The sequence below is a fragment of the Lissotriton vulgaris genome, unplaced genomic scaffold (assembly GCF_964263255.1).
Source record: "Lissotriton vulgaris unplaced genomic scaffold, aLisVul1.2 SCAFFOLD_1104, whole genome shotgun sequence".
NCBI classification, from domain to species: Eukaryota; Metazoa; Chordata; class Amphibia; order Caudata; family Salamandridae; genus Lissotriton; species Lissotriton vulgaris.
In genome coordinates this window covers 18,652-162,830 of record NW_028240817.1, presented here as the reverse complement: position 1 = coordinate 162,830, position 144,179 = coordinate 18,652, and the positions used below count along the sequence as shown (strand labels likewise).

Sequence of the window (144,179 nt, the reverse complement as noted above, 5' to 3'; positions counted from 1 at the left end):
CTATTCCCAGTCTTTCTAGAATGCATTTTTTAATTTCTGCATAGGGAACTGTTCCTTGGAGGGTAGCAGCTTGGTAGGCTGCTTGCAGGTCTCCTGATAACAGGAAATTCGCGCCAGGATACTCCGGCAGTAATGGAGCGCGCTATAAAACAGCATAATAATAATAATAATAATAACAGAGGTCCTAAATACTGTCCCCATTTGTCTGCGGGCCATGAGGCTGCACTTGCCATGCGTTCGAAATTACTGAAAAAAAAATCAGGATCTTCTCCAGCTACGTATCGTTGTAGGACGACCGATGGTAGATTTGTGGGACCCCGTTGTTGTCACTGGAGTAAGTTTATCCATAGCAGCCCCTTGGGTTTGTCCTTGTCCAGCGAGTACTTGTTGCATCTTTTCTCTATCTTCCTCGACCACGTTCAAAAAACGTTCCATTACCTTCCCTAAATGTTCTTGGTTTTCGGCCATTTTCGCTAGGGCAGCCTCCATTTCGCCTTTAGATCCCACTTATGACACCACTTGTGGGAGAGCGGGCTTGGGCATGGAGGCTGAAGTATAGGTTTGAAAGATGGTTTATTGACAACAGAGGGAACTGTAGATTGTTGAGATAGAGTCTCTAGACGGTCTTCTTCTCCTTCAGATTATTCCTTTGAGCTGGAAGGGTTTGATGATAAAGGTGTTGCTCTGCTTCCTGGTTCCCCTCGTCCGTGGTGGTCACCCTGGAGGCTCATAGGAAGATAAAGAGAGGAAAAGGAGCAGTCAGAATGTTGTACTGTTTAAGAGGTAGGGTATAGTCCCATCACCACACCTTTGTGCTCTATGGTCTTTGGGTGTGCTTAGTCTAAGGTCTTGAGTACAAGAAGTCAAGGAGAAGAATGATAGATGAGGAATAAAATGGGGAAAAGAAAACGGTAAACTCCCTATCACGAGTTATAATGATGTGCCTAGGATGATGTAAGAAGAATAGTGCACAATGTGCTACTACGGACAGTTCTCGGGCTGATTAGTCGTATATGTCAAAAAAGGATTATAACTGTTAGGATGCAAATTCTCACTGACTACCCTCCTATTTATGCTCTTTCCCTGTATTCCCCACCCATTTCTCCTCCCCTCTCCCTGTTACCCTGAACCACCAAAACTCACCAGGCTCCGCTGTAACTCTCCTGAGTCACGGCCGTTCCCCAGACACCTTCGGACACCACCAGTCCTCGCACCAGCTTTCTTCCCCGTCCTCGAGGTTTCCAGGCGTCCAGGTATTCAGCGTGTCGGGTCCCGCGTCTTCTCTCAAGTCGGGTCCCGCGTCTTCTTCCCGCAAACCAGGTCCTGCGTCTTCTTCCCGTAAACCGGGTCCCGCGTCTTCTCCCCGCAAACCGGGTCCCGCGTCTTCTTCCCGCAAACCGGGTCCCGCGTCTTTTCCTTCAAAGAGTCTTCTCCAACGTCCTTCCTCCCTTTCTTCAGGCCATTTCTGCTCTCCTGTTATTGGTCCAAGGCTTTGTTTTCCGGGTAGCGAGGGCGGTACTTCCGGGGCATGTCTCTGACCACGTCCCTGTGGAGACAGAGCAGAGGCACCTGTATGTCGTGGTTCTTCCAGGTCGGTAGAGGTTTCCCTCCACAAGGCACCTTCCTCACAGTAACAGAATGTGTCTCAATTCTTTAATTAATTGATGTCTTGTGTTTGTTTAATAATAGTTTCCAAAGTGAGGCCTAAAAGATGGTTCAGAAAATATGGCTGACAGAGCTGCAGACGCAAAAGCTTGTCCAGAGTGAATTCTTTACGCATGCGCAGCTGTGAAGATTTTTGCTGCATTGTCATCGTGAATTAAAAAGCAGTTCTTTGGTCCCGTTGAACGTGCTCATGGAGAGATGGCCCAAGGACAGGAACTTGATATGTCTGCCAAGGTTAGGAAGTTAACGTTCGGAACTTGAGGAAAAAAAGTATCATACTTGAGGAAACTGAATTACATGGAAATGAAAGACAATAGGGCTTATGTGAAGCCTGGACTTGGTCAAGAGTCAGAGATGACCTAATAATTTTATCATGGACTGACACAGGACAGCCAATGAAAAGCTCGGACTCATTTGAAAGAATGTAAAATGTAGAAAGTTTAGCTAGAGAGAAAGGTATAAAGTCGGACACAATGAGCAAGGAAAAAACTCTTATTTTCCGATTCCTAAGTGACGTGACATGCTGATGGACCTTTGGCGCATGTAAGGACAGCAGACTTTAAATGATTTTTCCTTTTCAGGTGAATAGAGAAATAGTCAGGGAAATAGATTTAAGGAATGGGAAACTGTTATTTGCTAATAATTCATGTTTCTGAGCTTGCTTTGATATGTCAGTTTTAATTTCATTACCTTATTAAATGCTGCTTTTTTATTTGCTAATAAAATAAAGATTCTAAAACGTAAATGCTTTTCCCTTATGAAAAATAAAGATAATAAAATTAGATTTGAAAAGACAAGCTGGTCTTGTTTATTCATGGTCTAGTTTCCATCAGTTGATCCAATCGCCTAAGTGATTTGAATATTAGGTGATAATATGTTTAAAACCATGGTAAAGAAAGATAAACTGCAGTTGTATATAATAATGTAAATATTATGTGAATAGATTTATTAATCAAATCACCTGAGGAGGAATAGCAAGCCCAGACCTACTAGAATATTGCAGAGCCTTCCAATTTAAAAGTAGTAGGGTATTGTTGGGTCCATATGAAAATTACCCACTATTCTTATGTGTATTAACAAACAACACCAGCCACTTCCTATACAAATTCGGCCATCCTAAGTTCTTTAAAAAAATTAAACTAAAGGTCCTGAAATCTGCCGCAAGAGTATGGTACTGTATCAGATCTACGTTGGATATCCCCTTTTACAGTGAAAAGGCCCCGATCTGGGATTCTCATACTACACCAGACTGCCTCAAAGATAGTTTAGCAACATCGCTAAGATCAGCAGGAATAAAGGAATGGGGTCAACTCCTGTTTCAGAATAACTTGCTTGACTGGGATATATTATCTCAGAGCACAAACTTCACTCTTTCTAAATTTAAATACTACCAACTACAGAGTTGGTGTAAGTCTCTCAAAGAAACTAGAAAAGGTAATACCACCCTGGAGATGAAGATGCGGACGGCTAAATCATTTTTGAAAGAAACTTCCTACTGGTACTGGGCCTTCATCTCGGCCGGGGGGGAAGATTTCCGAATCCCAGAAGACATCTGGGGAAAAGATCTGCCGACGCTGGATACAAGTAACATATGGCAAGTATCTATGAACATGTGCTGGTCAATTGTAACATCTGCTGCTCTTAAAAGAAACCATTTGCTCACTGTACGCAGAGCCTACTGGACTCCGAAAAGATTATCCAAATTTAACGGGGCCACAGTGAAGAATTGCCCAAAGTGCGGTCTGCAGAGGGCTGACGATTTACATATGTTTTGGCGTTGTCCCAGCCTGGATGCCTTTTGGAACGAAGTGGGTACTATCTTAGAAGGGGTATTTGGAAGACAACTCTCTGTAAGTATGGGCTTAGTTATTTTTGGGATCTCAAGAACAATTGTGGGAAGGCCTCTTACTAAAGCCCAAGAGAATTTACTTTTCATCCTGATTCTCTTGGCAAGGAGGGAGATCTGTGTAAAATGGATAACTCCGGTTGCCCCTACTCATAATGAATGGTTGGCCTCAATTTTGAAAGTGTTTAATTTAGATAAAAATAAGAGGTATGCCTCAAAAAAATATAGATTCTGGGACCTGTGGGAAGAATACCATAAGCATTGAACTAAAGGGTGTGTTAAATATAATGTCTATTTGAAACTTGAAGGCATTACTCCTGGCTCTCCAAATCACCTCCTCTGTTTACGGTCCAATGATTACGCTATCGCAACAATGATGAGAAAGGCTTGTAAGAGTAGCAAAAATGGCTAGCTCAACCCACTATGAACAACCATGCCTCCTCCCTATAAGTATGTGGACGTAAGGGGTTTCCTTTCTCAAGGGTGTCACGAATATCGAGAAGGATCCCTGAAAACTCCTGACTTTTAAATGTTGCGTAATGAGGACTAAAAAAAAAATAAAAAATAAAAAAATAAAGTACAAGGCGAGCGGTGTTTCCTGCGGTCCCTCTTTCAGTTGCCTTAATTTTATTCTATATGTTTCGTCATCTATTCCCAGTCTTTCTAGAATGCATTTTTTAATTTCTGCATAGGGAACTGTTCCTTGGAGGGTAGCAGCTTGGTAGGCTGCTTGCAGGTCTCCTGATAACAGGAAATTCGCGCCAGGATACTCCGGCAGTAATGGAGCGCGCTATAAAACAGCATAATAATAATAATAATAATAATAATAATAACAGAGGTCCTAAATACTGTCCCCATTTGTCTGCGGGCCATGAGGCTGCACTTGCCATGCGTTCGAAATTACTGAAAAAAAAATCAGGATCTTCTCCAGCTACGTATCGTTGTAGGACGACCGATGGTAGATTTGTGGGACCCCGTTGTTGTCACTGGAGTAAGTTTATCCATAGCAGCCCCTTGGGTTTGTCCTTGTCCAGCGAGTACTTGTTGCATCTTTTCTCTATCTTCCTCGACCACGTTCAAAAAACGTTCCATTACCTTCCCTAAATGTTCTTGGTTTTCGGCCATTTTCGCTAGGGCAGCCTCCATTTCGCCTTTAGATCCCACTTATGACACCACTTGTGGGAGAGCGGGCTTGGGCATGGAGGCTGAAGTATAGGTTTGAAAGATGGTTTATTGACAACAGAGGGAACTGTAGATTGTTGAGATAGAGTCTCTAGACGGTCTTCTTCTCCTTCAGATTATTCCTTTGAGCTGGAAGGGTTTGATGATAAAGGTGTTGCTCTGCTTCCTGGTTCCCCTTGTCCGTGGTGGTCACCCTGGAGGCTCATAGGAAGATAAAGAGAGGAAAAGGAGCAGTCAGAATGTTGTACTGTTTAAGAGGTAGGGTATAGTCCCATCACCACACCTTTGTGCTCTATGGTCTTTGGGTGTGCTTAGTCTAAGGTCTTGAGTACAAGAAGTCAAGGAGAAGAATGATAGATGAGGAATAAAATGGGGAAAAGAAAACGGTAAACTCCCTATCACGAGTTATAATGATGTGCCTAGGATGATGTAGGAAGAATAGTGCACAATGTGCTACTACGGACAGTTCTCGGGCTGATTAGTCGTATATGTCAAAAAAGGATTATAACTGTTAGGATGCAAATTCTCACCGACTACCCTCCTATTTATGCTCTTTCCCTGTATTCCCCACCCATTTCTCCTCCCCTCTCCCTGTTACCCTGAACCACCAAAACTCACCAGGCTCCGCTGTAACTCTCCTGAGTCACGGCCGTTCCCCAGACACCTTCGGACACCACCAGTCCTCGCACCAGCTTTCTTCCCCGTCCTCGAGGTTTCCAGGCGTCCAGGTATTCAGCGTGTCGGGTCCCGCGTCTTCTCTCAAGTCGGGTCCCGCGTCTTCTTCCCGCAAACCGGGTCCTGCGTCTTCTTCCCGTAAACCGGGTCCCGCGTCTTCTCCCCGCAAACCGGGTCCCGCGTCTTCTTCCCGCAAACCGGGTCCCGCGTCTTTTCCTTCAAAGAGTCTTCTCCAACGTCCTTCCTCCCTTTCTTCAGGCCATTTCTGCTCTCCTGTTATTGATCCAAGGCTTCGTTTTCCGGGTAGCGAGGGCGGTACTTCCGGGGCATGTCTCTGACCACGTCCCTGTGGAGACAGAGCAGAGGCACCTGTATGTCGTGGTTCTTCCAGGTCGGTAGAGGTTTCCCTCCACAAGGCACCTTCCTCACAGTAACAGAATGTGTCTCAATTCTTTAATTAATTGATGTCTTGTGTTTGTTTAATAATAGTTTCCAAAGTGAGGCCTAAAAGATGGTTCAGAAAATATGGCTGACAGAGCTGCAGACGCAAAAGCTTGTCCAGAGTGAATTCTTTACGCATGCGCAGCTGTGAAGATTTTTGCTGCATTGTCATCGTGAATTAAAAAGCAGTTCTTTGGTCCCGTTGAACGTGCTCATGGAGAGATGGCCCAAGGACAGGAACTTGATATGTCTGCCAAGGTTAGGAAGTTAACGTTCGGAACTTGAGGAAAAAAAGTATCATACTTGAGGAAACTGAATTACATGGAAATGAAAGACAATAGGGCTTATGTGAAGCCTGGACTTGGTCAAGAGTCAGAGATGACCTAATAATTTTATCATGGACTGACACAGGACAGCCAATGAAAAGCTCGGACTCATTTGAAAGAATGTAAAATGTAGAAAGTTTAGCTAGAGAGAAAGGTATAAAGTCTGACACAATGAGCAAGGAAAAAACTCTTATTTTCCGATTCCTAAGTGACGTGACATGCTGATGGACCTTTGGCGCATGTAAGGACAGCAGACTTTAAATGATTTTTCCTTTTCAGGTGAATAGAGAAATAGTCAGGGAAATAGATTTAAGGAATGGGAAACTGTTATTTGCTAATAATTCATGTTTCTGAGCTTGCTTTGATATGTCAGTTTTAATTTCATTACCTTATTAAATGCTGCTTTTTTATTTGCTAATAAAATAAAGATTCTAAAACGTAAATGCTTTTCCCTTATGAAAAATAAAGTTAATAAAATTAGATTTGAAAAGACAAGCTGGTCTTGTTTATTCATGGTCTAGTTTCCATCAGTTGATCCAATCGCCTAAGTGATTTGATTATTAGGTGATAATATGTTTAAAACCATGGTAAAGAAAGATAAACTGCAGTTGTATATAATAATGTAAATATTATGTGAATAGATTTATTAATCAAATCACCTGATTCAGTTGCTCAAAAATTGTCTCAATGGTGTTATGTGCCTGAATATGTGTCTGATGTTTAATGGTGAGTAGTGAGGTGATAGGTAGCATTTGTGAGACAGTTTTTCAATCAGAGCGCTGGATCAGCTGCATATAATTGATATGGCTGTGCTACCTGGGCAGGACAGTGACCACAATGCCCAATAAAAGAAGTGACAAGGGTTTGGTAAATGAAGGGGGAAGGACTGCTGGATGCGGTCAGAAAAGGACATCAGTTTGCCTTTTGGAACTTGGTAGCTACGAGGAGCCAAGTAGGGTATCGCCCCACTGAGACCAATGTTCCTGCTATAGAATGGGTTGCTCATTATTCCAGCCTATATTCTGTGATGGGAGAAGAGTTCGGGCAGAGAAGGGGCGTTCTTCGGCCAGGGAGTAGGTTTGCAAGCTTGCAAGTTTGTGCTGCTTGTAAACAGTTTTCATGGCGATTCCTACCCTGAACGCACACAAAACCACTGCAACAGCCTAAGACCGTTTTGAAGTAGGTTTGAGGCGTCAAGCAGCCCATATTTGTTCTATTGCTATTTTGCAGAAAGTGCATATAAACTGATTGCTGGCGATTTTCCACTGTGTTAAAGCGACCACGAGCAGGCAAATGCCAACAGCTCTTTTCACGCACTCGTGCTTGTGCTGGCATCCACCTTGCGGGAGCGAGTAGCAGCGCGCAGGCCATCTGTTTTCAATTAGCGGGCGCACCGCTGCTTGCTCCCACAAGGTGGATGCCAGCACAAGCACGAGGACTTGAAAATTGCTGACCGATTCCTAAAGGTCACTCCTAGAGCAGCGCTACTCTCTAGGAGAGACCTAGAAAGGGTTCCCCATCGTAGCTGTCAAATTATAGGCAATTTGGGCCTATTGACTGCTCTCAAAAACTGCTTTTCAGAATACTTTTAGAAAGGTTACACGAATGGTGGCTGATAGAGCAAAATTAACACCACTACAGGACGGTTTCCAGGAATGCACCAGCACAGTGGACCAGGTTTTCCGACTTCAATTAATATTCTGGAAAACTGTGGTTTTGGGGTGTAGTCAGCTCTATGCTGTGTTTGTAGACCGTAGGTCTAAATTTGACTTGGTCCTCAGATCCATGCTCTGGCAGGTGCTGGCTGATATGGGAGTTTCCAACTATCATCTGTTCACTTTAATGAGGCTTCATGAACACAATTATGCCCAGGTTAGATCTGTACAGCTGAATGAGATGACCAAGCCACTCCCTGTAAGTAGGGGGGTCAGACAAGGTTGCGTCCTTGCCCCCTCCCTTTTCACTCTTTGTGTCAATGCTCTGATATCTTACTTGAATCAATGTGATGATGATTCCCCTTGGTTGGCAAGTGTCAAGGTACCAGCCCAGATGTATTCCAACAATACCCTCCTACTATCCAAAGCACCCATGGGGCTACAAGAAAATCTTAGATTCTTTTGACAATTGTGCGGGCACAGGGTTCTAGAAATGAATGTGGCGAAAATCAAATGCATGGTCATCAACCCTTGCTGATCCACAAGACCTAACCCCAAGCTTAATGGGACCTCCCTGGAACGTGTGCACACTTTCTAATACATCTTGCTGACTCTTACAGAGCAGCTACATTGTTGACACCACAATCAAACTAAAGCAACATACGGGGGGTTTAAAGTGCAACAAGGTTCCCAATTTATTCCAGGCAACAAAGAAGATTCACAAAGTTCCCCGGAAGGACTGGGTGGAAAAGGAAGTGTGTGTAGTGTAGAAGAAAACAATTAACCAAGAGGGAAGGAGGAAGGGGGAATTCCCTCTTGGGAACTAGAACCTTCACACACCCAGCAAGCTAGGTGTCATGCTTCATCATATGGGTCCTGGTCCTCGTCAGACTGGCGCTGCAATGTCTGACGGGCACCCGCGAAGGGGCTCTTTAGTGGAGATCTTTTGTTCCAGCCATATGGGGCATGCGTGTGAGAGGGCAGGTGAATGTGTAGTCGTGGATAGGTGGTGGTTAATTAAAAAAGGTGGGTTAGTCCACAAGGAACTTGAATGATGTGGCTAACTCCCTTGGTTAAAATGGTGGGAGGGGAGATAGACGCCACAAGTATATGTGGTGAAGATATCTGCAACCCTCTGTTTAGGTCGACATGTTTCTTGCTAATCTAGCAATTCCTCAGGACCTCAGTGCTCAGTACTACACAGTGAATTAAAAACTTGATTATACAACCTTGAGTCTTAAGGTCTGTAGTGGGACAGACCAACTGGTCCTGCCTTGAGTAATGCAACCCTAAGCGAATCCCTAAGGTGCCTCGCAGTCTGCTCTGTGGGACCTGCACAGAAGAGTCAGGGACCCAGCCGGTGTGCGGTCTCTGCCTGCAAACCTACCCCCACGCGTAATCCGGAAGGGATCTGGAGCGACTGGATTTATTCCAATCATATGGGTGTTCCAAGTATACAAACAGCAGGCCCTGGGAGCGGCCCTCTGTGGTGTGGAGCCTTGGGGCATGAGGATATAGCTATGATGGTAGCAGTGAAAAATTGATTTCTACATCAGTTGACAGGTTTAACCATTAGTACCACACTAGTACGCTTTGGGCTCAGGTATATCTCTGATGGAAACTAATCCTTTATTGGAGAAGGACCTGAGCCACCCCTGATCTCCACTCATCAAAAGGGGCGGGAGGACGTTTTAGGTATCCAAGGTTCGGGTAGCATACCTTAGATCAAGTATGTTAGCCAGACCTTAAAAAAGATGGGGAGCTAGAATTTGTGGGATGGTCTGCTGGAAGCCCCTCTTTTAATAAATCATTTATGAGGGAAAATAATGGGCAGTATAAAATGAGCCTGTTGCAGGCTCAATCTTCTTTTGGCCCCTGACTGATTCCTTCTTCTTGATGAAGGATACATTTAGTAGAACAGTTTCTTGATTACATTAACCCCATAACAGCCAGGAAGTTCTATCTCCAATTTCGATATGTCACTCTACTGCTTTCCTCTTTCACCGCCAAATGGGCCCGCACCCTGAGCCAGCTAGGTGGGCATGCCCTTCTGGTGGGGTCACCAAGAAAACAAACTGAGGAGCATGCTCTGTTTTTCTGCCCAACCTACCTGAATGTAAGGAGAAAATGGTTAGTACCAGTCTGAGAGGCTATAGCTGTCAGGAATTATTTAGAGGCCCATCGATTTTTTAAATCTGATGTGAGGCGAAGGATTGTTTTTACTGTCTCTCGCTGTCTTTTACTCATGTGGAGGAGCAGGGAAAAGACGAGTCGGCAATCAGCTGGCCCAGACACCATGGATGCACCTTGCCCCCTTTGACCCTGACCCTTTAGAAGCACTCAGCACTTTTTGTAGTTGAGATGGACAGCATACACTCGTTTTTATGGAGTTGTATTACATTGTGATTATTATGAATGGAATAGGTTTTAAAAACCGTTTTATGATTATGTAAGTTTTTGCTATAATTTATTTTATTTGCACTTGTTTTATTAGGAATGTACATTTTAAACTGTGCTTTTATGGCAGTTTGCCGAAATAAAGATTGAATTGAAATTGAAACAACAAGGGTCTCTGGGGTAAAACCAATATTGTGGTTGCATGGAGGGGTGAGGATCGAAGGACAATGTGGACAGACTAACTCGTTCTTGCTCGGTCAAGCCAGGAAACTTCCGAGCACGTTGTCCTTCACCCTCGCAAGTGCAGGGTGCTAATTTGGCTAGAGTCAGAGCTATGACACAAACAGGGCTTAACTAACTGGTGCTCCTCCTCTTCTAAATTTGGCTTCCTTTGGCCTCACAGGAGTAGGTGGAATCTGGGTCTTTTAAAGATTGTGTAGTTTCTTCTGAGCCTGCCAACCTTGAAGGCTCTTGCACGTGTTTTTGGTCATTAGGTGCACTTGTCTACCAGGAGGTTGTGTCCACTGTCTTTAAAACAGTGCATGACAACTGCTCAGGTCTCCAGCTTTTTATCAATTTAACATCATTTTATTCATTTGAGAGCATCTTTGCCTTCTGCCTATCGCTATATGGAGTACGATGGCTTCTTATTTTTGGTGTAGAGGCAAACAGGGCCCACATCATCTCTACCTATCTGTGTGCTCTCTCTACCTAGCTGTGTACTATGTGGTACCCTTCATATTTTAGCCCCCCTGGACCCAAATTCCCTGCCTATAACACAGCCCATCCAGGTAAAGCCCTGCCTCTTTTCCCTAAATGGGGAAACAGCGTTAATAACGGATCTTGAAAAACGACTGACCTGAACAATGATTACTAAACAACGACCAATCTGTTTAAATTTATATCCCCCTAAATGTATGAAGAAACCATCAAATACAACATGGGACCTGTTGAGCAAGTTATATATGCCAGCTAATGGTATATCTGTGTTGTACGCTACACCACTCTAATGTACACCACTGCACTCTATGCCAATCCACTTTACGTCACTCCACTCTACGCTGCTTCACTCATTGCCTCCCTACTCTATGCTACTCCACTCTATACCACTTCAATTTAAACCACTTCACTCTAAACCGCTTCACTCTAAGCCACTCCATCCTACACTATTCCACTCTACGCCACTTCACTCTTTGCCTCTCTACTGTACACTAATCCACTTTATGCCACTTCACTTTACAAAACTCAACTCTATGCTATTCGACTTTATGCCACTCAAGTCCACGCTACTGTACGACACTCTACTCTAAGACACTCCACTACACGTTATTGTACTCTATGCCACTACTGTTTGCCACTCTATTCTAACCCACTCCATTCTACACTATTCCTCTATACATGACTGAGCAATACACAACTCTATGACATTCCACTCCACACAATTCTAATCTATGTCACTCCTATGTATGCTATTCCACTATATGACACTCAACTCTATGCAAATTCTCTCTATTCCAATCCCTTCTATGCCCTTACACTGCACAACTCCACGGTATGCAACTCCATTCTTTGCAAGTACACTTCAGTGTACTCCACTCTACGCAACTCCAGAGTACGGCACTCCACTCTACGCTATGCCACTCTGTGCCACTCAACTGTATTCCAGTCCACTCTGCGCCACTCCACTCTACACCACTGTACCGTTAGCCACTACATCGTATGCAACTGCACTCGATGCTACTTCAGGCTATAATATTCTACTCTATGCCACTCCACTTCACTTTACGGTGTTCCATTTCATGCCACTACACTATATGCCACTTTACACTGCGCTATTCCACTCTACACCAATCCACTTCTGCGCTTCTCCACCCTACTCCAACCCACTTTACATTACTCAACTCTACTCTGTTCCACTCTATGCCACTCCCTATATGTCACTCTGTGCCTCTGCACTATTCAGTATTCCACTCTCCGAGACTCCACTATATGCTATTCTACTGTTTGCCACTACACTTGATGCCAATCCACTCCCTGCCATTTCATTCTATGCTATTCTACTCTACGCCACTCCACTCAATGCAAATCCAATTTATGTCATTCCAATCTTAACTATTCCACTTTATGCCCCTCCACATTACTCCCCTCTATGCCACTCCATTCTACGCTATTCCACCTCTACACCACTCCACTGTATGCCACTCTTTTGTACACTAATACACTCTACGCTATTCCACTCCACGTTATTCCACTTGACTCAATTTTATTTATTTATAAAGTTTTCTACAGCTTGAATTTGATCCTGAGGGATATGAGAGTGCTTTACAATTTGAGAGAAAGGAAGGTAACTGTTTTGTAAATTAGTAAAATGGGAATATAAAACAGACAGTGAATCAAATAGGGCTCACATAACAAGGTCAGTTACACATCCTGGGAGTCAGCAAATAATATGCTAGTCACTGATACATAGCGACATAGGAGAGGAGCAAATAATTTAACAAGAGAGGAAGAAGAGAAAAGACAATAAAAAAATATATATACAAGATTAGCATCCAGCTCTGGGCTTCAGGGAATATGTCCAATGCATTAGAGCAGACAATCGCGCATCCTATTATGGTAAGAACTTATTCATGAGGAATCTTTTTACTTCCAATTTGAAAGCAACCTTGGAGGAGATTCTACGAATTTCCGGTGGCAGAGAGTTCCAGATTTTCGGTGCAGAGCCGGAGAAAGCTTGTTGGCATGTTTTCTTTTTGCGAAAGATCTGAGGTTTCAGAAGGAGAGATTTAGCACTCCTAGACTATCTACCCCCTCCGGATAGTTCTAGCTTTTGCGCTCGATTGTTGGGGGTTTTGAAGTGGAGGGCTTTGTGAGATAGGCAGGCAATCTTTAGCTGTATTCTTGCTTCATAGGGCAGCCAGTTTAGGGATTTTAAGACCGGGGAGATGTGTGCATTTCGCTTGGTGCCCATAACCAATCTGGCCTCTGCATTCAATGATGCACTTAGTGGGGCCAAGGAATATTTGGGGAGGCCACAGAGCGTAGCACTGCCATAGTCGAGCCTCGGAAAAACAAGCGCTTGGACCACTTGCTTGAAGTCAGCTTATGGTAGGAAAGGGTTGAGATTCCTGAGTATCCTCAGAAGGTGTTTAGCTCCCTTGCACACATTGCTGATATGAGTCTTCATGTTCAAGTGCTTGTCCAGGGTGATTCCTAGAGATATAGCTGAGTCAATAATGCGGGGGTGCAGTTGAAGGCGGTGAGTTGGTTCATCCAGAGGGCAATTGTAGAAGTGTGTTTCGGCGGAGAAATGAGGAGGAATTCTGTTTTGGAGGTGTTTAGCAGGAGATGGTTCTGAGTTAACCAATTTGAGTAGTCAATTATGGTGGAGTTGAGTGAAGTGATGTTATCCAGGGAGGATATTTTCAGATAGCATACATATGGAAGAGAATGTCCATGGATTTTAGTTCATTAGCTAATGGTTCCAGGAACAAGTTGAAGAGTATGGGAGATAGTGTGGACCCTTGGGGAACCCCCATGGAAACTGGTGAGAGACTGGTTCACCTTCACTCTTTGGGATCTGTGCTGGAGGAAGGACGAGAACCATTGCAGCACTTGACCAGAGAGGCCCATCCTGTGCTCCAGAATGGCTAGGAGGTTGTCGTGATTGAGTGTTAAAAGCAGAGGAAAGGTCAATGAGGATAAAGAGGCAAGATTGATTTCGGTCAAGCATTATTAAAAATGTCATCCATCATGTGAGTGAGAGCCGATTCCGTGCTGTGCCCACTTCGAAAGCCAGATTGATGTTGGTCCAGGAGATGGAAATTTTCAATGTGTGCACAGAGTAGCGACTATAGGGCGGAAGTTGTTAAGATCAGCACCGTCTGCTGTAGGTTTTTATAGTATAGGTGTTACCTGTGCAGCTTTTAGGCATTCTGGGACTGTGCCTTGTGACAAAGATGCATTGACAATCTTTGTCCAGATGGGAGAGATGGCATCCTTAATTTCTTTCAAGATGGAAGGTGGTAATGGGTCGCCGAAGTGATTAGATGGGTTGATACTCCGAAGAACCTTTTTGATGTCACTTTCATTGAGGGGAATAAAGGTGTCCCAGGATGCATTGTTCTTGATACCCTGGCTATTCGGTTCGAACTTGTATAGTAAGACCGGGTGTGCAGCCCTATTGGATAGCAGTAGAGCACACCTGGTTTCCAGATCCATGTTGATGAGTCTTGATTTCTCTGTAAAGAAAGCAGTCAGATCATCACATGAGGAAGGTCTGACTTCAGAGTCAGATCGGTTAGGGGCTACCACTGTTCAAAAAATTATTGAGGCGGTTTGCAGCTTGGGTAAGTTGGGATCTGAAATAGCCCGCCTTAGCTATCTTGATTTGTTTGTTATAAGAGCTTCTTGCTGATCTAAGGATTTTCTAGCTTGTCCGCAGATGGAGTGGATCTCCAGGAACGTTTGATTGCCCTTAGATTGCGACGTTCCGAGTTTAGGTTGCTGTTGAACCATGGTTTGGATATTTTTGTTGGTGCATTTTTCAGTTGGAGTGGAGCCATGGAATCCATGATGCTAGAGATAGAAGAGTTGTAAAAGTCTGTGAGTGCATGGACCTCGTACATGTCCACTTGGGAAGGGATGGGAAATTTTACAGTGGGTTGCTAGATCAGCTGTGTTGGTATCTCTGAGGTCCCTTTTCCAAATCTTCGGTTTCGTTGGTTGAACCTTCCTCACAGACACCTCCATGTTGATGTGGAAGAAAATGCTGTGATGGTCAGACCAATTGCTGAGGATAATGGAATCCATTGTGATGGTGTGTCCTTTGGAGATGATGAGGTCCAGAGTTTCCCCTTTAATATGGGTTGGCTGGTCACAATGTTGAATCATCTTGTGATCACTCAAGAAAGAACTGAGGCATGCTACTGCTTGGTCATTAGGGTTCGACCAGTGAAGGTTAAATCACCAAGGTAGATGTGGGACAGCGTAGAATCCACATTGCCAGAGATTATTTCCATTAATTGATCAATGAAGGGGAGGTTGTCCCCAGGGGGGTGATAGAATGTGTGTAGTTTGCACACCAGGTGATTGTTACTAGAGATGTTGAGACAAAGGTATTTGCATGTTGATGGTGTAGAGGACTCTTAGAGGGAGACCGCAAGCGTGCTCCGATGTATACAAGCTAGGCCACCTCCCAGCTTCTTAGCTCTCTCTAGACGAATTACGTCATGGGTAGGGGGCACTAGGAGGTCTAGGATAGGAGTGGATGAGGGATTGAGCCAAGTTTCCGTGAGGATGATGATATCTGTCTCATTGTGTTTGATGCGGTCGAAGATATCAGAGGCGTGTTGGCTGACCTGCAGTTGAGTAGTACACATATGAGTTGTGCCGGTGTATGGGGGAGGAGTCTGGGTGATATTCACTCTTATGAGGTTGTCATTGTTTATGACTCTGAGAATGTGGGGGGTTCTCTGTTCGGGTTATGGTGATTGGCTTGAATTTTTCCCTTCAGAATCTTGTTGGTGTCTGTACTAGACAACTAAGACTTGAGAAGGTCATCGATTTTGTTGGGCGCAAGATAGGTCATTGAACTTCTGGGGTGAGAGGGTGCGTTAGGTAGAGGTATGGTTTTAGAGATAGTGGGGGAGAGAGTTGGTCAAGGCGAGCTCTAACACTGGCGCTAGCAGGGGCTCTGGGCAGATTCGGATGAGAGAGGAGGGAACTTATCAAGGGGAGATATTCAAGTGAGAGGGCTTTCAAACTGTGGAGTCCGAGGGTGAGAAGGTACAGCTATAGGGAAATATCGCCCAGGCATGACACCAGGTCTGGGTGTTGGGAAAGGGGTGGACGTTGAGTGGGGAGATCTGGAGAGGAGGGAGTGTATTGTTGTTTGCCAGAGGGGTCAGAGGCGGTAATGGGAGGTTCCAGAGGGAGGGTTTGTCTCTGAGTACTTGTGGTGTTCCAGGATGCGTTGACAAAGAGGTTGGTAAAGGTGAGAGAGTTACTGGCTGCGAAATTTGTGAATCGGTCATTTCAACACCCGGCAGGGATGAAGGACGGGTGGTGGATGAGGAGGGAAGTGAATGTGAGGAGGAACTGGGAGCATCGCTTTGGGGTACCCTTGAGGTGACTAGTGCTAGCTCTTGTCGCAAAGAGGTTGCATTGTTACTACAGAGTTTTTGATATTCACAAAGAGTTTGTCGAACTGCTCTAGGTTTTGATTGGATGCTTGAATGAGAACGAGTCTGTTGTTGTAAATGGTAATGGTGAGATCGACTTTGAAGATAGGAGAGGAACTAACCAAAAGACTAAATCCATGAGGTATTTTCCTTATCTGTTTGACCACTCTATGCCCCTTCACTCTATGCTATTGGACTGTATGCCACACCACTTTATGCCACTCGAGTCTTAGCCACTCCACTCGACTCCATTCTATGACACTCCACTGTACGACTCCCCACTCTACAACGCTCTACTCCATTGTTCTCTATGACAGTCCACTTAACAACACTCCACCCTACGCTATTCCACTCTACATACCACCACTCCACTCAACTCCACTCTAGGATATTCGACTGAACGCCACTTCGCTCAAAGCTATTCCACTCTATGCTACTCCACTCTACGCCACTGCACTATATGCCATTACACAGTACACCACTCCATTCTGTCTTCTGTCGGTCCACTCTACACCATTCCAGTCTCACCACTCCACTCTGTGCTACTGCACTCTGCGCTTTTCCACTCTACGCTATTGCACTGTATGCCACTCCACTTTACGCCACTCGAGTCTATGCCACTCCAATTTTCTCCAGTCTATGAAACTCCACTGTATGACACTCCACTCTCTATGACGGTCCACTTACCAACACTCTGCACTACAATTTGAAATACTTTGTTTTCAAAAAATAAAAACAATTGAACTTCTTTGAAAAAACAAAGGTTAAATATTAATGTCATACCGTGTACGTGACGGATTTCGAGACTCCGTTTGGAGCCTCGGATGCCTTTCTTCTTCGGCCGCCATCCTCAGAGGGGATCCTGAATCCTGAAGACCCCCTGGATACTTGGACAAGCTGAGCCATCTCTGATCGGCCAGGTGCCACTCTTGAAGCGCGACACTGTGCTTCTGAGATTCTGTGAACCAGTATTCATCAACAGGAGGCTCCACTTCCTGATTTAAGCCTGATTCTTCCGTTCTCCTTCAACTTGGGTTTCTGAGTTTATATGCTGGTATTTATCGCCATCCAGCACCTGAATAGGGTCCATTGCGGCTCTACCTGAGCGAAGCTTTTGATTGCTAACTTGGGACATTGCCCCCTTTGTATGCGTGCCTCATCAGTTATATCTGTATCTTGTCCTACCCAGAGCCCCATTTAAGCTTCAGTCTTCTTTGACTTCCATGTGGACAGAGCTGCCATACACAAACTGTATTTGACTCTGGATCTGTGACATCGACAGGCTACCTTGTATATAAATTGATGCTGCCTTGTATGTATATTATTACTGCCCAGTCTTCCCCCACCTTCGCAGTTTAGTTGCAGAGATTTTTAGTTTTTTAGTGCCCTGAGGAAGGTGATGGCTAAATGCTAGCCCAACACCGAAACGCGCGTCGGCACTGTGCACGACAGAGACCATTGGGTGATAATTCTTTGTGAATCCTGATGTACCATTGCCCAATCCACTACTTATTTTCGAGGTCTCTGCTTTTCACCTTTTGCATTTGGCTGTTTATATTTATTGTGTCATTGCCGTATGTGAGTTTGTTGAGTGTGTGTGTAGCAAGACGGATGAGAGTATTTATGCATGTGTCTGAGGTCCGTTTTTTACTGTTGAGATCTTTGTATGTGGGGATGAAATCATTTTCACTTATTCAATTTGAGAATTTATGTTTCGACTTTAAAATGACCGAAATTTTTTTTAATTCTTTTGTATTTTTGGATGTTAGCAGCACATAATAAATTGTTATGTTTGTCTTATCTGCCCAGTGATACATCCCTTGATAATTTAAATGATTTGTATGTACAGTATTGCTTTTTTTTATTTTTTATTTCAGTTCATAGCAGACATAAATAAAAAAATAAAACATAATATTACATGACATAAAAAACAATACTGTAGCACTATAACAAATAACAATCCAAAAAGTTATCCAAATGACAATTCAAAATGTTGGAGCATTGGCTGCCATATCTTCAATCCCAGTTTTTTTTTTCCTAGATTTGATACGATATAAATTATATTCTAAATGAAACACATTATAAATCTTGGCTCTCCACATTTCAAGAGCATGTGGTTCGGGTTTCAGCCACATTGTAGCAATACATAATCTAGCTACCGCCATAGCCATGAAAATGAAATATCTATGGGGATAATAAATCTGTACAACTTCATCATCCGTGCCAACCCCAAAAAGCAACAATTCCCGGCTTGCATGAAATTGCACCTTCATAATAATAGATAGAAATTGCTCAATACTTAAAAAAAAATGAAGAAAGTGCATTACAATTATAAAATATAACCCATTTTGTGATTCGGTAACAGGTTAACAAATCGCAAAATTAGCTTTGCTGCATCGGAAAAGCAATTTTTGCGTTTGCAAACGGGCAGATTCTGCTAATCTGCCCTTTTCCAAACTCAAAAATGCTTGATACATCTGCCCCTTAGTTCTATTATACTAATAGAGAGGTTGGAATGAAATTAAGTGATGAAGCATTTTTTTGGGGGGACTAAATATTAAAATCATGTTTTTTCTCCTAGAGAAACTGCACGTTTTACAAGAAGACCTCAGCATCTGCGTTAGGGTTCATTTTGCTTTAGAATGTAAAAATACAGAGATTGAGTTTATTTCTTCAAAAAAAAAGAAAATTATAAAATATGTGAACAATATCGGCTGTGTCCATTTGGCATCGGAAGCATTTACCATCATAGATACTTCCCCATTTCATCATTTTCACAGGTGTATGGTACAGGTTAAATACAGTCTTATAATGTTGCGTACGCAAACTAGCAGATAGAACTATTGCCCCTGCCATATCAATAGAATATTGCAAAAATACGCCCGAACATCCCAATCGGTTTTGCCATTTGGCATCCTGTGATTCAATATCATCCAATTGTTTTGATAACACAATTTCGTATAAGACACCAATCTTAGCACCTTTTGAGAGCGCTTCAATGAATTCATTACATACAATAGGTTGTAGTTGTCGTTTATGCATAAAATCTCGTATTTGCAAGTATTTAAAGAAATCAATTTTCTGCACCGAATACAGCTCCATTAAATCCTTAAATTGAACCAATGTACCATCCATAAAGATGTCTCCCAAATGGTATATCCCTTTACTTTTCCATATTCGCATTTTAGCATCCCAAAATATAGATGGTAATATGTTCCTAGAGTCTAAAGGTGTATAAAAGTTAGCCCGCTGAATATCCAAAAATTTTCCGAAGTATCTTAATATTTTAAAAACCCAAAGTGTTTGTTCAACGGGGTTGTGCATTAGAGAACCACGCGTGACGCAAGAGGCTACGTATTTGGGGATCAAAATTAGGATGTGTATACAGGAGATAATTGATGTTAACTGGAATGAAATAATAAGAGCGGTTAAGAGTCAGCTAGAAAAGCTAGAATGTTTGCATTTGTCAATGGTCGGGCGACGTAATGTACATAAGATTTGCATTCTCCCCAAAGTACTTTATTATTTTCGGACAGTTCCTTTGGAGTTATCTAGACCACAATTGACTAAATTGCAAAGTATTTCGGATAGGTTTATTTGGGGTTGGAAGAAATCCTGCCGTGCATCTAAATACATGACATTACACTTAAATCGAGGAGGCTGGGGTGTCCCGAATTTTCTTTATTATTATCTAATTTGCCTTATACAAAATTCAAGGTTTATGTTAACTGGGGGGGCTACACGGTTGCACGAGACACCTAATGTTTATCAAATGTTAATTGGAGACTCGGCTCGCGAAGTTCTGTTGAAATTTTTTAAGCCTAGCTATTTCAAACGTACCGGTATGTACAGTATTCCTAATAAATCTTGTTTTTTGTATGACCATGTGGTTTCTACGTTTTGTCGCATTCTCCCTGGATTTTCCTTAGTATTGGTTCTTGTTACCATCTTATAGACGCGGTCACGCTCCATCATTATCATTTGGCAGGTGACACCTGTGTCCCTCGCTCGCGAGGGGGCTTCTTCTTTACTAAATATTAGTTATAGTTAGGGAAACTTTATTTATTCTTTCTATACAAACCAAACTTAAACACCACAAACATTAGAAATTCAAAAGTCATAGTTCTACCTTAAATTTACAATGTATGCACCACCTTCAAATTACTATAACTGGCCCACCTCTGTAGACACTGGTGGCAACTCACAAGCCACACTACATTAACTATAACTCACCACTCTACCAAGCACAGTGTTTCATAAATTATTTCATTAGACATGTCATGAGTCTTGTTAGGAATGCTAGGATTTAACATGTAATAGGTGATGTAATATGAAAGGATATGGCAGTGCATGGCAAAGCTGCAAGTTATAGTTAATGTATTGTAGCTAGTGAGTTGCCAAGAGTGTGGTTACAGAGGTGTGTGAGCTCTAGTAATTTGAATGCGGTGTGTAAACGATAAATCTAAGGGGACATATAGTGTAGTACAGTTTTTTATTTTTTACAAATTTAATTATTTTTTAAGTACACTCTACCACACTATATTTACCCCTAAAGCCCAAAGCGCAGACTAAATGCGGGCTAAACAACAAGTTGCCCTTCTAAAATTGAAAATGTGAAATACAGTTTAGACCACACTTGGGGGCCCATTAGGATCTCGGGCGGATCGCCACTGCCCGCATGGCGGTGGTGATCCACCCGAGATCCATCCCCGCCTGCCACCCATTTCCCCCAGCCATATAACTATGGTGGAAGGAACGCGGCGGACTGAAAGACCGTCCACCGCTTTTCCGCCCGGTTAACAAGTTGACCGGGTGGAAAATAGTTTAATATGGTGGCGGTGTCTGTCAGACACCGCCAGTCATATTATCATGGGTGCAGAAACATGCCTTTCCGTGGAGGCATTGCCGCCACGGAAAGGCATGCGGTAAGTGCTTGCGGGGGCCCGCAACAGGGACTCTGGGGAATGGGGGGTGCACATGGGGTGTACCTATGGTACCCCCTGCAGTTCCATGCACAACATGGCAGGCACTGCGCGGTGCCTGCCATGTTGTGCATGGAAGTGCACAACATGCCTTCCTGGCATTGTGGCAGGCGTTGCTGAGTGCACCGCCCGACACAATGACAGGAATGGAGGATGCGCCCGCCACTGTGGGGATGCACATCCTATTGGCCCCCAAGGGACCCCCGCCCTTACGGCAGGCAGTCCCATTTCCCAATAGGATGGCGGGCGGACAAAGTCGGCCCGCCATCCTAATGACCCCCTTAGTCTCCATTCTGGGTTGTAATTAAAACTATACTGTAGTACTTTTTTTTTGTTTTGTACATATTTGATTTTTTGTTTTGTTTTTTAAGTATAACGTACTTCACTATGTTTCCGCTTAAAACTCAGAATGCAGACTAATGGTAAAATAAAAAAAAAATACAACTGTAAAAAAACATTGTTCTGCACTATATTTCTCCTTAAATATAATTTTGTTGTTTTGTTTTAATTTTTACATTACATTTATTTCAGTATTGTGGTACATCCTAGGTAGAACCGCAGTACTCAGTTATCTTTTTAAAAAATATATAGAAAATATAAATAATTTCCCCTACCTATTACCACATAAAGTAGGTAGAGAACAATAATAAAACCTACTACTTACCTATATAAGACCCTAACCCAGAACACAGCCCAGATGTAGTCTAAACAAGATGGCTACCTTTAACTTTTGTAATGGCAGTCATTAGCAAATCATATACTTCCTTGTCATCTGCAAGTACCGTGATATACTGCAACATTACCATGGTATACAGTGGCCATAATATATCACTAGGTTTTTGTGCCCTATTCACAATCTGAAACTTACACTTTTGTGTAAGCTTACAATTGTTTGCTATTCACAAAAACATTTTACTAAACTATCTTTAGAATTGCGAAGTCTCCGTACATTAAAAGAAATGCCTGAGATATCACCAAGTTTCTGTGCCTTATAACTACAAAAATCCTGAAAGGATTCTCATAAAATAGCAACAATTATTTATTTATTTATTTAATGATTTATAAAGCGCCTGGTGACCCGGAGGCATCCCCGCGCTAATGATACAAGTGAAAACCAGAGGGGGGAGGGAGCTTATTTGGGAAAAAGCAAAGTTTTTAATTTCTTACGGAAGATGAGGTGGCTGGGTTCCAGTCGCAGGTAGCGGGGGAGTGAGTTCCATCCTGCAGACGCTTTTACTGCGAACCGTCTACCGCTGGTGCGCGTCTTCCTGAATCTCGGAACGATGGCCAAGCGTTAGTTGTCCGAGCGTAGGAGTCTAGGGGCTTTGTAAGGGGTGACCATATCTCTCAGAATAGAGGGGCCAAGCCCATTGATGAGTTTGTGGGCAGTACACATAGCTTTAAATTCTACCCTCTGGCGCACTGGAAGCCAGTGTAAGGCCTTGAGCGCTGGTCTGGCCGAAGTTCTTGAGGGGAGGCCCATAAGGAGCCGGGCAGCAGCGTTTTGAGTTCGCTGGAGTTTGGCCAGGGTGGATTCAGGGGCTCCCAGGTAGACAGCGTTGTTATAATCTAGCCGAGCAAGGATCAGACCTTGAATCAAGAGTTTCCTAGATAAAGGCGGGAGTATTGGGAGGATTTTGCGGATGGAGCGCATAAGTCCGAAGCAGGTGCCTGCTGTTTTGGCTGCCTGGGTCTTCATGGACAGCTCTGGTTCTAGCCAGACTCCCAAGGTTTTGATTTCTGGTTTCGGGGAGGGGACCTCACCGAAAACGTCTGGGCAGACCGATGGGGGAATGGTGGTCCATTTCTTGCCCATGAGCATGACTTCGGTTTTCGACCCGTTGAGCTTCAAGGATGACTCGCACATCCAGTGGTGGATTTCCTGGAGGCAGTTCAATAGAATGTCCGGGTGTTTGTCAAGATGAGAGAGTGAGACGACCAATTGCGTGTCGTCCGCATAACTCACTATCTTGATTCCGAAGGGGGAGACGACATCCTCGAGTGGGGCCATGTAAGCATTAAACAGGGTAGGGCTTAATGACGACCCCTGAGGGACTCCACTCGTAAGGGGGAGAGGGGCTGATCGAGAATTTCCGTCTCACACCTGGAATTATGCTTTCTGGATCATAATCTATAGTCCTGCAAAATGTCATAAAAATCGGTTCAGTCCTTTTGCCTCCCTGGCTGAGTTTAAAAATGTATGGAAAATGCATTGGTGGAAAAATGTGTTTTGGGACCTCCCTTTTTTCTTTGCACCCCTTAACTGATCACCACTAAACTTTGCTTCATCCAACAATGTAAATGTAAATGTTTTTGTACTTGTATAGCGCACACCTACCCACAGTGGGTTTCCCTGCGCTTGTACGAATACCGCAAGGGAACCCTTCCTGGCTTGCCCTGTGAAGTGTCCACTCCTGGGCACCCCCATGGTGCAGGCCTGGCATCCCTCGCGTTGTGGGGGCCGTTGTGGAGACTAAGCAAGCTATTGCCCAGAGTTGCAGCGTGGGACCCATGATCAGAATAGGCACTGAGGCGAGAATATCCGGTCAGGGTAATTAATGAGCCTGAGACCCGCCGGGGCAGGAATCGAACCCTGGTCCCTGGCCAGAGCTCTGCATCGAGGTCTGCCTGCTCTAACCATTGAGCCACACTTCGCCACTGTAGAAAAAGCAATAGGTCTGCAAAGCTTTTGGAGATTTGCCTTAGGGGCGCAAGGTTATTACTGATTAGAAATCCGATGAATTCCTATCTCTGGGAATCCTAACCTAACTAAAACCTTCAGAGTGTCTATCGTAACTCTGTAATGTGTTGGTGTGTGTGAGCAAAAAGGGTATCTGTTTCACATTCAAATGTAAGTATGCAGGTAATACTATATATTTGTATATATATTTATTTAGCAAGTTTTATATAGTTCAAACTTGACCCGAAGGTATCAGATCGCTTCACAGAGTTTGCATAGTGGTCATTACGTGAAATACATTTGGAGTAAATAAAAATACATAGGGACAGTTTGTAAACAAAGTATTCAAAAGACATACAGTTGGCAATACAGTTTTGATATGACTCAATACAATAAATTAGTTACCTAGGGAAGCAAATGTATTCATATCTAAATATTTACAGCAGACATAATCATATAGATATCAGCAGTATCTAGGGGCCTGCAACTGAGATGGTTAAGTCATATGTGCACAAATTTAATAATCAAGAAATCAATTATCAAGATGACATCAAACCATAAATCAGCAGTATCTAGGGGCCTGCAACTGAGATGGTTAAGTCATATGTGCACACATTTAAAAATCAAGAAATCAATTATCAAGATGACATCAAACCATAAATCAGTAGCAGGTCACGAGCAATACAAAATAACCAAGGGGCATATTATCAAGCCTGTGCGCTAAAATTATCGCCGCTTTATCGGCCGAAAACGGCCGATAAAGCGGCGATAATGGGCTTGATAATATGCTCTATCGAATTCCAATCGAAGCACATGTTAGATGTGAAGACATCTAACATGTGCTTCGATTGGAATTCCACAGAGCATATTATCAAGCCCATTATCGCCGCTTTATCGGCCGTTTTCGGCCGATAAAGCGGCGATAATTTTAGCGCACAGGCTTAATAATATGCCCCCAAGTTCATAAATGCTGTAGTTGATGATGTGTCTTAAGTTGATCTCCTCAGAAATATAGTTTCTGCATCTGCTTTTGACAGCTTCCAAAAAGTCTCCTTTTGGCTAGGAAAATCTCTCCATGTAATCGTTGATATGTCAACAGATCAAACTTTTGGAAGTAAAACTGAGTGTTTTAGGGAGTTGGGGTAGGTTGTAAATTCCACTCATTAAGCTACTTTTACTAACATTCGTGCAACACTTCCAGGTGGAATTATTGCATCACATTCAACTTGGATTCAAAATATTCAAACACACAAAATACTGTTTTGATTTTAGTTCATTAAAATAAATATTGTCATGAAATTTAACATTCCTGCCAATTCATGCCTGAAAATAAAATGTTCATCAGTGTAACTGCATTCAAAATCCACAACCCATTTACTACAATAGCCATCCTCGGCATATAAATACACTATGTAAACATGTCATGCGTGCTTCACATTTGTTGAGAAATGTATCTCAATCTGGTCGCTGTAAATGCACAATGCCCGTCATATTTTGTCTAACATCTAGTTAAACATGGTGCACTATTTCTTTAACACATTCAACATTATTCAAATAGTTAAGTGAAAACATTTCTTATTAACTTTACAATATGCCACTGACTTTAAGACCAGATAGTATTACCAGATAATGAGTCGAAGTGTTCAAGATTAATTGTACAGTAGTTACATCTTGGAATTCACTGTGAAAGCCAAGCCATGGAAACAAATACAACACATTTGGCGGGCAATTCGCTTTAACTTTGAAGGTAACATCCAGCCATCCTATTCAAGGCAGCATCCATGCTTTGATATGACAGGCTCTCTATGACTTTCTTGGTGCAGGCTCCACTGAGTGAGCCCACTTCAAAGGCATGCTGGTGGCAGTCTATGACACTCTGACAGCGGAAGAGTGTTAACTCAGTATAGTTTGCACTGGTCCATCCTTCCTGAAAGTCATGTGACTCTGGCATGAGGAAATTCCATCCTAAAAATGTACGGTCTAAGGCATTTTCAAAAATACAAGTATCTCATTTTTGAGGGACAACCCAAAAAAGTTCTGGAGTGTTCAGTGAAGTTTGGGAGCCCATTTTAAAATCATTCTGAATGGTTGTCTGTAACAGGGTTATGCCAAACGGGTTTTTAGTCACCTCCTTTTGGTAAAACAGAATCCTATGCCCTTTTGGATCAACGCATGCCATGTGGACACAGAATGGGCAAAACCATTTAATACATCAGAACCTAATTTTCTGGACTATGACTCTCTCAACTGAAGTAGTATAGGGGAACCTGAGTAGCGCAATTTATAATTAAAAGCAACGAATTTCAGTATGGTGAAGGATTTATTACGGGAATTCCTGAAACAAATTAAATTAATGTAATAAATTCCCTTAAAAGTACCCTTAGACAGAATCTGATGGTATGCTGAATTCTTTTATTAAAAAGACTTTAGTGAGCATTTGTATACTTCTCATAGTTGCAGCATATCGCCTAAACAGGCGGTATTGCAACTTCTTGTTGAGGACTGATCAACAACCCTTTCTTTGTAAGAGGTAACAAGGATGATTCAGGGTCTTTTAGATTAATAGCTATGCGTGACATGGCTTTGAACATCTTTTGTAGACTTATTTTATGAAGCTTACAGGGGATAGGTGAGGACCGATCCTGATGCTGGCTTTTACCCTGAAGGAAGCACACCCCAGCAAAGTATGTCCTGTGTACTGTGGTATGCCACACAGACATGACACTGCAGAGCGACTTCTATGCCTTCGTTGGTGACATCTGACCGGTGTTCAACAGGGCATATTGGGGGTGATTGTGGCTTTAAACGCAGAGCATAGACGTACAGGAGTCTCGATTGAAACAGCTTGAATGATTGCACTGTTCAGCGCCCACCTTGGTAAGGAGGGCTCAATAATGGACACGATTGAATGGCTCAGTAATGGATAAGATTGAAATATCAAATGACCTTTCGCAAAGCTATGTCTTGGACTCTTTATTATTTGCACTATTTCTTTCTGATTTACCTAAGGCACGTTCTGCGATTCATACGCTGCCTCCTGATAGCCACAGCTCACGGTGGCTCAGATAAGCGCGGTGGTGCAGGGCGGGGTGGGAGGGGTTTGACGTTTACAGACAGCGGAGTAGGTATGATTAAAGAAATAAATAATACCTGTTCCGTCGTCTGTCAGCTTCCCCCTGCCGCGCCCCGCCCCACTGCGCTAACCTGGGCCGCCCTCTGCTGGATAGCCATTTGAATGTGGTGTTGTATGACAACAACTTGGTTTCCTTAGAGCACACTGCTGTCAGCCTTCCATAGCAATTGCATGTCCTCTCCGACTGCTGCAAAGCTAATTCAAGCCTTGACCACCAAGATGTGATTTTTGGAAGGCAGACGTCTTCCTTTATATATATACAGGTTGGACAGATGTAATCTTGATATATTCCCCAATATACCTATCTAGAGTGCTCTTTAGGAGTAAACTAATTTGGAATGCTCTTTTGGAATGGGAAACAGGGAGCGCATTGGTAGCTATGAAGGGCCTGTTGTATGTTCATTGGATTGTAGCCTTTCATTGCAAACAGTGATTTGAGCATTCAAATAGAAAGCTGTCCCTTCTGGTGTGTATGGTATGCCCCTCTCATCCTATGTTTTTCACATGATTATATGTATTACTTGAGGGATGTTGGAAACTGGTCCTTTGCTTACTTTTAAGCACTGATGAAAGAGGGAAAGAAAGTGCCTGGCCCTGCATGAGGTGAGACTGTGCATGATGAGAAGCCCTTCAAGTTCCTTGGAGTGAGGAACACTCAGAGAGTCTTGACGGTCTGGAGAGTGAAGCCAGGAGCTACCTGTGCTGTCTGGCAGCCTGCCGCTGCTCACGCTAGAGCAGGGAAGCCACATTGTCACTTAGGCGGGAGCTTCACTGGCACAGAAGTCTGCAACTTCCAAAGGCAAATCACACCCCAGAGGGCCACAACAGCTACAAATGTGAATCTACTGCACATGACCTACCACCCTTTCAGTGATTCTTGTTCCAAAGAGAAGTTGCTACTGAGGCCTCAGCAGTGAGAAACTCCCACTGCGGAGAGCAGAGTCATGAGTTGCACCCGCGGCCATCGGGCAGGTAAAGCAGGCTTAACCTGCAAACGAAACAAGAGACTAAAAGTGTGCACAGGAATCTAGTACAAGGATGTAAGACTTTATGCCTGAGTGAAGGACTTGGTGACAGCTGTTGAACTGAGTTGCATATCTTACCTGTGGGGTAAGTAGAAGTGATCTACTTCTATGCCTAATTAATGTTCATTCCTGCATCACTGTGTCTGTTGACTGATTGTTGATTTCAGAGCTCTTGCCCCCACATTTCCTCTCTGAGAAGTCTTTGACTGCTCGCTTTCACTACCCTGACAGTCAAGTGCGAAAGGGTTGCACCTGTCCCAGTTTTCAGAGCCCCTCAAAAACTGACCCCAGGACATCAGTGACAAATGACCACAGTTGGAACCCAATATCCTTTCATTGCCAGGTGATCTCCTAAACAGTGTCTGACAGACCCATCCCAAAAAAGTCCCATCAGCAACATTTTCATTTTTTATTGGGCAACTGAGTTTTCTTAATTTGTATCTATTTAGAAAGAACCTTACTCTAATTAAAGTATAGTTACCTTTTATGGACATACGGTTGTGTGGAGACTTGTTCTCCCCTTGAACCTTCCAAAGCTTACAGTACTGTCAACTCATTTAGAAAAATAGACTAGAAGGCAGGTCAATTTAGTTTTTTGGGAGCCTGTGAAACACAGCCTGCAATGGCCTCTAGACCATGGTGGTAATCGCCAAGCAAGCCGGTGACATGACCTCAGGGCTAGCTGGGTACACGAAGAAGTGGGACCTCAAATTTTCTTAACTGACAGAAAGGTGTTGAGAATGAGTATGTCTTATTGCTGATGGTTCCATGGTTTGAGGTTTAGCCATCAAAGGGTCAGGTCCCAGAACTAAGAAATTTATTATGGAATGGTGAGCCAGAGGTCATCATAAGATCAACATTCTCTCAGTAATGTTTAGGGAATATTTTTTTGGGACACTCAGGATGTAGTGGTAACTGAAGTGGCATTTGGAGCCCTGGAAGAGAATCGTGAAGTTGATTCTGGATTTTGCAGAGTTCCAGTAAAGCCACTGTAGAGTTCACAGGATAGGCATGGCAATTTTCATTAGAATTTTCCAATGGCGTTTTGAGCTTCCTGAATCACATGAACCTAGAATTAGAGTAGCCCAACTCAAAATGTTTATTTTCAGTCTGCACTGGCATGCATGTTGATACTGAGGTCATGATTCAGGAGGACACCGCGGTTACTGGCTGTGCATTGGTGTCCACACATAGTGAATTCTACTCCCTCTACTCCTGCCCATTACTCTATCAAATGTAGCCACAGCGTGAGAATTTCAGTTCTGCGCCATTTATTTCTCTCTCCTTTCCCACCATTCCTGAAGTTGGATGGGTATTTTAAGTTATCATGGTAGTGAAAATGGGTTTCCCCGAGGCTTGCCGGGGGTTAAATAGGTGGGCTTGCAGCTCAAGGTTCATTCACATTTTTTTTTAAAGAAAAGATAGATCTAACACATTTTATGATGTGTATTATGCAGCAGAAGTGTTAATTGAGTGCGCCATTTGGTTGTTTGCCAGCCATGTCAAACGCAGCAAGCAAACTCACTTACAGTAGCTTACAGGTAGTGCAATCTTGGTACAAAAGGATGGCCCATGTGCATGAAGGAGATCATAGTGGAGGATATGTGACGTAAATAAGCAATAAGTGGATGGAAGAACTATCATAATTAATAAAACTGACAGTCCTCATTCGTTCCTTATCTGCTCAACGCTTTCTTCTCTCTTTTTTTCTGCCTTGTCCCGCCAGTCCTTCTCAAGGTTGTTGACTCCCCGTATCAAGCCCATCTTATACTTTATGGACTTATCAAGGCTTACCGTGCACTTGAGAAAGCATTTAGCATCCTGTACTGTAAAGGGAAAGTCTATTGACAAAAACCTCTGAAAGACTTCAGGATCAGCATCTAAATCCAATATATTTTTTAGGCTTTCCTTCATTGAAAACAACTCTTTCCTACCATCCTTGAATATGTCCCACAGTAAGCGTCCTTCAAAGTCTTCACTGGTTCCAATCTGTTGCTCATCCTCAATACACTGGAGAATCCAGCTCAGGCGACATGGCCACTGATTGGACAAAACAACCCATGCAGCAACGGATTTAGGAGTTAGTGTTTTTGACAAGACACGGTTCAAGACTAGAAGGTGGATGGTGACTGGGATTGTGTTGACTATTCTTCTCATATGAGCAATGCTGTCTGGGATGTATTCATGGAGATGCTCTTGATCGCTGTACAACGCATGGAAGGCATCCTGGATGTACCTTCCAGGGCTGGGTGATATTTCACTTTCCTCTTCTTTTTCCGTTTCATCTTCTGCTGCCAATTCATCTCTCAGCAGCCTGGCAGACTCTGCTATGCCTGTCTTGGTTCCCCTGTTAACATCATTTCTACAGGGCCAATCAATTAGGTCTTCAGTTCCTTGCACTGCCTTCCGTAGGAGCTGCAGTTTGTTTTTGGTGCCCAAGGGGGGCACAGAAAAGGGCAGGGTTACAGTTCTATTCAAAAACATGTAGCCATTGTCAGCCATTCCTTTCATGGAGCAGGCTTTTTCCAAGCAATTTACAATGATACTGGGGTCCACGACTAGAATGGAGATAAAAGGGGCGCTTCTGTCTGAAAGAAGGGTGTTCATGGCATCGAGAACCCCAACTACCTTGTCCGGAGCACACAACTCTAAGCTGGTGATCTGTAAGACTATCCGTATCTTCTGCTTCTGAAATATTTCCAAGCACTTTACTAAGTTTGTGATCACTTCAATCTCCTTCTTCACCTCGCTCATGAAACCCATCTGCGTGCTAAATTTTTGGCTGTTTATCATCCTCTCGATCTTCTTTTTCTGGCTAATGACCACATTTTTCCCTACTTTAAAAACAGTCATGAGCATCCCTGAGCCTGATATAATGGCAGCCGTGCTCCCGAGAACCATGTAAAGATTTCTGGGCTCCTCCTCATTTTCCTGATGGGTCCAAACCGGCACAAAAAGGAGAACTATTCCCACCACGAAGACCACAACGGCGAGACATAGTTTAACACAAAATAACTTTTTGCACACCCACTCTTTTCCATCCAAATCTGGGGCACGCTTAGGCGGGGTTCCCAGTGCATTGTAAAGCCCTATTGGCAGTGCCCCAAAGTGACTGCGAACACGGTCACAAAGTGTGGTGACCAACCCTGCCCAAAGTCGGTCGCTTCCAGCATACTGCCAGGCACTGAATGGTACAAACACAAACTGGATGTTCTTCCGTTCTATATTCCTGTCTGTGATCAGAGGTTTGTAGAACAGTAGATGCCACAGAAGCCAGAGGAACCCCAGGCCTTCCGGCCTCCTTGGCTTCTCGCGAGATACGTTGAATACTTTCTCTTCGATTCGAGATGCTTCTTCTCTCATACATTCTAAAAATACAAAAGAAAAGAATTAGATGCTTATAAAATCTTACCCACTTGTTTGACTATTATGGTAGATTCCCTGTGTTGTAGTTCTAAACATTTATTGTACACAATGAGAAAAAAGTTCACCTTTTTGTTTTTTAGTTTGCACACTAAGGGCCTCATTATGAGTGGCTGTGTTTTGATGGTGATATAATTTAAATTATAAACCCGGCCATTATGACCTCCCCCCTTCCTCCCCGAAACTCTGGGTTCTTTTTCAGGAAGATTTTCACCTTTCTGCCGATAAAACAAATACATTATCTGCCTGCTTCCACTACCAGCTGTTCGATGAAAATAATATGGAGGCGGAGGAGGGGGTGGAACAGGGGTGTTAGGGATGAAGGGCATACTTGCGCGTATCCAGGGGTGTATTATCTGCTCCTTCTGTAAACCTGAGGGGGGCAGGTGCAGTGCTTAATTTCTAAAATATTAAGTCCAGGTGCTCAGATTTTTGTAGGAGGCCACGCCCACTATACCAGCTCCACCCACTGGCTCCACCCACCAGGTTTCCTGAACCCAAACCCCGAGCATTGGCATTTATGTAAAACACCTATATTAGTCAACATGGATTGCACATGCTTCATTACTTTCTTTTTAGTTTTTTGTCCATGATGCGCTTTCAAGAAAGTACAGCAAGTCTGCCAAAAACAACAGACAGCCTTGTCAAATACCAAGCATCAGGGGGCGTGTGTGTATGTGAATGTGCATGTGTGTGTGTAATTACAGAGAAACATAATTTAATTATGGGACGGTGGGAAATGTGACCTATGCGTAGCGCTACGAGAACCCAGACCGCAACTAAAAGCATATCGAATATGCACGCCATTTTTAAAATAAGGGCATTTGGTTAGTATTAAGCTCAAGACTCATTTTCTCGCCCTTTCCAGCTCTGCCCGTCACAAACGCCGTCTATTTCATTCTTCTCTTACCACAGAGAGAAATGCCGATGCAGAGCATATTATATGAGCAGATGCCCCTGTCATTTATACAAAGAGACTAGGGCTCTGCTACTTGTCTTCTACAGTGTACATCCCATAGACACCAGAACACTAATGGATAAGCTTCTAATGTACATTAAGACATACATTCTCAACAAATTTTAGCCAGGTATTTTTCAGGGTGGAATAATGGCAATATTTTTAAGACACACATTGAATTTTTAAACACCTCAAAATAATTCATCAAGACATCAATAAGATTCTAGGTAGGAATCCATTGCACTTTCCTCCCCGTCCCACAATGAAGTAAGTTATTGTCGTTCCTGGAGGCCACAGCTACACCTGTAAACCTAGGAACGAGCCTGGCAAAGATGAATGTGCAAGTGAAACAGTAAGGTTTGGGTAGGAAATACCATCCATGCTGAAAGCAGTCACTTTCATCTAAATTGCTAACTCCTGTCCATATTGACAAAGGATAAGGACAGCCAGGAAAGTGGTATTAGTAAAATGATGCCTCCCCCAAGCCCCCACACCTTTCCCGCAGAATGTGAAGCGAGCCACCTGAGTCTCCCATATTTCACAGATATTCATTGGCCTTCGGTGGAATGTGGTCATTCTGAAAGGTTTGGGGGCACTTAAGGGTTGGGCCTACCACAGGAGCCTGTGTTGCCTTTGAGCCACAAACAAATTCTTTTTTTTTTCATATTGCAACATGGTCTGATTGTATTCGGATTCTATTTCCGCTTTTGTTTTCGCAATACTGCTTGAGTTGGTAGTGCTGCAGGATGCTGCATGGTGTACTCTGTTACCATAATGCGATCTGCATTGCTTCAGTAGTCGCCAGTGCGCAGGTGCCTATTTGAGCGCCATTCACATGTTTTATGTAAAATATTTAAAATAAAGTCACTAATCCTTGTGTTGCCTTCCAGATAAAGGTAAGGCCGTCTAGAGCAGCCATTTTCCTTGCCACCAAGAAGATGCCAGGAAGGCGGCGGTTAGTTGTCAGGACCTGGAAACTGTCTGAAATCATGGCTGTGACGAGAGACGCCCGGGCGCCGAGGACAGTGACAGGGACCAGTTGAGTGGGACGTGGGTGGGTGACAGTGGGACTCGGGACTGGTACTCTCTCAGTGCACTGCGTCTGCGCAGCTGCCCAGCTGCCCAGCTGCCCAGCTTTATTAACTGTCTGGTGATTGATTAGGGCTTGCTTGCTTAGGCCTGCCAGAAGGCCCTGTCTCACCTGGTGGTGCAGCTGTTGCCAGACTAACTCAAGGCTCACAACGTCGTCCGGCCGGGTCACTCAGTACTACTAGTGAGTGAACTGCATTTGAACGACGATCACTAGGTGTGGCCTACCGGCCGTGGTGCGGAGGGTATGCTGGGGCGTGGCACTGACTGAGCCGAATGCGTGCGCAATCAAAACTGTCACAATCTGAAAAAATCTACGCAGTGTGGAGTGCGCAGGCTGTAGCGCACCGCCCCAACCCCCGGGAACCAAAATCCAGACCAGCCCTGCCCCAGTGCTTAAGTTGTGCCGGTCCTTGCCGGTGCTAAGCACCGGCACCTAATTATCAGGGCCGGGTCTACACACTATGGTGCACCGTGCACGTAATTGATTTATACTAGTAATTATTTACTTGCTTTGCTTAGTTGCTTCACTATCGCTACAGGACTAAAACTCAAGTGTTCTACTTCTTGTCCGACTCCGGACTCCGGAGACTTAGGGCCAGATGTAGGTCGGTCGGTAACGGCCGAAAATCGGTATTTTCGGCCGTTACCGACCGGTATACAAGATTTGAAATGTAGGGGCACAATTTTACAGAATCGGTAACTTTACTGATTCGGTAAAGTTACTGATTCTGTAAAATACCGAATTGGTATTTTACCGATTTGGTAAATCTCAGATGTAGGTGGGACTCTTCTGAGTCACAAAGGCCCTACAAAATCGGTATTTTACCACACAATCCTATTGGGCCCGATGTAGGTAGAATTGATTTACCGATTTTAAATTACCGAATTTTACCGATTCAGTAATTTAAAATCGGTAAATCAATGGGTCCGACATGTAGGTATTCCAGATGTGCTGGAATACCGAATCGGATGAATTCGGTATTTACCGATTCGGTAAATACCGATTCGGTAATGCCCATTCATTCCTATGGGCTTTGAAGCCCATAGGAATTAATGGGCATTACCGATTCGGTATTTACCGAATCGGTAAATACCGAATTACACAAGGGTGCAGGGGGTGTCACTTTGACACCCTCTGGCACCCCCAGAACAGGCACGGGTGCCATGTGGCAGGCATACCTGCCCTAAGGGCAGGTCTGCCTGTCACATGGCATAGGTGTGCATGCACACATGTGCATGCACACCGGAATCAGTATTTTACCATCAAATAGGATTTGATGGTAAAATACCGATTCGTTAAGGCTCCTGGGACTCTGAAGAGTCCCACCTACATATGGGTGGCTCCGAATCGGTAAAATTACCAATTCGGTATCTTACAGAATCGGTAACTTTACCGAATCGGTAAAGTTACCGATTCTGTAAAATACTGCACCTACATGCCATTCACCTATTTACCGATCGGTAACGGTCGAAAATACCGATTTTCGGCCGTTACCGACCGACCTACATCTGGCCCATTGTGTGGTAAAATACCGATTTCAGGTGTGCATGCACATGTGTGCATGCACACCTAGCCATGTGACAGACAGACATGCCCTTAGGGCATGTCTGTGTGCCACATGGCGCACATGCCTATTTGTGGGGTGCCAGAGGGTGTCAAAGTGACACCCCCTGCACCCTTGCAAAATTCGGTATTTATCGATTCTGTAAATACAGAATCGGTATTTCCCATTGATTCCTATGGGCTTTGAAGCCCATAGGAATCAATGGGAAATACCGATTCTGTATTTACAGAATCAGTAAATACCGAATGTTACAGAATCGGTATTTCCACATCTGGAAATACCTACATGTCAACCACATTGATTTACCGATTTTCAATTACCGAATCGGTAAAATTCGGTAATTAAAAATCGGTAAATCAATATTACCTACATCGTGCCCACTGTCTGTCTGCAGCTCTGCACTCTGCTTGTCACTCATTTTAACCAACATCACTTCATGTTCTTAATGACTGGACCAGATTCTTTATGATCTCATCTCACTTACTGCTCGCTCGCGGCTCGAATGTTGATGCAGTGTCACCGCTGGCCCAGTGGGCGGGACACTGATGGTGTTGGGCCGTCCAGGGCTGGTCTGGATTTTGGTTTTCGGGGGTTGGGGCGTTGCACTGCAGCGTGCGCACACCACACTGCGTAGATTTTTTCAGATTGTGACAGTTTTGATTGTGCACGCATTCGCCTCAGTCAGGCCATGCCCCAGCATACCCGCCGCACCACGGCTGGTAGGCCACACCTAGTGATCGTCGTTCAAATGCAGTTCACTCACTAGTAGTACTGAGTGACCCGGCCGGACGACATTGTGAGCCTTGAGTTAGTCTGGCAACAGCTGCACCACTAGGTGAGACAGGGCCTTCTGGCAGGCCTAGGCAAGCAAGCCCTAATCAATTACCAGACAGTTAAGAAAGCTGGGCAGCTGCGCAGCCAGCGGCGCACAGAGAGAGTCCCAGTCCCGAGTCCCACTGCCACCCACCCACGTCCCACTCAACTGGTCCCTGTCACTGTCCTCGGCGCCCGGCCGTCTCTCGTCACAGCCATGATTTCAGACAGTATCCAGGTCCTGACAACTAACCGCTGCCTTCCTGGCATCTTCTTGGTAGCAAGGAAAATGGCTGCTGTAGATGGCCTTACCTTTATCTGGAAGGCAACACAAGGATTAGTGACTTTATTTTAAATATTTTACATAAAACATGTGAATGGCGCTTAAATAGGCACCTGCGCACTAGCGACTACAGAAGCAATGCAGAGCGCATTATGGTAACAGAGTACACCATGCAGCATCCTGCAGCACTACCAAGCTGAAGCAGTATTGCGAAAACAAAAGCGGAAATAGAAGCCGAATACAATCAGACCATGTTGCAATATGAAAAGAAACATAATTCGTTTGTGGCTCAAAGGCAACAAAGGCTCCTGTGGTAGGCCCAACCCTTAAGTGCCCCCAAACCTTTCAGAATGACCACATTCCGCCGAAGGCCAATGAATATCTGTGAAATATGGGAGACTCAGGGGGCTCGCTTCACATTCTGCAGGAAAGGTGTGGGGGCTTGGGGGAGGCATAATTTTACTAATACCACTTTCCTGGCTGTCGTTATCCTTTGTCAATATGCACAGGAGTTAGCAATTTAGATGAAAGTGACTGCTTTCAGCATGGATGGTATTTCCTACCCAAACCTTACTGTTTCACTTGCACATTCCTCTCTGCCAGGCTCGTTCCTAGGTTTACAGGTGTAGCTGTGGCCTCCAGGAACGACAATAACTTACTTCATTCTGGGACGGAGGAGGAAAGTGCAATGAATTCCTACCTAGAATCTTATTGATGTCTTGATGAATTATTTTGAGGTGTTTAAAAACTCAATGTGTGTCTTAAAAATATTGCCATTATTCCACCCTGAAAAATACCTGGCTAAAATTTGTTGAGAATGTATGTCTTAATGTACATTAGAAGCTCATCCATTAGTTCTGGTGTGTATGGGATGTACACTGTGTAAGACGAGTAGCAGAGCCCTAGTCTCATTGTGTAAATGACAGGGGCATCTGCTCATATAATATGTTCTGCATCGGCATTTCTCTCTGTGGTAAGAGAACAATGAAATAGACGGCGTTTGCAACGGGCAGAGCTGGAAAGGGCGAGAAAATGAATCTTGAGCTTAATACTAACCAAATGCCCTTATTTTAAAACGGCTTGCATATTCGCTATGCTTTTAGTTGCAGTCTGGGTTCTCGTAGCGCTACGCATAGGTCACATTCCCCACCGTCCCATGATTAAAGTATGTTTCTCTGTCATTACACACACACATGCACATTCACATACACATACGCCCCCTTATGCTTGGTAATTGGCAAGGCTGTCTGTTGTTTTTGGCAGACTTGCTGTACTTTCTAGAAAGCGCATCATGGACAAAAAACGAAAAAGAAAGTAATGAAGCATGTGCAATCCATGCTGACTAATATAGGTGTTTTACATAAATGCCAATGCTCGGGGTTTGGGTTCAGGCAACTTGGTGGGTGGAGCCAGTGGGTGGAGTTGGTAAAGGGGGCGTGGCCTCCTACGAAAATCTGAGCACCTGGACTTCATATTTTAGAAATTAAGCACTGCCCTGCCCTGCCCAACACCGTCAGTATCCCGCCCACTGGGCCAGCGGTGACACTGCATCAACATTCGAGCCGTGAGCGAGCAGTAAGTGAGATGAGATCATAATGAATCTGGTCCAGTCATTAAGAACTTGAAGTGACGTTGGTTAAAATGAGTGACAAGCAGAGTGCAGAGCTGCAGACAGACAGTGTCTCCGGAGTTCGGAGTCGGACGAGAAGTAGAACACTTGAGTTTTAGTCCTATAGCAATAGTGAAGCAACTAAGCAAAGCAAGTAAATAATTACTAGTATAAATCAATTACGTGCACAGTGCACCAGAGTGTGTAGACCGAGCCCTGATAATTAGGTGCCGGTGCTTTGCACCGGCAAGCACCGGCACAAATTAAGCACTGTAACAGCTGCTGCCCACAGGCCCTATTTTGCAGCAAGCCTTACAGACCCAGTGTCTCCAAGCCTGGAATGTTCAGGAGTTTCAAACTGATAATTCTGAACCTTGTAATTGTGACTGGGCTTGTTTCACCCAGAGGTATCGCTCCTGGTGTAATAACCCAACTCATAACAAAGCTCGAAATCCTCATGGAACAGGCCCATACTGAGCTCACAACCTTAAATAACATGTACCTAGTATGTACATGCTTAGGACACACTTGTAATTGTGACTTGGCTTGTTTCACCTAGAGGTCTCCTTCTTGGTGTAATATTCCAACTCACAACGAGGCTCGAAGTCCTCGTGAAACATGCTCATACTAACCTCATGACCTTAAATAACATGTATACAATATTTACATGCTTACAAATGAATAGCCTATACTTGATTTGTTGCAAACAGTAAATAGATAGCATTGCTATGTTGTAGACTGTGAATTGTTCATTGCTGTTTTGTAGTTGACCACTAATAAATAGCCAGCCAGTGGTATCTTGAAGACCATACATGACATGGCATCCCATTGGAATATTTTAGAATATGCTTTGCCTGGCAACATTCAATTGTAAACTATTAATGGTGCAACATTTTATATTTTATAGACCATAATCAGAATCATTTGACCTACCCTGGTTTCCATTTTCTGCAGCTTGTGGCCCAGCCCTGATAATGATTTCATGACGTCTTCAGAAACGCCATTTTCTTATGGAACTCCTGGATTTAGAGAGGAATTTCACCCTGCATCCTCCAGAGTCTAAGGATGCCTCGTTGGTTGTCAGCTGGGCAGGAACCACCCTGCCATGCAAGGTGACTTTGGGGCTGTCAGCATCTCCTTGATATTTGGGCATTTGAGTGGCTTACTATATCTGATCACACACTTAAAGCGAGTAGTTGTTCAGTCTCATTAAGTCGACAGAGATCCCTACATTGTCGTTTGCCTTCCACCAGACCAGCATCGACAGCGCAGGCCCATTAGGCTCCGCCTTGCTCCCAGCTCGGGTGACGGGTGCACTAATTTGGGTCCACCATCCATACCCTCATATCTGTCTTGTGAAGTTGTCTTATGCGCCTCCTGCCCAGTGATCCGTAAACGCCCAGCATGGTCTATGTCGTAGTTTTCGCACTGATGTCCCCTGTCGTCTGTCTGCTCACCTGAAAGTAACTTAGGTGGGGGGATGGGAGCCAGATATCAGTTGCTGGTGGTTCACAGCCTTTCCGTCAGGTCATTCTCTCTTCATAAGCTTCTCAGTGGGCTTCAGCTATCCCAGATATCGCAAATGAGTTGTGTCAGGTTGTCAATTGGTGCTGCATTTCTTGTCTGGCATCGAGGATGAGTTTGGAGGCCCTCTCAGCCTCCAAGACTTTTAAGTGTGTAAGGGATGGAACACTCTGGTTCAGCTGCTCTTTCAATCCTTCAGCTTCATGGTTCTTCACCGTAGCCTTGCCCCACTATTATAATTTTTTAGGCCATAAAATAGCTGTTCTTGGTAACTTTTCGATCATGTGAAGGGAACCAGTGCCGCCGCCTTTACTTTCCTCTGCCCACACTATCCTCCTGGGGTCGTTTCAATGCTGAAATCAGCCAACCTCTCTTGTACCCATTCTCACAGCTCCTGACTCCAAATTGTAAACGTTTCACTCTCTCTTCTGTCACAGCCACACAACTCACCTATTCATCCTCTTCTCAGTGGAATGTCCACCCTTTGCATTATGTCAGCCATGGTACTGACAATTCGTGGAAAAGCTGCAGTCTTGCTCCTCCTCTCCCCCTAACTACAGCCTGCCACTGTTTGTCGCTCAAATCCTTGGACATCTTGTTTTCAATACGACCTCTCACTACTTGTGACAGCAAAATGCCTGAGGTAGAGAAAGGGACCTTTTTATCTCAAAAATACCACAGGAAGGCATGAAACATGACCATTGTCGCTGGTTACATCACTGGAAGTGGTAAAACTGATGTTATAATGCCCCACATAAGTGTAGATACATTGGAAAAGAAAGAAATGTTTCAGGTGACTTATTTAGGAACAATATGACGTGGCGTAATTCAGGACGTTGCAGTTTCTGCAGTGTCGGCCCTTAAGGTGGTCCCCAATCCTTCAAGGGGCCCAATTCAGTTTAAGGCCAATGAATATCTGTGAGGTATGGGGAGTGCAGACGTTATGGAGGGAACAGTGAGGCTGAGGGAAGCAAGATGGCGAGTCGGCAGGCATGATCTGACCTGCCAGCTTTCTTCCGGAGCTTGTGTTGTGTGGTCGGTCAGGTAGGGACTCGGGGTGGCAGGTTCTTGGTTACATAGGCCCACCTTTTAAAGAGGAAGGTGAGGCAGGGAAGGGTCTCTTTGTTCCTGCTCTCCTCACCATGCCGATGACTCCAGCCCTCGTAATTATGCAGCCCCTCTCCAAAGGTTTCGCAGAGGGGGCGGCTCGAAATGGCAAGGGCACCATTCCTCCATGCTGACGGAGTTCTGCTTTCTAGGTTGCAGTTCACAAAGTTATTGAAGTTGCTCTTGGGGGCACTGGGGATTGACTTGGCTAATTTTAGCTCAGATTCATTTCACATCAGCGCAGCCACGTCAGCTGCTGGTTCAGGTTTTGATGCACAGTCTGTGAAAGTCAAATTTGAACTGTTTCAAATTATATGTTCGCCTCAACAAATTTAACCCTTGGTTGTTGGGCAAACTTGTGCTCTTTCTATCCCAAACCTCCCGTTGTTTGTGCGACTAGTGATATATCGTCACCGGATGTCTCGGTGCTGGACCATACTAGGGGAAGAGGGCCTGGGTGATTTTTTTTTTTAATATATTTTTATTGCAGAGTTATAAACCACAGGATACAATGAATCAGCCAGTTCACTCGTGACATCCCCCCCGTTCAATAAGAAGTCCAGATCGTACACAGCCATTCAGCCCGCATCCCGGAGGCCGGGGGGCATATTACTTCATTCAATAGGAAAACATCACGGTGCACGTCCCATAGGGACCATGGTTGAAATGTCGTTTTGCGTATCTGCTTTTACCCCCCCACCCACAACATCACTCCCGTCAGCCATCCCAGTTATAATCAGTGGTACCGCCCTTGTCGGGACCTGCCCTAGGCGCTATGGGACTGTCACGCCCGGCCGCTCCCCCCAGCCATTCCACACTCCACACAGTACCCACCATCCTAGTAGATCCAAGGTGCCCTAGCGGGCCACCATCTAATGGCTTCCGGCCCACCCCAAACTCCCATTAACCAGACCCCCCAAAACCCCCCCTCCCCTGGCAACTGCTAAGGTGTATGCCTCGTCCTGTTGAGCTAAATGGATCCACTACAGTGCGGGGTATAATACTCTTGTGTTCGCCCCGCGGTGTCCACCGGCTTAGTTCTCACCATCCTCATCCTCTACCAATGAGTCACGTAAAGCCTGTACCACTAACTCCCATGCACGCGCCGCATCCAATGCCTTCTCATTCCCCATCTTGACAGCCTGCTTCATCCGGAGCACACTCTCGCAGTCAGACCACCACAGCAATTCATTCTTCCATCTACGCAGTGAGGGTCCCCCCCTGGACTTCCAATGCCACGTTATTTCCCTCTGCGCCAATATCAGACCCAGGTCGATGAATTTTCTCGTCACCTTGGTGTGTTTGGTATGCGGGAACCAGAGCAGCAGGCACGCCGCCACATCGAATTCCACCTCTCTGTCAGTCACTTCGTTCAGGAGGTCCCCTACCTCCGCCCGATAGGTCCCCAAGTGTGAGCACCCCCAAAACAAATGGTCCATGTCCGCTCCCAGAGACGAACACCGTGGGCATCGGGCATCCGGTACCTGGAAGTACCGCTGTAATTTCTCAGGAGTTAAATAAGCCCTATGAAGCACATAGAAATGTACTTGCTGAAAGCGCGCGTTTCTCGTGCCCTTCCACGTGCGCCGCAGGATGTGGCCCCATGCCGTATCCGGTATAGGCCGGCCCACGCTCTCCTCCCATTTAGCCTTGAGCCCTCGGAGCGGTTCCAGTCCCTCGTTCAGCATCCTATTATGGAGGCACGTCACAGCTTTGAACGTACCTGCTGCCATCACCACATATTGGCACGCCGTAGTCGTTGTTGGTTCCATGAGCCCCCCTTTCCAGTGCTTCTGCATGGCAGCCACCACTGCCGCGTGTAGGAGGAACCCCCCATCGGGCAGCCCGAACTGGTCCCGGAGCGTTTCGAACGGCGCCAAAGCCCCGTCTATGTATAAGTCGCCTACTACCTGCAGTCCCGCCTCTTCCCAATCCAGCAACGGGGACCAGTCACCCCCATGCGGCAAGGCCGTCAGCATTCCAATCGGGATCTCCGGTGCATAAGGCCGCGACGCCTTCGCTCTCGGAAGGCTCCTCTGCCAGCACAGCCGGAGCGTCCGCTCCTCCATGGTGAGGGCCCGCAACTCGAGCCTCTGTTGCATGATGATATAGGACAGCACGTGGCGTTGAATCCCCCGGTCCCGATCCTCCTCTGGACCCCGAAACACCCTAGCTACGTTCTGTGTAAGGACCTGCAACTGCGCCGCTAGATAATACAGCTCGAAGTCGGGCACAGCCATGCCCCCTTCTAGCTTGGGGCGAAGTAGCGTGCTCAGGGCCACTCTACGGCGGCCATGCCCCCATAGGAAGCCAATAATCATGGACCTCAGGTCTCTAAAGATCCCCTGGGGAATCCAGACAGGCAGCGTTCGGAAATAATAGAGGAAGGGGGGGAGCGCCACCATTTTCAAAAGTGCAATCCTACCCAGAACCGTCAGCGGGAGGGTCGACCAGAAAGACAAGCTGCCCCTCAGTGCCCGGACACAGCGACCAATGTTGCCCTCCAATAAGTCCGCAGTCGCGTGGTAGATGCGAACACCCAGATAGGTGAAGCAAGAGGGCTCCCACACCACGCCCAAGTCGCCGCCAGGGTCTAGCGATCCCGCTCGCAGCGGGAACACACAAGTCTTCGCCCAATTGACCTTAAGGCCCGACAGCCGGCCGAACTCAGACAGTAGATCCATCGCTCCGACCAATGCCCGCGAGGTGTCAGCGAGGTACAGGAGCAAGTCGTCCGCATATAGCGATATGTAATGCCACTGCCCGCCGCTGGCTATCCCCGCGTACCTGTCACCTGACCTCGCATGGACCGCCAAGGGTTCCATCGCCAGAGCAAACAATAAGGGGGACAGAGAACAACCCTGTCGTGTGCCCCTGCCCACCGGGTACGCCGCAGACACCAGGCCGCCCAAACGCACTGTCGCCGTCGCCGAGGTATATAAGACCCTCGTCCACCTACGGAACCCCTCGCCCATGCCAAACCTCTCTAACACTCCATCCAGGAAGGACCATTCCAAACTATCAAAGGCCTTCTCGATGTCTACGGACAGGACCGCCGGAGCTCCCTCCCCGTCCAAGATGGCGTCCATTATCCCCACTAGGCGGCGGATATTCAGCGCCGTGCTCCTCGTGGGTATAAACCCGGCCTGGTCCCTGTGTACCAGGCCCGTCATATGTGGGGCCAGCCTGGTGGCTAGGATTCGGCTCAGAATCTTATAATCTACCGTCAGCATGGATAGCGGGCGATAAGACCTCACATCCGCGGCATCCCTGCCAGGTTTTAGGAGCGGTACAATCAAGGCCTCCCGCATGGACCCAGGCAGTACCCCAGCCTCGAAAGCTTCCGTATACACCACCAGCAGCCTGGGAGCCAAGTTATCCACATACTGTTGATAAAATTCAATCGGCAGTCCGTCCACCCCGGGCGTTTTGTTGCGGGCCATATGTTTGATGGCCACTCGTATTTCTGTGAGCGTGATCGGGCTACCCAGCTCCTTCGCGTCCTCCTCGTCCAGAACCGGAAGCTGCCTCTCCCCCAAGTATTCCGCAATGTCCTGAACCTCCACTCCCAACTGACTCTGGTACAATTCCTCATAATACCCCCTAAAACGTTCCAATACCGCTGCCTGGGAGTACACCATGTCTTCCTGTGCACTACCAATGCTGAGGATTGGGCAGCCCCTAAGTTCCGGGTTAGCTAGTCTGGCCAAAAGGGTACCCACCTTGTCCCTTTCTGCATGTGCCCTGATGATATACTGCCTGTAGTCATAGCACCTCAAACGTTCCGTCTCAGTGGCAACCACTTCCTTCGCTTCCAATAACTGGGTCTGTAAATCTGGCCTAGCCGGCCTGCGGCGCTCCAAGTCCCTCAAAGTTTCTTCCGCTTTCGTGAGGTCGTTCAACACAGTCGTGCGAACATTCGAGAACCTACCCAAACACACCCCTCTCACCACCACTTTCATCGCATCCCATTCAGTGGACCTACTCGTGGCCGTGCCCTCATTCACTCCGAAATATGCCTTGCCGAACCGCGTCACTGAACACAGAATCCTCAAGCGTCTCCGGCCGAAGCCGCCATGTTGGTATCACTGAGCGCTCTCTCTGCCACTGAATGTGTACCAATAGGGGGTTATGATCAGAAATAGTCCTAGCCAGGTACTCCGCATGGGAAATCAATGGGGCTAGGGATCCACCGCAGAGCACCGAATCAATCCTGACATGCAGATCATGGAGAGCAGAATAAAAGGAATAATCCCTGGCTCCCCTGTGCCGCTCCCTCCAGACATCTAGCAACCCCCATCTATCCTGCCAGTCCTTCCTGTGCGCAGCCAACCTGCGCACCGGGGAGTCCACCAGGGGGGGATGGGACCTATCCAGAGCCACATCCGTGATCGAATTGAAGTCCCCCCCTAACACTATCGGGCCCGCCAGGAAGGAGGCCAAGGACCCCGAGAGGCTATCAAAGTATCGAGATTGATCAGTATTCGGTGCATATACACAGCAGAAAACCACATCCCGTCCATACAACCTCCCCTCCACCGCCACAAACCGGCCATCCGGATCCACTACTTGATTCAGCACTTGAAAGGGTATCCCCGCCCTCACCCAGATCAACACCCCCCTGGCATACGCTGAGTAAGTGGTGCCGAACACCTGGACCCGCCATCTTTTCTGCAGGGCAGCGCACTCTTTTTAAGTGAGATGAGTCTCCTGGAGCATAGCAATCTGAACCCCCCTGCGTACTAGATAGGCATGGACTTTGTGACGTTTCACCATAGTTCGCAGCCCCCGGACATTCCACGTCAGGCATTTCAAATTAGGTAATGTCCCCATTCCAGCTTCGTACAGTCCGATTCAAATAACGATGGTTCATAGCCCCCCCAATGCAGTTGCCCCCCCCAAACATACCCAAAACAGAAAAACTTCCCAAACCCCTCTCCCCAGGACAGAGCACACGAACCCAATGTCCGCCCCCATCCAAACCTTGAACCAACGCCTCGCACACTTACCCTGTGGTCTCCACCACAGTCGGCCTTAAGGGCCCAAGGGGGGTGAGTCACCGCCGACCCCAGCAAGCGGAGCCCGCGCCCCGCGCCTTCATCCCCTCCGAAGCACACAGCTCCCCCACCCGGCATCCCGCCCTCCATCAACAGGATACCACCCTACCATGAAGTCTCGATCTAGTCCCAATTCAATCTCAGCCGCAGAAGATACTATCCGATGTCTGTGGGGTCACTATCGGCCCCTTCGAACTTTCCGCCTCTGAGAGTTCCTCTCCCGTCCTGCTTCCTTCCCCTCCCGAGTCCGTTTCTGCCCGTTCACTGTTCTGTTGCGACCCTGTAATGGCCGCTGTCGCTGCGAGCGCATCCCTCTTCTCCGCCGCCATTTGAGCCTCCCGTTTCTCCCGCTGGCGCCTGTTGCGGGATCTGATGCGTTGTGATTGCCTCACCCGGGGCTGCTTGGGTTGGTCTCGCATACTTTTATGCGACCTGTCCGTCCCCGCTCTATACGACTCCAGCCATTGCCAAACTTCATCCGGAGTCTGAAAAAAGTGCGTAGAGCCATCCATAATGATCCGCAGCTTAGCCGGGTAGAGCAAGGAGTACTGGATGCCTTCCTCCCTGAGCTCCTTCTTCACCGCTAGGAACGATGCCCTGTTCTTCTGGACCGCTTGAGTATAGTCCGGGAAGATTGTAACCTTACTGTTCTCCACCTCATACGGGCCCGACATCCTGGCCTGCTGGATGAGGAGATCCCGGTCCTTGTAATGGAGGAGCCGCACCACCATCGGTCGGGGGGGGGGCGGCCAAGCCCCGGCGGGCGGGCAGGTACCCGGTGAGCTCGCTCCAGAGTGAAAAAAGGAGTAAGCCCCTCCGGCGCTACCACAGTGCGGAACCAGTTCTCCATATAGGCCACCGCATCCTCCCCCTCAATCCGTTCCGGCAGGCCTACGACCCGCACGTTGTTCCGTCTATTGCGGCCTTCGGCATCCTCCGCCCTCCGCTCCAGCGAGTCCAGCCGGGCCAATATGTCCGTGATCCTATGCTCTGCGGTCACCACCGAGGGCTTCAGGTCCAGCAACAGTTGGTCATGGTCCTTGACCCTGTCCGCTAGCTGCGCATGATCCGCACGTAGCAGCCCCAGGCCCGTGGCCACTTGGGCAATGTCTTGATGCAACGCTTCCTTAGTTGAGGTGATCACATCAAGTATGGCATCCAAACGCCGGTTCAGCCGCTGTTCTTGGTCGAGCTCCGGGGAGGGACTCTCGCCCAGCCGAGTTGATGTCGCCGAGTCCCCCTCAGCTCGTCTCTCAGCCACCGGCTCTCCGATCGCCGCCATCCTAGGGTGCTGCGTCACAGGTCCAGGAGCCCGTTTTGCGCTGGCGCCCGTAGTTCCGTGCCAGTCTCCGGGCACCGGGCCGTGCAATGTCCCCACCGACGCTCTCAGGAGCAATGACCAGTTAGACGAGCTCCGTTCCGCCGCCCCCCTCGGAAGCCTGAGGGGGGAAGGATGAGTCTTAGGGCGGTGGCCAACGAGGGTCCCCAAGCTCTGGGCGAATCAAGTCAGCGTCCCCTGGTCCCAGGACACAGCACCACCGATCCTAGTGCCTCAATCAGCCGATTGCAGGATCTCTTGCCAGTCGGCGACAACTTGGCTCAGGGCTGAAGTTTGGGGCCGTCCGACCTCCTCGCCGCCATTTTCTTCGCACCCTCGGCAACACCTCGGCCGCCTCCTCAACACGATCTTCTCGGGGCCAGCAGTCCCCCAGCGACTCTTCGATTGTGCCCAGCTGTCCCCTTACACTTCAGAGGACAGGAGCGTCGTCTCCGGGTCGCCTAGGGTTCCGAAAACAGGAGAATTAGCGGGATTCCGCGCGGAGCTGCGAGCTCACGCCGCCATCCCGATCGGCGTCCAAGCCACGCCCGAGGGCCTGGGTGATGTTTCAACTTTGTTACTTTGCTGAGCGAGCCAGTGAATCTGGCTTCGGGATGAGGTGATATGGCCAAGGAAGCTTGCACCTCAAGAATCAGAGAACGGTTGTGAAGGTTGTTGAGGGGGGGTATGCCTCCGGTTCTGGTTATTCCCCTCTTGGAAGGTAATGATCTAGTTGAACATGGTTGCCGGTATCTGTTGGAATTATTAATTGCAGAAATGTCATAGTTATATGCAGGTGTTCCTGATGCAGGTATAGCATGGTCTCACATAGTCCCAAGGCAGGTGTGGCTTGGCGTTCTCTCAGTTCAGCTCTTAACGAATCTGTAAAGCGCCTGGACAGAAGAGATGGGAAGGCTTCTGAAGACACCTCAACTTATATGCATACCTCATGGGGGTAAGGGGGTAAGATTTTAATACACGTTGGGGTGCATTTTTCCCTTGCAGGTAATACCATGTTTGTGAATGAGCTGTTTTAATTTTCCTCTCAATTTATGTTGCAGCTTGTTGGGGGGCAGATGGTACGTGAACCACGCTGGCCTTTACCGAGGTGAATTTATAGTTGGCACTGACACTTCTGGTCACCTTGACATCTCATAGGAAATAAGGCACATGTGATACCAGTTTCACATGGCCCTCAGAGTGGGTGTTTGCAGCATATTAAAAACCTTTTTACTTTTATTGGAGGGTGGGTCAGTCATTTACGCGGGCTTTACTAGTCTTACATTCCTGATGGTTGATCAAAATGTTCATGGCCCTTTGGGGTGGCAGAGGATGCAATCAGCACAAAGGGACCATGTTATGGCCCAGTTGACTAGCACATCTCTCCTTCACGTGCTGGGGGTACCATCGGTTCGCATAAGAACCGTCCTATTTTCCTCTGAGGTGGGGCCTTTGCCGTGTCTAGAAGAGTTAGTGGTGCAAGAGGGAACATATGCGTCAAACCATGAGTTCACAAAAATTATTTGATGCACAGGGAGGGGCTGGGTTATTTATTTATTTATTTTATTTAAGAAGTTTTCTATAGCGCTGGCCAGACCCGAGGTTATCGGAGCGCTTTACAGCAGGATGGAGAGAAGTCAGATACACGATAATAGAACACATTATACATAATCATGTGTTCAGAGAATACAATTGTGATGAGCGCCTGATGTGCGACGTTGAGGGAGCGAGGCCAAGGCTCCGAGGTGCGCCATTGAGGTAGAGAGGTCAAGAGGTATTCTCGATGCATAGACAAAGTTTTATGCTGAAGTTTTCTCCTAGCGGTGATGAGCCCCGGCCATGGGTTGGGGAGAGGGTATGAGGTAGGCAGTAGGAGCGCGATGTCAGGTGACTGCCAGGTGGAAGCGTGTGAGTCACGTAATTGAGTTAGGAAAGGCACGGTTGAGGTAAAGGACTTTTAGGCGGCTTTTGAATTTTGGAAAGGAGGGGGTAGCTCTAGGTAACTTGATGTCTAGCTCATTATGCATTGGGAAAAGAAGCTTGTACAATTTTGTAAATAAGCGTGCCTATGTGATTTGTGTGTATTTGAGTTATGTAATGTCAGAAAATATTAGTCTCATGCTGTTTATTCAATGATGTGTGGTCATGATGATAGAGTGGGGGGGTCCCCATGTCAGATGCAATCAGTAGTTCCCTCCAAATTGGCACCGCTGGAAGAGTAAATAGGAAAGCCTCGCTGCCTGCATGTTGCTGCTCCAAAGGCAAAGCAGACAGTATGTGGGCACTTCTCAATGTGTTCATTTGTCAGAAAATTACACCAGAAGGAATTCAGCATATTTCCCTGGGCCCAGCCCCGATTCCAGGCCAAGCTCATTAATAGTGGCAGATCCAGGAGCTGGTTAGATCCCCCTCATTTCCTGCACTTACGAAGAGATAGAGGATTTTTATGTCTGCCAAGTTGGCCTGAATTCGGGGAATGAGGTATGTGGAGGTAATGCATGCATGAATGAACAGCAGTCAAACGTGTTAGAAATGTTTACGACGCCTGTCACAAATGATTGTAAATATGTAATAAAAAGCAGGGGAATATCTTCTGCCACCATATCCACCCGGACACTGGATAATTTGAGTTCCTGAACCGCCCCCCCCGCGCCTGGAGGAGGGCCGCCCTTAGTTGTGCCACGAGACTGAGCCTCCTCCAGAGGGTGAAATTAACGAGGAGCGCTGCTGATGTCATTAGGGTGCGCATGACTTCCTGGACAAGTTATTTAAGGCTGGACCCCTGAGTATTCTGCCGCTTTGTAAAGGCGCGTCGTTGAAGGGGATCGAGGTTTCCGGTCGACAGTGTGCAGTGTGGCACAGGAGGTTTGAGGGGGCCTAGGCGAAGCGTTTAGTATTAGTGTATAGTTTAGTAATCAGGATGTACTGTTATGCGTTAAATGTGCCTTCGCGCCACATAGAAGTGGTATTAAATGTTGTTATTTCAGGCGGTTCAGTATTGAAATATTGAGGGACAAAATATCGAATTATCAAAATATTGACGCCAAAATATCAAGGGACAGAATATAGATGCCTATCTACATACAGGAAAGTACTAAAATATTGATCCCAAAATATAGAATGTTAAAATATAGTTAACTAAAATATCGAATTTTTTTAATGTATTAAAAATACTAGGAATGTAAAGAAATAATAAACATAATTAAATAAAACATAATTAAAATAATGTAAAAAAGCTTAAAATGTAAAAAATAAAATGTAAAAAAAAATGTTTTATTATAAATTTACTTAATAATATTATAAAATAATTATTCATCTTAATTATAAAATATTTAGAACATTAATACAAATATATTGACATAAATAAATAAATAAAAATATATAAATATAAAAATAAATACAATATAATCATTAAAATAATATATTTTATTGTAATTAATAACGAGTGTAACAGTAGTAAAAACGTTGGATAGCGTAGGGGTAAAAATGACTATTCCCACTCCAGTGAGTGCAACAGTAGGGAAAGCGTTGGATAGCGGGGGGTGGGGGTAAAACAGTAGGGAAAGAGTTGGATAGCGGGGGTATTACTATTTCCACTCCAGAGAGTGAAAAATATTTAGAACATTAATACAAATATTTTGACATAAATATATAAATAAACATATATAAATATAAAAATAAATAAAATATAATAATTAAAATAACATATTTTATGGTAATTAATAACGAGTGCAACAGTAGGGAAAACGTCGGATAGCGTTGGGGTAAAAATTACTATTCCCACTCCAGTGAGTGCAAAAGTAGGGAAAGCGTTGGATAGGGGGGGGGTAAAAATTACTATTCCCACTCCAGAGAGTGCAACAGTAGGAAAAGCGTTGGATAGCGTAGGGGTAAAAATTACTATTCCCACTCCAGAGAGTGCAACAGTAGGGAAATCATTGAATAGCGTAGAGGTAAAAATTACTATTCCCACTCCAGAGAGTGCAACAGTAGGGAAAACGTTGGATAGCGTAGGAGTAAAAATTACTATTCCCACTCCAGAGAGCGCAACAGTAGGGAAAGCGTTGGATAGTGTAGGGGTAAAAATTACTATTCCCACTCCAGAGAGTGCAACAGTAGGGAAAACGTTGGATAGCGTAGGGGTAAAAATTACTATTCCCACTCTAGAGAGTGCAACAGTAGGGAAAGACATTATTTAATATTAAAATAAGATTACATTAGTTATCAATACCAAGAAAAAATTTATTAAAAATAATGACCAATCAATAACAATTAATTACCAATAAAAAAATGATTACCAATTAATAAATTAAATACCAATAAATAATTAATTATCAATTAATTATCAATACATGTAAATAAAAACAAATATTAACTTCATTACAATTAAATTACTTCCCACCCAATTCCATTTTTGGGAGGCTGCCTGTGTTCAGGCACCCCTGGTGGATTGGTGCGGTATGCGATGCCCTGGAGTTCAAGTAAAGCAACTGTTCGCTGTCGCGCCGTGGGGCCTGCCGGCGCAACGTGCATAGCTGAGTGGAGAGCATGGTGGGCTGAGTCGGTCAAGTTCAATAGTAAGATCCAGCTCAAAGGCAAGTGCAAGGTGGGGCCTAATTTTCTTGTAAAGCAACTGTTCGCTGTAGTGCTTTGGGGCGTACCGGTGCAACTTACGTAGCTGAGTGGAGAGCCTGGTGGGCTTAGCCGGTCAAGTTCAATAGTAAGGCCCAGCTCAAAGGCAAGTGCAAGGTGGGGCCTAATTTTCTTACAGCCTTCGACATGTTGTTGATGCTAAAGGGTACGGCCAAAACTGAAGTTCAAGGGTAATGTGCCTGATTTACTTAACGCCTTCACAGATTGATGCGGCTAAAGCATGATGCTGTGAATAATTGTATATATCCAAACAGTTTAGTTTTCTCATATTGGGGTAGTGATTCTCACAAAATTTAGGGCCAGGGTCCCACATTTGGGGGGCCAGAGACTGGTCAAGGGGGAAGATGAGGTTTACTGTTCAGGCTTCCTTTCTTACATAAAGCCAACACTAGTGGAAAATAGATATAAATTAGGGTTTCTGTCTTGCGCATTTGCACTTCAGAGGTGGAACCAGCACCCTATTAATGGGCCCAGCCCTGTACACATACGTCAATGTAGGCATTCTTTTGTGCCGTGGCAAAGCAGCACGTCCATTAATTTGGCCGGAGTACAAATGCCGGGATTTTCCCTATGTGCAGGTACCCCAGGGGCCTAATTACTATGCGGGCCCAGGTTTGTCAAGCAATTCAACTATTTCTGGTAGTACATGTGGTCGGCTGGCACAATGTGCGCAGCTAAACGGGTCTGTAGGAGGCAAAATGAAAAAATCCAAGTTCTAGGGTACGGCAAGGCAAAGTTCAAGTGGATTGCCTTGCCTAATTTTTCCTAATGGCCATTAGGATTATGCATGGGCGAATTTTGCGAATCTCGCGTTCGCGAATTTTGCGGATTTGCGAATTCGCAATTCGCAAAATCCGCGAATTCTCGCGAATTTGCGGATTTTTTTTTTGTGTGTGTTCGCGCGGGTTTCTGCCAGTTCGCGAGGGTTTTGTACAATTTCGCAAACGCGAACTTACCTGTCGGGTCGCAAGTTTCGCGAACTTGTTGTTTCTACGTGTCCAGCCTGTTTGGGACACTCTTCTTCATCACTGCCACTCTCTGTCACCACTGCCACTCTCTGACTACTCATGCCACCCTCTGGCCCACCCATGCCACCCTCTGTTTCATCACAGCACCCTCTGGTTGTCCAGTCAGTGTACATTATTGTGGCAAAGCAAGCACACCTTCCCTGCCTCAAGTGACCTGAATTAATTTGGGGCTGATTAATGTGTCACAGAATATTTTTTTAGCTGGCACCTGCTTCCTTAGTGCTTCCTGATTAGTGATCTTTTGCACTTGCTAAGTGCTTTCATTGTTGCAAAATTAGTTACAACACCTGCCCTGCCCCAACTGACAATAATGAATTAGGGGCTGATTAATGGATTTGAACTTCCAGCCTGGCTCCTGCTTGTCTCCCTTAGCTGTAATTCAGGACCTTTGTGGCATATGTGTAACTATTCTGAGGTTCAGAGCAGGGTCACATAATAGTTGCAACTGGCAACTGAACTCTGGAGGGGCCCCTCAGGAAGCACTACAGGAAATGGCTACTAATGATGAGCCTGAACTTTTGAACCTGGTAAGTAGTTTCAGTTTTGCTAAGATCGTATTTCTGCAATTTTGTGCTTATTCGCGGGGCGCGAAGTTGTACTGGGAAGCCGCGAACTCACGCGAACAGTGCGAGCAAGCCATAAAATCCGCTGCTCGCGGATTTGCGGATTTTGCGGGAGATTCGCGAATCTCGCGGATTGCGAATTTACCGAAAATCCGCAAAATCCGCGAGCGAAACGGATTTTCCGCCCATGCTTAATTAGGATAACATTTGTAACTTTCCAGGTTCTGTCTGGTTGGCTTAAACAAGCTATACAATCAAACTCCATTTCTCCATTCAGTCCCTTTAGTCTTTGACGCTGGTGGGAAGGATCTAATGTCATTGGGAAGGCATCCGTTGAGGGAGGCCTTGTTCACACATGTGGTCAGAAGTAATACCGCAAGCAGTATGGGCTGAGTGTGTCCCTGTTCAGGCAATAACAACATCTGTAGAGCTGAACCATTTCATTATAGAAATCCTGGCGGGTGTCAGCACAGGTGCAAGTTGGTACAACTTGCGCTACTAGGTGAAAGGGACCAGTTCAGCAAAGAGGGGGTGCATCTCATAGGAAATGCACATAAGCTCAAGCAGTATGGGCTGAGGGTGTGTTTGTTCAGGCAATAATGACATCTGTAGAGCTGACCCATTTCATTATAGAAATCCTGGCGGTGCCGCAACAGGTACAAGTTTGCACAACTTGCTCTAGTAGGTGAAAGGGACCAGTTCCGCAGAGAGGGGTGCATCTTTCAGGAAATGCGCATAAGCTCTTTAACCATATTATACTGGTGGCTATTAGGGAGCACTGTCAGTGCCAAGGGGGGGAGGGCGAGGACGCTGGGCAGCTTTTCACCCTGTGGCGGAGCACTGAAAGTTAACAACAAAGGGGAAGGCATGATGTTGTGAATAATTTTATATGTCCAAACAGATGGTTTCTCCTATTGGTCTGAGATGAATTACCTGGTTTGATGTGAATAAAAAGGCTACGCCCTGGAAAATATACTCTGTGTCTGAGACTTCTTGGGCATAGCAGGGTGGGAATTAAAGGAAATTGTGAGGAGTGAATGTCACGTTGTGCGCATACTATGAACTAGCGCCCCCCGTGCCTAGAGGAGGGAGGTCCTTAGTTGTGCCACAAGACTGAGCCTCCTCCAGTCTAACAAGGGGGTGAATTTAATGAGGAGGGCTGGTGATGTCATTAGGGTGCGCAGGAATTCCTGGACGAGTTATTTAAGGCTGCGCTCTGTAGTATTCTGCTTCTTTGTCCCCTCAGACCTCCGACAAGCTGCAGAGGCGCTTCGTTGACCATCCACCCACCCACCCGGCAGACGAACGAGGCATCGGCAGAGAGCGGAGCACTGACAGTTAACAACAAAGGGGAAGGCACAACAATGGAAGTTCAGCGATTGGATTGACCCCGGGAGGGGGTAGGATCAACGTGTGCAGTGGGTTGGCGGGGAGGGGGGACCGGCCTGCCAGTGGTCCTTGACTCTACTGCCCTAACCCGCCACTTATGGATTGAGATGAATCTTGGGGAGGCTGCCTGTGTTCAGGGACCCCCTGCGCTGCCCTGGATTGCAAGTAATGCAACTGTTTGCTGTAGGGGAGCTTGGCGGCCCAAGTGGGCCAAGTTCAACTGTGCGGCCAAGCTCAACTCAAGGTGTAATGTTCTGCATCATTTTCTTACTGCTTTTGACATGTTACTGCTGTTAAAGTGTACAGCCAAACTGAAATGCAAGTGTAATGTCGTGCCTAATTCACTTAATGCCTGTGACAGGTTGATGCAGCTAAAGCATGATGTTGTGAATAATTTCATATATCCAAAATGGTTGGTTTCTTCTATCGGTCTGAGATGAATTACCTGGTTTGATGTGGTAAAAAGACTACGCCCTGGACAATATGCTCTGTTTCTGAGAGTTCTTGGGCATGGCGGGTTGAAAATTAAAGGAAATGGCGAGGAGTGAATGTCACGTTGTGCGCATACTATGACACCTGTTCCAAGTTAGACCTCTCCACAACTGATAAGTAGGTGGCCTCTGTACCTTACCTACTCTCTGTACCGATCAGTGACCCCTTTCATCTCTAAGCAGGTGATGCAAAGGATGCACCATGGGCACTAAAGCAAAGGTCTGATGATGTATGAGAGAAAGTAACCTCTGCCTTCCATTATAGGGATATTGCAAGTCACCAAGGAGTACCATGACCATACAGAGGAACAAGGCTGAATGATGAATTCCATAACAGGCTTATTGACATCTGAGATGATTTGCAAAACCTTTTTAATGTATGACAGAGGGTATTTTATTCCTTATATTACATGGTTACACCATGATCTTTCACACAAACTCCTTACATATATAGTGTATTTCTCTTCTATTTTGATGGCACATGAAAACAGAATCTGATATGTGAAATCAAGCACACCAAAAAAGCAGTTAGTAATTTTAACAAAAATATATCAGAATTAATTTAATGTAAATCTGATTGAAATCATGCTATTTCTCAGATTCTGTAAAAATATGAAGGTATTGTCTTACTCCTGTAATGACCAATAGCTAGGAAAAAATAAACATACTGCCATAAATATCTTTGAAAACCATTTGAGACCGCTAAAAATGGCCATAGCATGTACAAACCCTATTTTGCAAGTCGGTAACCGATTACCGACTCGCAAAATGGGGTCTGCGAATAGATATTAGGAAGGGGAGTCCCTTCCTAATAGCGAGTCACAGAGGAATGTATGATTATTTTGTGACAGCAAATGCGATGGCAAAACAATCGTAGTTACCTCCAACTTCAAGTCGGTGGCAAGCCATTCACAAACAGTGAATGTATGCGAAAATATGTTTAAGTGCAGGAAGTGGTCCCACGGACCACTACTTGCCCTTCAAAAAATGAAAAGAAAGCTTTTATTTTTTTAATTTTAATTGCATCCTGTTTTCCTTTAAGGAAAATGGGTTGCATTTGAGAAAAAAAACCATTGCTATATTTAAAAAGCAAACACAGACATGGTGGTCTGCTTTCCCCAGCAGGCCACCATCCCTGCGATATGCGAGTTTCCGAATGGGTCTCAAATTGCAACCTGCCTCATTATTATTAATTTTGTATGTCTTTAGCCACCCCATTAGGATTAGTGAACAGTATTTGAGAAACTTTTGTAATTTCGATTTTTCTAGTTGCAAATTGAGAGTCACAAAACCTCACAATTTGCGACTCGCAAAATGGAATGATATATCTGGCCCCTAATGCTCATTCTACAAGTACCAGTTTACCTAATAGGATCCTGATGTACTATCTCTGTTCACAATCCAGGCATGAGCAAATTGCACTTTGACTGGTTTTGAAAACAGAGATTTAATTTGCAATGTGACGTATGTGCTAATGGATTGCATCACAAACTTTCCATTCGCAAGGAGTCGCAAAATGATTTGCCTGATGAATATTAACTAAGCAGGTCAGTAACTCGGACCCTATGCGCTTGGTTACAAAGGAGCGGATGGTGGCCTGTAAGTGAGAGCCGGTCACCGTCCCTGCATTCACATTCAAAGTAGGTTGTGTCCCTTAAAGGAAAAGGTGTTGTTTAAAAAAATGTTTCCCGTTTGGAAAAGGCATTCCGAGGAACATAAAATGGTACCCTAGGCCATCCTCCCGATGCTGTTTGACACAATACATAAAGGAGAAGCTGTTCCCCTGAGGACAGTCTTCCCGGTGCAAATCCGTCGCCTCCTCCTTTCAGATGTTGGTAACTTTGTAACAGATGTGCATCCTCAACTGGGGGCACAAACCACTGATCTCACTTGAACGTGCAAGAAACTACCCTATCATGCCTTACCTAACTGTGATTCTCCAAAACATTTTTTAGTCTTTTTTGCAGATTTGTATAGTGCAAACTGGACCCAAAGGTATTGGAGAGCTTTACATGAGCACCAATTAAGTTACACAAGGACACATTCACTTTTATTTTTTTGGGGGTATGCATCGGGAGATTAAGCGATTTGCCCAGAAGTAGACGCGACCCCGAGGCTCAAACCTTGAATTCCCAGTCGGCAGTCTAGCCATGAGACCACATCATCTCCCATAAGAGAGCCCTCAATGGGCTGCAACACTAAATTTGTGATCAAGAAAGGCTTTTCTGACCCTCCAAGTGGGTTGGTACATCGCACACCAAATGTTTGTTTTTGCAGACCATGGGAGTTTGAGTGTCACAGGAATTGCGAACACAGAAGTGTTTAGTACATTTTGTCCTAGATTGTTTGGACTCAGTAGGAGCAGAGCACCGGCTCACATCATGTTTACATTTTTTTCTCCTTAGTTTAGTAATCTGGATTCTAACAGGGAAGATAAGAGAATAAGCAAAGAAAAATAATTCAAATAAAAACACAAAGGAGAAAGAAAAAATGGAAAGGGCTTGTGCCCTCATCAATCAGCAGTGAATCTGCATCTCTGTCTCTCCGTAGAACAGCCTTCAGACAATCTTCTGTCATTTTAAGCTGCCCTCAAAAGACCACGGCGGGTAACTGAGACTGGAAGGACATGTATCTATGGCTTGCACCTTCTAAAAGAATATGGCGGATAGGATATGGAAGCATGACTTACAGGAATCGTTTTCAAGCCTGTCTCAGCAGCAGCTGCTGCAATAGTGGTCTGGTCCTGAGAGCCATCCTTTTGCATCTCATTAATCAGGCAGTGTTCCACCCTACCTCCTTAAAATGCACTGCAGACAGACCAGGCCACCGCGAGGGCTGAAATTTCCTCTGCCAGCACAGGTATGGCACTTCCACACCCATTCTCAAGAGCATGCCGCACCTTAGCTCACCAGAGTACACACGTGCCTGGCAAGGGCGTTCACAGAAGGGAAAGCTGCTTCTGCTCCTCCACCCTCTGAGCTGTGACAGTTTCATAGTTACTTAGTGCCTGATTTAGACTGTGGCAGATGTCACAGTAGCGTCAATTAAGGCACCTAAAGTATGATGGGTGGCTGCTAAGATTTACTCATCAGACTTTTTTGTTTTACAAAAACAAACACCCAAAGTGGGAGTTTCTTTTTGAAGGACAAAAAAATGATCCTGAGATCAGTGGCAGCTCCTCGGCAATGGCCGAGGAGCGTCACCCCACTGCATGGCGTAGAGCCAGCAAACGAAAAAGAAACCGATGCTCTGGCATGCAGCCGGCGGCGTCAGGGAAGTTTTTTAAATTAATATTTACCTGTTCCATGTCCCCCGCTTTTGGTCTCCCACTCTCCCATCCGTCCACCACCCTTTGTTAGTCGCGGCTGCCACTGCCTGGGACCCTGAGAGTTTTCTCCGAGGATGTTGGGGGAAATGTTTATTTTTTTTAGTTCGGAACCACCAGAGAAACTGAAAGAAAGTGCATTAGACTATCCACTCTAAACAGGTCATACAGTTTGATGCACCTACATGGTCGGCCCCTTCTCCACCAGGACTCAGTGTAGGAGTTTGAATGGCAGACCAAAAGCAGGAGCACCTCTGTCTGAAACATGATCGTCTCCCTAACTCAAATTAGAGCAGGTAGACCGTCAGTTAGTCAGGCAAGGTTCTCCATCACATTTGTTGCAAGGTACCCTGTGCACCTCTAAATCAGGTGCTTACTTTTCCACTCTTAAGCAGAATTATATGATTTAATTGACCACTCTACAATTAATGATATGTTTTTCGCAGCTGGTCACTGTGAAGTGTTGTCTCCTGAATCCCTGTTTGACATTGATTAAGAGTTTTTATTGTTTTAGAAACTCTGACTATATCTCAATTAAGGGCCCAGAAAAAACTGCCCATTGCCTTGCTTTCCCATGGATCTTTCCCATCTCTTCACAACCTCCACGTAAGATTCTTCAAGGACCGGACCTCGGAACCCCTGTCTTCTTACTTCACACAACCTACCTTGGCCACATCATGTCCTTGCTTGTGCTGCTGTAACTTCTGTTTTCAGCTGATATTGAAACATTCTTGTCTTTCCATCTTTCACTTCCTACTCTCACCTATCACAACCGTCCACAAATTGATTGGTCCTTCTTCTTATGCTCAACTGAGATAATGTACATCCCCTGCACGACTGCAACAATGCTATCTCATTTTGAAATACCTCATCAACATCCTCATATGGCTCATCACAAGCCAGGAATGTCACAGAACACTGTTGACGGATGCAGGAGACTAATATATTTTATCTCCAGTGCAATGACTGCTACCCTTCATCTTTTAGCATTTGGACGATCACGCTGCTAAGACTCTAATCTCTACTCCCCTAGCTAACATCATGAGATCGTATGGATTTATTCCTGTGTCATATGCAGATGACACCCAACTCCTCTTTCCGTTTGAGACCCTTACGGTGGAGGTCAGGAACTCCTTTGCTCAGGGGATGAAGGCGGTGGCACACTGGATGGCATCTAACCTCCTGCAGTGTAATGTTGCAAAAACGGAGGTGATGCTGTTCGGTGAGGCCAAACTTCTGTGGACCCCAGACTGGTGGCCTCAAGATCTTGGCCCGGCTCCAGAGCCCAAGCAGGTAGTGAAAAACCTTGGCGTCCGACTTGATCAGGAGCTTTCATTAAAACATCATAGCAATCAAGTGGTGGGCTCCTGCTTCCATATCATCGGGATGCTACGAAAGGTATTTCCTCTACTACCAGACTCTACTAGGCGAACTTTGGTGCAGGCCCTAGTATTGAGTCGCTTGGACTACTGCAATGGGTTGCTGCTGTCAACAAATGAAGCGGTAGTCTCTAGACTCCAGGTGGTCCAGAATACAGCTGCCCGTCTGGTCCTGAACCAGCCCTCTCGCACCCCCTCTAAACCCCTTCTGGAGAAGTTACATTGGTTATCCATCAAACAGAGGGTAAAGTTTAAGATCTGCTGTACAATGCATAAGTGTCTACAGGGAAATGGCCCAGCATATTTGATTAAGAAATTCTCCTGGTACACACCGACACGCTCTTTGAGATCTAGTGAGCAGGCATTGTTACAGATTCCAAAATTTAGAAAAGTAAGACAAGGGGGAAGATCTCTTACGGTTGCTGGTCCAACCTTGTGGAACAGCCTCCCACTGTTTCTGAGACAGTGCAAGGACCACCTTCCTTTTAGGAAGCAATTAAAGACATTCCTTTTTCAAAATTGATCTATGTTTATGGTTAGGGTCCGCTATTTGCTTTTCTTTTTTGGTCGCCAAAGGCGCGGAGATACTCCTTCGGGAGGTGATCCTAGCGCGGTATAAACACGCAAATAAATAAATAAATAAATAAATACTCTGGTCCAGAATAAACAGGATTACTGCAGTATTCTCTACGTTGGTGACCCTCAACACTCCTCTACCAATGTTAAAAAACTTCTAAACCATATTTGCTCTTTGCAATCTAGGACCATATTATACAAGTGTCCTAGGGGCGCAACAGGCGTTAGCGCCTGCTTTGTGCACCCTAGGGGCACTTTGGTATTACAGAAGGGACCACAGCCCCTGATGGCATCCCTCTGGATGGGGCAAAGGGGTTCCCAGGGCCCCCCCAGAAATCCCTTGCAGGTGCGTGCATACACTCACTGCACCCACCTGCAATGGGATCTCTATTCCCCATCAAGGTGCAGTAGGTTGCAGCCTGCAATGTGAAAACACAGAGCAGCTTCAAAGCAGCCGCTCTGTTTTTTACATGAATGCGCTGCACTTAGGGCAACGTGAGCTCACGGCTGCCTGGCGGCAGCGCATTCCTCATTATACGATGCATTTTACATCATTGTGCCGGTGCACCATTTAAAAGGTACGCCCAGCGCAATGAAAGAAAATGCACCGTATGTATAATACGGCCCCTGATGTTAACCACCCACAACTTCTATAACACCACCAAGAAGCCTGACATTTGGCAAAGTACATGGTCTGCTTTAAATGTATCTCCAGGTACTCAAATCAGCCTGGCTTATCATCTCCAACTTTACCTGCAACAGCTCTAGCTACACACCTGCCTGCTACACCTAACAACTTTAGGTACTCTGGACACCTATTCATCCTATACAAGTCTGCACTGTCTCTTTCAGAGAACTCCCATATTGAAACACCTTAACCATGGACCTGAGAGCCATGACATCTCTACATTCTTGCACAAAAGGTCTACTTCACACCACAAGAAGATCCTAAACTATCAAATGCTGTGCACCTTGTTGATACCCAATCAGCAGCAACAGTATGAGTTACCCCCTGGGCAGCATACCTGTATATAACTGTGAATAATGCATTCATCAGTTTGTGCCCACCAGATCTTCTCATACCCACTGTTACCTCTGATGATGTGGACTAATGTGCAGTTCTTTTTATCTAGATTTCACCTATACCGCCACATGCAAAATCCCAATCGAGGCATCAAGATTAAAAAGAGCTCTGATGCGCGGACGCAACACCATTGCTAATGGTACTGTAACAATTCCTACACTTTATAGAGGTCTCCCCCTATATTTTAGAAAACCTTTCCTTTTATTGCTTCTGTATATTTTAAAACAGCTTCATCTTTTAAAATTGTGCTGTGCTTATTGCAACTGACCACGTTTTCACACTTCAATCTGCACTAGGAATTGGGGAAAGCGGGCTGTGTTTTTAAATACGATTGAATTTGATTTTTAATATACTAAATATACTACAAAACCCGTTTTGAGGAGAGCGGGCTGTTTTTGCAAATATCCAATGTATTTGCACTTTGGGGCCATCAATTGAATTCTCGATACCAATCTAGTTTGCCACCACATGGCAAATCTCAATCAAGGCATTGAGCTTAAAAAGAGATCCGATGCGCAGACACGCCGCTGGCTCTCCAAAAGCAAGCCCATCCGCGCCTGGATGGGGCCAGATACCCTGGCCCTTCTCCTAAAAATAGGATAGTCTACTCAACTTCCAAGCTTTTTTCTCTAAGGCAAGTTCCACACAATAACTGTTTGCTCTCTTGGGTTATAAAGGAAGAGGTATTTTGGCCAACATTTGCGGTTTTGACCCAAACACATGCTGTGCCACTGCATCTACAGACTCATGAATTCCAGCTCCACATCCTTCAAACTATTTAGCATCAACTGCCGCTCTTTAGTTCGACATCAATTTAATATTTTTTATATCATCAAAGTCCACCTACCTGATATATTGTTCCTTACTGAAACCTGGCTAGGGCAGTTCACAGTAGCAGAGCCGGCATTAGCACTTACCCCTGGTCGACAGAGCCAATGGCAGAGGAGGCGGCATAGCCACTGTATATCAGTTGGCTATTAGATGCTGGCTGGCACCATGCACAATTCAAGATAGTGAAAGTGCTTGGTTCAGAATTTCCCTCAACAACAACTTCATTTTCACAGGGCTGCAAATTGATCGACCGCCGAGCCTGCCTAAGGCTTCCAGAGAAGCACTCACAGACTACTTTGCCCCTCTAGTGATAAAGCACTCTAATTTCAGTATTATTGGTGATCAGAAGCTGCACTTTGACTCAGTTCATGACAGCGAAGTTCGCAATTTTCTGGAGAACCTAGCAGCCTTGCAACTGTCGCAATTAGTTTTAGAAGCTACACACTCCGCCAGCCACCTTCTAGACACCATTTTCTCTAATTTACGCAAATCATATGTTTCTGCTCTGTGGCCCACGTCCACGACTATGACACTCAATAGCGCCCTCCAAGAAAGCACCACGGCAACCAACACTATCATGAAAAGACAATGGCAGAAATTGAATTTGGGAATTATATCCAGACTAATCACCGTCAGTTAGACTCTAATGTGGAGGTTGCCGAAAACAAGCAAAAGACTAGGCTGATCTCTACCCTTGAAGTTTTTATCCCTGCTCATCAAGGCCCTGTCAAAAAGAAACCCTTGTCCCTATGGTTCAATGAAACTCATTTTGCTGTAAAAAAAAAACTGCTGCAAAGTGCTTGAATGTTCCTCGAGGAAGAGCTATGAAATTTCTGTCAAAGTGCAATATAAGAAATTCTTAAACTCTTACCATAAAATGACCAAGAAAGCCTGTGCTTGGTTCTTCTCTAACAACATTTGCAATAGTATGGATCCGTCAAAAGAAATGTTTACCCTAGTCAACAACCTAATGAAACCGTCTCTATCAACTGAGCCCATTGAGGCTTCTAACAGTCACTGCAACAAACTTGCAGACTGCTTTGCTGGAAAAGTCAATGACATCTGCTCACACTTTTCTTCAAGCGATATGCTCGCTTCGTTGGAAAGAGTTTGTCTGTCGGAGGTCTCAGCCCAGAGGGCCGAATTAAATGCATTCCCCCCCACTCAATTCTGCCTCCCTACATGCCCTCAGCAATCAAGTAAAATCATGCTCCCCGATGATCCTATTCGACGCCAACCTTATCCTAAAACTCCTAGACTTCTTACTTTCATCCTTAAAAAAAATCAATCTCTCTTTTATCTCTGCCACAGTGCTGAGTGCCTGGAAGCACATCAAAGTAATACCCCTGCTAAATAAATTTTCCCTCAACCCAGTCAAACCAGAAAACTATCTTTCGATCTCTTCCCTACCTATTTTAGCCAAGGTGTCTGAGAAATATGTCCATAGCTTACTGACAAAATTTCTGAAGAAGAACAACATTTTTGACATTTCTCAAAATGGTTTCAGACCTTCTCATAGCACAGAATTTGCACTCTTAGCAATGACAGAGACACTTTCCAATGCATTAGATGAAGGCAGATCATCGGCCCTTAATCTGCTGGATTTGAGCGCTGCTTTTCACACGGTGTCCCAAATGATGCTCCTGCAAAGATTACATGATACATGGATACGAGTGACAGTCCTAACCTGGCTTACATCCTTTTAAGTCAGCTTTCCTTTCAAGTAGTATCTCCTCCATGTACATCTCACATTTTTCCAACATGGGGTCCCTCAGGGTTCCTCACTGAGCTAGATCTTACTTAAGATGTATGTTCAATGTTTAGCACATGTCGTGAAATCATTTGGGATCTCACTGGTATCTTGCGCGGACCATACCCAACGTATTCTTTTACTTTGAGCTAACGCAACTCAGGACATGGCCAAGCCTCAGAAAGGAATGCTTGCTATTGCAAAGTGGATGAATAGTACCTGCCTAAAGCTAAACACTAGCAAAACTGAAATCCTCCTTCTGAGAAAACACACCCACATCAAGGGAGAGCACTGGTGGCCGGTAAGCTTTGGACCAAGACCAAACTGGTCATAAAGAGCCTAGTCCTATGGATGGATTATACTGTCTTTTGAGTTCCAAGGACACTCACTTGTAGGTACCTGCTTCGGTCTCTTGAGAGGCCTCAAACCAATCTCTTGATTATGCAGACTATCATTCAATCACTAATTCTGTCACGTCTGGACTATTGCAATGTCATCTACCTAGGGGCCAACAAATCAGCCACAAAAAGGCTCCAGATCACTAAAAATTCCACAGCTATGATGCTCTTTTCCCTTCCAAAATTATGTGTGTGCATTTCAAAACCCCGTGCAATGCCAACAAAATCCAACATTCTCAAGGATCTCACATCCTTGCGGGACTACTTACACCTTTCCTGCCATCCAGGCCCCTCTACTTAGCTGACCTCAATCTAGCTGTCTTCCCCAGAACAAGAGGGAAAAAAGGCAGGAGGGCACTCCTTCCATGCCATGGCTCCGGCCTTATGGAACAAACTGCCCTTTTACCTCTGGAAACACAAAACCATCTCAGCTTCAGGAAATTGATTAAGGCATGGGTTTTTACAGCTTAGTTTCTTCCATTACTAGATTCCTCCCTTTCTGTGATAGTATTGTATGAGTACCATGTGTTCATGTTTTAGGGCGAGGAAGCCCAGTTGCTGGGGCAACTATGTGCTTTACAAGTCTTTTTAACATAACATAACATAAACATAGTCAACATGGAGGATATCAAGAGAGCAATTGTATTTCACCTAACTACACTATTTTAAGGAGGACACATGATGCAAATCATAGAGGATCATTCAACATTATGTGTCAGCTCTCAAAACCCCTACCCAATCAATCTCACACAGAGATGTCAGAATCTCCTTTCATTACCTGACAATTTATCAGTACTCAAGAAGGCCACTTGACAGACTGGTGCAAAGGATAAAGATGGTTCCCATTACCTGGCAATTCTCAAGAAGCCCCAATATGAGCCTTGTTTAGGGGATCTGGCATCACATTCCCCCATTACCTAACCCCTTCCAAGAAGCCCAAGAATCCCACCTATTCAGAATCATACAGGTTATCGCATAACACCCTACCGTCAGCTTGCCCCGATTACCAGCTCTCATGATGGCCAATTGATTAAATTAGCACAGGACTGTATGATTAACCAACAGCTATTGATAATGTCATTTGTATGAACAAAATCATGTGATCCAATCTTGTACTCTAGTATTCATCAATGAGACCCATAGGAGCGAAGCTCATGATTCATGCTTTGTTACTTTATATAGCCACACTTACTTGTTATCCTGTCCAACAGCATGTAGACCCTGCTTCCAAATGGTGCATAGAAACCCACAGTAACTGGTGTAGAGACGTGGCACAGGGCCTTGGAGAGGCAGGCACAGTAAATGTCATCCTCTGTCTGCTTTCCTGCTAAATGAAATCCAGGAACAACATATGATATTTGTACATATGAATGTACACATGGGTATTTTACGTAAAGAAGTGTTCTTGGCAAGTAATGTTTGATTATTGTGGCACATAGTGTATAGAGTATATATATATAAGAGCTAAGAACTCCTGATGTTCAACACAAATCATTTAGAGCTACTGATATTAGTGATCAAACAGTGAGCACCCCATCCACGACTGTCAGCAGTGATCACAGCAGTGCGTTCAGCAGGGTTGCCTGCCATAAAGTAAAACAGCACTATACATTTTGAATACATCTGCATAGGTAATACAAAACATACATAGCTAAAACTACCTCAGCACCAAAATCATGATAGGAATAACAAATCTCTCCAACTCAAATAATATCTTTGAATTCATTTTCCAAATGAACAATTTTTCTCCAATCATCATCTTCTGAGGTCTGAAAATATAGACATTTTCATCTCAAATCCATGTTTTTTAATTTTGGTATACAAATAATATTTCAACTAAGCAAATGCTTCTAATTTGGTAGTCTGGGCTACACACAGGAGAGCTACTCACAGGTAGCTAGAGAGCTACTGGTAGCTCATAAGTTACTCGTTGGAGACGCAAGATTAACTGGGTAGTTGCAGTCAGGCTTGGCTGCATGGTCGGATTCAGAGGTGAGAGACAGAGGGTAATTATGTGCTAACATGTGCCTGAAGAGAGAGATGTGCTTTAAGATTCTTTTATCTCTGTGAACGAGGAGGTGGTTCTGAATTGGTAACAGAGGGAGTCCCGGAGTGTAATTCACATGAACAGAACCTTGAAGGGGCTCATTTTGGCATATGTACAGCTAAGACATTGTAGATGGTAGAGCACAGTTATCTGGGAAGGGTGTGGCAAGGGGATAGTTGAGAGAGGTTAAACATGAGCAATGGGACCCCCTCAAATATATAAATTATAGCCCTGGAACCGAGGGGAACAGGAATACACAAAGCAAGAAGGGTGTTCCTACAGTGGCTGTATCATTCAATAATGTGCGTACATCTCTGAGTAATCAAAAAGACAGTGACAGAAGGAGGTAAAGTGCAAACAAAGTTCATTCAAAAAAATATTTATTTGTTCTTTTTTTATAGATATAAATTCATATAAATACTATTGTTGATCAAAAAATCTTTTTTTATATAATGGGTAATACATATATTAATTGAAAAAGTTCATAAAGAGCACAAAACAGTCATAAAAACAGCAGCAAATTAGCAGGTCCCCTGAAAAACAATCATACACAGCAGCTCGCTCACGTGCTAACAATCATTCTACATTCACACCACATACAAAGATGGAGAAGGAACTGGATTCCAAATAGCAAGATGACTACGCTAATGTGATCCAAGGGCACCAAGGTGTAATTGTTGGCCCTTGTGGCGGGTCTACGCGCGTTTCGGTGGATCAAGCCACCTTCATCAGGACCTTGTTCATCAAATTGTGCAGATAACAGGGGATCAAACAAAAGGAAAAATGGCCTAAAAAGAAAAGACAAATCTGTCACTATCACATACACAAAAAATTATTAACAAGAGAGCATTAATACATTCACTGTTGGGTTGGAACCCGGGGTTCATCACTGTGGCTAGAGAGAGTAAATCTACATTCTGGAGTGGCAGACAGGAGAGTCTAGTCATGAGAGAGCATAGTGCTGACGCTAGGTGACTAGTCACTCTGAGAGTTAATGATGGAGGGACCAAATGTACAAAGAGATTCCTATTTTGCATTAGATGTTATCTAAGAAGGTACTACATACAAAGGTATATCCAGTCATGTAACAATACTTACAAGGTAATAGGTCAGCTATCACTAGAACGAGTTCTATTTCAGAATTAGGAGGTAAAGTCACATGAAGTGCACCGCATCTGTGAGGGGACCAAGGGAAACTGTTTAGGTAGGTTATGGTAGAAAGGACTAAGTGGTATGCATGCGTTGTCCCTAATTAATAGGCTTACCCATAATGCCAAGTCAGATGTAGTGGGTGACCCTCAGAGCTTCATCTTAATATCTTGGATACCAAATTCTGTGTGGAAAGCTACAAGAGAAATGTATGATAACCCCATGTCATAGTCATTCTGGAAAAGATGAGCCTTAATACTATGAGACAGCTGGACCCCCTACAGTTAGCGTTTAAGATAACATACCGGGACGAGCGAGTTGGAGTTCTGAAGAGATGCTTTTATTTCATAAAATCAAGAGGAAGGTCTCAGGGTATGTCAGTCCACGTAGAGGGTTAACTCCTGTAACATTTCAGTCTCTAATGACATAAAGAGATACCAACACGTCTATTCAGGGACACCATAGGCATTGTCGAGATATCGAAAACGTGGAAAACCAGTAAAACTACATGGAGACTTACATTTACCAATGGTGATAATATATCAAATGAGTAGATATTCTGTAGAATAATTGACACTGTTCAGCCACCGCGACCCTGCAGGACGAAAGTAATATGCATATAATCTAGTCCTAGGGCGTAGAAGCGTTTCAAAGTTGCACGCACTGAGTCGGGCATGCCGGCAAAGGTGAAAGAAAAACGCATACACCAGAAGATCTAGAGCTTTATGCTTAGAGTGGGTGATCAATATCCTAAACTTGTGAGGTCCCATAGTCTGTTAACACCCGAGTGAAAATACCGCAAAGGAACCCATGGGTTAAGCCCGCTGTGCAGATTGAAGGTCGGTGCTACCACGTAGAGAGAATTATATCTTTAAGTCTAAGAGGGCAACTACTCTATACTCCTCTGACTCAGATAAATTTCCGTTGAGTTTACCTTCGTATCCGGTGTGCAACGACCAAATCCCTCCGCGTTCCAGAGACCCTCCGTGGGACATTGTTGACGTCCACCAATTCTTATACTCTCCTGACTGAGTTGAAATATCGCGGGAGTAGAGCGAAGACCGCGAGAGTATCGCGGCATAGTCATAGACAATGGACTACATGGTGGCGGCCATCTTATAGGTACCGAGCAAAACGGGCTCGTAGAATCATGCTAGCTAAACAGTGATATATTATCTCCAAGTGTGAGATAAAAAAGAATGCCACGTCTAAAAGGTCGTGACTAAGGTGGGATTTCTTTTACGGGTTGTGTCTTAAGTTACTAGCCCGGCAGAGATCTTATAAAAATAAGGCAAGGCAGGCTGGTGAAATCCTGCTGGCTAGACGACAATGTGTTAAAAGTGTGAAATAAACGAGCCACGTATAAAGAGTCGTGAATGAGGTGGAAATTCTTATATAGACTGCATCACGAGATACTAGCCCGGAATAGATTGTGTAATGGCACAGATTATGGGGGGGGGGGAAATTTTTTTAAGAGGAAAGATTCTTTACTTGGTAACATACCAAGATAGCTCTTCGTTTAGTCCTCGCTTGACACTGTCCAAAAGGAAGATCCAGAAAGTTTCACGTTTTTTCCGCGTGATTTTAATGGACTTACCCATTTTAGGAGTGACCTTTTCCAGGATGGACCATCTGATCTCATCCTCCTTATGTGACTTCTCAATGCAGTGTTCTACTAATGGGGCTGAGAGTTTCTTAGTCCTAATAGCGGACTTGTGTTCGCTAAAACGGACGCGAAACTCACGTCCTGTTTCGCCAACATAGGCTAAGCCACAATCACAGAACAAAATATATACAATGTTGCTACTACGACAGTTGGTAAGGCAACGTAATTTGATCTTTTTTTCATTGTAGGTTACCGTGTCAGAAATAAGGGCTGAGTCGCAAGCGTGGCAGCCGCCACACCTGTGGTTACCCACGACCGCAGGAAGGCCAGTGATGGAAAGCTGGTTATTGAAATAAGCATTTCTGGTCGGGGGTCTCGCATGGACAAGCATGTCCCTTAGGTTTTTATTTCTTCTGTAAGCTAACATGGGTAGGGGAAGTGGAGAGCCACTTTCATCCATGTTCAAGATTTTCCAATTTTTATTTATGATATTCCTCAGTTTGTGATTTAGGGTAGAGTGATTAATCACGCAAGTGATCCGGTCTTGTTTGTTCCGGGGTTTGCCCTGTAGAAGTGCGGATCTATTAAAGTATTTCGCCCTTTTAGTTGAGAGAGGGACAGATGGTGGGGCTAGGCCTTGGATGGCTGTAAGAAATCTGATGTTTAACTCGTCTTGGCACTCATTTGGCCAATAGCCATCATGCTTGGTGCTGGTGTCTTTTGGTAGATGATGATCTGGAGAAGTAATAAAGAGTACGCCTAGCAAATCAATGTTTTCAAAGAGCTGTAATGGATTACGCCAATCCCACCAGTACCCAGTTAAAATAGTCGGGCTTGATAATTAAAAGTAAGTAAAGTCGGTCCAGATCTTTCAGATACTGAGCAGTTGGAACCTGGCCTCTGCGGAAGTAAATGTTACATAAGAGCTCAGTTACATATTCACATTTAATTGAATCGCTAGGTTCTTGCATGTGTAATTGTCAAGGAGATGTGAGTGGGAGAAGAAACATTCGATTGCCTTGATGGGGCAGAGAAACAATTGATTTCCTAGTAAGTAAAGTTTGACATTGTAGATTGGGGAAGATAACTGTTGTGTATTTGATGTTAGTGGCAGGACTTGTGTGCTGGACATCCGGACCTCCAAACACACCTGTCGGAAGCTGGAGAAGAGATGGCTTTGCGACCGAACTCCAGACAACCACACAGCCCACAAAAACGCCACCTGAAGGCACCACCAACTCATCAGGACCGCCAAGAGGACCGCCTTCAAGAACCGCTTTCAAGAACCACCTAGACAACAGTGCACACAACTCCAAAGAGCTCTTCAGCATCGTGAAAGAACTCTCCAACCCCAGCTCCAACACCAACGACATCCCACCTTCGCTACCTGTGCGATTCACTGGCCACCTTCTTTCACCGTAAGATCACCTACATCCACGACAGCTTCAACTCCAACACCCCCACATCCATCGCCGACACCACCCCCGCGACCTCCACCCGCACCAGTCGCTTGACCGCCTGGTCCAATGTCAGTGATGAAGACACCATCAAGACCATGAACTCCATCCACTCCGGAACCCCATCGGAACCATGCCCCCATCACGTCTTCAACAAAGCTGGGACAGCCATCGCACCCCATCTCCGGAAAACCATCAACACCTCCTCCGAGACATCTACTTTCCCGGAAAGCTGGAAACACGCCAAGATCAACGCCCTAGGCAAGGCAGAAACCCAAGGCAGATCTCAAGGACCTCAAGAACTTCTGGCCCATCTCCCCGCTCCCCTTCCCGGCGAAAGTCACAGAGAACATTGTCAACAGACAGCTGACCCGCTACCTCGAAGACAACAGCATCCTGGAGCCATCCCAGTCCAGCTTCCACAGCAACCACAGCACAGAGACCGCCCTCATCGTCGCCACCGACGACATCAGGATCCTGATGGATAAAGGAGAAACAGCCACCCTCATCCTTCTGGACCTATCAGCAGCCTTCGAAACGGTCTGCCACTGCATCCTAATAGCATGCCTCGACGACGCTGGAATCCAAGAGAAGGCCCTGGCATGGACCACATCCTTCCTCTCCGGCAGAACCCAGAGTGTCCGCCTCCCACCCTTCCGCTCAAAGACCACCGAGATCATCTGCGGCGTCCCACAAGGATCCTCCCTCAGCCCAACGCTGTTCAATATCTACATGACACTGCTCGCCCACGTCGCACGACAACATAACCTCAACATCATCTCTTACGCCAACAACACCCAGCTGATCATATCCCTCACCAAAGACCCCCACACCGCCAAAGACAATCTCCACAGAGGAATGAAGGCCGTCGCCGAATGGATGAAGGAGAGCAAACTGAAGCTGAACTCAGACAAGACGGAGGTTCTCATCCTCGGCTCCACCCCCTCAGCCTGGAACGACTCCTGGTGGCCCACCTCGCTAGGAACTCCCCCAGAACCCACCGAACACGTACGCAACCTGGGGATCCTCCTCCACTCCGCCCTCTCCATGACCAAGCAAGTCAATGCCGTCTCCGCGTCCTGCTTCAACACCCTCCAAATGCTTCGCAGAATCTTCAAATGGATCCACTCCGACACGAGAAAGACCGTCACCCATGCACTCGTCACCAGCAAACTGGACTACAGGAACGCCCTCTATGCAGGAACAACAACAAAGCTCCGGAGACGGCTACAATGCATCCAGAACGCTGCGGCACTACTGATCCTCAATGTCCTACAACACAGCCACATCACACCTCTCCTGAGAGACCTGCACTGGCTCCCCATCGACAAGAGGATCACCTTCAAGCTCCTCATCCACGCACACAGGGCCCTCCCCAACGCCGGACCGGTATACCTCAACGACCGATTCAGCTTCTACACCCCCACCCGCAGCCTCCGCTCTGACAACCTCGCCCTCGCCACAGTTCCTCGCATCCGGAAAACCACCGCCGACAGCCGATCCTTCTCCCACCTCGCCGCCATGACCTGGAACACTCTCCCCACCAACCTACGACAGACCCAGGACCTGCCAACCTTTAGAAGACTTCTCAAGACCTGGCTCTTCAATGAGTAGCAGCCCCCCGCACCCCCCCCCCCCCAGCACCTTGAGACCCTCAAGGGTATGTAGCGCGCTTTACAAATGTCTTGTTATGTTATGTTATGTTATGTTATGTTATGTTATGTCCACAACAATAATGCCTGCCAGAAGTGGCATGCTCCTGAAGGTAGAGAAGCACTGACAGAGGAAGGACCGTGGGATTGTGATCATGTCCTTGATTCTTAAAATTGCCCAGCCTCGGGTAAGTCATATTTACAATGCAGTAAACGAAAAAAATCTGGTTCTCTCCAGGTCATCTCTTTGTATATGTTTTCATGGTACCTGAACCTACAGGCAGACAACACGATGGAATGTTGCTTCAAAGACTTGTATATCACATCAGAGAGGACCCACATTGGTGGGAAATATCCAATGTGGACTCCAGCGAAGTGCCTCAGGTATCCGTGGATCCACCACCGGATGGACATCCTTGACAGAAATACAGCCCTTGTGCCACATACAAGCGATACATCTAACATTTGCGGCATTCTTAGACATGGATAAATGATGAAGGCTCAATTTGACCACTCAAGCCACTTGTCAAGCTGAGATTAATATCCTTGTTTTTGTCAGAGCACGGCTAATCCCTACTTTGTGTATTTTTTGGCATCTTAGAATCTTAGAACATTATGGTGTCTCACTGTGTGCTGATATTATATTCTGTGTGGTGCACTAGGCATAGAAAATTAGCTGTAAGGGCACCTGGCTCTTTCTCAGGCAGCTCAAGGTGCATGCTTATTTTGATACCATGATGTATTTATGCAACACCTCATGGCTTTTGATATGACAGTAAAAGTGGAAGCAAGTTAAGGCATTTGGAAGATGCTTGCATGTAAAGCATGATCACTCAGCAATGTTGATATGCAGCAGACCAACATGAGATTAAAATAACTATCATAGAACAATGTGCTTTAAAGCTTGACAGGTCCTGTTTCTTCTTCTACATATTAGATATATTAAGTGAAGAAGCTGCCCACTGCGTCCTCATGCTTTACAGCTTTTTCCATCCCTAAAAGGGTTTGCAGAGACAGTCAGCTGTAATTTGCTATATTGTTTGATGGAGCACACACAGCAATACGCAGCCCAAATTCAATTGGCAAGCCAAGGGCAACGTCCTAGAATTGGCAAATACCAATAAACATCTCAGTGTTTATTTAGATCCTCACCTAACTTTCAGCACCTATCTATCAACCAGACAACCCACCGCAAAAAGCTCCTGTTTGCATTCATAACCTCACAGCAAAAGACACGAAACACCTCAACACTCCACCTTCTTTAGGTCGTGAGTGTTACATTTGTGCCTTCACTAACCTATGGCTCAGAACTGCTAAAAGGGAAGGATATGGTTACTCTAAGTACAATACAAATGAACCTCTTCAAAAAACGCTTTGAAATTCCGCAGCACATTTCGCAAGCCCAAATCAGGCTTGAGTTCGGCCTGCTCCATTAGGACCCAGCAAGAAATGGGGCCTTATTGAAAGTCTGCTGCAGGCTGAGAATGGCTCACTCACATACCAGTGCTGGCTGGAAATTTAAAAATGGGACACACGAAAATAACTAATGATTCTCTAATATCCAGCATTCAATCAAAGCGGCGCAATAAGAGGATGCTTGGAGAAGTGTGGCTCAATGGTTAGAGCAGCAGACCCTGATGCAGACGTCTGTCCCGGACCAAGGTTCAATTCGCCTCGGCGGGTCTTGGGCTCAATTTCCCTGGACCTGATAATTCACGCCTCTGTGCATATTCTAATCATGGGTCCCACTCTGCAACTCTGGGCAATAGCTTGCTTAATCTCCACAATGGCCCCAACAACTCTAGGATGCTTGGCTTTACCTTGGGGGTGCCCAGGAGTGGGCACTTCACAGGGAAAGGCCAGGAAGGGTTCCACAGCGGTATGTGCACAGCGCCTTGAGACCCCTTCGGGGGTGATTCGTGCGCTATATAAAAGCACTACATTTACATTTGGTACACCCCTATGGATCACACTGCCTTCAAACGACCCTTCAACAGAGTAGCCAAGCTTTCATCACCTCAGATAAGGCCTCATTCATGTGCAAACGGCATGCATGGGCAATCAATCAATCAGGCGTTTATACAGCACGCTGCTCACCCGTGAGGGTCTCAAGGTGCTAGGCTGGGGAGGGGAGTGGCTCTGGATCATTCGAAGAGCCAGGTCTTGAGGTCTTTCCTGAACGTGTGCAGGGTTGGGGAGCGTCTGATGTTCACAGGGAGCTCGTTCCATGTCTTTGCTGCGATGAAGGAGAAGGCTCTCCCGTCTGTTCTGTTTCTGCGGATGCAGGGGACCTCTGCAGGGGCGAGGTCACCGGAGCGGAGGTTCTTCTTGGGTATGTGGAAGGATCCTCTCTTGTTAAGGTATTTGGGTCCGATGTGGTTGAGGGATTTGTAGGAGTGGGTGAGGAGTTTGAAGGTGACCCTCTTCTCTACGGGGAGCCAGTGGAGGTCTCGTAGGTGTTGGGTCATGTGTTCGTGACACGGTGTACCGAGGACGAGTCTGGCTGCGGTGTTCTGGATGGTTTGGAATTTATGTAGAAGGGTTCTGTTGATTCCGGCACCTTGTGCGTTGCAGTAGTCCAGTCTGCTGGTTATGAGTGCATGGGTGACGGTCCTTCTGCAGTAGGGGGGATCCTTTTGAAGGTCTTATGCAGGATGCGCAGGCAATTGAAACTAGTGGACGCGACGGCGTTGATCTGGCTGTTCATGGAGAGGGAGGAGTTGAAGATGATCCAGAGGTTTTGTGCGTGGTCTGTAAGGGTGGGTGGATTCCCGAGGGCAGAGGGCCACCAGGTGTTATCCCAGGCGGAGGTGCAAGGTCTGAGGATGACGACCTCGGTCTTCTCTGAGTTGAGCTTGAGGCAGCTGTTTTTCATCCAGGCTGCCACGTTCTTCATTCCTTCCTGAAAGCAGAGTCTGGTATCTTCGGATTCTTTGTGAGTGAGAGGAAGAGCTGGGTGTCGTTAGCGAAGGAAACAATGCTGAGCCCGTGCTGTCTGACGATGGCGGCAAGGTGGGCCATGTAGATGTTGAAGAGTGTGGGGCTGAGCGATGATCCCTGGGGTACTCCGCAGTTGATATCGGTGGGTTTGGAAAGAAAGGGAGGGAGTCTGATCCTCTGGGTTCTGCTGTAGAGAAAGGATTGGATCCAGTCGAGGGCGGTTCCTTGTATCCCCTCGCCGTGAAGTCTGGCTGCGGGCGTGCAGTGAGAAACGGTGTTGAAGGCTGCAGAGAGGTCTAGAAGGATGAGGGCCGCAATGTGTCCCTGGTCGAGTAGCATGTGGATGTTGTCAGTGGCGGTGAGGTGGGCGGTCTCGGTGCTGTTGTTTCTGCGGACTCCAGGCTGGGTGGAGCCATGCCATTGTATGTGGTCTGGGGCTCACAGTACTACTTGTCCACTCACTTCTCGGAAACATGACTTGATGCTTATCCACCTTGGTATCTTTCCATCCAAGGACCTAATCCGTTCCTGGAAGCAGTCCTGACGCAAAGATTCTTTCACATCCAACCTTAAGATTGTCACATCTTAGTTCACCCGCCCAGCAGTAATAGCCCAACTGAAAGGGAATCCGGTACAATCATCATGCAAGGCTGTACGGTTTCCCACCCACGTCTTTAAGATGCTGGAAAGGCACAACTAAACTGCAGTGGGACACTAGGCTGATCTGCCAAACGTCATTCTGAGGGTCTCTCCGTCAAGCAAACTCTGACATCATATTGGCAGAAATATTAGCTCGGTGTGAGAAAGTGCTATCTTTATTGCAAAGGTATTCCCCCACTTTTTGCTGAATTGCTGATGTACTTTGACTAGGTGTGCCCTGGGCTCCTGCCAACCAGGTACCCAGAGCCTGTGTTCCTTCCCTAAAACTGTGTTGAAACTAAAACCCAATTGGCATCTCTGGCCACCTGTCAGCCCCTAGTAAATGGTACCCTAGGTACCTAGGGCATGGTGACCAGAGAAGACCTCTAAGGGCTGCAGCACTTATTGTGCCGCCCTTAGGGGCCCTGTGCCCTGACACCCACACACTGCCTTCGCAGGCTGAGTGTCGAAGTACAGAACTAAACAGAGTCGACATTTCACACATCCCTGTGTGCCATGCCCACAAGCCCACTGCACTGGCATCCATCAGTCACCCCTCTAACTGGGTGCCCTATGCCAGTGGTGTGGGCACAGGTGCATGAGCCCTGTGTCCCTACAGTGCCCTGGGTCATTCCTGGGCACTGTAAGTGCAGTGCTGCCATTAAGAGTATATGGTGCTGGGAGGTTGTCATTATGAACTTCACAGCACCATGATGGCTTCACTGAATTCTGAGAAGTTTGATATCAAACTTCCCAGCACCTTAAACCCGCACTGATGCCAGTGTGGGATTTAATGTAAAATGCCTGACAGGGGGCATCTTAGAGATGCCCCTTAAAACCTAACCAACTCCCAGGGTCCTGACTGTGTGGCTACCGAGGCTGCCACCACTAAACATGTTTCTGGACCCCTGGGTCGAGAGCCTGCCACTCTCGGGGGCCTGAAACAATGCACATCCTGGGACAAGGTGCCAAGCCTCCTCCCCCAGGATGGACAGGGGAAGCTTCAAAGGCATACCGCCTTTGTGAGCTTCTCCAGGCCACTTGCTGTACTCAGCAACTCGCCCCCACTGTTTCTGACACCCACTCTGGTGGGAAGAACAGCGGGAAAACCTAAGTGAGGAAAGGGTGTGTGCCAGCCTACGCCAACCCCATCCCTCAGGTGGGAGAGGCGAGGTGAAGCACGACTCCTGGCTCTGGCCATCCTGAAGCTGGGGAGCCCTGCCCAATCACAGCTATGCTCCTGCCCCCCTCCCACAGGAGAGGAGCAGGCTAGGGGGTGTACCCACCCAAGGACCAGGACTCATTGGTCCCTGCCTTTGCCCTACCTGTAACACCCCTAAATTTAGAATTTAGGGGCACCCTGGACCTTCCTTCCTCAGATCCTGATTGCAAATAGAAGAAGAACAAGAAACAAGAAGACCTGCTGTGTAGCTGCTAATCAAAGGACGACGCCCACTGATTTGGCCCCAAAACCCTACAAGCCTGTTGATCCTTGAACCTGCTCCTGTGAAACTCCGGCGTCTCCTGCGGACAGCACCCTCGAAAACCCAGGAGGACCTGCCTGCCTTGAACCTTCCAAAAGACTGGGACTCCCACGAGCAGTGGTTCTGCTCAAACAGCAATACCCCTTGTGCCAGCCAGGAACCGCGAATCCAGCCCACTCTGCACCCGCCAAGCCCGGCCTGTGCCTAAGTGATCCAAGACCACAAGGACGTCCCCCCGGCAACTGGGACCCGAAGTCCAGTGCCCAAAGACCCTCTTCGACTAACCCGACGACGCCTGCAGCCTCAGAACCAGGGACCCCTCCAACCGCGACCAGCTGTGGGTAAGATTTCCCGACACCAAAAGACACCCCTGCACCCGGCGCCCTGCGGCTCCCTGTGTCTTCCTTAGGGGTACCTACCTCTTCTCCAAGATCCCAACTTACCCCTCGAAGCGGTGATTGCACCTGAAGAATCTCCGTCCCGAGTCTGCAGCCTTTGTTCACTTTTTAACTTTCCCATTGGATAACATTGAGCGCCCGACGGCTCAACAGCACCCTGCACCCAGCCGTCTGAGTGCTGCTGGAAGTGCAACTACTACCCTACTCTACTTTCCCACTTTCCCTGAAAAAGGGACCAGGAGCTCAGCTACCACAGCCAAGTGGCCTGCTTGCTTGCAGCCACCAACCAAAGGCCCCTACCCTCCATTGGATTGCATTGGGCCTACTCTCTCTTCACCCGACTGCTCCTGTGCTGCTCAGGGTGTAACAGCTGTACCTTTCCGACCCTGGGAGACCCCTGAGTCTATGCCCAGAACCTTATCTCTACCAGTCGAGTACTTACCTAAAAGCCGATAACTCACTTTCTTTCCATAGGTTAACATTAACTGGTTTTCACTTGAAATGTCTTCCAAGTGTGGAGTTTTGAAACTTTAAAATATTCATCTAAAATCAGCCGAATAACGAATTCCGAATTACTCACCTGTGATCAGGGGAGAAGCCAGTACTGTACTTTTTAGCCTAGTACTGAACCGCAAAAGTAATCATAACTGTACTTACCAGTAACCTGAATTTCCTTCCATAGGAAACCATTGACTGTTTTTCTGTGAAATTTCTTCTAAGTGTCAATTTCTGCAAACAAGAATTATTCCTTAAAAATCGTACCAACTTCTAAAACGTAATTACTTACCTGTCTTAGGTAGAGGTCCCAGTGCTGGACTTAGGAGTCCAGTCCTGAATTACTAAAGTAACGAGAACCTACTTTACTTGAATTTCCTTCCATAGGATAACATTGCTTGGTTTTCACAGAAAAGTTTCTAAGTGACAACTTTGAAAATACATTTATATTCTTTAAAATTCACTACTGCAACTAAAACGCTTTTACTTAACTGTTTACAGTACATGTCCCGGGACTGAATCTAGGATCCTGTCCTGGGGTTAGAAAACTGATCCATAAAGTAATCAACTGCATTTATCTAGCAAAACCCATTGAGCTCAATGTTAAATTATGTTTGAAATCGTGTTGCCTATTGCAACCACTGTAGCTATTGTACTTACAAAGTCAATTGCCTTTTTGCAAAGTAACTACCTAAAGTCACTCATATTGAGAAAAAGTATATTTTGATACCTGTTGGTTCTAAAATAAAACAACAATATCTTTTTTTTTTTTTTTTAATTTTTGAAAACCTTTATTTTGCTCAAAGACAGTGCAAATACGGGCCTACAACCATCCGGCTGGCCACGGTCGCACATTTAGCACTGGTGCATGCAATACGGCGCCAGGGTAATGCGGCATGGCAATGGTTACAATGCAAGAACAGACTGGAAAGCGCCGTCATACCTAGGCACAGGAGCAATGTAGGTTAATTTCAAAGTCTTTTTTTGGTGCAAATATTAAGGTCAGGTCATACTACTCCGTACTTAAACAACGAAAAGAGAAAAACAAGGTCCATGTAGGCGGGACTCGACAAGAGACATCAGTTTCTGGCAGAGCAATTCACAACATGCAAGTCCCGACCAGAGGATGGCCACAGGATAGTCAGACCACAGGAAGCTGCCTCAACAACCCATCTTCAATGGCGCCACCACCCATCCCCCAGCATACCTAACACGGGCCTAAGAAAGAAGGGAAAATCATAAAAGAGCAAAGAAAGGCACCATAGAAAAAAAAAACTCAACTAATAGTTAACCCCCCACCCTACACACATGCAGAGGCTATGGCCTACCCCCCCCCTAGCAGAGTGTCTGTCGCCCCATAAACCCGAAATATAGTGAGAGAAGAGAAGAGAGGAAGAAGAGAAAGCGAAAGTGAAAGGAAAGATAAAGAATAAAATCCAATGACATAGGGAGTAGGAACAGGAACCCCGTCCCTAAAACGTCCCTAAGAGAAGATCCGGGAGGAGGGCCAATTAAACATGCGCGCAAGCTCCGCCGGTCCAATAAGCAATCCCCACCCCAATAGCAACATCAATAGAGCTGCAGCAAGCAATACATTGGGGAGAGAATCAATGGGCAATCAACAATAAAACCAGTCAAGTTCGGGGTCCACCCTACCTCCACCCACCCGCCCGGGTACTAAGCAAAGAAAGTCCCCTATCCCTGGCCAGACCTGGGGCTCAGTCTCTCACCCCCTCCGCTCGCTAGTCCAGTGTAATGCAGGAGAACAAAGGAAGATGGCCGCTCGGGGGAGGGGGGAGGTGCACAATCGAAGGAAGAATGGTGTCCGGTCCCAGGAAAAGAATCCACCTCGGTCCCAGTCCTCTCTGGCATGGTCCAGCTGTTCAAGTCACAAATCAAAGCAATCCGAATCCAAGGCAAGCATACCGGTGGTGAGGCAGGAGGGCAAAACACTGGTAGCCAGGGCCATGATCTCTCGCGCAGCTGCACACAGTCTAGCATGGAGCAAGGGGGAAACACTGTTTCGTTGATGGTACTAATAAGTGGCAACAGTCCATTACCAGCCCCTGCGATGGCTACAGTATCTTCCACTGCGGTCTCACGAGACAATGTTGCGGCATCAGGCTGTAGCAACTCCAGTCCGGAATCTTGTTGAAGACAATGCCCCTGCTCCAGGCTGGAATCTCGAGAACAGGCATCGAGTCGTGCCCCCAGCGCGCTACAGCTGCCCCTCATCTCCAATTGTAACTCACCCAGGGCTGCAACAACGTCAGCAAGGGTGAATGCGGGCTGTAGAGACCCCATGGTCGCAGTCCCGTGGGGAGGAGTTGCTCCGATCCCTTTCGCGCCGGGGAGCTCGCTGCTTTGAAAGGGGGCTGTGTAGACTGTTCTTCAGTGGCCAGCCGTCTACTGCACCATCTTGATTCCTGCCCAGCGCAGTGCGGGGGGAGGCAGGGGGAAGCAGCGGGACGCGATCAGGCGGCTACCGATCACCCACCGGCTAGCAATGATCCGCCCGTCTCGGTGGATCATCCGAGGGTCGACAAATGCATGAGGAGGCACGCAGATCCGGGGTGGGTTAGCCGTCGTCAGCCAGAGGGACTCGGGGCACGGAGCAGAAATATGGCGGCCAAGAACAAAGGTCCCGCTGGCAAGTCGCCCCAGCCGTCCGGCACCATTCAGCCCAGGAGGTGTACTGCGGTCCCCGTTGGCAGACAGTGCGCCGGTCTTGGTCTCACAGGGAAGCGCCGTCCAGCCGTATCACCCCCGTCACAGAGCATCAGCGGGAGGGGGCGCGAGGGCAGCAGGGCGCTGCGGAAGAAGCTGGGTCTCGGGCCAGGGCGCGTCCGTCCACAGCGTCTGAATCCGGGCGGGTGGAGAGGCCGGCGGAACACCGGCAGCAGCAGCTCCGTCACCCGCACCTTTTAGAACCAAAACTGGGTAGCCGGGCAAGCAGGATCGTGGTGCGGGATTCCGGGGCCGGCGGAGCCGAAGGCTGCACGTCCGCTTTTGATATAAAACAATTGGCCTAGAGTTCAGTTCTTGAGTGTTGAGACCATTTGCTGACTGAGGGTGTACAACAAATGCTTTACACTGTCCTTTGGTACTGCCTTACTGCTCAACCAAGCTACCACTTTTGAGAGTAAGGTTACATCTAACTTTAACCTCTGCCACACCTCTGGAGACTGTGGGCTCTATACACCCTGTACATTATTTTGGTCCAGTATATATAGAGTCACTTTCTTACACCTGGCTCCAGCCCCAGCGCAACAGTAACAGTAACAGTAATACGTCAAGCACTTTTTCTAGGGACTGGTCTTGTGCTGTCAATTTTACTGCCCAAAGTATAAAAAAACTTTATGACCGGACTGTCCTTTACAAGCCCCAGCACCTCTCCCTTCAATGCGGCTTTATCTTAATACTGATTATCTATTTTATGTGTATTTATGTGATGGAATTAGCCGTCCTAGACTGGTTTTAGTTTTTAACGCCCTAAACCCTTCTTAACTGTTTGTCTGTGTGTACCAATGTACATTGAAATGATTTAAATTAATTAATCAATCAATCAATTATTGCTTACTTCCTTCACAAGCAGTGAGGCAAAAGACACTGTGTTTATCCTCAAGAACAGCGTGGAAAAACGCATTAGCAGTGTCACCATGGTGCCGCTGCCGCTGCTCCTCACACGGATTGTGACTGAGTAGGGCCAGTGTAACATTTGCTTGACAACAGCCAATAGGGCCACGCTTCTGTCACACAGAATGGTACCCTCAAAAGTGAAGAATCACTTCTTTACCCTTGAACATTTCTGAAATAATCCCCTGCTCAATAAATGTTTACATATTTAATAGGACACGGAGTATGGCCTTAAAGTATTTTGATGGGGTTATAGTTAGGCTTTGTGAGAACATTTCCTAGGCCCCCCTGCCAAAGTTAGTTGGACAGTTAGAAGTCCCACAATAAAATACCGATGTGTATAAAAAAAATGCTGTTTTATTTTGCCAGTTGGACTTGCACTTAACTGAAGCTTAGAGTGCATATTTGGGTAGCTCCAACTCAACCCTCATGGTCTTAAGCAGTTGATGGCGGTAAAAATTACAAAAAAAATCTTTCTGTCTCATGTTTCTTTACTTACTTTTCTTCACCTCTTTTACCTCACCACTCTCTTTCTTTAATTATATCTCTTTCCCGATTTGTAACAGTGCTTAATTTGTTAAAGAATAAGTGCCTGTGCTCAAAGTGCTGCTCTGAAGCCCGGGGCCAGTGAAGTTAAATGTTGGCACCCTCAACAACAATGCTGCTAGTTTTGAATCCACCTCATGCTTCTTTAATCCACAACAAGACACTCCCTGCCTCTTTATCTTACTTTTGCAGGTTTCTGCTTTCTCCTTTTTTAACTGGTTTTCCGTCTTCCTCTTCCTCTGTCTTTCAAATTTGTTTGTTTTTTAAGTCGAGCCTGGGTAGCACATGTGCTGTTCTGCAAGGGACTTGAAGCTACCCCCACTCTCCATCCATATTTTTCATTGGCTTCTGCCATTGTCCCCTGTAAACTGTGGCTGTTCATTAGTCAACCGGCTTAGTAGTCCCTCCTCAGTAACGCCTGTCTCATTTTGTAACCTCCCATGGCGACACCCACTGTTACGTGTGTTGTTACTCGGTAGGCTTGCAGCACTATTTTCTCAAATAGCTTTGCTCTCCCCTAATGCTTTTTAAAAACATTTTATAGCGCGGGCTCCGCACACATTTGTAATGCAATAGGTCGGCATTTGCAAGAGTTTAAGCTATTGGCATTGTTAATGACAATGCCTTTTATTTATCTGTTTTAAAAACAAGACATAAATAAATGGCATTGTCATTTACAATGCAGTAGCTCCAACTCTTGTAAATGCGAGACCTATTGTATTGCAAATGCTTGCTAATCTTTTGCTTTAGGCAAATGTCTGATGCAGAAAAATAAGTGGCAGTCCCCAAAAATGAGTGCCGGTGGCCCCCACCAGCTCTAATTAAGCACTTTTTGTACATCTTTGTGTACCTGACCCCCCCTTTTTCTCAACTCTCTCTACCTCACCTCTGTCTATTTCACCTTGATATCAACACACCTCTTCCCCAACCACTCTACCTCTCTCTCTCAAGCCTAACAACCCTCTACACCTCTCTCTGTTCCTTCCTCTACATCTCTACCTCTCTGTCCCCTCTCCCTAAATCAACACTGTCAGGAAATTGGCTGTTCTGAAACATCAAAGAATAGGAAAAGATCATTTTCTAACACACTTTGAAGTCTGTTGTACCGTCAGTGTAACATCTGCAGCCAAGTGTCCCTAAGGGAAAGGATATATTTACCAGGCTTTCAGCAAAATCAAATTACATATATACTAGCACAAGTCCACAATAAACAATACGGACAGGTGATGTAGTCTGGCAGGGCATTGTTTAGAACTTGTACATTCACCTTTATCAGAGAAGACAGCAAAACAGTACTTTTACTACAGAGTACATTTTGGTGGTTCCAATTTTGTTTACTATGTGCTAAATGTAGCTTACAGGTTTGGACATGTGTTGGACAAAAACTTGTTGAAATATCTTATTAAATCCGGTTAGAAATGCAGATTAAGATCTGTTTCAGATCTCTTTAAACTGTGGAATTCTCTGTGAATTAAATATTACCATGGAAATGTGATTACATATTCGGTAGTAATTTAGTAAACCAAAAAAGAAAGAAACTGGGCGTAGCAGAACTCAGGTGTAATGCGAGCAGCTAACATCAACTTTATAGAGGAGGCACGTTGTTTCTTATGAACTTTTATAGATTTGTTGTTTGAGAGAACATATTTCTTGAGAGCTCATTACAGTTCCTTATTTCAATGATAAAATATTACCTCCTGATGAAGGGAACTCGTAGTTTCTGAATTGTGTAGAGTTTGAAAGAAAAACGTATTTGAAAGGAAATGTTTATTACAAGAATAGGATTTACGTTTAAAGGATTAAACGCAAATATAAAAGAACATAGTTCAAAAAGAGAATGTGCTCACTTTACTTCGGGGTGCCTAGTTGAGCCGGTATTAGTACTTAACGGGAAACAGTGTTGATGGAGCGAAGCACCTAACTGTTTGAAGCACCCCTTTAATCTGTCTGTTTCATCAATTCAATGAACAAAGGAAGCATAGATGGGAAGAATGAACATCTCTGGAGGACCCCCTCTCTATATCTGAACAATAGTTCCAGGAAGCAGACTGATGCTTGGCTGCACTTTTAGAGTACATCAGAATTATTTGGCAGAGCCTCTGAAATGCTTTCTAGTTGAATCAAATCTAGAAATCAAACACACGGGCAGCCCTGGTATTTTGTGTACCTGTTGATAAAACACTAGAGAATTATTGAACCTCCTTGTCCCTAGTGAGAAGGTCCAAGAAAGGCTTAGGTGGGTATGTAATGTCTTGTATGGTCCTTGGGTGTCAGGCAGGCTACCTAATAACTAAAATGTGAGACTACATTAATAAAGTTCGGCCCAGGGCTGTCAAGTATGGTCATAGTGGCCACGGCCACTACCACCCCAGACATTAGCACTGCTTTTCTGAAATATAAATGTCTTGTGTTTTTTAATCTGCACTTCTTAAAGCCGATGCGATTTATTTTCTAGAATGTCTATAAAGAATCAGTTAAGAACTTTACATAACCAAATGTTGGACTTCAACACACGGACCTGTGAAGAGTTTCTCCAGATCAGAACTGAAGTACAGCATCTATGCAAAGCCTGTTTGTGTCATCAGAACCCAAAATGCTGCCTCGGCGATGCTCAAGCACATGCCGGAGGCGGCAAAATCTTGCTTCTAGAAGGTTGTTATCATCTCAAGATGGGGCTGCTGTGAGAGTCAGTGCTCCAGGAGGCTACTGCTGCATCCCAACTCATCCACAAGCAAACGTAGTTAAGGGCACTCTTAACAAGGGAGACTTCCAGTATAAATGGGCCAGGAAGGAGATTAATCGTAGTATGATAAAGAGGCTTGAAGACGCTGTAGTAGGCACCTCTCTAGATACTGGTCATGGTAGAGAAGACATCTTAGGTAGATATCTCGCCTGCTCTGTGGTGGTCTAGGTTACATTTCACATCTTTTGAATGTGGTGGACAGTGGTTTTACCTCACTGTTGTGGATTCTGAATCTATCTGCTGCTTTCAGCACAGAGGACCTTAAGATCTTGTTGAATAGGTTAAAGGGGAGTAACTGGTGTGGCAAATGAGGCTCTGGTTGGTTTACATTTTCTATAGCCGACAGAATATTTCTCATAAAGCAGGGCAATGTTTTGGCACAAAAAAAAATATTGAATATGATTTTAGCGTCAGAGAATCCAACAGTACACTGCTTAACAAATGCGCATACATATCCTCATTTTTCACAGCCTCCTGCCGCTTGAAAGAAGTCTAGTAATTGTAAATGTTAATGCTCACAGTCCAATAATGGTTAATTGGGGGAGGAACAGTGCAAACAAGGTTATTATGATATCTTTAAGCAATCTATAATGCCTTCTGCTATTACAAACTGCTCAGTAAAAAGTGGAACTGTTCTCTTGCGGATTTTATGCTCATTGCCACTTACCAGAGAAGAGTAAGCGACTAGCAGTCTTCTCCTAATCGCTTCTGGTTCAGAACCAGTCCGGACACCAAGGTGCCAAAGCCCGTTGCTCCAAGGCATGGATTGTGCAGTCCATGCAATGCAGGAAAAGGGGTGTATGCAAACAGGGGGCACACCATGTGCCCCCGGCCTGCATCCCATGGCCCTGAGGCAGCAGAGAGCCCTTTAGGTCCCCCTTTGTTTCCTCCCTGCCAAAGTTTCATGATGTTCTCACTGCCATGAAAACTATGGTGGTGATGAAACTGCAAATATGCTTGGCGGTGCCGCAGCTACACCGCCAAGCATGTTGGAGTCCCTGACCGCTGCACCACCAGCAGGGATCGCGGATCCCTGGGGGTTGCGGGAGTCCTATGGCAGCCCAACCGCCTTAGTTATCATACTGTGGGTGGACCACCACCACATCACCACTACAAGTTAGGCGGTCCAATGGATTACCAAGCTCTCGTAATTAGGCCCATACTCTTCTACTTCTTGTGTATACTGTCAAGCCAGGTCTTAGGATGTATTTATTTGTCTACTATTGGTGATCCATTATTATCACATCATTTCTGGTCCCACTTTAGAATATAAATGTTCATACGTACCCACACTCTTCCATATGTTGGCTTCACTGAAGTTATGGAAGCAAATATCAACAGTGTCTCTAAAGTCACTAAGTATGGAAATAGATTTTAAAATATGTTTTCTCAAACAGTCCAATGCCGGATATATACAAATAAATTATAATAGTGCCACTTCCTCAGAGTTGCATAGTTGACCCTTAGCAGCAGGGATGACTTAAAAAATCTTCAGCACTTCAATATCACTTGAGGACAGTTATATCTAGAGTCCTGGTGTATCAATGCAACACATCTGAAGCGATGTTGTGTGTTGTTTTCCTTCCACCCTCATATATTTATTCACAGAATTCCGGAATTTCCGAGAATCTTTTTTTTTTTACAGACAGCGAAAAGATCTAACCACCATATCTAGGAGGCGCATTGTTTGTCTACATACATCTCTGTTTGTATATGCCGCCTGTAAGGTTTGAACATTACACAGTACACGCTGTACCTAAGTCCTGATTGATATATTTTTCTTCTCCCTTCTGAATGCCATATGCAAGTTCTGTTTTTGGTTCGTAGTTCATTAGTGCATCAATTGAAACCCTTTAGGGATTTATGCATTTGTGGAGAGCGTGCCAAAGAGCTGTTATCTGACAGTTTCTTCACTATTTTGGACCAACTGACCTTATCAACTAAGGGAATTTTCAAGCTCATTGTTCTTTTTTTATTTTTTATTTTTCATTTTTTTATTTTGAGTTTTATATATCACAAACTTGGCTCGAAGGCATCAGAGTACTTTGCACGGATTGCTGATAGAGGAGATATTACAAACGTGGGATGCATATAGTAATACAATATATAACAGGGACGAGATATACAGTGTGGGGATGCATAGGGGTCGTTTACAGGAGGTAAGAAGTGGGATGCATATAGTAATACAATATGTAAAAGGGGAGGAGGAATGGAGGTCCGATAGGGCAGTGTGTTCCACGGTCGGAAAGTGGGGCTGGGCAGGTTGATTTTAAATGAGGTGGGCGAGTTTAGGTGTTTGTTGACAAACGAAAAGTGTAGGTTTTAAGTATTTTTTTAAGATTCTTTTTTATTAAACAGTAATTCAGTCCACATTATATAATATATTTTTGTAGAAAGGATATGGCATTTTGTTGTGGGGAGGTACAACGTCCATGCATTAAAAAAAAGTATAGGCTTAGCACAGTGCACATAGGTGTAATTGTAGTTACATGCAAATATTATCTTTATCAATCACTATTCGGACCTTAGATCCCCCTGCCCCCAACCTTCCAGAACCGGACATTATGATCCCCTGTACTCGCCCCATTTGCCCCAAACGTTCTCACCTTTTCTAGGGCAGCCCGACTCCGATAAATCACCTGCCCTACCTGATGACACCAGTCCAAGTTGTTTTCCCATTCCTGAATGCTTGGTGGTCCGCTTGCACACCATGTCTTTGTGATGTTTCTTTAAGCCACACCGACCTCCAGTGTCAGCCAAACACTTGATTACTTGGGCCAAGTATCCTCCCCCGGTATGCAAAGTAGATGCCATCTGACCTCCATTGGGACCACAAGAACTGTTACTTTGGTCGTAATCTGTACCTCCCCTCCCCAGTAACACTGGATTACAGGACATTCCCAGAGGATAATGAAAAGAAGGAACCCACCATGCCACATCGCTAAGCACAGAGGGCCGTATCGTGCTGGCGCAGACGGTGTAATAGGGAGCGAGAATAATAGGATCTGTGTTGTATCCGAAGTTGAATTATATGGAAGCGGGCTCTTATGGCTATTTCTATGGAACTCTGAATTGCCTACACCCAATCATCATCCAAAATAAGGCCAATGTCCCATTCCATCCCCTTCCACAGGGAGATTGCCTTAGTCGGCATAGGATCTAGTAGCAAACGATCTTCAAGTGGGGTAAATTCCAACGATAGCTCCCCTTCTGGCATATGACGCCGCAATGCATGCCGCCACACATGCCTCCACTACAAGTATCTGTTTCATTCTGCTGGCCCCAATTTGCATTTCCTCTGCAGGTCATCAAAGGGCAGTAGCTTGCCCCTCCAAATGTCACCAAAATCGTAAATCACAATCAGTCTCCATTTCTGAAAGCCTTCCAGCTTTCCCACAGCCTGCATCAGCTAGCTGTCCCATAATGGAGTCCTGTCTGTCAGCCTGCCCTCCCAGCCCAGGTGTTTAGTGGCTTCTCTCCACGCCTTAACTAGCATCTGGGTTTATAGTGGCAGTGATTTCTCTATTTTTTTACTGTAGAAGAATGAGGGATAGCCTTGGCTCCTCATGGCTTCACGGTCTTCCAAGTAGACCAGGTCCTCTAAATCCCTGAACAAACACCCAGTCATTGACTACTGTCAACTGTGCAGCCCAATAATAGGTGCAGATATCTGGGATTGCCAACTTACTTTCAAACACTCACCTCTGCAACTTTCCGAGGGAGATCCGTGAGTTTCCCCCTTTCCACAAAAGGGTATGTAATTTTCTGTTTACCCAGCATGTGGTCAGGTGGTACCTTGTATAAGGGTGTTGGAGGACATATGACAGACGGGGGAGGGCCATCATCTTAAACATCACTGCCCTTCCCATCAGGGACACCCGCAGTGCCCTCCATAGCGCCACGACTTTCCTCAGACGTTCCAGTTGAGGAAGCCGTTTTTTTTGCAGAAGGTCCCCTGCGTCTCTTGTCAAATAGATGCCTAAATACTGGAAACCATGTGTTTCCACCAGGGTCGCGCATGTAGATAGCAGGACTGGCCGTCCCCCTGTCAGTGGGAAAATTTGAGACTTGTACCAGTTAATCTGGTAGCCAGAGTAACTCTAAAAGAGTTGGAAGATGTGTTGAAGTTGCCTACCGTCAAACACTGTTGTTTTGTGTACAAAAGGATGTTATCGGGATACAAGGACATCTGTTCCTCCCCTACACCATACCCCCGGAATGCCCATACAAGAGGGTACTGTTGGATTCAGGCCACCAGTGGTTCCAGTGCCAGGGCGAAGATCATCAGGGATAGGGGGCAGTCCTGCCTACTGCCCTTGCGAAGAGGAAAGGAGCAAGACAGTACACCATTGAATCGCACCCTCAATAGAGGATCTTGATACAGAAGTCTAATCCTGGAGCAAAACTTAGGGCATAGTCTGGACAGTGCTTCAAATAACTATGGCTAATCTATACTGTCAAAGGCTGTTCATGCATCCAGGGTGAGTAGAATGGCAGCTTTGACCTGAGGATCTGCCGTCTTATGTAGCACCCCATAGAGGTTCCTCAGATTAAGTCTGGTGCCCCTATGTTGAATAAATCCGGATTGGCCTGCATGGACCATCTTGGTTATCACAGTCACAAGTCTGTTGGCCAAGGTCTTCACCAGGTGTGTGGGAGTGATCATATCCTCTCTATCCAGATAGAAGTCTAGGCGCTGAGTTGAGTGTGGACTTAATTGGCAGAAGGTGGATTTTTGGGTACCAGTGATCGTTGCATTGCCGTAATCTGACTCAGAGAGGACAAAGCATTATATTACAGTCTTCAAGGGGAATAAATGGTTTGATTTTTTAATGTGTTTTAGCTTGTGGAAGGTGCTTTTTGCTGAGGCATTGATATGGTCTTTCATATAGATAGTTTACAGTTCAGTGCAGGTAGGTTGTCCAGCCAGTTTCTTTTTGGCTGGATGAGTAGGAGTTCCAATTTTTTGGGGGTTGAGTTTTATGTTTATTGTTGGTGAGTCGGGTTTGTATCAAGGAGAAGCAGTTGCTAAGGCGTTGGATGTCTCTAGCTGACGTGATTTTGATGTAGATTTGGGTGTCAACTGCATAAAGATGGTAGGCAATCCTGGCTTGTCCAGGATCATTGCAAGGGGTTCCATATGGAGGTTGAGCAAGGCGGGTATAGGATTGAGCCTTGGAGGACTCCTTGTTTGACTAATGCAGCTGTAGATGTGGAATTATTTACTTTGATTAGATGTGATCTATCGTTCAAGTATGATGCAAACCATTGTAGGATGGTACGGCTGATGCCAGCTCATTTTAAGAGGATGTTTAGAAGAATGTTGTGGTTGATAGTATCAAAGGCCAAGGAGAGGTCCAGGATGATTGGGAGGCAGGCATCACCATCGTAGAGGGATCTATGTAGGTCACCAGTGATGTTCAAGATTGCAGTCTTTGTACAGCAGCCTTTCCCAAATCTGGTTTGAAATGTGTCATGTTAGTTGAATTTATCAATGAGGTTGTTTAAATGAGAGAGGACACATTTAAAATAGTTTTGACAAGTAGAGGGAGGTTGGTTGTAGGTCTGTAGTTACTGAGATAGTTAGGATCGGCTTCAGACTTTTTGATGGGGGGGGTGATTTAGCTGAGTTTGAGAGAGGCTGGCATGTGGTTGCTGGATAAGGAGGAGTTGATGTTATGTTAAAAAGTTTTGTAAGCGCTCACCCACCCCATAGGGTGTCATGGTATTAGCTGAGTGAAAACAAAGAATGAAGATGGCAGTTATCCATGAGAGAAGTGCCAAGTCTTTAAGGCCATTCTAAACGCCAAAAGATTGGCAAGAGACTTGGAATATAAAGGGATAAATTGATGATTTTCGTCCAGGTTGGTGAGATGATGTGTCTGAAAAAGGAGGGGAGAGTGTCAGAAAGGTGGGAGGTCGGCTTCATGCATGACAATATGTAAAGGACTTCCTTTTCAGAGATAATTTAAAACTTGGACCAGGTTGCGTTATTTTTTAGATGTAGGTGATTGATGGTAGTGTTCTTTTGAAAGATATTAACCAATTGTGTATCTATCTAGTTATGAAGGCAAGCATTCGTGATCTAAGACAATTTAATGCTTGTCAGTGTCTCAGTGCCCCAAGACTGCTCATAATCTTTGCTTTGAAATGCTGATTAGTTAGTGTCCAACTTGTTGGATCAAAAGTCTTAGTAAAATGGACACTTGCAGCTATTTCGAAATTCCTCAGTTGCATGAAATAATTCCCATGAAACAAACATATAATCTAACACTGCACTTTAAAAAGTGATGTATTGTTGAAGTGTGCCAGAATATCTTTGGGATAAAGCTCATTCAGCGTCTGAACCCGCGTTCTACAGAATGCATCAAGTAGGGATGACCTAATGTTTTCCCTCCTCAGTTCCGGGCCTTTAGTGAGGGATATGTCATCTGTCTGAGTCCAATCTACCTGTTCCACAACCCAAAACAGATTGATATTGATGGTAGCTCTCGCTCACACTGCCTGCAGAGCTTGAGTTCAGGTGGAGCTCGAGTGCCCCAGACTCTCTCTCACTCCCTTCCTTGTGTGTGAAAATGTTGCGCATGCGCGGAGGGGAGGTGGACCATAGAGAGCGAGGCTGAGCTAGGGCAGCCATGACCAATCACTGCACGGCTTCACAATAAAGCAATGCAGTGATTGGTCAATATGCCCCCCCATGCTCCTGGACATGCCCAGTCACAGAGTTCTCTGCCAGACACGCTAAAGCACTAAAGCAGCCAATCCAGGTGCTGCTAAAGCGGCGCTTGGATTGGCCTGGGCAGGAGAACTCGACGTTCCTAAGGAGGCCGAAGAGCTGCGGCTTCGACCCACCCCCTCCTCCTCCATTGTACAGGCGCGAGTGGCAAGAACCTGAAGGCTGCGCATGTCAGATGGCCGGGGAAAGGCACCCGGCCAACCCGACATGTGCATTATTGAATCACTGGCTCAAGGAATGCCTGAGTCTTATTGAAAGTTGCTCCTAACCCCACCCCCTAAATGACGTGAGAGACGTCAGTAATGCCAGCAGCTGAGTGAGACAGCTGACTGTTGCCATGACGGCGCCGCGGGCTTAAATACCTTTATTCCATGAAGTAAGTACTGGACCCTTGGGGCAAAATAATCAGTGTGGCGATGCCCCAATGCCCACACGAAGGAACCGCCATCACAGACATGGTGGTCTGCTGATCTCAGCAGGCCACCATCCCGGTGATTTTTGTGATTCATAGCGGGTTGCAAATTGTGACCTACCTCATTAATATTCATGAGGTAGGTCATTTGCGACCCCTTAGGAATCACAGAATGTGTCCTGCAAACTTTCATGCATGTCGTTTTGCAATTCCCTAATTGCGAATCGCAAAGATTCTCAATTAGGAAATCACAAAACACTTTTTTGATGCATCTGGCCCTTAATCTCTGGACCTACTTTATACGTTCCGAGTTAAGCACATTACCACAAAGCAATAGTGAGATTCATATATTCACATTAAAAATGTTCAGGGTTTGACCATTGTCTTTCGGTTTCTGTGAGTTTGCTCTCAGACAGCACTGTGTTCTTCGATACTACTGGAATATATGAGTCATGATTCACTTATCACATTCTGCAACCCTGGCGGTGTTTTGAAGCCCCTCAATTTCCACTAGAATTGAGGCTGGCAAATTTTAATTGGTCTAGGCTTATGTGTGTAAAGAATATCAGGTTATGTCAATTCTGGGTTGCTCTCAGTTTAGTAATGGCCACTAAGTAGTAGCCTGACATGGGATCCAGTTTGTAAAAGAAACTGGACTCTATAATGTCTACAAATATTTCTTCCAGTGTAGGTGTGGGGGTGGTGCTCTTGTTTAAGCACATACATGACCACACATATGGTGGATGTATCTGCTTGCAAAAAAGACAATTGGTAAGTCCTAGGGGCTCACACGTTTGATTTTCCAGAGATCCATCCGCAGTGCTACTGTTCTCAGAATAAAATCAAGACAGATTGAAGTCTTCAAAATATGTTTTACTGGAAAGCAGGTGCTCTTGAAAGGCGCCACATGATGTCAGGTATTGTCAGATCCTTGCTCACTTGCGCTACTGAGGCACATCACTCAGTGCTCCACTGAGGTTCAGAACCGACCGATCTCTTAAGGGACATCAATAGTTGCTTCACTGCTATGCAGTGCCCTGTGCACCCAGATATACATCATGACTTTATACCCAACGCTGCATACCATCCTGTGCCTTCTGCTGCACAACACAGTTGTCAATTCATATAGATGACTGCATTTTGGTGCATTGGAACATGGCACATTGGTCTTGAGTTTTTTTTTCAATGGACCCTTACCTGGGAGGGACATTCTGGTCAGCGGTCCTCCGAAGGGACTGGATCGCTTCCAGTCTATGCGTTGTCGATTCCAGATCTGCAGGTGCTTTCTTCTACTTTTAAGCTTAAAACAAGATCCCACAAAGATTAAAGTGAGGACTTTAGACAAATGAGTACAAACAGCTGCATTAACATTATGCAGAAGGGGAACCCCTAAAATCTTACACCACAAAAACACTTCAAAAGCACAACCATTGAGTGGGTAGATCGGGGACGGTGTTAAACCTCCCTTTTATGAGTCAATGTGTCCCAAGATAAGGTACAAAAGAGAATATCTATAATACAGTCAAATAAGGAAGGACAGACTCAGTAAGTGGGTTCTGGCGAGGAATTAAAAAATATAGAAAGATTAATTACAAACATTCGAAAGGTACAATGCAGAAATGTTAAGTGCGGATGCTAAAAGTCATTAGCATGAAGGGTCTAAACAATAGGACAATACAGAATAACAAGCCACATCAAAAATATTCCAAGTCCCAAATGAGGTGCAAAATCAGGAAGAAATTGGACAGCATCCCTAACAGCATCGGAAATTCATCTGGCTCACCCCCACATTTTAGGATTTAATAGGAAATCTTCTCATAGACTAGTATTGAAAGTGCAGATTCATCATGGTGTAAACAAAAGAACACAATTTTGGCAAATCAGAGCATAGAAGTAGTGAGTGCCATATTGCTTAACTACCTAAGCACTATCCCACTCCATGAAAATGTATGCAGCCCCCTCTATGCTAATGTCATCCGGAGATGGCAGAACAAACTAGTTACAAAACAACAGTGAACTATTGTGGATGAATGCAATAGAGTGAGCAGGTGGAAGAAACATTGAAAGTTGAAACATTTCTGAGTTCATGATAAAAATCTTCTTCGAGAACGTCATGACTTGCATGAATAAGTGCAACAAAAATAATACACTGTGAATGTGCAGGTTGAGACATGCATTATAAACAATATAGGGTTAAAGCCTAGCTGAGGCCTAATTAAACATAATTCAGATAATTGCACTTTAACAGGTCATATCAACATTGTTTCAAAGGCAATCACATCAAATACGTGTACACATGTACATTTGAGTATAGATTCACATTCTGCATGCTGTTATTAATGCACAAATATTAATACACATACATTTTTACCACAGAGCAGTGGACAATTGTTGAACTTGACCCTCTCTGCAGGTTCACCCTCAAACAGTTTGCCTTCTTTTGCTGGCCTTAGGACTGTGTGCACTGTATCACTACTCACCAGTGCTAAAGTGCTTGTGCTCACTTCCTTATGAGTGGTAAAGTTGTCTTACACCTGATTGGCATATTTAATTTACTTATAATGGTATACCATATATCCAGGGCCAGGACACTAAATGCTTCTAGTGGGCCTGTAACACTTATTGTGCCACCCATTGAAGTAGTTTCCAAAAAATCTGTGTATGAAGCTGCTAATTTGACCTGGCTAAACAAACCCCTTGCCAGGCCTCAAACTCACTTTCTCTCTCTCTCTCTCTCTCTCTCTCTCTGTCTCTCTCTCTCTCTCTCTCTCTCTCTCTCTCACTCTCTCTCTCTCTGTCTCTCTCACTCTTTCTCTCTCTCTCTATATATATATATATATTAAAGAAGTTCCCCGTTGTTGCAGCCACACGGTGGTGAGCCATGTTTTCCAGCACACACAGTCAAAGACCAGACATGGGACAGTCGACACAAAATAGAGGCACACTCGAGTACGTGAGTAATTTTCTTTTTATTTGTGTAGAGCCCCCATCAGCGCTGACAGATGCGTTTCGCCACTCTGGCTTTGTCAATGTCAGTTTCTTTTACAAAGTACCACCATTTTTAAGTGAAAAAAGTGCAGTAGAAAATGGTAAACATAAAAGACAGCTCAATACATGCATAATGCTTTGTTTTTCTTGTCGGCCATTTTAAATTTCTATGCAGCGGTATTTTAAAGAATGATAATCATTTTACTCAGCCTATAAGTTTTATGGAACATGGTGTCTTAATTCCAAAATCTTATCGATATTCACATCTTTCATAAATAAGAAGATCATGAAACATAATGGACAAAAATTGTATGTAAACAATTTTTAAAAGAAAAAGCAAATATTGTGGGTGACATATAGGAAGCCCTATAAATAGCTTTTTTTGCTTCAAAGTGTTTGGAATTACAACTATTACACCAAACAATTCAGCCCTGAATTGGCATTATTTATCCAAAACAAGAGGATCTCCAGTTAGAAAGGAGAAACCTATATAGATGTTGGCTGGATGGGTCATCTTTGCAGGATGGCAGGATAGGGGGGTGGAGCTGTGCTAAGTCCCACTTACACTTCATAAATCAAATTAAACCTGAATCTTTCTAAATTGTGTAACCCCGCATGTCATAACCACTCTTTCCTCCCTTCTTGCACCTACTGTTACATCTTTATGTAAACAATCCCTGACTTTAGCGGCTGTACCGCAAGCATGGAAAGCTGTAGACTCACGTAATCTATCTTTGGATGCTGAAAATCCAGCTATGCTGGTTCTTGTTGGCTTGTCACTGCCGTTTGATACTGAGTCTTATTGATACCCGCCAACTACGATCTTCCAATCAAGCCCTCGCCGCAATTCCGCGCATCCACAGATCCACCATGGGGGGAAGATCCTTCTCCTACTTAGCGGCCAAGACCTGGAATTCTCTCCCCACCCACCTTCACCTTACTCAGAACCACCTCTCCTTCAAAAAGCAACTAAAAACTTGGATATTCGATAAGTAAATGCACCCACCTCCCCAAGCGCCTTGAGACCCTCTGGGTGAGTAGTGCGCTATATAAATTTCTGAACTTGAACTTGAACTTGAACTGGGCAAGGGAGTTCCTCAGGGCTCTGCATTGAGCCCTACGCTCTTCAACATCTAAGTCACTCCCCTTGCCCAGCTGTCAAGTCCTGTGGTTTCAAAATACTTTCCAATGCAGACGATACCCAACTAGTCAAATCCTTTGGGCATGACATTGAGAATGTTACATATTGATTGATCGCCTACATGAGAAAAACTGCCACTTGGATATCCCTTAACTGTCTTCAGTTGAATGGGGATAAAACAGAGGGGTATATGTAAAAGCCCCGTTTGTCACTGGAACGTCACTTTTTAGCATGGCTTATCGCTGCCTTATAAATAAGGCCACCTTTCACTCTATGCTTAGCATGAAAGGGGAGGGCAATGGGTGTTGCTGGGGGCGTTCCACTGCAACACTCATTGATTCTGACGCTGCATCCTATTTACAAGGAAGGCGTAAATAGGAGGCAGCGCCAGATTCAGGACCAGGGAAAACCTGATCTTACCCTGGCGCAACAAGGAGAAATGTTTCATTACTTCTCATTTTTGCTGTTTTCATGTGTGATGCATTGTGAAACACACATAAGAACAGACAAAAGGCCAATGATTGTTTATGTAGAGAAAGGTCCCCCTTCCTGCACATATACAATCTTTTTTAAAAATGCTGTTTTGCAACTTATGTGTGTGCTGCATTAAGCAGCACACATAGAAGTTACAAAGCTGCATTTAAAGAATGTTTATGTGCAGGAATTGGGGCCTTCCTGTCAATAAAAAATCAACACAGACACCCTTGCGCTATGGTACAAGGATGCCTACGTTGGCGCTAGGCTGCTAAATTTTGTGCCAGCTCCAGGGGAAATGCGGGACTGAACCATATTCTTGTTAATATGGTGCAGCCATGCGTTTCAGAGGTGGCGGACCGTGTCATTAAGCCATGGAGGCTAACGACACACTCCGCCACTTCTTTGTACATATGCCCCTGAGATCCTTCTGTTTGCCAAGGCTCAGCTCCACTGGACAGATGAATGGTGGCCTGCTGAGCTTGGCCCTGCTCTTTCTCCCACAAGCATAGCCACAAACCTGGGTATACTGCTCGATAATAGGTTATCAATGAAAGATCAGGTTATGTCCACCTGACTCATGTACTTCTGGTCAATGCGCTTGCTCAGGAGGACTTTTCAGTGGCTTCCACTAAGCTCTCGAAAAACTCTTATCCAAGCAGTGATACTGAGCTGCCTTTATTTTCGAAATGCTCTTGTTGTAGCATCTAACGGGTCCCTCCTTTCCAAAATGCAGGTGGTTCAAACACTGCAGCTCACCTGGTTAACAAATGCCACCAGGCACACCTTCAGTTCCATTACCTACAGGCCTTCACTGGCTCCCCATAAGGAAAAGAGCATGGTTTAAAATACTTTGCCTGACTCCTAAAGCTTTGTCAAGCAATGGACCTAAATATTTGCAGGACAAACACATTCGCTACCTTCCAAGCAGAAATCTTAGATCTAAGAATTAACTTCTTGTATGCCCCCAGCATATTTGAAAATCTGAGTACGGTGGTGGAGCCTTCTCTTTTCTCACTCCCTACCACTGGATCAGGCTTCCCCTGCTCATTTGGGCATGTACTGAGTTACCTGGCTTTAAAACGCATCTCAAGACTTGACTGTTCTAATGGCTGCTTCTTCTTTTGTCTGTCACCTCAGTGCCGAGATGCCCCTTTGGGGGTGAGTTGTTGCGATATACCAAGAATTCATAACATAACAAGTAACATAACAAAAAAGCTGCCTCCGCCCACACACAAAGAACTTCACCCCAGCCTTTTCTGCCCCCAGACATCCTGGGACCAAGGCAGGGAGGAAGGAAATTCCAATACCATCAGTAGGAGGAAAACTCTAGATGTTTCTTCCACTTCAAAGCTGTCATCAGGTTTAAAATTAGAACCCTGAGACCCACACTGCAGTTTATTTCCTGGACCTGGGAAAGGACTCTCAGCAGACTACTCTGCTGCCTGTGGCCTGCTGAGTACTTCAGAGAACTGCCCTGCTGAACCAAAGGAATGCCCTACTGCTTGAGACCTGCTTTTCTGCATGAACAAATGACCATCAGAGTGACTCCAGGGGCCCTTTGGCTAACCTTTCTGTCCAGGGACAGAAAAAGCTCAAACAATCTCGAACATGCTCCTGTAACCAGCCTGAGTGAGTCCTTAGCCTCCAAGTGGAGCTTCTCTAGCCCTGGTACCCTGGAAGTGGTGCTAAAGATGCCTAGAGCCCAAATCCAAAATGTGGGACTTAGAAAATTTTCGCCACTACATTATTCTTCACAACAGCATATCCTGGTCAGTGGCTCCTCGCAGAAGGGATATCCAAACTCAAGGAGCCTTTGTTAGCTACAGCCTGCACTTTGTTCCGCTGGAGATTTTCTACTTTGAAAAGCGGGACTTAGTCTGAACTTAGAAAACCTCTCTACAACTTCATCCAGCAGCTCTTTGATGACAACGCCTCCTTTTTGGACACTGCCAGCGGCCTTGCAGGGCTGAACTTTACCTTCTCAGACATTTTTCTCAAAAATCCCCTCAAGTCTGAAGGTAAGCAGAGACTTGCCCGAAACCACTTAGGGCCTGATTCCGATGCGGTTAAGATTGCATCCTAATGGTATTTGCTCCTTCCAAATAGGATCAGGAACGTGTTTTCCCGACCTAGGGCCCAATTATGATGCGGTTAGGAACATATGCTCCTATTGAAGTCAATGGGAGTCCAACCAAATCGTATCTGGAAGCATCATGAGGGATCGTTTTCGGTCGGTCAGACTCTCCCGATCCGAGTGGGTTGGAAACCATTTCCAAACCATTTCGGTCTGGAAGCTTTCCAACCCGTATCAGAATTGGCCCCTTAGTGTATCCGTACCACGCTCCGTCACAGTTGGGTATAACTTTCAACTTTGACCCAACCTTGTGTGACTAGAAGCCCAGGGTTGGCGCTCACATTTTTAGTGTGCTATTTTTTACTTTAAACTTTAAAAAATGATAACTCCGGTTCTACTGATTGGAGTTTTGTCATTTTGGTGTCAAATAATTTATTAAAATGTACTTTATTTTTCGAAACTGGTGCAGGATTTTCCTTTATTACTGTATTACTTTATCTGTTGTATTTTCACATTATTGCTGTTTAAGTGCTGCACAAATACTTTACACATCGCCTCTAAGTTAAACCTGGCTACTTCTGTGCCAAACTACTGGAGAATTAAGCACAGGTTAGTTAGGACGTTTTGTGGTTTACTCTGACAAGGATTGTGGCTGTTGCTTGAGAAGAGCTCACATCCCCTCAACCACCAACCCAATTTTTCACACCTACAACGGATGTATGACGGTACAACGCGTACCGTTACAACGCGTCCCTTTACAACGCAGTTTTAACAACGCAAGTCGTTAGAACGGGGGGGGCGCTGATAGTGAATAGTTTAATTTACTATTCCAACACCAGTCCCCATGGATAGTAGGGAAGGTGTTGGATAGTAAATTAAACTATCCCCTATCCTAGAGCGCTCTCCAGCAAAAGTCGTTGTAACGACTTTCGTTGTTAAAGCTGCGTCGTAACGGTACTGCGTTGTACCAGTTCCGTTGTAAAGGATGTTTCTCCCTACAACCATGTAGGGAATGTGTGCTAATTCCCCCGGGTACATTTTCAGCCATACACAATACTTGAGGTCAATTGCATCCAAAACCCTGGTCAGCATTTCACGCCAAGATGCCTGACAGTGACTTCTCAGAGTGCTTTCAGAGTGATGTTGTTGTTTTGGGTGCTTTAGTTCACAAGCAATGCGGATCTGGGATACAAAAACAGGATATGTTAACTAAATAAATGACCTACCTTAATGAAAGAACTACCTAATGTGAGCCTGTGTGGAAGTCCTGCACCAAACTGAATTTCTGATGGCAGCATGCAGGGTATAGTGTTATTTGTCCAGCACAATATGCCACAACACCAGAGCAGTTTCAGGCTTTCTTGCTGGTTGAACACATCGAAAATAGCCAGGTCGATTATTTCCATTTTTGGGAGCCCGCCCTCCATATTAAATACACAATGGAGATGTAGCATTCCAGGTGCAGGCCTATTAAAATAAGATAAGATCTACCCTAGAAACCATTGCTGCCCCCAATAACAGGCGCTTACTCCAGAAAAATAAAGGCTGGCAGCAATATTCTGACAAGGGCTAATGTTACTGTTGTTATATCTTTCTCCTCCTCCTTTATTCTCTGATCTTTGCCCTTCTCTCTCTTGCTCTTAGTCAAAGTTCCATGATAAATAAGTCTGTGTACCCAAAAATTAGAGCTGGTGCCCACCTGGAACGCTTGGCACGAACTAGTTACTATATCTTATCTCTGATAGTTCAGACATTTAGGGGCACATTAGGATGGCGGGTGGACTTGTCCACCTGCCATCCCGACCCAAAAGACGATCGCCCGCCATAAGGGCAGGGGTCCCGTGGGGCACATTAGGATGCGCCCGCCACAGTGGCTGGTGCATCCAGCATTCTTGACATTGTGGCGGGCGGTGCAGTCAGCTCTGCCCGCCACAATGCCAGGAAGGCATGTTGTGCACTTCCATGCACAACATGGCAGGCACCGCGTGGTGCCTGCCATGTTGTGCATGGAACTGCTGGCGGGGGTACCATAGGTACCCTCCATGTGTACCCCCCAGAATCCCTGGGTGCCCGCTACGGACCCCCAATGTTAAGAACCGCCTTCCTTTTTGTGGCGGAAGGCACATCCCAGCCTGCATAGTAATATGGGTGGTGGTGTCTACCTGACAACGCCACCATATAAACTGCTTTTCCACCCGGTAGGCAATCGGGAGGATTGTCTACCGATGGAAAACCGGCAGACGGTCTTCCAGTCTACCGGGATCCCCCTGCCATGGTAATGTGGCGGGGGGGAATTAGAGGCGGGAGGTGGTTTTTGGCGGGCGGACCGCCACACGGGGGGTGGCGATCCGCCCGTTATCATAATTGGGCTCCTAAGGGTCTTGTTTTAGAGTTTGGCAGACATAACACATTGTCACTTATATGGGGGAGTACCATGTCCATCAAACTGTTAGAGGAGGCAAGATTGTTATCTTTTTGACAGCAGTACCTCTGTTGACTCCCCAAGTGGAAACCTTAGACTGGGTATATCAGACCGTCAGCCTGTCAGATGTACATTTTATTCCTGTTTGTGAACACCAGGAAATGCCAGGAAAACTCCAAGAGTGTCTTACAAAAACAAACCCACATTTTTTTTTTTTTGTAAATCAAAAAAGTTTGCTAATTCGCACTTGAAACATGGTGGCTGCTTAGCAAACTTTTGCTGACTTCAGATGAGCTGCTGTTGTGGCGTCTCATCTGAAGGTATTTCTGGCAGGCAGGTGGAAATTCTAAATATGGTAGGGTTTAGTCCACCAGATCAACAAAGGTTATTACCTCTGCCTCTCAAGCCGACGACTGGCTACTTGCCACATTTTAAATGATACCCTTAATTCTGTCAATATAGCACTTTACAGAGCTCTACTGATACTGCAGTGATTACCTAGCTCTGCCAGCTTACCAATACAAACAGTGAAGCTAATCTTTTGACTTGGACAGCAACAGTCATGAAAGGACAGAGTCACGACAATTGCCCAATGTGGTTATAAAACTTTAAGGCAGTTTGAGAAAATACATGCAGATAAAATGTAATAAATTACTGAATGGTATTCCTGCTGGCTACAAGCACCTGTGTGTCACACAGCTTCATCATACCAGAACAGCGCCTCTTTCAGCTACACAGCGCCTTGAAGCAGTAAAGGTATCAAGGCTGGTCTTTCGAGGGCTGCTCTTAGCTCCCACTCTAGCACAATTGGTGAACTGGGTATTAATCATTTATCGGGCTTTTTCTGCCTTTTGCTACGTTTTAACATAAAACTCATCAATTCAGTCTCTACTTTTGAATAAAACATTACTTGTAATCTCTCATTAAGCCTCCTCTCCTTTATTATGTTTACTTTCATTTGAACATTCTCTTATCTTTGTCAAATTCCAGCTCCTCACTTGCTTTCTCCTTCCTGCTCAGTTGGTACTTCCCATATTTTAGTCATGGACAAAGATTCACCAAAATGGTTGAGTAGTGATATCATGCTCCTTTTACCTCCCTGTAATATCAGAGTTTTGACCCCTTGCCCCTCCACAGTCAGCTGTTTGTATGAGTAAAGGGTTGGAGAAATAGCACGGGAGGGAACCCTGTGTTTTGTCTGTCCCTGCCATTCTTACTTTTTAGTCAAAGGTCGGAAAGACATGTAAGATGAAGTGTTGTGTAAATAAACAATGGAAGATTCCTTTATGGTTCCTGATCGACTCCGTAGACCTGTGACGTAAGCTTTGCAGGGCAATGAAGTAAATGCAGGTTTATAACGTTGAGTTCTTGCTTACACATTGAAGAATAAAGATGTGTATAACTACTCTCTGTGTGTGGCATAGTCATTAGCGAGTGCCTAGACTGGGTAAGATGTTATAACTGGCGGCAAATTTGATATTGCCAAAAAACAGAATTTGTCAATAGATGGGCTACTTGGATAGAGAATTTTAAGGATTTCACAGACACAAACAATGGAATAGATGACAAAAAGATGATGAAGTATCTGAAGAACATGGCTGGTGAAGGTGTAAAAGAAGCCATAAAAAAGATAACACAGGATGGTGAAGTGACATACAATCACATCAAAGTGGCCTTGAATGTCTAGTTCAATCCAGTGGCAAATGTATATTACGAACAACACATCTTCAGTCAAGAATGCCAGAGAGAAGGTGACACCATTGATGAATGTGTTTAGAGACTGAATCTCCTCATAAAGCACTGGAAGTTCAGTGAATTAAAGGATGAGCAAGCTACACCCCTCAGAGAGATAGATGGATGCTAGTCAGATTCCTTTTGACAATGAATACTGAAGAAAACTCTGAGATTATAGCAAGTCCTTACAGCTGCTAGAGCTCAAGAGTGTGCTAATTGACAAGTGGCTGACATGGAGGCCGGAGGTGCCCAAAGTGCACCAGTCATGAACATGAAAAGTAAGTAAAAGCCTAAACATGAGGAACACAAAGCAATGTCCTACAGAAAAAGAAAATGTGCTTCTGATGTGGATTGTTGTTTGTACATGATGGAAGATGTTCCACCATTGGACAGATTTGCAACGGCTGTGGCAAAGCGAACCATTTTGTGACAGTTAGCAAGGCGAAGGAAAAAGCAAGTATGTCACAGCTTGAAGACAAAATGGCCAACTTAGCTTTACATCAACAATGTTCGACGCGCTCCCACAACGCCAAGCGGTCACATATACTTAGACAAATCGACGTCAAACGAATTGGATCGTCATCAAAATCATTGTCCAAGAATTCTTCAGTCTCGGTTTCAAGTGAAGTGACATTGATAACTGTACAATGTCAATGTACCTCTTAGAGGCAAGAGCATGTGAAACAGGATACCAAAATCGTGCTGCAATCACGGATTTGCATGTTTAAAAAGGATAACTGATCATAACTGCAGTGTCTGAATTGTGAAATATATTTTGAGCTGCCCAATTTATAGAGTAATTGTCAGAAAATGCTGGTCATTCTGCGGGGTCTGATGAAATGCTTTTTACTCGAAGGGCAGAGCAGAATTTAACTGTATGACGACCACCTATTCTGCTCTGTGTTACCAAAGTGGAAGTATATTAAAGAAAATTGGGAATTTTTAAATACAAGAGATGCCACTTTAGTACAGCCACACTTTTATACGAGGTATCAAAAACAAGGAACAAAATCAAGGATCTTCTAGTACATAGCAAATTATGAATATCTCTAGTCAAACCCCCACTACAGAGCTGAGCCCTTTTTACTGCAGAAGGTGCAATGTCTGGCTGTTCCTAAGTGACAAAGTCAGTCATGCTATATATTAATAGGACCTGGGAGACTGGGCAACTTACCAATTGGGAATCTAAGAATGCCATACACATGATTACTTGCTCAAGCCAGTTAAGATAAACTGGTATGACTTCCGAGATGGATAAATAAAGGATTACCTTCCGGGGCAGTTTGCTTGCCACCTTTGTTGCACCACAAAGCATTGCGCCTCCCTAACAGGCCTCTATTTTCAGTAGAAATCTAAATAGGTTTCACTTTTACAACCTGTCCCTTTGACCTCTGGTATGTAGTCCCCAAAAGAGGCCAATCGCATGCTCACGTTGTGTTTTTTGGTCTGAAGTGTGGTGACAGGTTTCTCTTTACTGTTGGTGTTACCTAGGACCACTCATCCTCATCGTTGGAGAAGAGTGCCCAGGGTTGAAGAGTGGATGGAGGAGCAAGAAGTTTGGCTAGGTGACTTTTGCACTGCTAAGGGATCCTGTGTTATTCTGTGAAAGAATTGTCAGATCCAGTTGATCAATAGAGTGCGTTCCCGTGACCCGATAGGGTTTTCCTGTCTTGCTGCCCTTGTTTCTGCAGGATGGTTGTTAAGATGTTTAAATCCCCAGTTATAGAGTGGAAGGATGAGTTCCGTTAGGGAATAAAAACTGGGAGTGGGATCACTTTGTTCTTCCTAGGATAGAAGGGAAAAAGGGAATCACTCATCCTATAGGTTTGTCAGTTGCATTTTAGTTTTAAAAAGTCCGTATTTTAAAAAAAATGTTCTATCTCTCATTTAATTCATTTTTCTAACTCTATGAGCAAAATTGCTCGTTTATTGATAAATGTTCTAGTTAATTGAATTGATGTAACAGTGAACTATTTACTTGAGGACTCATGGTGTTTAATGGACCTTTTCTATCTTGAGATACCCTCCAGGTGCACAGTCTAAATATCGAGTTGTAAATATCGACCTACAGAAACATCGAGTTGGGAATATCTGTCAGACTCTTTACAATCTTGCCTAAAGACTATATAATTTCTTACCATAAAGTTGCACGGGAACAGAGATCCTAGATCCCGAATTCCTCTCGAAAAGACTCCGGAGATCAACAGATGCTAAGCATCCAGACTATTCCCACGGGGGAAGGGGGAATGGATAAAATAATAAACAAAGAAGAGACTGGTCCTGGACTGGTTCCTCTATTTTCTAGCCCGACCTGCAGACTTCTATTCGTCTATGGGAACCTGGAAAGGTAAACACAATTAGCTTCTAAATCTATTCTAGCCTATTCTACTCTTTTCTTTAACTACTTTCACCTACCCTTATCTTCCAAGGTCTGTGCTTCTTTTCTGCTCTTCCTGTTGTATTCTTAGCTAACAGTCTACGCCCAATAGTAACTGAACCTGAAAACACAAGGTTATCCTATTTATCTTTATGCCTGCTGATTCATTTCCTATTTCTATTTTTTAATATGTTTACTTACTTCTCTATTAGGCGTGCTCTAGCTATCTCTTTCCTATCTGTTTTGGGTGGTCCTTATTTATGTTCTTTTGTTAACAATACTTCAATTTCTAAAACACAAATATGTCTATTAATTCTTATATAACTTTAACCTATGTATTTATCTATTCTTATGTATCTCCACTTACTTCTTGTATATGGTGCTTGTATCTTGTCTTGTTATTTTCTCCTTTCAAGTATCTATATTCTCTAGTTATATCTGTACATTTACTAACTTTCTATTTTATCAAGGTATTGATTCATCTTTTCTTTTCATTGCAGAATTCTAAAGAAAACTTTTATCGCTCAACTATTGTTGGTAAGTATTTATTATTTCTATTACTCTTATCAGATTAACTTTACAGAGTTTTCTAGGATTCTTTAATAATGCGGCATCACTTATCTCTTTCCTTCTTTTCCATTTTTTCCCTCAGGTCAACAACACCTTAACTTCAAGATTTCACCGTTCCAGTATCCTTGCGAGTCTCAAAAGGAACAGGACCGCCAGTAATTCTCTGAAGACGCTCCTCTCAGGTAAGCTCAGAACGATGCTTCGTTCTTGCCGATTCGTTATTATTCACAGACATTGGGAATTAACCCTATTCTAAACTCCAGCTGAATTATACTTTATTTTCCTGACTAAAACTACGAGGACACTATGAAAGCTGCTTGCTCTGTCAAACTTCTGGTGAAGTGCGCATTTTCCTTCGTGCTCGCGCGCCATCTAATCACCAGGCAGCTGTGGTCTATAGACTAGACCGCAACTCGGATTTCGGAATCGGCAACCATCTTGGAATACCGATTTCGAATGAGCTTAGTCCAATGGTTGTTTTCTGGCAGTATTTTGCTTGTTGGGCCCAACCCAGTGCAGATCATCGCCACAATTCGGTCTGGGGGCCTGACAATCTCGAAGGTACAGAATATCGAGGTCAAGAATATCATTGGACAAAATATCAACCCTAAGGTAAGTAATATAGAATTCTATTATATTTATGTAAGTAATATTGAAGTTAGTAATATCGATATCAAATATATCGATGTTACTAATCTCGATGTTACTAATATCGATATTTGTATTATTGTTATGTATTTTATTATGTATTTAATAAGTATGTTATATGTTTTTTGTTAAGTATTTTACTTGTTTTAAATTATATGTGTACTACTTTTTATATATTAATAATGTCAATTTTATGTTTTAGTACTGGATCAGGTTGTGGGTTTATAGGGGAATAGGGTGGGAAGTAATTTAAATATACTAAATTAATTATTAATTTTGGGGAATTATAAATTAATTTTAATAAATTGTTTAGTTTAAATTCTGTAGCGAGTTGTGGGTTTATAGGGGAATTGGGTGGGAAGTAATTTAATGGTAATTAAGTAATGATTTATTTTAATTTAATATTATTGCTAATTAATTTATTTTTAATAAATTATTAATTGGCAGTTAATTATTTTAATTGGTAATTAATTTATTTAATTGGAAAATAATATTTGTAATTGGTAAATAATTTTTTTAACTGTTCATTCATTGTTTTAACTGGCAATTCACTTTTTTAATTGGCAATCATTTTTTGAAATTGGTAATTTTTTTTTAATTGGCAATTAATATATTTAATTAATAATTATGTTTTATTAATTGGAAATTATTTGTATTAATTGGTAATTAATGTTTCATAAAAAGTATCTTTTGGTATAAAAACTAATTTTATTGTTTAATATTTTTTATTTGTTAATCAATATTTAATCATTAATATGTTTTTGTTATGAAAAAGATGTTATTGTTCAATATCTATTATTTGGTAACTAATATTTATTAATTAATCTTTATTGGTATTTATTGTTAATTTATTGATAATTAACTATTCAATTGTAATTATGTTTTTTATAATTATTATTGGGTATTTGTAAATGATGTAAAGTTATTTAAAATTTAAATTATTAAATATTTTAAATACAAAAATTATTTATAAGTATGTTATATTTAACTTCTACGCTATCCAACGCTTTCCCTACTGTTGCACTCTCTGGAGGGGGAATAGTACTTTTTACCCCTACGCTATCCAACGCTTTCCCTACTGTGTCACTCTCTGGAGTGGGAATAGTCATTTTTACCCCCACGTTATCCAACGCTTTCCTACTGTTGCACTCACTGGAGTGGGAATAGTAAGTTTTACCCTCCCGCTATCCAACGCTATCTCTACTGTTGCACTCTCTGGAGTGGGAATAGTAATTTTTACCGCTACGCTATCCAACGCTTTCACTACTGTTGCACTCTTTGGAGTGGGACTAGTTATTTTTACCCCTACGCTATCCAAAGTTTTCCCTACTGTTCCACTCACTGGAGTAGGTATAGTCATTTTTACCCTCCCGCTATCCAATGCTTTCCCTACTGTTGCACTCACTGGAGCGGGAATAGTAATTTTTACCCCTACGCTATCCAACGCTTTTCCTACTATTGCACTCACTGGAGTGGGAATAGTAATTTTTTCCCCTCCCGCTATCCAATGCTTTCCCTACTGTTGCACTCTCTGGAGTGGGAATAGTAATTTTTACCCCTATGCTATCCAACGCTTTCCTTACTGTTGCAGTCTTTGGAGTGGGAATAGTAATTTTTACCCCTACGCTATCCAACACTTTCCCTACTGTTGCACTCTTTGGTGTGGGAATAGTAATTTTTACCCCTACGCTATCCAACACTTTCTCTACTGTTGCACTCACTGGAGTGGGAATAGTAATTTTTACCCTCCCGCTATCCAACGCTTTCTCCACTGTTGCACTCTCTGGAGTGGGAATAGTAATTTTTACCCCTACATATCCAACGCTTTCCCTACTGTCGCACTCTTTGGAGTGGGAATAGTAATTTTTACCCCTACGCTATCCAACGCTTTCCCTACTGTTGCACTCACTGGAGTGGGAATAGTAATTTTTACCCCTACACTATCCAACGGTTTCCCTACTGTTGCACTCACTGGAGTGGGAATAGTAAGTTTTTACCCTCCTGCTATCCAATGCTTTCCCTACTGTTGCACTCTCTGGAGTGGCAATAGTAATTTCTTCCCCCACGTTATCCAACGCTTTCCCTACTGTTGCACTCTCTGGAGTGGGAATAGTAATTTTACCCCTACGCTATCCAACGCTTTCCCTACTGTTGCACTCTTTGGAGTGGGAATAGTAATTTTTACCCCTACTTTATCCAACGCTTTCCCTACTGTTTCACTCTCTGGAGTTGGAATAGTAAATTTTACCTCTACGCTATCTAATGCTTTCCCTACTGTTGCACTCTCTAGAGTGGGAAGTCATTTTTACCCCTACGCTATCCAACACTTTTCCTACTGTTGCATTTTCTGGAGTGGGAATAGTCATTTTTACCCCTACGCTATCCAACACTTTTCCCACTGTTGCATTTTCTGGAGTGGGAATAGTAATTTTTAGTCCTACGCTATCCAATGTTTTCATTAATGTCATTTTTTTTGGACTTTGAATAGTAGTTTTATTTATTTAGCTGTTTAATATTTTTTGTATTATTTTAGATAATGTAGTATTTAAATATTTATGTTATTATTTTATGTGTGTAGATGTATTTGTAATTTATAATATTTTTAATAATTTATAAGTAATTAAAATAATTATTAAAACTTATTATTAAGTAAGTATATAATATATATTTTATGTAAATGTTAAATAATGTTTTATTATTATATATGTATTATTTATTAATTTTAAACATTATTAAATATTTTTAACTATGCTTATTTTATTTATAAGTATTATTTACTTTATTTTACAAATTTTTTTTACAGAAAAAACAATATATTTATGATTATGATAATTTTAACATCGATATTTTGGTTTCGATATTTTTGTTCTCCCCATGTTGTAGATAGGATGTCGATATTCTTGCCTTCGATTTTCCAGCAGGGATATTTCTGTAGGTCGATATCTTGTAGGTCGATATTCTGTCAGTGATCCACCCTCCAGGCCCTTTCCTGAAGCAGTTTTTTCTGTTCTGAGTCTTTGCATTCTGCAAGCTGTGAGAGCAGTCATGGACAAGCACTTTCAGAAGAGAAAGCATGGAGATTTCAGCCCAGTAGAGTTAAATTCAGACCCTGGAGAACAAGAATATTATCACAAAGCCGAAGCTCCAAGGAGACCTCCTAATCCTGCTGTTTTGGATGAAGAGTTGTGTGAAGGTGGACTTAAAATCCTTACAAAAGAGATTTTAAAAAAATGCTTATCCTCTACGGATTTGGTAAGCAGGCATAAAGACGTGCGGCTCTTTTTCCTTACATCAGTTTTTTCTGCATCTTCTTTTAACCTGAAGGTCTAAGCCATGGGCGATTCAATGAGCAATTACTTCGACAGGGAGGAGTTGTGGTTATCTCGGAGACAACCTTGGTTTCCCAGAAAAGGAAGCTACACCCTGTACCAGCAGAGGTCTGTTTTGCCAGCTTAATAAAGACCTAGGCCCAGAATTTCAAACAATTCATGCAACGCATCCAAGCATCTAAGGTTGCTGCACTGCGTTGCGTAACAAGGAGAGAGAAGAACAGCACCATGTCTACTAAGATAGCACACTGTTTTCCTCTCTCTCTGCACTGGTATACTTTCCGTTGATATGCACCAATGCACCCACTCGCGCAATAGTGCAAGGGTGTGTGCATTCTGTAAGGAATAGTTTATGTACTGGAAGGGGAGCCTAGACAGAGACGTAGGACAATATATTGTCGTTTCTGGACAATGCAGGACTAAAGTGTCAGCCTTCATTGACAGAAAAATGACTACATGGATATACCCAATGGTTCTACTAAACAGTCTATACGTGAAATAGGCAATCAGAGGCTGTGCGCATTGTTCCATTTTGGAAAATTCTGTCAAATTTGTGTTCAGTTTCGGAAATTTCCTTCTAATTCATTGAAGAGAAAGGGAGATAGCATGTTCTCACATGTCACAGGGTTAGCACGGTCAGTCTGCTTTTCTTTGAATCCTGCGACTTGTGGTCTGTCATTGACATTGATAAAGTCTCAAGTGCCAGTAACCAGAAAATGATGCAACCCAGACTGGTGAAGCAAAAATATGAGTTTCTCTGGAGCGTTGGTGGGGGGGAGATACACACAAATCTGATATGAGGATTATTTCCATTACCTACTCATGTAACTAAAAGAAAACATTTAGGGACCATTTTTAAATATCAATACAGCTATTAGAATTGTGAAAAACATACTTAAATGGTTTTAGCCTACTACACAAAAATTGTTTTAGTTTAAGGAAACCTTCTCACACCCCCATCACCTACGCTAGGGTGAAGCTGAGAGAAAGGCTCTTGAGCCCGGGTTTTGGGGAGGGTCTCCACCTCCTCTCCTTCACTCCTCTTAAATGCCTGCTGTGCTCCATTTTTAGGCGCCTGTGCTTAGGAGTAAACTGTCTTTTGTATCACTGAGCAAGAGAGGTCGCTGGAAAAGTAAGTGGGCGTATTTCTTGTCCCAGGTCTTTAGCCTACACTTGGTACATCCTCGTGGTGCAAGGAAATGGACCAGGATCAGGCCCCAGTAGGAATTTCTCGATACTCTGTCTAGGAAAAGGTTTTTGTTGCCAGGCAATCTCTAGGATTCTTCTTTAAAAACACAGAAGTGAATTTTATCACTTCTAAATGAAGACCTTGAACTGGAGGACAGCCCTACAGACATATTTACCTCTATGGGCCCTACCTTTCATCATATTTTCACTCTCTAATAAACACAAATGCAAATGTGTACTTCAAACATCAGTTATATATTCCTTTGGGTGGCACACAATTGTTGTGTTTTGTTGGTATGTGATGGCATCAAACAAAGTGATATACCATATACACCAATACCATATACGGTCCTACTCTGAAAAAATGGCACACATATTATTATAAATTGAATACGGTTTAAAACGGAGAAGCCGTACTCTTTTTTTCCTCCTCACCTACCCACTCTTTCCTAAAGATGGCTTACTACAATCTAAAGTGGATTCCGTGACGGGCACCTTATTCATGTCCTTTCCCAAACTGTGACGAGTAAATAGACGGGATTGAGCTGATTTATAGAAAGTAAAGTGTAATTTGAATATCAGAAGTTATATGACATATATATCAGTAGGTGTATTCCTCAGAAGGTTCCTGTTCTAATCAGCATGTGAGAGTTGACAGAAACCTGTGCTAACCACCATGGTATTTGATAAAATTTATAAGTGACTGGGTGTATTACATCAGCTAGTGGCCTGCCTTAAGAAGGGCGCCTGGACATCTGACTTGCCAACTGTCCCTGTGATGATCGAGCAAAACAATCTACCATCCATCTAATGCTCTTGTGCGGGCTATATAGAGACATAGTAAGTCGACTGTTACACCCACTTTTCCTCCCTCAGAAATTCTTCTTGTACCAGGATGCATTTAAGTGGTTATGTAATCTCGAGAATGAATTAGTATTTTATGCTGTTTCAATGTATATTACACGTTATCGCTAGAACAAAACAACTTACAGAATTGGACGATCTGTAATATGAAGATTAGAGCCTATAGTACTCTGAATAATCGAGGATATATGCCAAATCAGTTTTCAGGAAATAGATATTTATTAAATGGATTCTAATAGTAATTTTAGGATTTTAGACTGTCTATTTATGTGCAACTCAATACAGGATGTAAATCGGATCAAGATTGTATAACTGTATAAATTATTTTGTTTATTATATTAATTTTTTTATAGTGTATTTATGCAAAGTTTTTTAATGCCATATATTTTAAACCTGCTTTTATGGCTAAATAATTATCCGGATAAGGATTTGATTGATTGATTGATTGATAAAATTTGTTTCTTGTAGTGGAGACCAGTGTTGTGACACATGTGGAAAACTTTATTGCTTAATTAAGAAGACACTGTGACTGACATTGAAGGTAAAAAGTTTTAGAGTTAAACCTCCTATTTGGTCCTAATGAACGCACCAGGCAAGTGTATGTGAGCTGAAATGATGGACTAGAGTTATGTTATAGCCGTACTTTTTGAGCGCATGGCTACCCCAAGGGGTGTCCCGGCGCTTTAGCAAAGAGGCCTGATAAACCCAGAAACAGAAAGGCAGAAACGCAACGGTCACACTGATTACAAAGAGAAAAGCACGGTCTTCAGCTCCTTCCTAAAAGCTAGGAGGTTATTAGCTTTACGGAGGGAGAGAGGGAGCTCATACCAAAAACGAGCTGCCACATATTGAAAAGACCGACCTCCCATCCGAACTCGTTTAACAGCAGGTACAACCATTGTGGCCAAATCGGCTGACCGCAACATCCTCCGCGGAACATAGAAAGCAGTGCGCTTCCTAATGTAGTTGGGGCCAACAGAGTGGAGGGCTTTGAAAGCCAGCGTGAGGATTTTAAACCTGATTCTGCTAGAAATAGGTAGCCAGTGCAACCTATTTAGCAGCAATGAGGCACTAGCTCTCCTTGGCAGGCCAAATATGGCTCTGGCCGCCGCATTTTGGACAATTTGCAATCTGGACAGAAGGTACTTTGGCAGGCATGCGAAGAGCGTATTTGCGTAGTCTAAACGAAACCCCACAAGCGCCTGGACCACAGTCTTGCGATATTGCAGGGAGAGCAGTGGGAGGAATTTCCTGAGCATCTTGAGGATGCCAAAGCATTTCCCAGATAGCCCCAGAACATGGGGTCGAAAAGAGAGGGCGTCATCAAACACCACTCCAAGGTTTTCACTTGGGAAGATGATTTCTCAGGAGGGAACATGTCCTGGGGCCACCACGACTTCCAGCCAGGATCAGGGGCACAGCCGAAAAAAAGCAGCTCAGACTTATCCGAGTTGCATTTCAGGCTGTGCCGCTGAAACCACGGAAAGACTGCACTCAGACAGCCTTTGATTCTGTCGCCGTCGAAGACCTCTCCCTTCCTGCAGGTAAATCAGAGCTGGGTGTCATCAGAGTATGAGATGACCCGGGCCCCAAACGCCTCCGCTACCCTCACCAGAGGGGCCATGTAGATGTTAAAGATGGTGGGGCTCAGAATGGACTCTTGAGGCACCCCAACCTCTAGCGAAGGCATTACCGCGGAGAACGGAGGAGCCCAGATCACCTGTCGACTGTCGGCTAGAAAGGATTGAAACCAATCCAACACCGTCCCCCGCAGTCCTATCTCCCTGAGTCTTAAAAGGAGACCTGCGTGTGGGACGGTGTCGAAAGCCGCCGACAGGTCTAGCATGACTAACATAGCCTTTCCCCCCTGATCGAGCGTCTCCCTGATGGCGTCGGACACCTCAACGAGGGCTGTCTCCGTGCTATAATTAGCACGGAAACCAGATTGAGAATCATGGAGCAAGTTGTTATTCTCAATAAAGGTGGTAAGAGTATGCTGAACATGTTTCTCAACCACCTTCGCCAGAGCAGGGAGGAGGGAGATCGGTAAATAGTTAGCCAGCTGCAAGGGATCTAGCAGAGGTTTTTTGATCAGCGTAGAGTAGAGTAGACATGATTGTCCTCTACCCCCAGTTTTTGTAACTTTGTGGAGAGACATCTTGAAAGAATAAGTTGGTTGGGGGGAGACTACTTGCGCCATTTTAGACTTTGAGGTATTCTGTTTGTAACACACCAATTTCTTGAAGTACAAATCTCAACGCTGAGGCATAGCATGGTCAGGGACAGAGTATAAGACCACAACACAACACTATTTTCACACGAATGTATAGTTAATTCAAGAATTAGCAACAAGGCATGCAATATCCTAGGTAAACAATCGGTTGTTTTGAGATGGTTGCCTGTAGATCCCTGTGGGAATAGTCTAGGAAAGTATGGCCTGTTATGATTCTCTAAGGGCTCGCGAGGTACATTTCCTTCTATGTATATTGTAAATACGATGTTTGATTCTGTGGTTAATTCCATGGCGTGATTGGCAACAAGATAAAGTCTCTCCATGGCCTAGATTGTAAAGATAGACTGGGTACTAGATGTGTGAAGTGGTACTCTGATCACCTTACAAGTTAATTGATGCCTTCTTTAGTTTATATATGGCTTCATATTGGGGCTGCAGGCCTTGTGTGCTAACCCTCGCCATCTCCTTTGGCACCATTAACATGTTAATAAAACTTGCTTAAAAGCCATCTATTTAACCTTTCTTACTACCCCGCTCCCCACTCCAATTTTGGATTGGGGTGTGTATTGTCACGCTGCACAGCTTCTGAAAGAGCATTACACGCCAGTGATGCCTGGGATGGTAGTTTCCAATCGCTCTAAGATATGATGCCTTTGTTCAACATGAGGTTACTTGCTCTTACAGAATTGGATCCATGCCTAAGCCTCTTTACCCGGGCTCTCAGGACATTTTCTACATAAATGGTTTAATATTTGTAGTTATGTTTGATGGTGGACCTTTATCGGCCCTATTTACTACGGCAGGATTATTGACTGCTTCAATACCATTTCTGTGATTTTAAATGCTATTTACAGCACCCTCTTCTATGGACCCACTGGCAAAGCTGGAGTGGTCGATAGATCCTACAAAACGCCATAATAAATAAATAAATAAATAAATAAATAAATAAATAAATAAATAAGTAGGTCAATAAACCTTGCCCACCTAGTTCTAGAACATTTGTAAAATTATACATTTTAAGAAAGGAGGGGAGGCATAGTTGTGATTTTATATAAATTTATTGGCATAGGCACTATCGTGATTTTGGATAACAGCAGCATATTGGATGGTGTTTATTCCTTTATTTCACAATTTATTTATAATTTACCTCATATTACAATTGTCAGCTCAATGTTTGAAATAGGTTCTTCATTGAATTTCCGTGTGAGCAATCTCCAAGATGGCCAGAACCCAGCTCTAGATGGTGGAGGCGCAGGATTTCCGGAGATATGTATGTATGCAAGTCTGTAGTTATTTAATCGTGTATTTATGTATGTAATACGAACTACACCAGAACCGGTGTGAAAGAATGCGATTTGCAATGCATTTTTAGAATTATACATTGACTATGACAATATATAAACACTGGAGACTGTGTTTGGCACCTCCTGGGCAGCCTGACTAGTCACAAGAGAGATAGAGTGAAATCATTTTGTAACTGATAAACCAGAATTTGCAGCTGGTTGTGTGCAATAAATGGATCCCCTCTGGGGCCCACATACTTGTTCAAAAACACCAGTAGGAGGTTCAGAGGAGTGGCCGTCTTAGGTCATTTCATATATTTACTAGCGGTGACAAATACATACATTTGCCCATGAACGTCCCCATCAGAGGGATGCTCCATCCACAGTTTAGTTTTTATTCAGGTAGTTGCAAAGTGTGAAGTGGAATATCTCTCAGGAGTGGAGGACCAGGATGTATCGGTCAGAGCAGGGGAAAGCCTTCAACCCTTATTGACATGTATTTTGCACAAAAGATGTTAACGAGTGGAACGGGAGAAACATGGGCAAAAAATGCTCAGTGTGGAGCTTCAAAGTGGGACCAGGCCAACCTAAAGAAGACCAGGAGGCAGCAGAGGCAGTTGTTTACGTGGATCCATTCATCTGGCGATCTGTCGTCACCAATCTTCCTCTATATAGTCTTGCAGAGCCTTTTTCCCCCCACACATTATGCGTAATTCCTTTGGCGCTTTTTTTACTGAAAGGTTGACATCCTCGTAAATTGGTCCTATAAATACGACCCCCAAACTGAGATATGTATATAAGATATTAAATTGGTATTTGTATGAAAGATAGGATCTAACATCAATGACGTGCGTCCAGACACACACATATTCCCGCCCCCTTTTGGCATGCAGATGAACAACTCAGTGTGGATTCTCAGAAATGGAGGTACTCCCAGGTGTAATATGAGGGTGCGCTGTGAGTCACTGCACACTGACTACAAAAATGCATGGCACAGCCCAGCGGAGGCCTCCTAGGGTGACTAAGCTGCACAAGCCTTATAGCATGTCACAAATTTGCTTGCTTTAAAGGAACAACCCTTTGTGCTGTGTAAATATGGTATATTAGACACTGAAACAAATTGTGAATGCTGTTACGTACAAGTGCCATTGTTTGTGTTTTTCATATTTTCTGCAATCAAGTTTGTGAAGATTGCCTTTAACTAAATTTAATCAGTGCTTAATTTGTAAAAAAATGAAGTGCAGGTGCTGAAAATTTTGCAAAGGAAGCCACAGCTCACTTCTTCCTCCGGTGAGCCCCACTTACAACACTCTCACTGCCTCAGTCTCTATCTTCTAACCTTGCTCTGTTGTCTGTCCCCTAAGTCTTTGCTCTAAGAGTCTATTCTCTCACATCTCTAATTGTTTTCTATCATCTTTGTCACTCCTGGTGTGTTACCTTATTCCCTGCATTTCTGATTTGTCCTCTATTCGTTCTAACCCTGCCCTTTTTCCTCTTCACTTTTATCCATGCTCTGCTCTCTCCCCTCGATCCTGGCTCTTTACTATCACTCTTCTAGCAGTGATTAGCTGTGTCTCTGTTGTATCATTTGGCTGTTTTTTCCTCTGTCCTGTTCTCTACATCCTTTCATTCAATCTTTTCTCTTCTTAATGCTCGCTTCTTCACATCATGGCTGATTTCTCTTTGTATTTGATTTGCTCTCCTTTTCTTCTACTCAGCTCTGTCTTGTCTCTCTCCTCTCCTGTTGTTTCTTTCTTCTCTTTACTCCTGCTCTCTCTGTCATCTATAACACTGCTGCTGCCTGTGGCCCCTGTCGTCAGCCTGTATATGTCCCTGTTATTTTGAACTCTGTGTTTTCCTGTTGTCTTTCCCTAAAGAAAAGGAAGATGACATGTGTTTTACTTTCTTACCTACACTGAGTGCAAAAACAAAATGTTCACCAAATGAAAATGCTTTTTTGCATATATTAATCAGTGCAGTATAACTGGGTTATTTACAGAACAGGGAGCTGCCCGAGCACAGCAGGTGGTGTCACTGCTAGTGCTGCCTGTAATTAGTAGGTCCAGGGATGGTGACGGCATCAGCATCCACTGCTCAGCTTGCTGTGACCCTGCCTGCTACAGCACAGGCATTGTCTCCAGCCGTAACGCTGCCAATGCTAGTAAGTATGGCTGTGGTGCCTATTGGACTCAAGCACGCTCAGCAATTACTATGCTGGGGTGCAGCGCACAGATTCTACAGGTGAAGACATGGCGCACAAAAGTTGTGTTGGGCCACAGCCCCATCGAGCACGTTGATAGCAGCAATGCAGGGCTGCAGGATATGCTACTCTTCCTACACAGCAAGTGGAAAGTCCATGCTTACTTTCGTTTATTCTTTCTCAAGAGCCCTGACTTCCAAGTTCCAAATGCGCTCTCGCAGCTTCTTTGCCTCAACTTCTTCATGAGCCAGCCCCCAGCTACAATTATCCAATGGGAGGCTTAGGCTCAGGCAGTAGCAGGGTGCAGCAGACGGAGGGAATAGAATGCAAGACATAGTTTGTTGATGACTTCTTGGATTTGTGATCGGCGTGACACAATATGCCTGCATATTGACAGGCATATGCTGGCCTGTCTATGAACATTTACCAGCCAGTCACCATGCAATGTATGTTATTATTTTTATTTTGAATTTGAACAATTAATATTGAGACCACCACCTGCAGGGTCAGAAATTTTAGCCCCGGCCCTGTGAAAGAAGTGCTGTTGCTGAGCACCTGAAAACACCTGCTCAAATTAAGCACTCAATTTAATCCTTATAAAGACCAAACAACAAAAAACATGGTGCATACCTCTTACTATTCATAAGACAGAACGTAAGCCTTTTTTTAATCTTTGGTTGTGACCTTAACACATCGCTGTAGAGTGGCGATTTCTGTCCACACCCACTACCCTGCCATGTATTGAGGGCAGTACCACAAAGCTGGAGAGCAACGAATCACTGAACGGAGGCTGAGTCCAAAAAGGGCTTTAAGTGGGATGAAAAAAATTGTAGGGTCTCTCAAAGGGGCGTGGCCAGTGTAATTACGGGCGTGGCTTAAAACACATAAACTAAAAATCTGTGCTTCGCATGGTGTGCGCCCAACTTGTATTTTGCTGTTTCTGTCACTGCATCCAGATACATGATACAAGTAACATCATACCTAAAAAGTCAGGACTATTTGCTTTGTACATGGTTGTTAGTTGCATAAGATAAATATGCAGCAACTGTGGCTTGCATATCATATTGAAAAAGCTTCCACTTAAAGCCCTGGTGACACCACGACAATGTTGCTGTGCCTGAGTTTCAAAAAGAGAAGGAAAATCCAGATAGAAAATTACTCTCTTTAAGATTTCCCTTCCCATACAACACTCACCTGGTATGAAGTCCTGCCGTAACTTCTCCATGAGTGAGAAGTGAGCAGTGCGAACTGTGCACATGATGTGCCTGCCATCACTGCAGTCCAGAAAAAACGGACCACCTGGGCCAAGGCCAGGGCACAAAACAGAGCCCGATAAAGACCTGTTTAGAGGCCTTCTTTAAACAAGCATTTGCAATACAATAGGTCTTGCATTTACGAGAGTTTGAGCTATTCACATTGTAAATGACAATGCCTTTAATTTATGTTTTGGTTTTTAAAACATAAATAAAAGGCATTGTCATTTACAATGCCAATAGCTTAAACTTGCGTAAATGCGCGACCTATTGCATTGCAAATGCTTGTTGAATACTGTGCTTCATAGAACCGGGAGCGGGATTTTGATTAGGGCTCCCAGTTTTATGGTATTTATTTTTTCGACATTTCCGTCTGTATTTATCCATATTTATTTTTTTGCAAATTTTGACTATATTTATCCATTTTTATTATGTGTTTTCCGCATAAATGAAGCTTCAATGGGTATTTTTCCACATTTATTTTATTGATAATTGTATACTCGCATTTGAATGCCCAAAACGTTTCAGCAGTATACAGCGCAATAGCGTTATCTGAAAACACTTGCATTGTATAATAGCATAATTAACTGTAGATCTTCACTTAAGTGGGAAATCTATGGTCTTTTTTCATTTCCCCTTCCTCTGAATCTGTACTCTTACTGACCTGGCACTCATGATTGACAGTAGAAAAAGTCATTCAAAGTTGACCTATTTTCCATATTTTTCTGTATTTAAAAATAAAATACAGACATGAAAATAAATAGTTTTCTGTCTGTATTTATCTGTAAAAATCAGTAAACCCAGAAAACTGGGAGCCCTAATTACGATAGGGCCTGATGTAGGTTCATCTGTCTCCATCAATCCTACCGGTATGTAACTGTTACAACGCAACTTTTAGCATGCATACTGTTACCACGCATACCATTACAACGCAGGATCCTTTACAACGCTTACCTTTACAACGCATGACATTACATCGCAGATACTATTACAACGCATGCCATTACAACGTAAGTATAGGTAAGTATATCTTTTTATTTTACCTTTTTATTAATTACCAAATTATTAAAAATAAATTTAATTAATTAATTAAAATAATTTTATATATAGTTTGGGTTTGGGGTACAGGGGTATTTTTAGGGTTCAGGGCTGGGTTTGGGTTTTGGGGTACAGGGGTATTTTTAGGGTTCAGGGCTGGGTTTGGGTTTTGGGGTACAGGGGTATTTTTAGGGTTCAGCGCTGGGTTTGGGTATTGGGGTACAGGGGTATTTTTAGGGTTCAGGGCTAGGTTTGGGTTTTGGGGTAAAGGGGTATTTTTAGGGTTCAGGGCTAGGTTTGGGTTTTGGGGTACAGGGGTATTTTTAGGGTTCAGGGCTGGGTTTGGGTTTTGGGGTACAGGGGTATTTTTAGGGTTCAGGGCTGGGTTTGGGTTTTGGGGTACAGGGGTATTTTTAGGGTTCAGGGCTAGGTTTGGGGTTTGGGGTACAGGGGTATTTTTAGGGTTCAGGGCTAGGTTTGGGTTTTGGGGTACAGGGGTATTTTTAGGGGTCAGGGCTGGGTTTGGGTTTTGGGGTACAGGGGTATTTTTAGGGTTCAGGGCTGGGTTTGGGTTTTGGGGTACAGGGGTATTTTTAGGGTTCAGGGCTAGGTTTGGGTTTTGGGGTACAGGGGTATTTTTAGGGTTCAGGGCTGGGTTTTAGGGTTCAGTTTCTTAAAAATACTTAAATTAAATTAAATAAATTTAATTTAGTAATTTTAATTTTTTTACAAAATAGTTTAAATATATATACAATTTTTAAATTACAGTGACATTAATAAAAATGTATTGAATAATTAAAATCAATTAAAAATGTATTAATTACATTAAAAAATATATATATAATAATTCTGATAAATAATATACTTACCTATACTTACGTTGTAATGGCATGCGTTGTAATAGTATCTGTGTTGTAATGTCATGCGTTGTAAAGGTATTCGTTGTAAAAGTTCCTGCGTTGTAAATATTGCGTTGTAACGGTATGCATGCTAAAAGTATGCGTTTTAACGTCATACATCCACCTTACCCCAAGTCATACTCACTGCTTGAATGACCGGCAGCGAAGCCTACCCAAGCTAGACTTCCCTTCGGATCAGTGATCCTTGCTTCCTCTAAATCTCTTCCATCAAACTTTTAGCTTTGTCCTTGTCAAACATGTAAACTCTGATCAGCTATTAAACTCATCGAAGGAGTCTACATTAGAGATATCAGGCATCACCTACTCCTAGGCCTCCGAACCAGACAAGTAGCAAGGGTGCCATGATACCTAATGCAACAAGGAAACTGACTACTCCAAGCTCCTTGTTCTGTTTTAACAGATCCGGACCCGGTGCAACTGCACCTACTGCACGATCAATCGCTTTGAACCATCTCCTACCACGTGAAATAAATTCACCTGAAGTCGTTCACTGTGAATCATTCATGCCGGCTAGTGGGAAAAACCTAGCTTTACCTCTTTCAGTAACTTGCGCATTACATCATCAGTCCAATGTCATGCACCTAACGAGTGTGCCATGTTTAGCTACGGGGGTTGTCTTTAATATGCCTCATAGATTCCGGCAGATGCAGGACTCATGAATACACATCACTGTGCCTCGCACAGACAGTAACAGGTCAGATCCAGGACATGCTGTAACTGCCCGGCTGACGGATTATCTGCACAGGTGGCGACGGGCTGTGAGCCCCCAATTGGTGATGATTGAAACTGCTCTCCTGCCACGCAAAAGACATGATTCCGTCCAAAAGTTTAATTATTTATTATATGCATTTAATTCCAAGTCTCCCAACAAAGAAGGAATTAGAAACTGTGACACAAACATCACATGCGATGCCATACGTGTTGTTATGGCTGCAGCTTGTACACAGGACTGGAGAGGAACGCATTCTATCATCACAAACGCTACACAAAAACAAAAGGCCTCAGTCTGCCTCCGAGAGTCAGGCAGCACCGGGTCCTACCAAGAGCTGGGCTCTGATTATACGTTTTTTAACTGATGAATTTCTAATTTGTATGTAATTCCACACACATTTAGTAAATGTTTATAATTCTGCTGGCACTCCTGGCTATGCACGCGCACACAAGCCATTGGATCACCGTTTGGCTCCGATTTTGTGACTTTGAAATTTAAATTACGCAAGTGGGCGCACAGCTAAATGAATGCCGGTAATATGGGGGGGGGGTGGGAGTCAGTGACCTGCGCAGCGACTGTGAAATGGGAGCTGTGCTGAGAGAAATAAATGCTTGAAATGTGGTAAAATTAAAATTAACGCTTTAAATGTGAAATGAGCATTTGCAAGGTCAGAAAGTTAAGTGGGCACCTGATGAAATACTAAGCATGGCGCCCGTGTGGTTGCTAATGTTCAAAGCGTAGAGCGCGACCGGGGGGCGGGACGGCACAACATTGAAATGAGGAGGAAGATGCAACGCTGGCTAAAAACAAGCTGTTGCAATTAGGCGAACAGCCGCTTGTTTATATTTGCATCGCGATTTCACTTTAACACCTTAGCTGCTTCGCAAATATCCCTCCCCAGTGCTGCGCTGTCCATTGGAACTAGTGCTGAATGGACGTCCAATGGTCGTGCGCAGCACTGGGGAGGTAGCGCTCGTGCCGACCGTTGGCCGTCAGCAGCGCTTAAGAGGTTAAGTGAAAGCGCGATGCAAATATAAACAAGCGGCCGCCTTTTCCAAAGGTGACTGAAACAAGCTGTTGCCATTACGCAAATGATCAAAAATAGTTCTTATCCATTAGTTAAAGATGACTGTATAACGCTGCAAGTAAAAGATTCGGTCTGGATGGGCCGTCCGAGAAGGAGACAGGATGGTAGCTTCATTTTGAATCACGAACCAGCGTTTAGCATAAACGGTGATGCCAGCCAATCAAAATGATGGGCAGGCCTTCAACTCCACTTCTAAAATATCTCGATTACAAGAAGCCTCGCAGAGCGAGCAGCGCATGCACGCTGCAACGCAGGTCTGCGAGACCTAAAAACTGCCGGTGCTCAGCACGGGTGAGACCCAACCTGCTTAAAGCCCTGAGTCCAAGGCACATTTTTATGACATCACAAGGAGGCAGAGAAAAGGTGATTGCCTATTGATGAGTAAAAAAAAACTATTTGTGAATAGGGGTGTTTTAAGAAGCAGGAGTGTGGGGTGTGGACACAGAGCAAAAGGTGTAAATGTGGCGTTTTTTTTAATGGCAAGTGATTTGTTTGCAATCTTGGGTGCAAGTAAGGTTTAGATTCTGTTTATGTGTGTTTTTGTGCAGTTCCTTGTTTTCAGCCTGGCAATGTCTTGACAACTGTCTGCCCTCCCCACGTATCTTGGAGGGGCGCACTTACTAGCTCGCATCTGTGAACGGCAGTGGGGCCAGGGATGAGCGGGGAACCTCTGCACCTCCACCTACTTTCGAAAAAAGATTCTTCTGCCTCCTCAGGACACCTCTCCTGAGACTCCACTTCTGGCTGGAAGTACTTTGCAAAGGGGTTGGGGATTAAGCCCGTGCTGTGTCCGGTTAGCCCTCTTTGATCCCATTTCCCCTGGAGGGGAAGCAGCGACCTAAAGCTGCGTCTCTTATTTGGCTTGGCAGTAATTCTTGTAAAAAACGATGTGTTTTGATGGCCTAGAACACCTCCCTTTGATGTAGCTCAGCCCTCTTAATGAGGATTGGTTGTGGGAATGGGGTTCGTTAGAGGTTGGATGGACCTGCTGGCAGTCTAGCTCTTCTAGCCCTATCCAAGATTTGCCCACATCCTGATCTTCTACAAGTGTGATCAGTGGTGGTCACTTGGGAACCCCTAGCAGCCACAAACTGGTTTCCTGGTTGCTGGTTTTGTCAATATACTACTCTGAATTCAGCTGATCGTGTTTTTGCTTGATTATTTTCGATGTAGAAGTTCATTGGCAGTGTGGTCCATGGCAGAGATAATTCATGTATATCTGTATCAGTGAATATTTCCACCAACACTTTGTGCTTTTTGAAGAGACTTAAGATATGTACATGGGTAATGTACATGTACATGCTTTTTACTGTCTTTATATGCAAAATCAATCTGTGAAACATGTGCCATGCAATCTAATACTATTTTGTGATGTAAGTTGGAGCTGTAGCTTGCTTTGAGTACCACAAGCATGTCAAGTCTCCTTTCCTGACCTGGTTTGGTAGTTTGAGGCACCACGACATTGCACGCAGGCATGTAGTATGGCTAATGGTTGGTGTTTCATCGCCCATCGAAGATTGGTAGTTTGTTGGAATTCTACACTAAGGGGTTCTTTCTATTGGCCTTCTAGGTCATGCAGCTGGTTTTGTAGATTATGTGGCCTTGGGGAGGAGCCAGCCAATGAAATCAGCTTAGAGGTGATGTGGCTGAATTTTTTCAGGCCTTTGCAGAAATGAGTCGTGTCATGGAGGGTGCCTTTCAGTTGTGCCATTCTGGAGTGAAAGAGGCATTTGAGCAAATTGATGTCTAAATTCAGGGGGCAAAATATTCGGACTTGTATTGCTGAACTGAAATCCGTGGTTTTGGATAGCGGTCTTAAGCATCTTGCCTGTAAGTCAGTCACCATTTAGTATGGTGGGGTGGTGACTGACAATGAAGAGCTTTCTTTGCACATAAGGCATGAGTTCTTGAACCTATCCTTTATTTTATTGAGAGCCAATGCAGCATCATGACAGGGGTGATGTGATTGGTGCATTTAAACATGAGGAGGAAGTCGTTTTGGACCCTATGTAGTGTAGTGATGGTTTTGGTAGGAAGGCAGTCTTCATACCAATGCCATAATCTAAGCTGAAAATCATCACTGCACAAACAAGGGCACTCCTTTGAGGTATTAGTGACAGACGCGTGATCAGTCTTACGATGCATAGGTAGTAGAATGCATTTCTAGGAACATTAGTCACTTGAAGGATCATTCCCTGGGTGTAGACATTTTGAGAGAGAGTGAATTCTGAGACATTTGAAACCAGTCAGTCAAATGGAATTGTCTGGAACACAAAAGAGCATCTCGGCATTGGAAGACATGCGACTCAGACAGTTCTAACGCATCCTCTTGCGAAAGCTGGGGAAAGATCCATGATATTTATGCAGATATCAAGATTATGGGAGACTTTGATGTGAAGTTTGGTGCATGCTTCGAGTATCCCAAGTTATAGCTCCTATAAGTGGAATTATGTAGATGGTAAAAAGGGTTTAAGAGAGCCCAGAACGTTGGGGGACACTGAAGATGATGTTGGTCGAACAAAAAGAATAAAGGCCATTTAACCTTGTGAAACCTGTGACTAGACATGAAAACTGTCCCTTGAGGTCAGTTCCATCAAAACCACAACACTTAGGTAAGAATCGGTCCACAGGTATGCTGCGTTCAACTGTACTGAACGCTGATGAGAGATCAAAGAGGGTTAGAGAATAGCTTGACATTTATCTAGAGCTGGGATGAATAAGCATAGGACATTTTATGAGAATCCTGTTATAAGATCTAGTCTGTCCACCAGGGATAAATTTGGCTCTGTAAATGCCTGGAAACATTGTCCATCAGCTGAATCACAAACGGCCATAATATATAGAAGAGAATGTACATTATATTCAATGGAACATAATGGAACTTGTAATGCGGCGGACGGGATATCCGTCACGTTTGTGATAGAGTAACCCTTTCGCCAAACTCGTAATCAGGCCCTTAGTGTCAGCCTAGAGTGAATTCATACAAAGAGTAGGAGTGAGTATATTCCTGTACTTCAGACACTTGTAAATTCATTTCCTCCATGCACTTATGTTTTAGTGCTCATGGAAGGGCCAGATTGAGGGTGCTAGAGGCAAAAGTTTTCCATGTGCCCCAGCATTCCCACCTTGGTTAAAAGGTGTTCCGGTTAAAATCACAGCAGCACTAATCTTGTTTCAATAGAAATGTAGTCATTGGAATACGTGTAAATTGTTGGCCAAGGATTATGAATAAGCTTCTTTATTTGCCTCTCTGATCAGAAAATTAAAATGCAGAAATGCTCTTGCTTCCGATGAGATAACACCTAGAGACATAGGGGTTCATGCAGATTTTGGAAGAGTGGTGTCTCAACTGCCAAACACATAGTTTGTCAATCTCATTTAGAGGTAAGCAAAGCACCAGACGCTGTTTAGCCAAACACCCTTCTGCGGCATGGGCATCTTTCAATCTTCATCAGAAGATCCTCCGTTTAAAGGGGGTTCTTGCATCATACTCTTCTCCGCTAGGAAGGGTCTGGCGGTCCCATATAAGAAACAATAGAAATGACCAAGCACTGGTTGAAACCTCCTACTGCACCAGGGCCATTTGATCTTCTTTTTATTCAGAAAGAAACTTCTGCATTGGGGTTATATTTAAAAAAAAACAAAAAAACTTTGCACTGCGCATCCAAAAGAACAAGGTGCCAGCTCATCAATCTGTTCAGCGGGTTGTACAACCACCTCACTGGCAGATCCACAGAAGACGGTGAGATACCCATCAGGCAGATGGGGGTTAAAATGGTGGGCAGGGATGCCATGATCTCTGCTGAGCTGGTGGGCTGGCAGCATCCACATGACCAACATGGGGGTGCACTTTTCTAAGTAAATGCCTTTACTGTGAACTACTTCACCGTGAGGTGTGAAATGCTGATCAAGACACGAGGCAGCGAGGACCAGCTGTCCTGGATGCTGGGATGTCTATGTCATGCCCACTTCACCGTGGCGGTCTCCATGCTGTGCAGCAAATTGTTTCTATTCAAACAGCTAGTTAACACCTATGTTGACTGTCTACTGATACAGAATTTTCTGCATATCGCTGGTTTTGTTACCAGTAGACTAGAGTTAGATGAGCTTTCAGAATGATGCTAATTAGGACATCAACCTTGTTCCCAATCATTCCTTCAACCGTTGATAAAAGCACAGTGTCTGCGGAAGAAGTCATCTAACTGTAAGCTTATGGCCTTCCCAGAACTGTTAAGATTTCTTACCATATTTTCTTGTAAGCATCAAATTCAATGGCTCTTTATATAGCTCCAGGCATATCACTCAAATGAAGATGCAATTGTGATCCGTTCATTTGCATGATTTTGGGGATCTAGGACAGCAGACATCATAAAGGAGCCATTCGCGCCCTGAGACTTCAGCATACCAAGGGCTATCTTATAAAAAAAAAAAGTAATCGACGTGTTCTGCAAAGGGTTGTGTTGGCAATATTGGAAATAATCTATTTGATTATTAAGGACATCTCTCACATAAAGTGGCTGCTGCATCCCTTGAGGGCACGGCCAGCTACCTTAGGTGAGAGAATGCGAAACAATCGCAGGGCTGTCGCAGCGCCATTACAACGGGTGAACTCTTGCACTCATGTTACCATTGGTGTTCCCTGTGATTCTCAGGTGCGAATTCACAAAGGGCCTCCACACCCATGGCGGAGGCTCTGCAGTGCGAGGGCCCACAGTTATGGCTGCATCTCCGCACTACAGTTACTCATTGGGGAGGTCCGCAATGAGTGCAGGGCTCCCATGACGAGTACCGCCCCCTGCAGGTCCTCCACCATGAGTGCGAAGGCTCCTTGTGAATCGGCCCTTCAGTGCGCATCTTATTGGGCTGCAGAAGCACCGGCCAGTGTGGGACCAAACATGGTAGGCCCCATGGAGCTTGTTTTTTAAAATAATTTTGTTAGAGAATCCCTTATCTAAGATGGCCTTTGTGTTAATGTGCTGACATGGGTATCTATCTTAAGTGAGTGGACTCCCCTCACAATTCAATGTGATTCTTCAGTGGACATTCTGCTGACAAGATGACGTCTTCATCAAGAAGTGGTGGCGCCAGTGGCTGCAATATTGCATGGCCTTCATCGTCCCACCCCCACACCACCACCGCCAATGGTTGTTCGCATGTTGCTGGTGACACATACTCTATAACGACATAGCATTCCCAGAATGAGCTAACAATTTTATTATTTATGATGTGTTACACTGTGTGCAGCATTATTGAAGTTAGTAGCCTAGGAAGCATTAGAAGAGAGAGGAGGGAAGCAGCAGAGCTGTAAAAACTAGAGAGTGAGAGACCTGCACATACTCTTCAAATATTAGTGGCTGTCCTGGTGGAGGGCTGTGTGGAAAAGCTTTTTTTCTTCCAAACTTGAGGTGTGTTTCTTTACAGTGTACAGCTTTTGGGAAAGCACTACTCCCTAGTGGTGCCTAGGACAGTAGTCTGTGGTAAGGGTATGCAAAATATGTGTAATTTGCTTTTGGGCGATTTCTCAAAGTTTTGAAAAATTATGAGAAATATGAATAAATATATGCAATGCAAAACCAGAATTTGGAGTTATATGCTAGTGTGGAAAACGCCTTAGCGTCGATTTTGGACACTTGCTCCTAAAAAAAAAGTGCAACAAGCACATTTGCCGTAAACAGCAGTGGCTCACATTCTAGTGGTTCACGTTGATCCGGTGGCTTGTGCAAAATGTTTGCTGTAACGGCACAGAATTACGGTACAAGAGATTAAAAAAAGAATTTCGCATAAAAAGCATAATGCAAAATTACATGAGATTATGTCGGCATGACTGAAATTTCTCCTGGGCCTAGTCTGCGGCTGCAGAGAGCGGTCTAATTGGCAATCTCTAATGGACAGTTGAGGGACTCTTCAGTAGGGTGAATGATGTACAAAAATCTGAAGTACATTGTAGATTCAACATGGAATCAATTTGCTAACATTCTAGCTTGATTTGTTCCCACAGAATAAGAGTGGAGTACAGTTGACAGCTTTGTTGTATATTACTTGTGTTTTTTACCAGAGGGAGTTTATTTTCTGCAAATCTTTGATACTTTGCATTATTATAGTCATCCTAGGTTAATTTCATATATGTGGCATATTGTGTTTGGAGAAAATCAATGCAGTTCCTAAAGAAGCTTTATTTAAACTGTTGATTGAAGCCTTTCAGAAGGATTCGGGTTCCTCATAATCAACGTTTGAAGGGAACCCATTGGTATCATACAGCTTTGAATACCGTAGGAGTTACATCCGGAAGTTTCTATGAAGGGGGTGGGCCAGGTGATCATAAAATATGTTAGAAAACCGGCCAATACCTCTATGATGCTTATGTCTGTAATATATTTTAAATTCAGTAAGCTGTTCTGTTGTGTTGTCTACACAGAATGTTTATGATTAACTGTTTGCACTAAGCCTTTTTTCCAATGTCACTGCACTGTAGCTTCTCTATTTATTGGAAAATCGGATGCATTGTTGCTGCACTTTTCTTCGCAGGTTCCAGTTTTTATTTTAAAACATTTAGTTCATTCATTTGAGACTTGAAACATTGGACTACACTCACAACAGTCAACCATCTGTTGATCCATGCAGTCAGCCAGAAAGACATCAATCCATTCATGCATTCATCCACAGCCTAGTTCTCCATATGCCCAGATGTTTGCTGCCTGACTGTATGTGTGCCTGTTTGGCTGTTGTCTGTGTGTCTTTACATGCCTTCAGTATTGTCAGGGTGTTGGTGCTTGTATGTGTATTATCTGTACACCCAGAATACAACACACTAAACAATACAACAAAACACATAGACCAAACATAAACCAGACAGGCTGACTTTGCAAATGCTTGTTTAGAGTCTGCTTTCCAGTTAGTTTATGTCCTAACTCTTATGAATGGAAACTAGCATTGTATTTGCCCTTTTGGAGGGAATCCTTGAACTCGGCCTCTGTTCCACGAACTCAAACTGTTCAGCTTCAGGACTTTGAAGAAATTATTGCTTACATTGTTGGGAATCAACTTGCCCTGACTCGAGTTTTTGGTCTGGCTGAAAGGACACTAAAGTTTCTCCCAGAAGTTGTATCTTTAACACAGTTCAGGTCTTATCGACCTACTGGCGAGTAAAGCCCAGTCCGATTTTCAAAATGGCCGCAATGAACATATGGGAGAAAAATGTTAATGTAGGCTATTTACATGTCATTTGTTCAACCTGAGATTCGGCATATTTCTTGCACCTAAATTCCAGCTTTGTAATGATCGGCACTCATTATAAAATGTCACCTTGCAACACAATTACCAATATTAACATTAACCAAGATGTCTACATATTTTAGAGCATACATCACTGCTGCATTGCCACTTATGATTCGCACATGTGCTACGCGCATGAGTCTTATGTCAGAAAAAAGTGTTAGGCCACAGTCATGAGCAATGCGTCACCTGCTTCAGGAGCATTTACCCATTTGTAATGATGCCAAGTTGGCACTGGTGATGTTTTTGTATGATCTAATCAGATGTATAGACAGGGTAGGAGATACCTCACATGGTTCCCAAAGCTTGCGCCTACCCTGCACTCACCTGACTATTGGGCGGTTTGAGACAGGCCCAGCTAGATTGTTTCTGGTTCCCTGAGTGGCCGTCTTCCATTGGTCACGCGGACCTCAAAGAGTCAACACACCCTCCTTCCTCCCAATGAGTTGGCATCATTGGGTGTACTTCTGCCACTTAGATAAAACTGATTTGTATGTCTGGCCATTCAACATTGCCATCGGGGTATCAGAACTCGACTTCTGCGCAAATGCTAAAAAGATATAACTGCCCCGTGTGTCTTAACAGACCGGGAGAGGTTTTACGCATTTTCATAGAGCTTGGTAAGGAAAATGAAATACAAATTTTATGAGACTGGCCTAGATGGCTTTATGCTATACCTAAAATACATACATAATGAGACTTTGTTTCAGCTCTCATTGTCCATTGGTCTGCTAAACTGTCATTCACTGCACCAAGTAAAACTGAATGATCTATGACTATGTGCTGCGGTGGTATTACTCTGCATATCTATTTTGAAGCTATGATAATTCCTATGTTATCTCAAAAACTTGATAAAAAAAACAATAATCCACGTTTTCCTTCTGACTGAGACAGCTACAGCAATGGGTGAGCCAAATTCGTCCTTTGGCTGTCTTGCACTGTGAGTGACAGCATATTGTCTGCTCACATGTGACCTTCGACCAAAAAAGAAGAGCGCTTCAGTGCCACGACTGGTGGTCCAAACGTTACTTTTTCAGTGCTTTTTCATATCTGTTCTTTTTCGGTTTTTAATTCTTGTAGTCATCCTTGTGTGTTTACAATAATACATCGCTTTCAATACTATCCACATTTTCCTGTGCTATGCAGGGTTCACTGCCGGTTCAAGGTTCACCCTTCTGCTACCAAGCACTGGTATTGGTCTAGTACTGTGTCTTGATTCGTTTTCTTTCAAATCTTTATTTCAAGCACATGGCAGCCAAGTGTAGTCAGCTGCATCTTTTCTTTTTTCCTTTTCATTATTTGTGTGGCATATGCTTAGGAAATATGTTGTTAATTCCCTAGTCTACCAGTTTCCCAATGCCAGATCTGTTGACATGTCCAATCCTTGCAAAGACTAGTGCAAAAAAAGACGAGGAGGGGTTTGGTTTTAATTGTTTGACATTAGTATGGTTCATTAAGTAGGGAACATTTTAAAGCCTGCTCCTTTATTATAATTTTGAAAGGCCGCATTAATATCTGTTCACATGGGCAGTGTGTTTTTGCTTGGGATCAATGCTTGGTAACTTTAGGTTCAAAATCTGAAGCTCCGCTCACCATTTATAAAATTGAGCTCACAATTATAAATCTAGCGATTTCAGTAGCAAAACAAAGGAGCATCGACCATTTTTATCCTCTCCCAGGTCACCTACCAGCAACCGGAAAAGTGCAGTTTGAGGTGTTTGCTGAATAGGTGTTTCAACGAACCTTCATATCAAGCAATAACCTGACACCAAATATGTCACAGAGATGAGCACTTGAGAAAATGTGCATAGCAAAATTTATCCACAATGGGTACATACAAAGTTATTTTGCAGGTAAATTTGGATAATTTGAACGGTATTACATTGGTGTGAAGCTGTGTTACGTATATTTGATGATGGTCTTTGGTGTTGGTACAAGAGATTTTAATTGTTGCGAAATGGCCAGTGGCGTAGTAGCTTAGACGGTGAGATTGTGGGGTGGGGGTGTTGGGGGTACTGAGTGAGATGACCGAGGTTCAGTATGAACTGCTTCCATGAAGAGGAGGGTTGGTACTGACAGAGTAAAATTTACTCCATCAGTGTAAAAATTAATCAGAAGGCCCAACGGAAAGAGCAATCTGAAAGGAGAGGCCAGTCCATCCATACACCCTACTATGCACAACCACTATCTGAGAGAGAGATCTGATAGGAGAGGTCTGTCTCTTCCCATACACCCTATTACTCACAGCAGTCATCTGAGAGAGAGAGGTCTGAAAGAAGAGGTCAGTCCATCCACACACCCTACTATGCACACCCGTCCTCTGAGAGAAAGATGTCTGAAAGGAGAGGCCAGTCCCCCCCACTCACTACAACTCACACTCATTATCTGAGAAACAGTCCTCAAAGGAGAGGCCAACCGTTCCACATATACCCCACTGAGCATGTCCATAATCTGAGAGAGAGGTCTGACTGGGGAGAGGCCAGTATATTTACACACCCTACTACGCACACTCGTCACCTGAGAGAGAGGTATCAAAGGAGAGGCCAGTCCATCCACACATCCTACTTAGAACATCTGCCACCTGAGAGAGAGGTCTCAAAGGAGAGTCTAGTCCATCTACATACCCTACTAGGCACACACATCATCTGAGAGAGAGGTCTGAAAGAAGAGGCCAATCTATCCACACGCCCTACTATGCAGATCTGTCATCTGAGACCGAGGTCTCACAGGTGAGGCCTGTCCATGCATACACCCTACAACGCAACCCGTTATATGAGAGAGATGTCTCAAAGGAGAGGACAGTACATCCACACAACCTACAACACACACCACTCATTTAAGAGAGAGATCTGAAAGGAGACACCAGTCAACCTACAGACCTTATTACACACACCTGTCATTTGGGAGAGAGGTCTAAAAGGAGAGGCCAGTCCACCCCACCCATTACTGAAGACACCGGTCATCTGAGTGAGGTCTCATAGGGGAGGGCAGTCGCTCTCCATAACCCTACTACGCTCATCCATCATCTGCGAGAGAGATCTCAAAGGAGAGGCCAGTCCATCCACACATCCTACTACACACACCTATCATTAAAGAGAGAGGTCTCTCCAGAGAGGTCAGTGCCTTCACACACCCTACTATGCACACCCGTGATCTGAGAGACAGGTCTGAAAGGAGACCCCCCGTCCTTCCCAACACCCTACTATGCACACCGTTCATCTGAGAGAGGGGTCTACAAGGAGAGGTCAGTCCCTCCACACACCACACTACGCACACGATCATCTGAGAGAGCGGTCTAAAAGGAGAGGGCAGACAACCTCCACACCCTACTACGCACACTAATCATTACAAATAGAGGTCTCACCAGAGAGCCTAGTCCCTCCACACACCCTACTATGCACACCCATCATTGCGAGAGTAATAGCACCTCAAAAAAAGATTGCTGGCGACATGTCTTGATATCAGAGTTACAATAACTTAATACATAAACAAGTTCTATTGAATATTCATCTGTTTAATACTCACACACATGCATACACTCACAAAAAAATCATTTTCTTTAAAAAAAACTAGAAATTCACTGAAAAAAGTAAAGGTTAAAGCAACGTTATAGTTAGGCGTAATGAAAAATGTCTGTTTTCGTATTTTAAAAAAAACTTGAAATTCACTGATAAAACCAAAGGGTAAAGTAATCATATAGTTAGAGGAATTTCTGAGGGACAATGTTAACATTTTAAGCTTAAAAAACACCGAAATTTACCAGTTATGGTTAGCAGCTCTAACTATAACTTGCTCACACACCGTGCACAGCTTATGACCTTACATATGGCATCACTCATGACATTTTATGACATCATTTATGACATCCCTGACGGCATCTCAAATGACATCATTGATAACATCATTGACGACATTACCTTACTCCATTGGGCCATCGGAGGAGTAAGTCAGCAAAGGAGTTGGAGTAGTCGCCTTCGCTGACATACTTAAGGTCAGCCCATCTGTAAATCAGGCAGGTAGACCTTATGCTTGGCAGGGAGAGTACTACAATGCTGTTGGAGTAACCTCTCTGTCAAACTCTAAATCAGCGCCATGGTCTACATCACAAGTGTAGTGGAAATCCCAAATTGGGAAGGAACTGGAGTTTCCTCCAGAATCGAGATTATGATTTTAAATCTGCATCATCTGTTTTTTTCATGGCTACATTGTGACAGTGAAAGCCTGGTGTAATATGTCCCATTAAAGGTGCCCCAATCTGGGAATATTTGCATACGTCTGGACACAAACTATGATTCCAGAAGTTTTTAGTAAAAATTCCTAAAGGTGCAGTAATATTGCACCCTGCAATTATTCAGCTCCGCAGTAGCGGTAATTTGGGGTGCAATATTACCACATCAGATTTACCCAACACTTTGTAATTAGGAATCCTTTATGTGTCTTATATGGAACATTTAATATTCTCCTTTTCTGTGGTTCCTGCTATAATAGTGTCTTCACACTTTAACTTAAGCTCTCAACAAAAATATTTATCCAACAGGCTGTGATCACGTTGATTATGCTTAAATCATCCTGCAGCCTTTCCATCTACTACACCGTCACCCTTCTTCTCTTTCCCTCTGCTGTACAGAAGAGCCTCATTTACAATTCACCCCCATTGCCCAGTTTCACCCAACCCGTTCCAATATGGCTTGTGTACCACTGACTTCTCTGCAACATCTCTTGCTCAAGAGTTCTACCAGTCTTCTTGACGCTACATATAAAGGCCACGATATCATCTATTTAGTATTCCCTCTATGCTCTGTGGCCAAGCATTTGCTTATTCTGAAGTCTCCATGCTCTAAAAATGTGCAGTCATACATTCTGCAGTTTTTTCTCATGCTTTTTCAACAAATTTATCATAAATAAATATAATTACACCTCCTCAAACCATGTACATATTTAATGTGAATGGCTCTGCTCCATCTCTACTCACCTTTTAGAGGTGGTGAGGCACTGGTTTTAGGTTCTACAGCAATGTTGAAATAAATCCTCTGCTACCCATACAGTGCAAACTGAAATGGCTTAGACCCAGTGTTATTGAATTTTGCTTTTAACCCTGCAGTTCTGAGAACACATGCAGTGTCAAGTCAAGTCAAAATGTATGTTTATTATGACCATAGTCTTTAAACAATGCAGTGAACATGACGCATATGGAGTATGCACAATAAATTCATAGACTTATTTTTAAAAGTTAAAAGTGCAGTGGTTTAGAAGTAATGAGAAACAAATTGTCGAATTTGCTGTGATTTGTCTTCTTACCATAAGGTAGTCTTAGCCAAGATACATGGCGAGCCGCCCTGAACCCATGTCACAGACATGAATTGTACCTGTCCCCTGCTAATGCTCTTAGCAACTCTTCAGTGGTACTGAGTTTGTCTATGTTTGTCTCCACGTCACTATAAGACAACCCTATCCAAGATCACTAACTATAGCACTACCCGTTCCACCGCCACTAACTCGCCAAATCATTCGAGGAATACAAACAAAACGCCAACCGACTCCATGCCAACTTGCTCAGTGGCAACCAACTCAAAGGATAGAAGGAGCCTTGGTGAGTTACGTACTCACTGCTGACTTCTGAGTGTGGCCTTTAGTTCATGAGTTTGAATTACAGCAGGGCAAAATAAATCTTTTATTGTTCAAATAAGGCTAAATTTAGTACCAGAGCTGAATTGGGTGTTATGAACCCCTGTTATTCTTAGGCCATTTCAATGGCATAAACTGTGCTAAGATGCACTACATAAAAAGTAAGTCATTATATCATCATTCAATGACAGCCGACTTCAAGGCAATCCAGGACAGTCACTGAAATACCACCAACATCAATAGTCATTACCACCACTCCAAGAAAAAACACACTATAATAACCAGCTCAAAGGGCAGACACTCAAATGCAATCCCCTGAAAGGTACACTACTTCAATGCCACCCAATCTAAAGATACCTTGCTCCAAGCAAGCCAAACAATGAAATCTAATTCAAAAGCAAGTTGCTACAAGAATACCCACTACACATCGACCCACTCCATCACCGTACACAATATACTCCTAAACCACCATTTCAAACCCACTCATTGGAGAACAACCCATTTCAACAAAATTCACTGCAGTGCAACCTACTCAGAGACCAAACACAGTAAGCTACTGAGAACCTACTTCAAGAATACTAAGAAATTGCCAAATCTCTTAAAGCCAAACAAACTGTGAGGCAGCTCATTCACAACCCATACAAAGGGGAACCTAATCTAAGGCAACCCACTCACAGGCAACCCATGCCAAGGCTAACACACTCCAAACGATCCAGTCCAAAACAAATCACTCCCAAATACTGCTTCTGCTTACCCACAAGTGGTAAGCTTGTCAGTTTCGCATGCTGCAATTGGCAATGTGCTCAGGTCATATGCCAGTTAACAACTACAACAAACAAAGTGCCTGAAACTCTGACAGACAGCGTCCTCCAGTGGATTCATTTTCCCACCTTAGCTCCAAAATGAGGCCTCCTTCAGGGTTCCTCTACTGCTTACAGCACATTCTACGATCAACAACAGAAAATCACACATCAAAAGCAAAACCCCTCCATCTACCAAAAAACAATATTCAAGTAAAATAAATATCTATTATCATCAATGGTGACGCTCAATAAATCAATATGGTTTAACTAATAGTTAACATCAGCCGGCTTTCTCCATAAGACCAACTCATATATGAAAAGAATTTGCCCTCAGAAATAAGTCCTGAATTCTCCCTGTTTCATAAAATGACCCAAAAGCACCTCGGGTCGCTCAAGGCAGAGTTTTATATACATTATATTGTGTTTCATATCATTTTATTCTCTGCATTTCATTGCATTTTTTAATACATGCGTGTCACAACTCATCCACGATAGTCCAATGTATAGCACGATTTAGGATGTAGACTGTTTCAAAGGACAGCGGGACTGAGGAAAAGGAATTGATAATGGCCACTCTACTAAAAGGCATGACATCCCAATCCCTTTCAGCATATGCAATCAGAGCTATCTCTTTAAGATGTGAGATCATAAACTGTGTTTAAGTTAAGCATAGAGGCAGACTCTGTCAAAGGTTGTGAGGCTTCCAGAGAGGACGTGGATGGCGTATTCACCCTCTGAGAGGTGAACTGTTCTATTAAGATATCAGGTAATTCCTCACAGGCATGCTGGACTGTGACCGACTCTACTCCATCCTTTCAGGCCTTTCATAGACACCAACTTGGCAGAGAGTTGGAAGCGGTTCACACAGGCTAATCGGTTTAGGCATCCATGAGAACATAAACGGAACACAAACACGATCTCTGATCAAAACCCGCCAAAGGAGGGAAACAGACAACTTACCTAAACTCGCAGTCAGCAGTTCCAAGCAGGAGTCCTGTCCCAACTCGCTCTCCTTTCGGCCAGTCAACTCCTCTCTCTTTGTCACACTTAATAATAGCATTCTTGGCTCCCGTGGGGAGGAGCTCAGCCAATCACAGGAGCAGGAGCTATGTTTAATTCCTCACCAAACCTGTTTCTTTCCCCGTGGGCTGGAAATTAAAAACATAAAACCCCAGAACTGCAACAGTCAGGAAAAGGTTTGCATAATGTGTAAACGTGAAACTAGGAACTGGAACTTTTAACACCAGTAAATGCAAATATTCCTGACGGTGTCTTTAACGTCTGTCTGTGACGCAATTTGTGCTCACGTAAAGCGCTCTTATGCCTTCCGGTCGAGTTCGCGCTATATAAAACTTCCCCCAAAAATGTGGTAGAAAGTAGGGTAATAAGGACATCGGCCTTTGAGAGTGCTGCTCGGCTGCAAGCTGTGGTGGCAAGCATGAATTCCATTCAGTTATGCAAATTATAATTACTCACGACAATGTGTGGTGTTGGAAATTGGGTTATGAAATCACAAGAACGAAAAATAGAGAAATTGTTCTCAGTTCCCTGTTTTCCTCTCAGGGATGGTCCATACATTGAGTCATCTGCTGAGAAAAACACGTCACACCTTCAAATATCCATTTACAGTCTTTTTGTTTCACATGATGTTCGTTTCGAAACCATTAACACTTTAGAAATCTTCATCAACAAGTTATGGTATATACAGCCAAGCCAACACGTGTTGCGCGAAAGTTTCGCTTCTTCAGGGTTTAATCGATATGTTATGTTATGTTATGTTATGTTATTTATTCTTTTGTATAGCGCAACGGTTACTCAAAAAGAGTGTCCCGGCGCTTTGGGTAAGGAGAACTGATTCGCAATAACATAACACATTAAAAAGAGAGTACAGAACAAACAAGTAAAAAAAGGGACTGCTGGGGGGTCTACTGGGTGAACAACCAGGTTTTAAGACCTCTCCTAAAGTCAAGAAGACTAGTAGCCCCCCGAAGTGGGAGCGGAAGCGAATTCCACATCTGTGGAGCCAGCAGGCTGAAGGAGCGGCTGCCCAGGCGCGCTCTCTTAACTCGAGGGACAACCGCCAGGAGCAAAGATTCTGACCTCAGAGAACGAGCAGGATGGTAAAAGGCCAGTCTCTTTTGGAGATGCCTTGCACCCACAGCGTGGAGAGCCTTGTAGGCCAAAGTCATAGCCTTGAAGGCGATCCGTTTACGGATGGGTAACCAGTGCAGAGTCAACAATAGGCCCGAGGCGCTGACACGTCTATTTAGACCAAAAATGGCCCTGGCCGCCGCATTCTGCGCAACTTGAAGCCGCTGCAACAGGTACTCTGGTAGGCCCAGGTAAAGAATGTTGGCATAATCCAACCTGGAACCTATCAGAGCCTGCACAGTCAGCCTCCTGTGCTCCTCCGACAGAAGAGGCAAAAACCTCCGCAGCATCTTTAATAGACCGAAACAGGTGCCGGTCACCCCAAGGATCTGGGCTTTCATCGTCAGCCCCTTGTCCATCTTAACCCCCAAGTTTTTAGCCATAGGGGAAGAACCGGACGGAGGGAACATATCGATGGGCCACCAGTCCTGCCAGCTAGGCTCCGTATCGCACCCGAAAAAGAGTACCTCGGATTTATCGGAATTGCACTTGAGGCTGTTCAGTTGGAACCATGTGAACACAGCCCCAAGGCAATTCCGGATACTCTCCCCGTCAAAGTCTGCCCCTCTCTCGCAAGAAAAGAGGAGCTGGGTGTCGTCGGCATACGACACGATCCGGGCACCAAACGACTCCACCACCGCCGCCAAAGGGGTCATAAAGATGTAGAAGAGGGTCGGGCTCAATATAGAGCCCTGAGGGACCCCGACTCCCAAAGGCGGCATCACGGCGGTGTCAGGCGATGTCCAGACCGTTTGCCGGCGGCCAGCTAGAAAGGACGAAAACCAGCTGAACACCGTCCCCCGAAGGCCAATCTCATAGAGTCTTGCGAGAAGGCCATCATGGGGGACGGTGTCAAAGGCCGCCGACAAGTCCAACAACACCAGCATGACTTTGCCCCCGGTATCCAACACCCCTTTGATAGTTTCAGAAACCTCAAGGAGCGCGGTCTCGGTGCTACGATTTGAACGGAAGCCAGACTGGGAGTCATGTAAGATCTCGTGGGTCTCCGAAAAGTTGGCGAGCACCGACTGAACATGTTTCTCCAAGATCTTAACGAGATATGATCCGAATACTTTAGTGCCACTGCCTGATAAGGGGTTCAACAATTCCACCTATCTAGTACTTCCTCTGGTAACTTCTTTCAATAACATACAACCGGCTGTAGCCGCCTGTCAGTACCAAAAACGACATTTTGTCGAACCAGTGTGCTGCCACAGACATTTTTCTTTTTCCAGTTAAGTGTGATAAGTTGCTTACCCCCGTCATGTGTGAGATCAGTGCCTTGTGTGAGCTTGTGACTCTCGTCGTGGTGACCACTAGAATGCCTAGGTCATGGTGACCAATAGAATGCCTAGTACGGTCGTGTGCAGGTGGGCATAGATGTGGTTGCCTAGTGTGCCTTTGATATGGCTGACTATTTCCTTCCAAAATGTTTGTTTCAGCAAGCAGAGCTCTGGTGTCTGTTGGAACATTCTATGTAGACATGTTGGTATAAGGTACCAATGATACATGACTAAATAGTCTCCAGTAAAGCTAGTTCCCATTAGTTTTGGTGGGGTGGGGAGACACTGGTACTATATTTTAAGTCGTGCTTCCAACACTATTGGTAGCATCCCCCTGTATGCACTCTCCTTTTTGTCCTCCTCAGTGGGTGTTAAATAATTGTAACACTTTCAACGACTGCTTCATTTGTAAATGTTTTTAATTACATTTTCATTAACATTTAATCTTCTTCATGTTAATTTTTGTATTTTTTTGTTAGAAATCTAACTAAACTAAATCTAAATAGAACACAAAATTGCTTTAACATTCAAATACAGAACACACATCACTGGGTCACATTACAATAGGTGCTATCACAGATTTTGTAATACCTGTTATAATTCACAGAAATCACGAGTGTCAAATGCATGTAAGAAAACCATTGAAGCATGGACTTATAATTTTTATATGTAAAAAGAAAATGTGCAATGATTCTGTCCACAGAATGGCTCCCTGATGAAGAGCAATCACAGCTCGAAATGCATTGGAGCATGGAGCTTTATGGAGATGAATAATGTTTCAAAATTAGAGATTTCTAACAAACAAAATACGGAAATTGAAATGAAGAAGAATAAATGTTAAAGAAAATGTCTTTAAAAATGTTTACAAATGAAGCAGTTATTGAAAGTGTTTCAATTATTTAACACACTCTGAGGAGGACAAAAAGGAGAGTGCATACAGGGGGATGCAACCAATAGTGTTGGAAGCACGACTTAAAATATAGTACCAGACGTACCTAGAGGGTGGAAACGTCACCCCAGGAGCACCCCGAAAACATATTAAACCTACAAGCAATAAAAACTCAACCTAGGTTGTGCGTAAGCTATCACTCAGTTCTGTTCAAACATCCATCCGCCAGCTATCAGCACACCAAATACCAAAATAGTGGAAAGTATGTCATCATTTGAGGAAATCACGAAAACAACGGATCAAAGAGCAGAAACATTAGCATTTTCAAATGATAAAGTGTCCAGGATCTACGCACTTATACAAGAGGAAACCTCGCAGGCAACTACAAACAGGACCAAGGAGCAGAACATTAAACAGCTCATATACTTACCAAAGCATGAAATAAATAAACAGCTACACGCGAGTACATTAATAAAATACCATAGGGCGCAATGTATACCCCGAGGATTGAGGATAGCGCTGAAACCGTCACTGTGCAAAAATGCCAAAAAATTTCTGGAACGATGGTACGCAATACTAAATAAATGTTCGCTTGACCTGATACTGTTAATAGTGGAGGAATTATCCAACATATTGGAAGATTTATCAAAAGAAATCGTGGAAGTCACAAATTAATTAACAAGCATGATGTCAGCAGAAGACTGGTCAAAAATACTAGAGGATATTCAAGTACAAATATCAAAACACTCGCAAGATATAAATGAACGAAAAATCAGGAAATTCTGGAGAGATACCCTGGATTATAAACTGGGCGAGGTGTACACATGGGCGGAGGTATACACCAAAAACGTCGGAATCGCCCCTACACACAGCAGATGGATACATCGTCTTCAGGTAGTGAAACCATTGAGAGAACACAACATCAAATTCCACATAAAAAAACAGGAAATATGAGTGAACAACTACAAGTACCATGAAAAGAAATAGCACTACAGTCAACTTCAGGCCAGACTTTTTTAGAACATGGCCTGTCTGAAAAAGGAGACCCAGGAGGGGAAAGAGAAAAAGAACACCCAAATACGAGGAGCACCACGATGCCCAAGAAGGACAAGAAAAAGACCCAGAAAGAAACCTAACACCATCAGAACTAAACTTACTGCAAAAAGGCACATCTTTTGTTCCTACTACTGAAACCAACACATTAGAGCTAGAGGTGAGTTTGTTTAAACTCATGAGAAAGCTACGCTTGAGAAATATTTTTGACAATGTCATACAAGACCAGAAACTGAAAGAACCAGATGAATTATGTGGTCTAAAAGTTAAAAGTACCTACATGGCCCCTACCAGCCATAAAAAACTGGATCTTTTTGAAACTCTCGTCAAGCAAGAAGTATCACAAATGAATTGCAATAACATAAAAATCAAGAGAAATATCACACAAAAAGATACATGTAGCCCATTGTTAAAAAAATGGGTTCCTACATAAGGGACACCACAGATTTTTTTTATCAAACTTAAAGATATTCAATTGGATACTCATGAACAAGTGTTACTATGTACAGCAGACGTAAAATCCCTGTACACATTGATACCACATTCAATGGGGTTGGAAGCAATGGTGACACGTACAGACCTTGAAACTTCAATGCAAGTATTTCTGATGGAGTTAATACATTACACTCTTTATCAAAGTTACTTTGAGTGGCAAAATAAATGGTACCTTCAGCTCACGGGAACATCTATGGGCAATTGCACAGCATTGGCGTATGCAAATCTGGTAATCCTGAGATTCGAAGATCATATCTTATCAAATCCAAGATGGAGAGACCATATAAAAGCTTATTTCTGATACATCGATGACATATTTATGTTGTGGAAAGGCACACAGGAAGAAGAAAGAGTGGCTATAGACGCATGGAACAAAATAAATGAACGAATACAGTCCACAAGTGAAATATCGGAGACTCAAATTACCTTTCTGGATGTTTTAATCATAAGAACAGACAGTGGTTTAGAAACAGATATTTACCGTAAAAAAACGGACAGGAATAACATCTTACATTTCAATAGTCATCACCAAACATCACTAAAAACCCATCTGCTACTATCACAAACGATGAGAGTCAAGAGGATTGTATCTAGCCCGACAAAGTCCTCACAAAGATTAATGGAAATGGAACAGAGATTCAAACAAAGAGGGTACCCTCAAACCATCACGGAGAAGGCAACACAAAGATGTGCATTAATGTCTCAAGGGGAACTATTGAGAAGCAAAGAAAAACTGGAGAACACCAGAATGGTGATTGTTTCAAGATTTTCTACATCTAGTAAGATTTAAAAAAAAATCATCAATAAGCATTGGCCAATGCTATCAATGGAACCGGACTTTAAGAATATATTCTCACAATCACCGATCTTTGCCTACACTAGAAATAATAACATAGGTGAAATATTGAAACAAAATCGTAGAGAAGTAAAGAATGCCAAAGAAACACTGCCATGTATGAACTGCAATAGTTGCAATGTGATTATTTGAGGAACAAAAATAAATCATCCAATGAAAGGAAAAGACATTAAGCTACACGTAACAGCCACATGTGATACTGAAAACATAATCTACCTACTAAAATGCCCCTGTGGCAAGGTATACATGGGAAAGTTATGTTATGTTATGTTATGTTATAATGGCTTTTGTAGAGCGCGCGGCTACTCAAAAAGAGTGTCCCGGCGCTTTAAAAAGAAAGGCTGCAAACTGCTAACATAACACATTAAAAAAGAGAGAATCACAGAACAAAACAGAACAAGAAAAAGGCCTACTGTGTGAACAACCAGGTTTTGAGGCCTTTTCTAAAAACTAATAAGCTGGAAGCTCCCCGGAGAGTAAGAGGCAAAGAGTTCCACAACTGTGGCGCCAGTAGTCCAAAGGAGCGACCTCCCAGGCGCGCTCTCTTCACTCGTGGGACAGTCGCTAAAAACAGGGATTCTGACCTCAGAGAGCGAGCCGGCCGATAGAAGGCAAGTCTTTTTTGGAGGTACTTCGCTCCCGTCGCATGGAGGGACTTGTATGTCAAGGTCAAAGCCTTGAAGGCAATCCGTTTACGGATTGGAAGCCAATGCAGGGTCTGCAATAAGCCTGCAGCTTTGGCACGTCTGTTCAGGCCAAAGATCGCTCTCGCCGCCGCGTTCTGCACAACTTGGAGCCGCTGTAGCAGGTACTCTGGCAGGCCCAGGTACAGAACGTTTGAATAATCTAACCTAGAGCCTACCAGGGCC

At 44.3% G+C, this 144,179-nt stretch overlaps 1 protein-coding gene across 2 annotated transcripts; it reads right to left on the bottom strand.

The window, feature by feature from the left end:
* Positions 1-25,289: 25,289 nt before the first annotated feature.
* On the bottom strand, positions 25,290-137,604 carry LOC147672551 (NTPase KAP family P-loop domain-containing protein 1-like). Of its 2 annotated transcripts, none has more exons than XM_086947971.1 (4): positions 137,544-137,604; positions 93,543-93,645; positions 65,598-65,732; positions 25,290-31,557 (listed from the first exon to the last, which is right to left on the bottom strand). In XM_086947971.1, exons 2-4 carry the CDS (start codon positions 93,553-93,555, stop codon positions 29,855-29,857), a joined length of 1,851 nt encoding a protein of 616 aa, XP_086804097.1. In that variant the 5' UTR covers positions 93,556-93,645; positions 137,544-137,604; the 3' UTR covers positions 25,290-29,854. The 2 variants fall into 2 exon arrangements, with proteins under 2 accessions (XP_086804097.1, XP_086804098.1); XM_086947972.1 differs by having other exon boundaries at positions 65,598-65,729; positions 137,544-137,603.
* Between the last annotated feature and the right edge of the window lie 6,575 nt (positions 137,605-144,179).

Coding starts and splice junctions, on each gene's coding strand:
- LOC147672551 (XM_086947971.1), bottom strand. Junction 31,558..65,597: donor GCTGTTGGACAGGATAACAA/GTAAGTGTGGCT, acceptor TTGTATTTTTAG/AATGTATGAGAGAAGAAGCA.